General features: G+C 46.4%; 3 protein-coding genes and 1 pseudogene across 4 annotated transcripts in view; 2 read left to right on the top strand and 2 right to left on the bottom strand.

Annotated features, from left to right (window-relative positions):
• Positions 1-15,066: 15,066 nt before the first annotated feature.
• On the bottom strand, positions 15,067-29,689 carry LOC116910935 (annotated as a pseudogene).
• Positions 29,690-30,209: 520 nt separating this feature from the next.
• On the top strand, positions 30,210-70,183 carry Rcor3 (REST corepressor 3). Its single transcript, XM_032914596.1, is given in 13 exon segments — positions 30,210-30,369; positions 30,612-30,668; positions 37,798-37,875; positions 40,362-40,388; positions 40,391-40,413; positions 42,473-42,634; positions 44,314-44,438; positions 45,063-45,141; positions 48,652-48,870; positions 51,863-51,940; positions 60,524-60,581; positions 66,837-67,078; positions 67,542-70,183. Coding segments are annotated over 13 exon segments (1,653 nt in total). The 3' UTR covers positions 67,887-70,183.
• Positions 70,184-76,352: 6,169 nt separating this feature from the next.
• Traf5 (TNF receptor associated factor 5) lies at positions 76,353-123,673 on the top strand. Its single transcript, XM_032915623.1, has 11 exons — positions 76,353-76,712; positions 96,528-96,746; positions 100,662-100,719; positions 104,946-105,047; positions 108,962-109,126; positions 110,939-111,016; positions 111,292-111,366; positions 113,483-113,575; positions 118,738-118,878; positions 121,477-121,645; positions 122,891-123,673. The coding sequence occupies exons 2-11, from the start codon at positions 96,529-96,531 to the stop codon at positions 123,466-123,468; spliced, it is 1,677 nt and encodes a 558-aa protein (XP_032771514.1). The 5' UTR covers positions 76,353-76,712; position 96,528; the 3' UTR covers positions 123,469-123,673.
• Positions 123,674-134,559: 10,886 nt separating this feature from the next.
• Rd3 (retinal degeneration 3, GUCY2D regulator) overlaps positions 134,560-136,658 on the bottom strand; it is a 2,204-nt gene continuing 105 nt past the window's right edge. Inside the window, exons 1-2 of one of the 2 annotated variants that reach the window (XM_032915742.1) lie at positions 136,468-136,658; positions 134,560-134,851 (exon numbers count right to left, since the gene is read on the bottom strand). The exon at positions 136,468-136,658 is cut by the window's right edge and continues 105 nt beyond it. In XM_032915742.1, the coding sequence (XP_032771633.1) occupies positions 134,560-134,851; positions 136,468-136,658 (483 nt within the window). The remainder of the gene's footprint in view (positions 134,852-136,467) is intronic. The other variant, XM_032915743.1, reaches the window with a different exon arrangement.

The following is a 136,658-nucleotide window of genomic DNA, read 5'->3' as shown; positions in this document are numbered from 1 at the left end:
TGTATTTGCTGAATTCTCTCCAACTCGCCTAAAATTCAAGATTTGCTGATTTGCCAAGAATCAAAATAATATCTGATTCTGTCGTCATTTTTTTTATCAGATCTCCAACTAAGATTCACTGTTTCCCAAGCCACTGATATATCTTTCTTCCTCTTCTGTGCGTAATACTCTGGGCACTGTCATGGCAGTCATCATTGCCTTAGCAATATTCAAGTCATAAATCCCTTTACCTTTTGCTTATCTGGACGGCCCCTATTTCTAGTTTAATTTTGTATCGCTGTGTGTATGTAAGCACACATATGCTACAGGGCCTGTGTGTTGCTCTATGTATAATATGTGAATAAGCACGCATATGCCACAGTGCCCGTGTGTCTTGCTGTGTGTCTATTGACGTGTGTATAAGCACACATATGCTATGGTGCCTATGTGGAGATCACAGGACAGCCCTGTAGAGGCCTTTCTCTCCTTCCACCTTTACATGGATTCAGGGAGTTAAATTTATTTTATCAGGTTTATGCAACAAATGCATTACCCACTAAGCAGTCCTGCTGGTCCGACCCTTTGATTTTAAAGGATAGGTAACTTCAGTGGATAGAGTAGTAATCTTAGTTAGCAGTTACTGCCCATCAGGACTTGAACTACATCATTCTGTGCCTGTCCACCTTTAGAGCAACCTCCCGCTACTCCAATACGCTGCACTTGTGTCTTACAGCACTCCAAACTCTGTTGAACTTTCTTGTTATTTTAAGTATAACATGGAGAGGTTTTTGTTTTGTTTTGTTTTGTTTGTCATGGTCCTCTATATTGGAGATTCTAAATTCCTCTTTCATTTGAAAGTCCATGTGTTTTCCCAAGATTTGGGGATGTTTCTGCTGAGATTATAGAGAATAGCTTCTTCCTGTCCCTTTAGTCTGTATCTCACTTCCCTCTCTTACACAACATACTCATAGGTTTTATCTCTTAATCATGTACCTGGGTCTTGCATGTTGTAATCATGATTAACTTTTCAGTTTTCTTCTATCTTCTCTATTCTCTACTGGGGTGGCCTGTCCATTTGGTTTACTAAGTTTATTTATCGAGATTTCAATCTGGTTTCAAGATTTCTCTTTATTTCATGATTCTATCCCACGGTCGAATTTCTTATCCAAGTCGTCAAACTTCTTGTCCATATCTTTACTTCATTTGTCTGCCCAAATCCTCTCTGAGGTCATGAGGTCATACATCTTTCTTTAGACAAGACTTTAAACTTAAAAATCGGTTGGTGGCATTTCCAGCCTTTCATAGTCTTAGGTTACGGAAGAGCTGTGAGCTTCTGCACTTTGTACTGCTGCGTGTCACCGTCCCAGGTTCCCTGTGTCTCCGTGTTGCCGTTTGTGTACCTGCTGGGTTAATAATCTCTTGCAGGTTCATGCAGAGGCCATTCTTAGAGAAAACCCTTTGGAAGCCTCAATCCCCGGCATCGCTAAGAAAAAAAGGAAAGAAACTTTCATAGTAGCAACAACATCAAATCAAAACAGATATAGACCATAAAAACCAGCTAGAGATAACTACAATATCATCCATAACCAGAAAAAGAGAAAAAGGCTAAAATAATGCAGAGCGAACTGGGAGCCTAAAGATCATAAAGGATAAAAATAATGCTAATAAAATAAGCCAGGCATGGTGGCACACTTTAGTCTCAGCACTCGAGAGGCAGAGGCAGATGTGTCCCTAAGCTCAAGGCTAACCCAGTCTACATAAAGAATTCCAGGACAGTTAGCACAGAGAAACCCTGTACAAATAATAATAATAATAATAATAATAATAATAATAATAATAACAATAACATAAATAATGAAAAGAAAGGGGGAGAGAAAGAAGCGAGCTTAAAGAAAAAAGATAGATCTGTGAAAATAACTCAATGAGTGAAGCAAATTTGAGAACCTGGGTTCAGATCCAGAGTAAAATCAGAGGATGCGTAGCCTCCATTTGTAATCTCAGCCCTCTGCAGAGAGGTAGGTGGGAGGTAGATACAGGAGTGTGATGAGAATTTTGGTTTCTTTTAACACACACACACACACACACACACACACACACACACACACACAGAGAGACAGAGACAGAGACAGAGACAGAGACAGAGACAGAGAGACAGAGACAGAGAGAGAGACAGAGAGAGAGACAGAGAGAGAGACAGAGAGAGAGACACACAGAGAGAGAGAGACACAGAGAGAGAGAGAGAGAGATCATAGGAATATGGTTTTGTCTCCATCGCAGGTGTGGGATGGAGCTGCTTCAGGCTGTCCACAGCAGCTGACTTCGATTTGCCTCGTACTCTAGCAGGGATGTGATTTTGCCAGATGCAAACAGTTTCTGCGATTGTGTGATATTTGGAATTCTGGTGACTCTAGAAAAGGTAGATAATGCTAGGGCCCTGGGAGTGGGACTGAGGCTGCGCTGCTGCTGCTGCTGCTGCTGCTGCTGCTGCTGCTGCTGCTGCTGCTCCTCCTCCTTCTCCTCCTCCTCCTCCTGCTCCTCCTCCTGCTCCTCCTGCTGCTCCTCCTCTCACTGCTGCTGTTCCTCCTGCTCCTCCTTCTCCTCCTGCTGCTCCTCCTGCTGCTGCTGCTCCTCCTACTGTTGCTACTCCTCCTCCTCCTGCTCTCCCTCCTCCTGCTCCTCCTCCTGTTACTCTTTCTCCCCCTCCTCCTCCTGCTGCTGCTGCTCCTCCTCCTCCTCCCGTTGCTCCTCCTCCAATTGCTCCTCCTTCTCCTCCAGCTGCTGGAGGTGTGTACACACATCACACCAATAAAAAACAGAAAACAAGAGAAAGAATGTGAGAGAGAATAGAAAACAGTAAGAAATTAGAAATGTGACTTCAACATAAGTGAAAATACATAAACTCAATTAAACAAATGTAAGACAAAGAAAGAAAGAAAGAAAGAGAGAGAGAGAGAGAGAGAGAGAGAGAGAAAGAAAGAAAGAAAGAAAGAAAGAAAGAAAGAAAGAAAGAAAGAAAGAAAAGAAAGAAGTGAAGCAGGACCAGGAGAGAGCTCAGAGGTTAAGAATATTGGCTTCCCTTGCATAGGACCTGGGTTTAATTCCCACTACCCAAATAGCAGCTCGTAAGCAGATGAAACTCCAGTCCCAGAGGATCTGGTACCTTCCTCTGGCTTCTATGGGCACCAGGCACTCACAGTGTGCACAGATATACATGCAGCTACAACACCCATAGATATAAAAATAAAAAGAAAGAAAAGAAAAATAATGAAAACATAACTCTTTAGAAAAATTAATGTAAGTGTGTGGTGGACATCTAGAATCCCAGCACTTAGGAGGCAGGAGGATCTGTGGGTTCTAAGCCAGCCTGAGCTACATAGTGGGTTCGTGGCAGCTATACATCAAGATCCTGTGTCAGACTATTCCAGTGAATTAATAACAGTACTGAGAAATAATGGCAAAAGGAGAAGCTTGTTTTTAATGGCGAAGTATCCATGCTGGCTGATGTTGGAATCCACCAAGTCTGAGAGGTGGGCTGAGTACCTGGAGTCTGCTGCAACCCCTCTCCCCGTGGTGGGAGGACTGTGCCCGGGGTGTGGTGGGAGGACTGTGCCCGGGGTGTGGTGGGAGGACTGTGCCTGGGGTGTGGTGGGAGGACTGTGCCTGGGGTGTGGTGGGAGGACTGTGCCTGGGGTGTGGTGGGAGGACTGTGCCTGGGGTGTGATGGGAGGACTGTGCCGGGGTGTGGTGGGAGGATTGTGCCTGGGGTGTGATGGGAGGACTGTGCCGGGGTGTGGTGGGAGGACTGTGCCTGGGGTGTGATGGGAGGACTGTGATGGGGTGTGATGGGAGGACTGTGCCCGGGGTGTGGTGGGAGGACTGTGCCTGGGGTGTGATGGGAGGACTGTGATGTAAGAGTGTGGTGGGAGGACTGTGATGTAAGAGTGTGGTGGGAGGACTGTGCTGTAAGAGTGTGGGGGGAGGACTGTGCCTGGGGTGTGGTGGGGAGGACTGTGCCTGGGGTGTGATGGGAGGACTGTGATGTAAGAGTGTGGTGGGAGGACTGTGCCTGGGGTGTGGTGGGAGGACTGTGCCCGGGGTGTGGTGGGAGGATTGTGCCTGGGGTGTGGTGGGAGGACTGTGCCTGGGGTGTGGTGGGAGGACTGTGCCTGGGGTGTGATGGGAGGACTGTGATGTAAGAGGTGTGGTGGGAGGACTGTGCCTGGGGTGTGGTGGGAGGACTGTGCCTGGGGAGTGTGGTGGGAGGACTGTGATGGGAGTGTGGTGGGAGGACTGTGCCTGGGGTGTGGTGGGAGGACTGTGCCTGGGGTGTGGTGGGAGGACTGTGCCTGGGGTGTGATGGGAGGACTGTGATGTAAGAGTGTGGTGGGAGGACTGTGCCTGGGGTGTGGTGGGAGGACTGTGCCTGGGGTGGGATGTAAGAGTGTGGTGGGAGGACTGTGCCTGGGGTGTGGTGGGAGGACTGTGCCTGGGGTGTGGTGGGAGGACTGTGATATGAGGGTGTGGTGGGAGGACTGTGATGTGAGGTGTGGTGGGAGGACTGTGCCTGGGGTGTGCTGTCAGTATCAGCTACTTTCACCTCAGAAGCTTCCCTTCTCTGCATGGTGGAACTGTCCCTGGTACTAACAAGCTCTGCTGGCTCCTATGGGCTTCAGAGTCCCCTGAGTCGGCACCTAAGGGTGACAAATACCAACGCTGCGGCCTGGTGAGCTTTTCTCCATTCATTTGGGCTGCGCATTGGCACTATCTTTGTTCAGCTCCCCTTTGGGCAGCCATGCCTGTGAGACTTCATGGGTGTACCTGATCAGACTAGGAGACACGACCTCACAGCGAGTCCCTGATCTTCCGGCTCCTTCAATCTGTCCTTCCCTCTTCCACAATGTTCCCTGGGCCTTTGGTGGGGGTGTTTTGCAGACATAGCCATTGGAATTGGGCTCTCGAAGCTAGAGGGCACTGAGGAAAGCTGGGGAACGGAGGGGACAGTTGGTTGGCCAGTGCCAAACAGTCAGCCAACAAAGTCAAACATACAGGTAGCATCTTACGGAGTAAGTAGGTTATATTTAGGAACACATGTGTCTATATATCATGGTTTGAATGAGGATGGTCCCCTGCCCCCCAGGCTCATACGATTGAATGCATTATCCCAAGTTAGTGGAACTATTTGAAAAAGACTGGAGGTGTGGAGTGGGTGTGGCCTTGTTGGAGGAGATGTGTCACTGGGAGTGGGCTTTGGATTTCAAAGACTCATACAGGTCCAGTCTTCTCTCTCTCTCTCTCTCTCTCTCTCTCTCTCTCACTGGTGTATCAGATATGAGCAAACAAGGCACTGAGTTCTACCCTGGAGGCAAGAAGTAAAAGAACTGGGCCCTTGGCCTGGAGGCCTCAGGGGAGTTATAGCATACCCAGCAAGGAAACATTCAGTGGGAGAGGGAAGGCTTTGTAGAGGAAAGACATGACATGGGAAGAGAAAGAAACTAGAAGAAGCTTCTCTTTGACACTAAAGCACACTCCCTCCTCAGCCCATAAAGCCAGAGTCCTCACCACCTTGCTCCCTGTCCTGTGCAGCTTCTGCCAAGCAGCCACCCTCCCTCTTCCACCCAGGCCAAGAATCCTGAGTCCTCCATGGCCTTGTAAACTGAAGTTTTTATAGCCTCAAACAATGCAGAAGATTGTCCATCTGACCCGGAGAATCCAGGACGTAAGAGAGCTTCCCTCTGTGTGACTAATACTGAGCACGGTTCAGCACTGAATAATAATTCTACCTTGTATCTACCTTGAACCCGCTTGCGTGTGTTCACGACAGATGATCTCACTGTCACAAGATGTTTGTGAACCAGCCTGGGGTCTGCTGAGCTGGGCCATTTGGTGCTGCTTCCTTTGCTCACTACAGCAAGACTTCCTGACCACCTTCAAAATGCCCATCTACCAGTCCACATAGCAAATTTACCATTTAGTAAGACCTGCCCGGAATAAACTATCAAGTACCTTGATTCACTCACCTGTGTGAAGAAATGCTAGACTGTTAAAGCGGTAAAGTCTTCGAAGGCTCACACACCCTCCCAGTCAGGAGGAAAGCGAGGAGGCACAAGGAGCAACCCAACCCTGTAGACCCCTCTGAATCTCGTCCTTGAAAGGACGGGTACAGAGATAACAAAGAGTAAGTCACACAAAGGGTAAGTCACACAAACAAAGGGTAAGTCAGAGATCTTCTGAGGCTTGTGAGAGCTGCTGCCAACACCAAACATACTCTCAGAGCGAGGGAGGGTAAACGGAGGCACTCCACCTGGGGAAACTGGTAGATGAAGATGTGCTGAGCAGCAAAGACTGTGAGTTCCTGAAGCCCCTGCTGCCTTCCTCTCCACTGTTAAGAACGGGTAAATAGAGCTCACCTTGCCATGGAAGCAAAAGATAAAAAATAAAAGTTAATCACTGGGAACCAGGATGGGTTAACCAAGAGCATCACTGGGAACCAGGATGGGTTAACCAAGAGAATCACTGGGAACCAGGATGAGCTAACCAAGAGCATCACTGGGAACCAGGATGGGTTAACCAAGAGCATCACTGGGAACCAGGATGGGTTAACCAAGAGAATCACTGGGAACCAGGATGGGTTAACCAAGAGAATCACTGGGAACCAGGATGGGTTAACCAAGAGAATCACTGGGAACCAGGATGAGCTAACCAAGAGAATCACTGGGAACCAAAATGGGCTAACCAAGAGAAAAGAGAGGAACATAAGATAGAAGAAAATACCTTTGAACTGACTAGAGAATATCTTCCAAGTGTCTAACATTTGCTGGCAAGCATTTGATGCTTATGAGATCTTCCTATGCACTGTGGTCTCTGAGAAACAATCCTAGTTTCAATCTGAGAAGTAACTACAAAAAGCTTAAGTTGCTCATACCCAGAGGTATGGTGACTGGGATGGCCAATTTTTGTCAACTTGGCATGGTTAGAGTCATCTGAGAGGAGAGAAACTCAACTGAGAAAATGCCTTCATAAGACCAGGCTATCCACTAGTTTGTAGGGATTTTCTTAATTAGTGATTAATGGGAGAGGGCCCAGCCCATTGTGTGTGATGTCATCCCTGGGCTGGTGGTCCTGGGTTCTATACGAAAGCAGGTTGAGCAAACCATAGGGAGCAAGCCAGTCAGCAGCACCCCTCCATGGCCTCTGCATCAGCTCCTGCCTCCAGGGTCCTGCACTGTTTGAGTTCCTGTCCTGACTTCCTTCCGTGATAGATTCTGATGTGGAACTTTAATTTTTTTACATCCTACTTTCAGTGATGGCTTAGTTTTAACCTCTCTTTTAGCCTAACACCCACCAGAGGTCATGGAAAAGACAGGATATGGGGGAGGTGGACCTGTTTAGAAATGCTTCTTTGGAGTAACTTTTATCTATGCTGTCTGGAAATCAGCAGTTCAGTTCACAGGTTAACGGCAGCAGCTCCAGCGGGCAAACACTTCATGGATACACCAGTGGTTCAGTTCTGTAGAGCCAGGATAGCAGACACAAATCAGCAGCAATGGCATGACCTAGCAGAGACAGCCAGGTCTCAGCCTCATCACGAGATAGCAGGAGGGACCAGGAGGGACACCAGGAGAGGATACGCCTCTCTCAGGGAAGCGAAGAAGCAGGACCAACAAGGGTTTCACAGCTACCTCTATAACAAGCCAAACTCAGCCTCCGTCACTGTCCGTTGAGTTCTGTGTAGACGCCCTTCGAGCATCACGTGTCCTCTGCAGGTCTTGCCTCAGCATGTGAGTCTGTCTCAGCTGACATCACTCTGCCAATCAGCCCGAGTCCACAGAAGCAGCAATCACAGAAGCTGTGGCACAGCACCAGAAGTTTCTTGGTGTTTCTCTCTATGGAGTCCCAACAAATGGAACTCAACTATGCAGTGTAAGGCAGACCGATACGTGTGTGTCGTTAGCGAAGAATCCTTCATCACATGCCCTTTCACGTGCTTGCTTTAGCAGATCATCCTGTCTCCTGTGTCTCTCAGCTAAACATTCCTTCAGGAGTCTGCCTTAGCCTTTCAACGTTGTCCACTTCAGGAAAACACTCCTTCATGTGTTTTCCCCAATAAAACGCCATCCAACACAACCGACTTTCTAAAGAACCCTTAAGTTTCCACTTCAGAAGTGTAAGTCAAGTGTAAGCCTTTCCTCCCCAGCTTGCTTTTTGATCTTGATATTTCATCATAGCAAGAGTGACCCTGACTGAGATATTGACAAGTTTATAAAGAAGGTGTGTGCTGGATAGTGTATGTCAACTTGACACCGGCTAAAATTATTTGAGAGAAGGGAGCCTCAATTAAGGAAATGCCTCCATGAGGTTAGGCTATAGGCAAGCCTGTAGGGTATTTTCTTAATTGGTGATTAATGGGTTGTGGGTTATGCCATCCACGGGCACCCTAGGGAGCAAGCCAGTAAGAATCACTCCACCATGACCTCTTCATCAGCTCCTGCCTCCAGGATCCTGTCCTGCTTAAGTTCTTATCCTGACTTCATTCAGAAACAGTGATAGGGAAGTGTAAGCCACATAAACCTTTCCTTCCCAATTTGCTTTGATCATGGCGTTTCAAAGCGGCAATAGTGACCCTTAGTCAGGTTCAACCCATTACCTTTTTCTAGGGATGAAACCAGATCATATTTTTAGAACAAATTTGTATAAGGTTTTTGTTTGTTTGTTTTCATTTAATTCTTAAAGCAAAATTGTGTAAACTCCTACTAAGCTATCTATATATCTGCTCTTTGGAATTTCCTTTTAACTAATATCCTGCTAGTGCCCTCGTGGGTTAATGAATTAAGTAAAATGCTTGACCAATGTTTATTTTGCATTTGTAGAAGTTTTTATTTTCATTAAAAAACATACTTCATTTAAAAAAAAAAAAACATACTTCAGCCTGTTGGGAAGGCAGAGAAGCTTTGGAAGATGGAGTGTCGATGTGTTCTGAAACTGTAACCACAAGGACATGGTTTACTGACACTGGTGGAGGTCTAGGAGCAGCAAACAGAAGCCAGACAACTCCCTACTGCTGGGACGAATACCAAACTGTAAAGAGGGCAGGTTCCTGGCCTCTGGTTTCTGTCTGTAATTGTTGAATGATAACTGTCGTGCTGGGCCTCTGGGGGGCGGGGAGGGAGTGAGGATGATTACAGGAAAGACAGAAAGAAGAGTCAGAGACAAAGGTTAGAAATCAGGGAGGGCTACATGTCACTACCATGCCAGTCCAGGATGTATTTCTCGTGGTCTTTATACTCTTTACACTACCTTGGGAAAGAAAGTCACAAGCTAGCAGAGAAAATGGCTGACGTACCTAGGATACTGTTCCCACCTGGAGGCCTCCCTGTTCCTTCCACCAAGATTAATAGACCGTTCGGCCCCTTGCCATGAAACTCAAGTGTATTTCCTCTTATCATCCCATGCACCAGGAAATCTCTCTGCAGACCCTGACCTGCCTTGACTCTGCCTGACAGGCAGGCTTTCACAGAAGCAGGCAAAAATGGCCCCTGGCAACTGTTTCCCATAGTTTCATGCATTTGAACATTTGGTCCTCAGTGGGTGGTGCTGTCTGAGAGGTTATTTGAAAGTTCAGCACTACTGAAGGAATTACATCACTGGAGGCACTTCGAGAATTTATAGCGTCACCCGACTCCCAGTTCACAATCTCTACTTTGTGGTTGTGGCTAAAGATGTCATCTCTCAGCTTCCTGTTCCTCCAGCCGAGCCTGACTCTTGTTACGATGTCTCCCTCCATGATAAACTCTTAGCCCTTGGAACCCTAAGCCAAAATAAACTTTCTTCCATAAGTTGCTTTTGCGTGTAGTGTTTTGTTACAGCAATAGAAAAGTAACTGACACAGGCTAGTTGGTTCTTTTGCTTATGAGCTTTTGGAAAGTAGCAGCTCATCACAGAGAGAGCATGTGGTAGGGGCAATGGCTCACTTCAGGACACTTTCAAAGGGGCAAAAGAGGCCAGGGTTCCACATCTCCTTTAAGAGTATTTGAGGGTCGCACAGTGTGTCCATTACCCTCTGAGCAAAATCAGATCAGCTGTGCCTGCTTTCAAGCGACCATCACATTCAGTTAGATCACCAGCTGTTGCCATTCCTTCACAGGAGATGGGAAGGATCTTGGGTCCTGGCCTGAGGTTACATCCATACTCACTGGGGAAGGTTAACTGAAGAGGGACTCCATTTATGTGGTATGAGGAAGCCCTTGTCCACACTGTGAGGATTTCCCAGTACAGTGTCTTTGAGGTTAAGCAGGTTCCTGCCAGTGACCCTGTACATAAGCCCAATCACTCCTTGGCTCTCCTGGGTAGACTTTAATGGCATGGGCTTTGGCGTTGTTAGGACCTTATCTGGAAAGGGAAGACATTGTTTCTGTTCCCCCATGGAAGGAATTCCCCGAAAACGAATCCTAAGTCCTAACTTCCTTCCACTGAACTGAACCCCTTAAAGGTTCTACCACCTCCAAACAGTACCACTGGCTAAAGACCAGGTCTCCAATGCAAGGGACCTGCAGAGTATTCTAGATCCAACCCGTCACAGGAGGTAAAGCTTGGAATGACAACCCTGTGATATAACAGTGGTGAGACCACATTGCCTGAACAGAGTTTCCTGAGGAGAGGGTCACTATATATATTTATTATCCTGGGAAGCTGCTTGTTGATGGCCTGAATGTCACAGTCTAGAGTTAACATGCTACATGGGGGATAAAATCTAGAGTTCTGAAGTTAAACTACAGGGTCAATTTTACCAGAAAGTTACTTTCAAATTCAAGTTCAGACATAAGGCTAGTAAGCTATGACCACTAGGTGATCATTATTGTCTTAGTTAGGGTTTTACTGCTGTGAACAGACACCATGACCAAGGCAACTCTTATAAGGATGACATTTAGTTGGTGCTGGCTTACAGGTTCAGAGTTCAGTCCATTATCATCACGGTGGGAATGTGGCAGCACCCAGGCAGGCATGGTGCAGGAGGAGGGGAGAGTTCTACATCTTCATCTGAAGGCTTCTAGGTGAAGATTGGTGTCCAGGCAGCTAGGATGAGGGTCTTAAAGCTCACACCCACAGTGACACACCTACTCCAACAGGGCCACACCTTCTCATAGTGCCACTCCCTGGGCTGAGCATATACAAGCCATCACAATTATCATCCCACTGACTTTCACACCAGGGTAGTCTGGAAAGGAACCCCCAGGAGGAGCAGAAAGAACACCAGAGGGAAAGGCCAATGTTAGCCTGACCCAAGAAACAGGAATTAAAGTTTCCGAGAGCCATATATAAAAGGACCAAGATGTGGAGAAAGCAAGCCCAGCGCTCACCACCGACAGGACCTGGAATGCCTGTAATTAAGCCTCTACCACTCCCAAGGTGCTGTGTACCGAGCATCTCCCTGCAAGATGTGAAACGGAGAGAGGCAAAGAACAATTAGCTTCGTCCATGAGTAGAGATCAGTGCAGTGCAAAGGACCATGAGATAGACTGGGAACCATTGTCGTTCGAGTAGCTAAATTTCCCATACACTTGCACATCTGAGGAAACAGAGGTATAGATGATTTGTCTACGGCCAGTCATACTAGTTTCCTAATAAAGTCCATGAGGCCCCACAATAAGGCAAATGTCTAGACCAACTGAGCATTAGAAATCATCACCATCCTCATCATTGTGGTGATCTCACCTCCACCACTACCACTGCCATCACCACCATCATCATGGCCATCACCACTATGATCATCATCATCATCATCATCATCATCATCACCATCATCACCACTAACACCATCACCACTAACATCATCATCATCATGTCGTCATCACCACCACCACCACCACCACCACTGTAGTGGCTATTCATGGTTGTCAACTTGACTATATCTAGAATTGGGAGGCTCACCTTTGATCCAGATCTTGAGACTGGGAGATACAAGTTTCTGACCTGGATCTTGGTATGGAGATCTTGAGGCAAAGTGGCTATGAATCCCAGGAGCCTAAGGCAAGGAGATCTCTGAGTTCAAGGTCAATTGGGACAAAGCAAGTCCCAGATGCAGGCGTAGTGGTACACACCTTTAATGTGGGACACACCTTCTGCTGGAGACTTACATAGGGACATTGGAAGAAGGAAGAGTCTCTCTCTTTTTCTCATGGGACTGCTAGATCCTTGGACTTCCATTCACAGCTGCTGCTGATCATTGTTGGGGAGTTGGACTACAGACTGTAAGTCATCAACCAATTCTCTTACTATATAGAGACTACCCATAAGTCCTCTGACTCTAGAGAACCCTGACTAAGACAACCACCATCGCCACCACCAATAACAACAACATCATCACCATCACCACTACCACTACCACCACCACCACCACTATTGTGGTAATCACCATTGCTGTCATTTCCATTGTCACCTACACAGCTCCTGGCATGTATTGGGCACTATTGTTCTCTTGCATCACATATTCTCGATTAACTTTTGCAGGCAATGTGTGCCTCTGTATGTGGGGGTGAGTGTGAAGTAGACTCTTATTTTAAACAAGCGTCTATGCTTTCTGTCTGTGTTGCTTTGTGTTTGAGACAGGTTCACTTTGTAGTTCAGGCTGGCCTAGAAGTCTCTGTATGCCAGTGTGGCACTGATGCTCCTGTCTTCGTTTCTGATGCTGGGATTAGTGTCGTGTGCACTCACTCTGGACGTTACTCTTACAGATGTTTGAATGCTCCGGTTTCTCCTCAGATCATAGGAGTCTTTCGCCTCTTACAGATGTTTCAGGTTTGTGTGTAAGAATGCAGACAGGTCCCCCGTTCCTTCCCACCTCCAGTCTTACCACACGCCACTTCCCCGGTGGTGAGCGTTTTGCATGCTGCTGTGCTTTTGTTAGTCTCCAGTCTGTGCTCAAATGAGTTGAAAACATCTCCACTAAAAAGCCGTTCACCAATATTTACAACAGGTTAATTCATAATTACCGAGAATTGGAAGCGGCCGATATGGCCTGCAGTAGGCAAATGTGTCGATGAACTTGTACATCCACACAGAGGAGGAATATTTTACACGAAAAGACATAAGGGAGTTTTAGGCACAGATTGCTAAGTGAAAGAAGCCACAATAAAAGGCTGCCTATTAAATTTCAACCACACAACAACATTCTGGAATGACGACATATTGGATGACCCAATATTGATTTCCTATCTACAGCGTTGGGGACGGAAGCCAGAGCCTCCAGCATGTTAGGCATGTGCTGTACCACGTTTAGCCCCTGCCCGATACTGACGTACTTACTATAAACAACTGGGCGGTGGCATGAATCTACCCTCAGTCACATAGAATAGCCTCACTGTTTCCGAAACTCCTGTGTTCATCCCTCCCTTTTACCTCTAAGTCAGCGGTTCAAAACCTGTGGCCTGTGACTCCTTATTTGGGGGGAGGGGTGCATGGGGGGGTCTAGTGACCTTTTCACAGGAGTCACATATCAGATATCTAGCGTATCAGATTCATAACAGCAGCAAAATTATAGTTATGCAGTATGGTTGGGGAACCATGAGGAACTGTATTAAAGGGTCACAGCGTGGGAAGGTTGAAAACCGCTGCTCCAAGCCCTTGGCAACCAATGATCTCTTTTACTTTCTTTGCTTTGCCTTTTCCACAACCTTTTATCGTGGCTCTTTCACTTAGCAATCTGTGCCTAAGACCCCCTAGGTCTTTTCATGTATAATATTTCTCCGTATGGATGTACAAGTTCATCGACACATTTGCCTACTGCAGGCCATATCGGCCGCTTCCAATTCTCGGTAATTATGAATTAACCTGTTGTAAATATTGGTGAACGGCTTTTTAGTGGAGATGTTTTCAACTCACTTGAGCACAGACTGAAGGCTACTGCTGGATGTGAAAGAAACCATCAAGTGATACCAGCAACGAGTAGGAGCTATGCCGCTCAGCAGTGCCCAGGCTTTCCACCATTCTAACAGACCAGCACACCTCCTCAGCTTCCTGCTCTTCTAACAGATAGATGGACGTGCCTTCTCATTGTTTTAGTTTAGAACTCTCTAAGGGAAAATGGCATTGAACATCTGCATAGGGGCTTACTGGTCCAGATCAGTTTAATTGGGCCAACCATCTCATTCTTATAGAAAGTAACTGAGGCATAGAGAGGCTCCACAATGTCCCAAGATGAGCACAGCTGAGGCTGAGCCCAGGCAGGAAGCCAAGAGTCTGCATTCCTGCTGTGTTCCCTTCAGGAGGCATTGGTCAGCTAGCATGCCTGCCTCCCAGCACTCTTTGCAGGGTAGCAGGTGGTCTAACCTTTGCTCAGTCACTCAATCTCTCCTCTGTAATACGAAGATAACAGGCCTCAGTATTAGAGAGAAGCAAATGAAGCAAAGCAGAGAAAATGCTGAGTTTGTTCTTAGCATATAGCACCCCTAGAGAAATGGCAGTTAACATCAGACCAATGCTATATGAAAGAGGAAGGAAGGGCTGTAGCAGCCACAGGCATAAGCTCCTGCGTAGAAACTAGAATGGATTAGGTCAATCTGTGCCTTTAAACTCTGTGGGCACTCAGACGTCCTTGGTGAGGTTTTTATAACCAGATCCCAGCTGAGACCTCACCTTTTGCACATGAATGACTAAGGTGCACTAGATCTAAAGCACATGAGCAGAATTTGTTGTCCTCAGTTTCCCTATTGTGTCCACCTCACCACACTCCTGCTATCCCTGGAAAACAGTCACAGTTCTATTAACCGTGCAATAAAGGAAGCGCGTCTGTGACCACGCATGCTCTGTTTGCATCTCTGGGAACTCTCACGGCAACAGAAAGAAAATCGTCCAAGCAATTGGACCTGGCGTGAGGGAGGATCAAGGGTGGTTCTGAAACCATGGAATTCTGGGATGAAATGCCCTTAAAACAATATTATTCGCTGAGGGATCGGAGGGTGGATATAAGGACATTCATCAATAAATGTAGAAAACTGTAGCGGTGAGTTTTTGGCTAAACCGCTATGGCTCCGTGTGGATCGCACTATCCAAGAATGAAAGACACATGCATTAGCCTTTCTTTTTTTCTTTTTAATGAATGAGGCAATTTATTAACCCAGCATCCTTTGTTCTAATGCTTCTTGTTAGCAGCTGTCACCTGTCCAGCGATCCTGTCCAGATCTCTCTGTTCCTGGGGTGTTAGCTTGCGGCCCCCATCTTGGTCCTTTTCCACCATTTTCAGCCCCTCGAGGGCTTGGAAGACCTGGCGGGCCACACTCTTTGAGCTTCTGCTGAAGTAGCTGGGCCTGACACCGTTTCTCTGCCGTCTTCCGTAGATCTTGGTCATGGAACCAACCCCCGCACTGCCACGGAGGTACAGGTGCCATGCAGCTCGTGTAGAACCAGTTCTCATCACATGGGGCAAGCTCTTTATGTTTGCCCAGCTTGACTTTGTCCCCCCATTCAGGGACATTCTGCTTCCTGGACTTTTTGAGGAAGGCTGCCAGAGCTCTGACGAACTTCTGCCGGTTAACGTCTTTTACAGTTACTCCAGGTATCTTGCAGCCTCCACACTGCCAGCCAAGGGAAAGGGAACAACGGGTTTCCCAGGCTCACAAGTCGGGCGTCGCGTGCATTAGCTTATTTTAAATTTCTTGGCTACCTAAAAGGCTGGGCACTCCAAAACCTTCCCCTGCTACCCCAGGCCCAATTGGGGGAAGTGACCAATGGCCACTTACCGGAAGTCTCACGTGGCTAGTTGGCTTTATTTCCTGCCACGCCTGCATCCCATCTTTCTACTCCCAGTCATGGTGATTCTGTCCTGTTCCTCTCTGTGTCCTTGCCCACACAACTCTAAGGGTCCCTGCTCCGTGCCCAGCCATTGGCCACTGGCATCTTTATTGATCGATCAAAAACCAACTGGGGACAAGAACCTTTAGCGTTTGGACACTCCGTTTCCCGATTGAATCAAAGCATTAGAACCAATCTCCAACAGAAAACCAGCTAATTATATGGTTCTTCAGAAGCAAACAGAATCAGCATTTTCTGAAATTATTTTCTAATGAAAGGGAACCTACTGGTGTTCTATTAAACGGTCCTGTTGTCAAACCACCTCCTTAATAATTATCTGCACACATAGATCTAATCTCAACCTTGGCCAGAGATGTTTCTTTTTTGCATCATGAAATGGTAACTGCTGTGGACTCCTAACTGGCAAAAATGGTGAGTGTTCAGCTGTGTATGATCGTCTATTCAGCCTCCTCCATCAATGCAAAAGGAATGCCACGCAGGAGCAGGCAGAAGGAACTCAAGACCTGGAAGGAGAGCCGTGGGATGCTGACTTCTGAACACCGCACAGTTGGCGCACACACCAACTCCCAGCAGCTCTAGTTGACTGCACAAGATCCAGACAGCAAAAGCCTCAGAGCCCCACCCCAGCTGAGGTGGCTTGGTAATTGATGTCTGAGGAGAGGAAGAGAGTCATTTGCACTGAGGGCGTGGCCATTCATAGCTGCCCATTGGAAGGCCCCATATCCAAGCATTTATATTCAGCACTGACTAGAGCTCGGTGTAATAAATGATAGCAGTAATTTTTAATGGGGATGTGAGTTGGAGGGTGGTCAGTTGTTTGGTTCCAGAAGTTGGAGGAAAGTAGTAGGCGGATGCATAAGATCAAAGCACATTGTACACATGTGTGAAATGTTTAAAGAATCAATACAAAAAATATTGTTTTTTAAAAAGTAAAGTCTATAAAGATCAAAGAAAAAACAACCCCCACACCTCCACACCCCACTCCCCACCCACCACCACTACTCCCCCCCCAACCCCCTGCAAACCTATCTTAGACACCCCCCTACTTTGTTGGGACCTTGTGTTATCTTTACATCTTAGTTTCTTCAAATAAAGACCTCTAATTTGACTAACTTTCCTTCCATTGTTACAATGTAGCTTCACCGGAGAACACACAGAGACATTCTGAAAGCTGAAGAGAAAGTCTGTGTGGCCACCAGCGGCTACACACAGAACTTGCTGAGGCCTTGCATTCCCCAGCCTCACCAATCCTTTTCTTTTATGCACAAAACCCACATCTGGTTCCCACATTTCAGTTAGCCAGAGCAGCTAGCAAGAAGCAAAACCCAAAAAAGCAAGGTTAGGACGTTCAGGGACTTTCCTGGATCATGGAACCATACTTAAGGTCTTTAGTTTTTAATTAATTAACTTATTTATTATATATAAGTACACTGTAGCTATCTTCAGACCCACAAGAGGGCATCAGATCTCATTACAGATGGTTGCAAGCCACCATGTGGTTGCTGGGATTTGAACTCAGGACCTCTAGAAGAGCAGTCAGTGCTCTTAACTGCTGAGCCATCTCTCCAGCCCATATGTGGCAAGGTCTTTGATGGACTGGGTCTTTGTTCCTGTTTTGGCAGGTGTTGGACCCTACATGCTGGGTTTTAAAGTGAGAATGGTACCTCCAACAAGGTGTTAGTTATGCTAAGGTCTGGGACCTTGTTACCCAATGAGAGTTAACAAAGTTTAATACTTGTAATTTTAATTTTTTCAAAGCCTATTTTTAATAATGGTTCTTAAACACTTTAACCTTTCTTTTAACCCACCACCCACCAGAGGTAGTGGAAAAGAAAGGATGGGGGTGGGGCAGTGAACCTGTTTAGAAGGGCTCTTTGGCGCAGCTCCCGTCTGTGTTGTCTGGAAATCAGCAATTCAGGTCATAGGTCAGCGACAGCAGCTTGATCCACTCACAAACACATCACAGATACACCAGCAGTCCAGTTCAGTAGTGTCAGGATAGCAGCAACAGTGGCATGAACTGACAGAGACAGCCAGGCCTCGGTGGATTGGTACCAGTCAGAGGAGGGTTTTGGAACAGCAGGGATGTCAGGAGAGTCTGTGCCTCTCTTCTCCGTGAGGAGAAGATCCGTGAAGATATGAGACCAAAAAGCATCACAGAGTTAGCTCTGTCAGCAAGGCCCTCACAGCTCATCGAGTGCTATTTATACTCCCATGAAACAGCATGTGTCCTCCATGGTCTTGCCTCATGACATGAGTCTGACTTAGCAGAACTCCACATGAGTCTGTATCAGCCTACACCACTCTGCCAATCTGCCCGAGTACTGGGAAGAGGCCAGAAGCTGCAACACACTACCAGAAGTTTTTTGGTGTGTTTCTATGGAGTCCCAACAGAGGGAGCTCGACAATGCATGTAAGGTGGACCATGCATGTTGTTAGCAAAGAATCTTTCATCACATGTCCTTTTACATGTCTGCCTTAGCAGAACAGCCTTTCACCTGTGTCCACTTCAGGAAAACACTCCTTTGAATATTTGCCCCAGCACAATACCATCCAACACAACCGACTTTCCGAAGGACCCTTAAGTTTTCACTTCAGGAGGTTGTGGTAGTTTGAATATGCTTGGCCTGTGGAATGTGGCAATACTAGGAGGTGTGTTTATTGGGGGCAGGGGGTAGCCTTGTTAGAGGAAGTGTGTCACTGTGGAGGAGGGGCTTTGAAGTCTAATATATATGCTTAAGTCTGACCAGCATGATTCAGACCTTCTCCTTGCTGACTTCTGATGATGATGTAGAACTCTCCAGCACCATGTCTACCTGGATGCTGCCACACTTTCTGCCATGAAGATAATGGACTGAACCTTTTAAACTGTAAGCCAGCCCCCAATTGAATGTTGTGCCTTTTAAGAGTTGCCTTGGTCATGGTGTCTCTTCACAGCAATGGAAACCCTAACTAAGACAGTGGTGGTGCATGCCTTTAATCCCAGCACTTGGGAGGCAAAAGCAAGCAAATATCTGAGTTCAAGGCAAGCCTGGTCTACATAGTGAGTACCAAGACAGCCAGAGCTACACAGAGAAACACTGTCTCAAAATAACAACAATAAATAAGTAAATAAGAAAGAATAAAGAAAAGAAAGAAAGAAAAGGGGCAGAAAGAGATGGCTCAGTGGTTAAGAGCACTGAATGCTCTTACACAGGACTCAGGTTCAATTCCCAGTACCCACATGGCAGCTTACAACTGTAACTCCAGTTCCAGGGTATCTGTCACCCTCATACTAATGCACATGCAATAAAATTTAAACTAAAATTCTCATTCCTGTGTGAAAGAACCCAGGGAATGGCTACCCCTATTTGTAGACAGCACTGTAAACAAACCAACAAACAAGACAATGAGCTACTCTAACATGACCACATGCGGTTGCTGGCCTCAACATAAAGCTATTATGCTAGAATTGTTGCCCAGTCTCAAGCAGCACTGTGCTTTAAGTTTACCCTCCTTTTCTAATTGTATTTGGACTTCTGTGGTATAACACCATAAGACACAATTTAGGGGAAAAAAGAGTTTATCTGATTTACTCTTCCAGGTTTACAGTTCATATTACAGGGAAGTAGTGGTAGCAAGAGCTTGAGACAGTGGCTGGAGAAGTGACTCAGCAAACGAGGGCACTGGCTGCTCTTCTAGAGGACCAGAGTTCGATTCCCGGCAACTGCTCTTTGGCTTAGAACCACTTGTACTTCAGGATATCCTACACCCTTTTCTGGACTCCTGGGGCACTGCATGTACATGGTATACAGACATACATGCAAACACACACACACACACACACACACACACACACACACACACACACACTAATTTTAAAAAGATTTAAAGACCCAAGACAGCTGGTCACACCACATTCACAGTCAAGAGCAGATAAAGATGGATGCACCCATTCTATCCACTTGCTTAATATCTGGTTAGCTTTTCATATATTCTCATACAGTTCAGGGCCAAGCATAGGGGATGTTACCGCCCACAGTGGGCTGGATTAGTTAACAATCTAGACAGTGCCCCACAGGCATGCCCATAGGCAAACCTGATCTTGATCATTCCTCGCTGGGATCCTCTGATGACTCTAGATTGTGTCAAGTTGACATTTAAACTAACCAACTCACGTGTGCAGCCCACACCCTGAACTTATCCTCCTCTGACTTCCTCCTCCTGAAACGTTACTAACTCTTCTCAAGGCAATATGCTCTTTTGTTAACCATAAATCTGAAATGCTTAGATTTCTTTGCTTGGTACTTGGTTTTGTTTTGCTTTCTGGTGGTCTTTGGTGAGAGGACAGTCAATATTTCACAGATAAAGAAACGTACCCAAACGCATTCAGCCATTTCTTGAAGAACCAGATGTTAGGTCAGCTGTAACAAACTAGAAGCTTCTACTTGTTCTGCTAGCATCTACATTTGGGCTTAAGTGCTAGATCAGATACAGCAAACAGACTTGAGTCGTATATTCCCAAACAAACAACTTTAAAAGGCACGGCAGCACTAAAAATGACAATATAAAGGCAACAGAAATTTGAGTTCTTAAATCAAGTGGAAATGTACTGCCATCTGCTCCTCACAGTGACACAGCAATAAAATGCACGAATAAGTCTCGGGCCATAGACGAGTTTCCCAAACGAGTTTTAAAAACAGATGGGAACAAACAAGAGATAAAGTCTAAGTCCTGATTCATGGCAAAAAGGAAGGCTCGGAATCTTCCAGATGTTCATAAGAAAATCTCAGAACCCCTTCTGGGCCAGTGTGCAACGTGACCTACAACTGCGTGCAGACTTCAGGGGCTGCAAATAGTTATCTGAAAACACAAAACTCAGAGTAAAAATGCAAACAAACTTGTTTCAAATTCACTGGCAATGCTTTCTTGACTTCAGAAGAAAGCAAGGTGAAGAAACTTGCAAGGGATTCAAAAGGGCATGAAGTTTGAGCCGTACCAGAAATCTCAATCTCAATCTCTCTCTCTCTCTCTCTCTCTCTCTCTCTCTCTCTCTCTCTCTCTCTCTCTCTCTCTCTCTCTCTCTCTCTCTCATCTGTCTGTCTGTCTCTGCACCCCAACCATATAAACACATCAACAACAGTGAGGAGACATCACCCACACCAGCCTGAGGAATCAATCCTCCCTGAAGGAAGCCCCACTCAGGTAAAGCTGGATCCTGAGCACAATGAGAAAAGACTTTCAAGACAATCCAGAGTGAAACAAAGTTGCTGCGTTTGTTTAATTGCTATAAGGGGTTAAGCACACATAGAGAGAAGGAGGGTCTGTTTCTATTGCTTTGAAGAGATGCCATGAACTCTTATAAAGGAAAACATTTAACCCGGCTGGCTTACAGTTCAGAGATTCGTCCACTCTCCTTACAATCGGAAACTTGGTGGCACCCAGACAGACATCGTGCTAGAGAAGGAGCTGCGGGTTCTGCATCTGGTGTTATTCTCAGTGATGGAGAGTAAAGACCATTACCCAAACTCTGGTCAAATTAAGGAAACTTTATTTTCTGTCAGACAGTGCTGTCTACCCAAAGCCGGGGGGCTTGAAAATACAGCATGGAACACAGGAGAAGCTAGGGGTTTATAAGCCTAAGAAATTGCAAGACTAGGGGGTTTTCCTGAATTGATGGATTTCAAGAAGAATTGTGGTTGCATGGAAACTTGGCTGAACATTTTCAAATTATTTAGCAGAATGTCTTATCTTATCAGAGTACATTCAAGGTGTTAAGCTCCATAGGGAAAGGGGGCATGTCGAATTCCAGAAACGTAGCCAGGAGATGGTGGCACAAGTCTTTAATCTGAGAACTCAGAAAGCAGAGGGAGGTGGATCACCACATTTGAGGCCAGTCTGGTTTACAGTACAGAGTGAGTTCCAGGATAGTCATGGCTACACAGATAAACAGTGGAAGAAACAGGCTAAAGCATGGACAACCTGAATTTTGCAGAAAACAGAAATGAACTCATTCTGACCTTATCACAAAATGGCTTCCACCCTAAAGATGGAATCAGGCTGGTTCATCACAGGATCAGCCCTGGGTTCCACACCAGCACCTCATAAGTTGTGTGTAGTGGCACTTGCCTATAATCCCAACACTGAGGAAGTAAGGTCAAGACAATTAAGACATCCCACTACATGTGGAATTGAAGACCAACCTAGACTATACAAGACCATGTCTCAAAGGAAAATAGAATTTTCATTTGTTAAGTGACACTGTGACTCAGGGTTTCTGTTACTGTGCTAAAACACCATGACCAACCTGGGAAGGAAAGGGAGTATGGCTTACTTCCAGTAACTGTCCGTCACTGAAAGAAATTAGGGTAGAACTCAAGATTAAGAACTTGAGGCAGCAGGAACTGAAGCAGCGACCATGGAGGGGTACTGCTTCCTGGCTTGCTCCTCATGTCTTGCTCAGCCTGATCTCTTGTATCACCCAGGACCATCTGGCCAGAGGTGGCACCACTCTGAATAAGCTGGGCCCACCCATACGAATCACTGATTAAGGAAACGCACTACACTCTCATCTACAGACAGATCTTACGGGATCGTTTTCTCAGTTGGGAGTTCCTCTTCACAAATGACCCGGTCTTGCATTAAGTTGACATAAAGCAGCCATCATACACGGTGGCTTAATGGAATGCCCTGTAAGATGTAGGGATGAGAATGGAACTCAAGCTGTTAAAGTCGAGGCTATGCCCATGCTTGGGGTCAGGGTCAGTAGGGAGTGTCCTCAAGGCAGGGGGCCTTTAGCACAGCTTAGGGTCTTTGGCTGGGTCTCAGCTGTGCTCCCCAGTTGCCCCATCCTCTCCAGTCCTGTGCACCATCTAGGATGAGGAGGCATGTCCACTGTGTGGGGTAACAGATAGGACGGTAGTGCCACAGAAAGGAAACGCTGTGTGGAGACACATGGGACAGTGCACACCTTATCTAGCCCCCAGGAGGCCAGGTCAGAGGACTGCAAGTATGAACCTTCTGAGCTACCTAGCAACAGCTTGTCTCAAAAATCAATTAAGAAATTTAAGCAAGCACTGGAAGGACACGCCTGTAAAGAAAGTTTCAGTCTACTCCTGGTACATGGACCACCCAGGATGTTACTGTCTCCATTTTTTTGCGAATGCAAATGATTAATGGCAGAAACCGCTTCACCTGATGCTTATGTGGACTTCATACTCTGTACCAGTCAGGGCTCTATGCATCTTGCACAAATAAACTCATTTAGATTCACCCTGGGGGTTCCTAGGAGAAAGGCACTCTGATCCTTCTTTTACAATAGAAAGAAAGCATTCTCTTAATTGCTAATTAATGTAGGAGGACCCAGCCCACTGTGGGTGGTACCATTCCCTAGGAAGAGGGAGCAAGGCAGTAGGCAGCATGCCTCCACGGTCTCTGGTTCAACTTCTTCCTCCAGGTTCCTGCCCTGACTTCCTTTAATGATGAACTGTGACCTAGAAGTGTAAGGTGAAATAAACTTTTCTTCCCCAATTACTTTTGGTTTCCGTCTTTTTCACAGTAGCAGAAAAGAAGACAGGACAGTGAGTCTGGTTTTCTTCTAATCCTCATCGAATTTCAAGCACTTGCTGCTTGGCACTCTTAATGATCTACACGGGGAACAAACTGGTCAAATGTGCAGCTAAAATTGGAATGGTTTGTGCTTGGTAAGACTCTGTTTAACATCATGGAGTGTGAGCATTCATCCACAACCGGGTGAAGGGCCTGTTTGAGGTGAAGACTACAGACGAGATTTCCAGGCCCTGAAGTGCGCTAGAAGCCTGTGTTCTTGTACTTCTGCTTCGGTTGACTTGTTTTCCTCAGCCTATCTTATGCACGTGGCATCTATGGGGAGGTGCAAGGTTTTACCTTGCAATTTCCACACGACCCGTGCTTCTTGGGTTGTATGACAGGGAGATCTGAAAACCGGCACAGATCAACGGTCAGCAGCCTTGACTCTGTCCTCCAAGTCAGAACTCACCTACCAAATTTGTTGTCTCCCTCCCAGATCACTTCCTGAGTATTCAACCTATAAATATTTATCTCCTGGGTGCCCCAAATTCTGGATAGCTTCACACACACACACACACACACACACACACACACACACACACACACACACACACACACACACACACACACACACACACACACACACACACACACACACACACACACACACACACACACACACACACACACACACACACACACACACACACACACACATACACACACACACACACACACACACACACACACACACGCACACACACACTGCTTCCTTAGCTAGACATTGTAGAACGTGTTTGTGTCTTGTTTTTCCAAAAAGCCTATCCCTGCTCTCCTATGGAGGTCAAAACAGATTTAAAGCCCAGTTACCAACATAGAAAAAGAAACAGCTTTTTAAAACATCAGGGAGTTAGTGTCTGAATCCAGACCTGTACAGCCATGTTTACTGAGCAGGAGAAAAAGCTGAGAATGACCACCAGCAGTCTGGGAAGCCCCCCGACAGAGCCTTCTCCTATGGAATGCAGAGTTAGAGTTCATAAAAAGAAAGTTGATAAAAGGCTTAGACATCAGGTTTAAACAAAGGTCAGTGCTCAGGGAAAGGTAAGGCATGCCAAGATAGGTGTAGGCATCACAGGACAGACACACCGACACACCAAAGTATCTTAGTAGCAGCTACATTTTGGAAGTTTCTTGAATTGACTCGCTCAATGCACTGCCCTTTTCCCTTGGTGATATCAGAGGCTGTCTCCAGCAGTGCCTTGGACAGAATTGTCATCTTATAAGATTAAAAAAAAACAAGGGTCATGCAGGTACATTTCAGGGTTAAGACACAACTCTTACTGTAAATGGGGCTTCTGGTTAGAGTCTTAGAAAACTGTAGTTGTACATGGTTGAATAGCCTCTAGGTGGTGACTTTTTTCAAATGTTATAACTGCTTCTACTTTTCTCTTCTCATGGATTCGTGTGCGTGCATGTGTGCATGCATGTTCATGTGTGTGCATACATGTTCACATGTATGTGCATGCAGGTTCACATGTGCATGTTTGTGAGGTATCAGGATCTTTTTTATTGTTCTCCAACCTTATTCTTCTTAGTCAGGGCTCTTGGTCAAGCCTAGCATCAGCCAGACTGTAGCTAGTCCTACTAGGCAGACTACCCTGTCTCCTACTTCTGGGGCAACCATGCCTAGTCCACACTTGCATGGAAATTCCCGTGGCCATAAGCCAACAATAAACAACTCACTTCCTCAGCTTACCTTTGGCAACAGTGTTTTATCAAAATAGCAGACAACTAATACACCTGCCATGGTGGGCTGCATCCTTAACTCTGAGCTAAGACAAACCCTTCCTTTCCGGGTTGCTTAAGTCGGGATTCTTGTCACTGCAGTGAGAAAAGTACAGTATAATACAGAAGATTGTATTGAGAAGTGAGATCACTCCCATGAGAAACCCAACCACATGATTAGTGACTCTCTGGAACGGGTCTTTTGGAGGGGTGTGAAAGAGCTTGGAGCTGTGAGCTGCAGAAGTCCTAACAGAGCTCAAAGGGCTATTATAGAGGGGGAGCAGAAGATTAATATATCAATATAAAAAGGTAAGCTCAGGCTAGCCTAGAGATACCAATAATCTGATGAAAGATATCTGAGGAATAATCACCCAGTCAGGTATGTCAGCCAGTCACAGGTCAGCCCTGGGAAGGCCAACCTGCCAGGCAGCTGTGTCCGGTGCAGGTCAACTGACCCTAACCCAACAGTCTGGTAGAAATGAGTACACTCTGGAAAGCTTGTGAACTGTCCTGAGTCTCCATTTGTAATATCTGCACTGGGTTACAAAAGATTTGAAAGATACTGGCCAAAGCTCCCCGGTTCTTCATTCCCTCTTGTTTTGTGAAGGTGAAAGTTACTGACAAGGCTGCTCACAAAGATAGGCAATGCAGAGTCTTAAGTTTTTTATTGTTACAATAAAACACCATGACCAAAAAGCAAGTTGGGGAAGAAAAGCTTTATTCAGCTTACACTTCTATATCACTGTTCACTATTGAAGGAAGTCAAGACAGGAACTCAAACAGGTCAGGATCCTGGAAGCAGGAGCTGATGCGGAAGCCATGGAGGGTGCTGCTACTATTTTATGGAACCTAGGACCACCAGCCCAGAGATGGTACCACACACAGTGGGCTGGGCCCTCCCCCTTTGATCAGTAATTGAAAAAAATGCCCTGCAGCTGGATTTCATAACCAAGGCATCTTCCTTCTCTGATGACTCTAGCTTAGGTCAAGTTGACACAGAAAACCAGTCAGTACATGCGGCTACACGGAAAGTTGAGAGAGGAGGGAGGAGAGAGGGAGGACAGCAATGGACCCTTTAAAATCTGAAGCCCTTGAAACTATTTCCCTGAACTCTCTTAAGTGTTCTTGCTATCTTCCAACAGGTCTTTCGTCAAGCCATTTCAGAAAAGTGTCCACTTACTTGAAACAAGTGTCAAGTTCTTTATCTTTATAAACCGTATTAAGGCCTCATTTCCCCACTGTTAACTAATATATTCCATTTCCCTCAATAATCCTGACGAGTAGGTATTTAATATAAGAAGAGAAAGTAACAATGTTCCTCTATGACTTAGTTCAACTTAATGCCTCCTTTTTAAAAGAAATCTTTTTATGTGCATGGGTGTTTTGCCTGCACATATGTGTGTGCGTTGTATGCATGATTAGTCCCTTGGGAGGTCAGAAGAGGGCATTAAATCCTTTGGAACTAGAGTTACAGATGGTTGTGAGCTGCCATGTGGGTGCTAAAAATTGAACCTGGATCTTCTGGAAGAGCAGCCAGTGCTCTTAATCACTGAGCCATATCTCCAACCCACAACTTAATACATTTGTATCTGCTGTATCTCTCTCTAGAAAATGTGGACTGCTCCAAAGAAGACTTATAGTTAAAAGCTTAATTGTCAATAGATATCATCAAATACTGTTCATTTTGTACCTACTATGGTTTTCTAGTTCTTCATTCTAGAGAGCTGTCCTCTGGGACACAGTAGCTGTGTCACCTACAGTGACGGGTGGGTAAAGGCTGAGCTAGACGTCTGACATGCAGAGAATCTAGTGAGGCCTTTGGAACAGGCAGTGAACAGCCCATGCGTCTGGGCCTGCTATAACCAGTGAGAGCTAAGCAGAGAAGAAGTGCAGCCTCGCTGTGAACAGTTCCTGACGCCAATATCAAAGCTGTACGTGCATGACCCTGGGGTATGACTCTCAGCAAGACAAACTTTTCCCTTTTAAGAACTGTAACTGCAGAGGAAAAAGGAGGGAAGGCTGTGTTGTGGCCTGCATCCCAAATTCTGAGAGCCACAAATCTGCCTGGGGGTTGAAACAAAATAACAGCTTTTTCTGATAAATCAAAATCAGTGGAATCAAATCAAGACACCGCTGAGAGTCCTGTATGGGGACACGGGTAACGGTGGTGTGTCTGCATGTGTGCTCAAAGGTCACAGTTGGAAGCAGTTCATTATAAACCTTCATGCATACAGAGGTCTCCAGAGAAACCGTTTCTTGGTGTTCTAGTGCCATCTCCTTGGTTTCTTCTAGAGGAGCTGACTCAATTTCCTGAGTGGAAACCTTCCATATTGGAAGGACATTCATTAAGACTCAGGAAGCTCCGGTTCTCAATCTTCCTGATGTTTCGACCCTTTGATACAGTTACATGTGGTGGTGACCTCCGACCATGAGATTGTGTCTTTGCTACTTCCTAGCTGTAAATTTGCTGCTGTTATGAGTTACCCCACAGGGGTTTCAACCTTCAGGTTGAGAACTGTTGCTCTAGATCGTCTTGGCTGTCCTTAACCTCTAAATTTTTCCTAGACTCAGCTAGCCAACTTATACACAGCCTGCTGGGTTTCGTTGAGATTACAAGAAATCCATAGATCCCTACAGGTGGAGGGAATCTGGTGACTGTACAAGCATCCAGTTGGTCTTGTTTCTCAATAGCATGATTTCCCCAGAGTCCTTGAGTGTCTTTTCCAAGATGCATTGCTTGTTATAGATATAATGTAAGTCATTCCAAAAGATAGTTGAACTTGATCCCTGGCCTTCTAAATGTTGTCTTACTTGAAACAAAGGTCTCTCCTGTATCCTTGCTTCTGAAGCTGATTTGATATCAAGCAGAAGCCCAGGCGCCATACAACTTGGCCAATCCCCCATCTTTGTCTTATCTCTGGTCTTTGTAACTCTGAGAAAATATTAAAACTGGGGGCGGGAGGGATTTAAATATTCAACAGACCAGTACCCCACCCATCTCAAGGGACATTATTAACCCTTGAAGCTCTCTTCCCCACCCAGGGGCTTTCCTTCTCTCCACTTAGAAGTAGACATTCTTCCAGATTTCCTTCCTAGAGGTTTTCTATTCTGTAATGTCCTTTTCAGGTCAAAGACCATTTTTAGGGTCCATTACTAACATCCTTCTCCATCATGCATGTGCGCATGCACACACACACCTTTACACCAAATTCCTTCCCCAAAGGTGAATGCAGTCTGTGGTATAAATATTCCAGTGAAACCCTTTCACTGCCAAGGTTTACTAATCAAGATAGTCACAAAGGCCCTTGAAACTTCACAATGTTTCGATCCCTAATCTATGTGCAGATACCTTTCTACAGAAAAATGAATGAGCAATGTTTCAGAGTTTAAGGTGTATCTATTAAGAGGCATCTGTTTTGTCTTTTTTGTTTTGTTTTGTTGTTGTTGTTTTTCTTAAATTTTCTTTTCATAGGCTCTAGCTTTTGTTCCAGGACCAAAGGTGCTGATGTTACAGGGCTGAGATGAGTGGTGATCATTAGAAGTTGTAATGTAAAAACAAAATATCAATGTACAATTCACAGTGAAAATGTTAACAGTCCAAGGCAATTGCTGTTCATTTCATTTGTCCATAACATTTCTCCTTGCAGGATATAAAAATCACGGAATTAAAATATTCTTCTTCAGCCATTTTTTTTTTAAAGAAACGGATGCTGGCTGTGGTGGTGAAATCCTTTAGTCCCAGCACTCAGGAGGCAGAGGCAGGCAGATCTCTGTGAGTTCAAGGCCAGTCCCGTCTAAAGAGTGAGTTCCAGGACAGCAGAGGTAGGAATAGAAACCCTATCCCAAAAGGGGTGGAGGGGTGGAGTTTGAGTTGTGGTTCAATAAATAATGGACACATATAGGACTAAAAATTAACTATTTCCAGTTTCTACACCTGGGCAAAATACTCCCTCCTTTTGACAGATAACCTGTCTAATTCTTGTATCCCAGAGTTTTCTGGGCTGAATTCTTGAGTGGATTTGTTATTTCTCAGTAACAGAATTTCCAAGAACAGTTTTAATCTTCAAGGTATTTTTACTGTTACCCCCGAATTCTGCAGGGCACACGTCTGCATATTAAGCTCCGCCCCTTTCCTCCTGAGACCCAAACAGCACTCCTTGCCCTACACAGCATCCTAAGCAAATATCCTTAAATCCGGTAAAGAAACGCAGTCCAGTGTATCTTCAACTGGATGCAAACTGCCAGAAGGCAGCCAGCCTTACCTCAGCAGCAGCACCTCTCCACCCCTTCAAGAAACCCAAGCTCCAAGCCACCACCCCTGGCAGTGTCGACCCAGAAATCACTCACCCGGGAAGGCAGAGTTCTGTTACGTCCCCCACTCGTGGCATTCGCCTCTTAGACAGCAAAAGAGAAAGAGCCAAGGGAAATACTGACCCCTCAGTCCCTCTCGGACCTCACCGCAGACGGGAGCTGCCGTGCTGGGTCTTTAGGGCCGGTCTCCTTCGGGAGTAAACCGGTCCTGCCTCCAACCCGAGGATCCCGCTCCTACGCCAGGGCGCACCTCGCGGGAGCAGCTCCTGTCTGAGGCCGCCATTCCCAGCCCCGTCCCCGGAGCAGCTCCAGTCTGAGGCCGCCGTCCCGGCCGCTCCTCTCCGGAGCAGCTCCTGCCTCCCGGCCCCGCCTCAGAAGGCCAAGTTCCTTCTGCTGAGACCCCGCAGAGTCTGTCTCTCCGCCCTCCATGCGGCCTCGGGCTTCGTCCCTCCGCCGCCGTGCGCCCGGGAGGGAACCGGCCGGCCGGGGACGCGCGGGGTCCCGGCCCTGTCGCCTCTCCGCCCCGCGGCCGGAACCTCCGGAGGGCGGAGTGATCCCGGCCGCCCAGTGAGGAGCGCGCGGCCACGAGGGGCGCTCAGCCGGGTGGCGCGGGGCGGCGGCGGGGGAGGGGGAGGGGAGGGAGGCGGGGCCGGGGCGGGCTGGTGTGGGGCGACTGCGCTACGGCCCGACCGGGGCGGTGATGGCGGCTCCATATTAACACCTCCTCCTCCTCCTCCTCCAACGCGCTCCCGCCCGCCAGCCGTCTCCCCCTTCCCTGACGCCACCTCTCCCCCTCCTCTACCATGCCCGGCATGATGGAGAAAGGGCCCGAGTTACTGGGGAAGAGCCGATCGGCCAACGGCGGCGCCAAGAGCCCGGCGGGCGGCGGCGGCTCCTCGGCCAACGGCGGGCTGCACTTCTCGGAGCCCGAGAGCGGCTGCAGCAGCGACGACGAGCACGGGGGTACCTCGCCGCGCTCCCCGCCCCGCCCGCCCGGCCCCCTCCCCGCGCCCTCCTCCCCTCGGAGCCGAGCCGCGGCCGCCGGAACTCCTGGTGCCGCCGCAGCCCGCGACCCGCGCCTCCCCGCCCCCACCCGGCCACGGCCTCGCCCGCGCTCCCGCGGCTGGAGAGCCTCTGCCTTGCCCTTCCCCGCTCCTCTCCTTATTTATTACCATTTTACCATATATCTTGGCATTGCTTTGCAGATGTTGGGATGAGAGTCGGAGCTGAATACCAAGCTCGGATCCCTGAATTCGATCCAGGTAGATATATTTGCTCACAGGAAAACCCCGTCTCTCTCTCCCTCTCTCTTTTTTTTTTCCCGGGCTTGCTCTGGGGTGGCCGGCGTCGGAATGGGGGGAGTTACGGGGTGCGAGTGTGGGGAGCACCGGGAGAGGCCCGGGCAGGGCAGGGCAGGGCAGGGCAGGGCAGGGCATCGCGGGCGGGGAGGCTGGCAGGCTCGACTGGGCAGTGACACAGGGCGTGGGGGTAGATGTGTGCATGGCAAGGTGAACATGGTTCCCTCCCGCGGCACTTGCACGCTGCTGGCATAGCACCGAGGTCGCGGGTCCGAGGCCCGGGGCGCGGGGGCTGCAAAACCCAGGGCTGCAGGAGAGGGCGTGCGATCTGTGTGTGCATGAACCTACCCCAGGTCAGATGCCACGCCGACCCGCCCTGGGAACCAGGGGCTCGGTCAGGCTCCGCAGGGCCATGCTTGGCAACGGGCTGCTGTCATCCGCCCGGACCAAGGGCGAGCCCTGCGACCCCCGCGCCCACGGGATTCTGGTTTTTCTTTCTGTCGAGGCGGTGTGGACCTGGGCGGGGAAACGCCCGTGCCCGACACCGCCCCTCTCCCCCCGCGCGCCGACCCGGCCGGGGGAAGCCAGACCACAGGACAGCGGCAACGGCTGCCAAGGAGACATTTTCTCCGGAACAGCCAGGTTCCAGCGCCCTCCGCCAGCGCAGCTTGCGGGCTCCCTCTCTACTTTTCTCCAAACAGGATCCCCGGCTGTCACGGGATGTGAGGCTGCTCGGGGATTGGGCGAGAGTTCCGCATATGGAGGCGCCCTTGCTGGAGCCTCTGGGCCTGGAGTGCTCGGCTGCTCTAACCCAGCCAGACTCGCCACTGGGTGGGCTCTGCCCTTCCCTGCCTGAACCTCCCTCCCACTTTTCCTGCAGTCAGTTTTTGTCTGGAGAGCCCCATTCTTAACAGCGTTGCCGGAGTCAGACGCCTGGGTTGTAGTTAAGCTATGCAAAGGGCTCACTCGTAATTTCACAAGGAAAACAGTCATGTCTGTTTAGTTTAGCTATGCTAGGGGGCTTCCATCCTTTGCCCCATTAGGACAATGCAATATATGATATTTACCAAGTAGGTAGTAGCCCCTCTCTGGAGGGAGAAGGGTAACAGTTTAAAGCGTGACTGGGACAGTTTCCTTAAGTACCAGACTGCTCGTCAGATTTGGGGGTTACCTTCAAAGCGACACAGTTGTTGGGACATTTTGTTGGAAGACTATTAGCCCGCGCCTTGGTGGGCTTCCAGTAGTATTATTTTTCTTGTTGGCGTAGCTAGCTAGCTAGTAGGTGGGTTCCTTCACATTATAGATATGTTTCGGGGCTTAGTTTGACATCGGAAAGAAGACATGTTCACTTAAGGATGGGCTGAATTTAATTCTCAGCTCTCTTGTTTTCGTCCTCTGAGCCAGTCACTGGCCTTCTCTGAGCTTCAATTTTCCTAGCTGTAAAAAGCTATTGCATGGAATTCTTGCCAGGATTAAATGACTAGGCATATGGTGGTTATTCAGTCAAGATTAGATTTCATAATTGGGAAGAACGATTTGGAGCTCTCATTGCCACTCGGGTTTGTTTTTTTTTTTTTTTTAATATTGGTGAAGTCATTTCCAGATGGAACTCAGCAGCCGAATTATGTCACGAGCACACCTATCTTTTTGCCCCATTAGGTAGATCTCATTCGACATTCGTCTCCTAGCTATGTGCAGTTGGTTAGGGACTTGTATGTGTTTTAGTGATTAAAGCATTTGTCAATCTTAAATATAATTCCTGCAACAGTCTTAAAGTAGGAAGAATAGTTAATCTGTTTAGGTGGTCTTAGGTGACATTGTTGGGGTTAACTAACCTAACTGATTACTTTGATCAGAAGGGAAACTTATTAGCTAATAATAGATATTGAGAAATAATAAGCGCTCCTTCTCTCCTTCATAACCCTTCCCCCCTTTTCTGTTTTGTTTTAGAGACAAGGTCTTTCTACATAACCTTGCCTGTCCTGGTACTCACCCGGTAGCCTAACCTGACCTTGAACTCAGATCCACCTGCCACTGCCTCCTGTGTGCTAGGGTTAAAGATGTGCACCTCCTACCCACCCCATCCCTAATAAAGCACTATTTGTATAGAAATTATTCACTGTAGTCTTAAGTGTAAGGCACTTGGAAGAAAAATTCCTTAGGCCCTGAGGCTATTCTGAGAATGTAGAAAAGGCAAGAGTTTTTAGAAGAGATGATAATGTTGGTAGTAGAAATTACACACATTAAAAATCACTTGCTGTTGGGTCTCAGAAACCCAGGACAAACGGCTAACCATTAACAAGCTGGTAAAGTGGAGGGTTTTGTTCTTGAAGCTTGGCCTTCAGGGACAGTTCACCTTAGGTTGGCCATGCTGGTATCTTTGCTGTTCACTAACTGGATTTCTGATTGTCATCTTTCAGTTATAAAGCAGTTCGTGGGTTGGGGGCAGTTTACCGTAAATGGTCATGTGAATGTCTTTACTATTTACTAACTGAATTTCTTATTACTATCTTTCACTTGTAAATCAGTTCTGAAGGTTGTCAATTGTAAATCGGTTGTTAAGGAGTCCTTGTGTTTGCTGCCTAACTGTGCCGAGCTTATCCCTGAGCAGATTTGATTGGTGACCATACCCCCTTCTAGTTTCTCTGGTACCTTTAGTTACCTGAGATGAACTACCTGACTTCTTCAGACTTGTTTTCTTGTTCTTAAAAGGGACATAATGTTAAGAACATCACAAGGCTGAGTGGAAATATATGTGAAGCAGTGATTTGTAGACCCATAAAAGAAGTTTGTAGAGACAGAATTGACATATTCTAAAGCTGACATTTCTTATTTGTTGCCTAGTTAAATAAAGAATGTAATCTTTGGTGTATTAAAATATTAATACTTTGAAATAAAATTATCTTTATTTTAAATTTATCTAAACATTAATGATAGTATCCATTTTATAAAATACATGGATATTATTTTTTTGGTCTTTGAAGTCCTTTTTGTGCGCATTCCCCATAAAATCTTTCATAATATATTTGTACACTTAGAAGTGCTTTATTGGGGACTGGGGAGCTAGATCAGTGAATAAGAACACTTGCTATGATGGCAAGGAGACTGAGTCTGAATCACCAACATCTACATAAAACCCAAACATGGCTGCATATGCCTCTAATCCCAGCCTTGGGAGATGGAGAGAGGCAGATCCCAGGAGCTCCCTGGTCAACCAGTCCAGTGAGAAACTCTGTCTCAAGGCAACAAAGGAAAGAGTGATAGAGGAAGACATGGATGTCCTCTTGGTGTTTCCTCTGGCCTTCAGAGGGCCACCTGCACCCTGAGACAGACACACAGAAAGCGTTCCACTGACCTCTCTACTTTTCATAGATCCAGCTTAAGACACATTATAGTGAACATAAAGTTCTGAGTATTAAGTCTCTGGCCTGAGTGAGTGAGTGCATCGTTGGTTAAAACTGTAGTAGTTGTGGTCTGCTCAACAGAGGAGGGCTCTATCGAGGAGCTTGAAACCCTGGAAATTTTAAATTTTTAGGTAATGTTCTCTGTAAGATAAGAAACTTGTTTGTTTAACATGAGAGGGCATTGGCTATTGATAACGGCTAGAATGTCTGTGTTGCAGTCCCCTTCCTCAGGGACACAGATTCTCTAGGCAGGGCTGAGTGGAGCTGTATGAAAGCTCACGGCACTACTCAAACTGGTGTGCAGTGTAAACTTACACATCCTTTATTTCTGACCACTTAGTATTTTCCAATTGATCGTAGGAGGTAAAACCTCAGATCCTGGGGAAACTACAGATGGGTTTTCAGGCACATTATATTGAGAAAGAAAACTTCTGAATCTCTTAAAACTTACAAGGCTGGAGAGGAGCTCAGTAAACAAAGCACTAACCCTGGAAAAGTCAGGTATCACAGTGGTGCATGCCAATTTTTTGGAAGGTGAAAACAATTTGTCATTGGTCACCCAGCCTGGTTGAAGCAGTGAGTTCTAGGTTCGGTGAGGGATCCTGTCTTTTAAAAGGGCAGGTGGGGAGGGGTAATAGTCAGGTGGGTGGTGCATGCCTTTGATACAAGCAGAGGCAGGCCCTTTCTTTCTTTCTTTCTTTCTTTCTTTCTTTCTTTCTTTCTTTCTTTCTTTCTTTCTTTTTTTAAAGCAGGCCATTTCTTGTTAGTTTGAGGCCAGCTTGATCTACATAGTGTGATAGTTCCAGGACACCCAGGGCTACACGAGAGACTGTGTCTCAAAAAATAAATAAAGTAAAACTACCGGGGTGGGACAAGTAGAATATGCCCTATGTTGATCCGTGAGCACCACATGATTTGTGTATGCACATACAGGCACACGCATGTGCACACATGGCATATACCATGTATTCATGCTTCTATGTCACAAGGAAGGCCTTTACCCCCTATTAGAAGATAGTATACAATAATATAATATAGGACCTAGTTTATACATAGTTTTAAAGTGGTTAGAGGCATTATAGTCTCAGGATCAAAGTCATGGTTTTTAATGTCTCAAAGGGAGTCTTTGAAAGTTACAGATTGCTGGTCTTGTTCTTTGCCCTTGAATTCTACCTTATTCCTCCCATCTCGCATCTTAGTGATTGATTATCAAGTTATCAAATTCATTCTTAAAAAGCACTGAAGTAGTCATACCATCTCTGTTATTATAGATGAGGGAAACTGAGGCACAAGAGGATCTCTTCAAAGAGGCGCACTTGCTGCAACTGGGAGTCTGAAACTATGCCCTTACGCAGTACCTTAAAGCAACCATTTCCTGTAAACATTTACTTCTTGAGCCTAGTTGATGTATCACTGAAAAGGCTGGGGTCCATAATTAGGAGAACGTTGTGAAATGCCTAGTTGAGCATTCTCCGTTTTAAGGCCACTAACATGAATATCTTTGTCATCCCATATTAGAGGAACAGTTAGTTTCTGACACTGGTTTCTGTCATATTAGATCCTTAATTACAATATTGAAAATCTGGGGGAGAATCATATCTGGTATTTTAAATGGAGAAATTACCAATGCCTACTTAAGAGGAGGTGTGCAGTGAGATACAGCAGACTTCCTGTGATTCAAGAATGAGGTCCATGGGCTGAAGGGATGGCTCAGTGGAGACAGGAGGTTGCCACCATGCATGAATTCTATCCCTGAGACTCATACATATATACAACATATACTAACATGAAAAAAAATGTTCTTAAAGAACAGGGAGCAAGAAAGAACATTTCTTTGTCTTGGAGTACTATTACATCGTAAGACTGAATAGAAGCTTTTATTTGATGTGTCATGGTCTATTAAGGAAATTTTTAATAATCTTACTGTCATAATTCACTGTGTAAAAGAATCTATTCCTTGATAAATAATTGAAGTTAAGATATTCACTTGAAACATTTGGTTTTCTAAGGTAAAGGCTTCTGACCAGCTTAGACAGGATTCATTTCACTTCCATTGAATAACTTGACTTTTGCATTTATAAGGTTGTTTTGGTTTTGGTCTTGTTTTTTTACCTGCCAGGCCCATGGCTAAAAATTAAATGTTTTGATATTGAGAATGTTTTGGTTTTTTTGGTTTGTTTGGGGTTTTGTTTACTTACTTGCTTGGTTGAAAGATTTTCACTACACTCTTACTGCACCAGCCTGCTTCAAACTCTTGCTCTTTCTGCCGCACCCTGTGCTCCTGAGTGTATCATATACCCTGCTGATACTGAAGTGGAATAGTTCTGGCATAGGTTTCCTTTATAACCCAGGCCGGCCTTGAACTCCCAATCCTCCTGCCTCTGCCTTCCAAACAATGGGACTACAGATAGACACCAATTTTTGTAGAACATCTCAATGTTTATTTCTGTTGGCCATACCTTTTAATAAGCTCCTGACTCAGATTTTTTTGGTAAAGATTTAAGTTTCCTCTTGTCACTTTTTTCTTAAAGACACAACACCATACAAATGTTTTGCTTTTAAACATATTTTTGCAGTCGTGGTTTTCCTAATGCTTAAGATAACCTTCTATTCACCATTCTTAATTTTTCAGATCATAAAATAAGAGTTTAAAATAATTTCAGCTTCATACGTTATTAGTATGATTCTTTCAACTAGAAATACATACCAAACATTTAATAGTAATATTTGATGCTTCTCCAAAAGTTAAGTATGAGTAATATTAAATTATTGACTCATAAGTAACTTCTCTGTGTGGAAGTTATAGTAAGGAATGCTCTCTACTCCAAATACCTTATAATAATCACAGAATTTAACCACAGAATTCTACTAATATTTTATGTGACTAATTTGAAATTCTGACTGCTAGTGGTAAGTAACATCTACCTCTTGAAAATCAGCTGTTTTAAATGTTTTAACATGGCAGGAATGCCTACTGTGTTGCTAGTTTTAACTAACTTGTAGCTAAGGATTGGGTGGAAGCCAGAAAAGTCCCCTATGTAACAATGTGTCTACAGGCACAGTCGCCCTGGTCTCGCTGTTGCTTTCCTCCATCCGGGCCATTTCAGTTTCTATCAGTGAAGCTTGATGCTATGGACGTATAACATGGGAAATTCACAGGAAAGGACTTAACCAGATCAGATGAACAAGAAATTGTGTTAACTTTTATGCCTTTGGAAGGAAAGCTGGCAGACTTAGGAATGAGATAAAAATACAAGCCACGGGGTTGGGGATTTAGCTCAGTGGTGAGCGCTTGCCTAGGAAGCGCCAAGGCCCTGGGTTCGGTCCCCAGCTCCAAAAAAAAAAAAAGAACCAAAAAAAAAAAAAATACAAGCCCGAAGGGAGACGCTAGCAGTTGTGACCCGTGAGCACACAGGGCAAAGCAAAGGTGACATAGGTGTTCTGTAGGGTCCGTTTTGAACGATGATCCCTAAGCAGCACCCAGGTGGCAGGAGTGTGTGCTTCAGGAAGTCTTTCTAGTGGTAACAGAGCATTTGCTATAATGTTTCCTTCATTTTGCATAAGTTGTGAGATCTGTTTTCCTGTGTGTTCTTTGCAGGTATTGCACTAAAATAAATGGAATTTTGCTTGTGTTTAGTTGGAATATAAGTAAAAGGCTATCCTATTCAAAATAATTAATTTTTCCTCAGGTGCTACCAAGTACACAGATAAAGACAATGGAGGCATGCTTGTGTGGTCTCCTTATCACAGTATCCCAGATGCCAAATGTAAGTTCTCTTTCTGAGATCGAATGTTAACACCAGTAGGGAATCAGCCTGTTCAAAATGTAATTTACATCTGTCTTTTAGTCTTTTAGGTTCGCTTAAGAACTGAATTACCTTTGTTTGCTTTTTTTAATGGAAACCTTCGCTGTATTAGAATGTTTTTCCTTTCGAAAGATAGTGAATTTGATCATTTCAGTTTGTGTCAGGCCCATGAAGAATGCAAAAACCTAGGACCTGCTGGCTTTGGTGCTTAAATCCTCAAGCAGGGGAGGGAATTACTATGTAGACATCTGCACAGGCTTTTCCTCAGTCTATGGAGCAGTAAGAGAAATGCCGCCAGACTCCAGAGAGCCCACTCTCATTCCCATTTTAAAGAGGAAAGGTGAGAGAACTGAATTACCTCAGCAGCCGTCAGGCCATCTGGTGCTCTCCATTTCTGGACGGAGACCTTCTGGATCCTTGACCAATCACTTCTTGAATCATGGTGTGGCATTAGACTTCAGTGTGATGTAGCGGACCTGACTCCTTTGCGGCACATCAGATATAGGAAACATACAGGTAACAACACTAAGACCCCCACCCCTCCATTCAGCGATCAGATTTATTAAGTAACAGCAGCAGCTACACTGAACAGTCATTCTAGCGAACATAAAATAAGGTTTTCTTTAATAGTATTTCCTAGCATCCTATGAACTTATGTCTTGCTATGGTTTATTTAGTCTCGAGAAAAATAGCCATGTCCTATCTATCCTGTGCATAGAGCCTGACCATGCCAATCGATGCAACTAGAGCTAAAAACTGGAAAGTGACATGTGTCTGCAGACCTAGTAATCTTCCCAACTTAAAAGCTTTAATGCACTAGGTGAAGCTTCATCCTCTGATAAACTAGGGATCTTGTGCCCTGGATTCAATAAGAAATATGTACCTGGAACCTGAAAGAGATTTGGCTTTCCCAAGCTTGCTCATTATTATATACAGAGGCTTTCGATCATAAGACACACGCATCAGGGCATCAGAGAAATTTGATGTTTAATACAATGGTGTGTTTTTTTAACAAAGTGAAAAACAAAATGCAGAAAGGTAACATGCCCCTTAGGGTGGTGTCCATGTGGGCTGTCCACCATGGGGGTGGTATCCATGTAGGCTGTCCACCATTAGGGTGGTGTCCATGGGGCTGTCCAAAGCAGGTCCGAGGCAGTGATCAACCCTGGTTATATTGTGTTAGAGTCTCTTAGGAATTTTTCCCTTCCAAGTATTGGTGTCTAATCTGACCCACGTCTTAGAGACAATGCCTTTACATCTTCTTAAAGCTTCTGTCATGGTTCTAATGCCAGAGCTGAGACCACTTCTGTGCAATTGGGATTTCTTAACTTGCTATCTAAAGGTCTGTACTGTATGTTTGTTATATTTAACTGGCATCTTTCTAGGACTGTAGTGTATGTAAGTAGATTCTCAGTAAATGTAATACTTGGATTTTCTGTACTCCTGAGCATTTTCTATATGTTAACTCACTTGACCATTAGAGACCGATGTTTTATCATGAATTTAGAGCAGAAAACTAAGGTACAAAAGGTTAAATTACTCCACCAAAGTTAAAAGTGTGAGTAATGAACAGAAAAACAAGTCCATGTAGATAGTAGCTATTCCGGGGTCAGCATTCTTAAGATTTCTGCTTCTCAGAAATACGTTTAAAGAAATAACTACATACACATATGTGTAATGAATAGTTTTAAAAGGATAAAGGGGTGACTATGGACAGCATGTTAAAGCGAATCCCAAGGGTAACAGACTACTTGGTAATGAGGCCTTGAAATAGCCGGCATTATTAAAGCTGCTTATCTGAATTACTCTGAAGGTTTAGTTACTTGTGATAAGTGAAAACAGAATGCCTAAGCTCTTAAAGCAAGCAGAAGAGCTGAGAGACCGTGGACGCACGCTCAGTGTGCCATTCTTCCATGTAGCCTGCAGAATTTATAAGTGTGAGAAGGGCTTGTTACACAGACAAGTATCTCAAGTAAAGACCATAATGGATAGTCAAGGATTATCTCATAATTTTACAGTGTAATTGGGTCCCAGTGTCTACTTCCACATGGGTGATTGTCAACACACAAAAATAATTATAGCAGTGTTACTTAGTTTACCAATAATTATTCTCATATATGATCATAGGGTTATCAGGTTAAATGAAATTTTAAACTGGGTGAGGAGCCACTGATGCTGCTTATAAATCTCCTTTATTAACCGTTCATGGATGATAGCTTTGGCTATTTTTTTTACTCATAATAGTAAATTATTACTAATTTACTATTAGTAATAATAGTAATAGTGATTAGTAAATTAGTAATAGTATTAGTAATAGTAATTACTAACAACAGTATTATTGGTAATAAATAACAGTAAATTACCATATTAAAAAAAAGAGAACGAAAGCCTAGATCTGAGAAAGCTGAAGTTTCCGAAAGTAATGACATGACGTTGTTCTGTTACAGTGGATGAGTATGTAAGCCATTGCAAGGAGAACACGGCTACAATGTTGAACAGGTCACGTGGGAAAGTGTGTGTGTGTGTGTGTGTGTGTGTGTGTGTGTGTGTGTGTGTGTGTGTGTGTGTGTGTGTGTGTGTGTGTGTGTGTATCTATGTGGGGGGGGTGTGTGTGTGTGTGTGTATCTGTGGTGTGTGCATGTGTGTGTGTCTGTGTGAACTGTAACGTGTATCTATGTGATGTCTGCATGTGTGTGTGTGTGTGTACTGTAGCATGTATCTATGTGGGGTCTGCATGTGTGTGTGTGTGTGTGTGTACTGTGGTGTGTATCTATGTGGTGTGTGTACTGTGGCGTGTATCTATGTGGTGTGTGTGTGTGTGTGTGTGTGTACTGTAGCATGTATCTATGTGGTGTGTGCATGTGTGTGTGTGTGTGTGCTGTAGCATGTATCTATGTGGTATATGTGTGTGTGTGTGTCTGTCTGTGTGTACTGTAGCGTGTATCTATGTGGTGTGTGTATGTGTGTGTGTACTGTAGCATGTATCTATGTGATGTTTGTTTGTGTGTGAGTGTGTGTGTGTGTACTGTAGCGTGTATCTATGTGGTATGTGTATGTACTGTAGCATGTGTCTATGTGATACCTGTGTGTGTATGTGTACTGTAGCATGTATCTGTGTGATGTTTGTGTGTGTGTGTGTGTGTGTGTGTGTGTGTGTGTGTGTGTGTACTGTAGCATGTACCTATGTGAAGGTCAGAGATTGGTGTCAATCTGTCTTCCTTCACCCATACCAACAAAGTGGGGGGAAAAGAAGACCAGATCTCATGATGCTGCTCAAGCCACCATAACTCTGCCTCAGCCATCCCGGTAACTGGGACTGTGGGTATGTGGCACTACTTCCTGTTTTAAAGCAGAGAGCCTTAAATCTAAGTATCCCACCCTGGATCAGAACTACAGCAGAACCGGCGGGTTTGTTTGTAGAGAAAGAAGATTAAATCTGTGTAAATGAGTCCCTGAGAACCAGCTTCACAGAGTAAACTAAAAGTAAACTTTTTGAAATTGACATGCTGACTATAGAGCTAAACAACCATTTGGGGGAATTTTTAACCTTTTGGTGAGCCATTTTACAGTTTTAGTCTTTGTTTGGTTGTTGGGGAAAATTTTTGTCTTGCTGTATAAACCCGACTGCCCTAGAATTTAAGGTGATCCCCCTGCCTCTGTCTTCCCAGTGCTAGGATTAAAGGTCTGCACCACCACACTTGGCATGCCTTCCTTGTTAATCTTCGAGGAAGTTAATCTTTTAAAATATGAGTTTATATTAGCTCATTAGCATGTGTATGCACAGAATTTATTTTTAAGCTCACCATTAAAAATTCTCTTTTTATACAGAATGAAGGTTTATACATTAAGTAATAGTTAATACCTATTAACTAGAAATGACTTGCCAATCAAGTCATTTATTTAATTAGGTGACTTCTAATAATTATATGTAAGTATACATTATGGTGACAGCAAAGTAAATGTACAAATGTTTTATTAAATATGTGATAAAATAATTTAATCGAGCCAATTGTAGTGAATGTGCCTTTAAATTATGTCATAGGCTAAATAATTCCAAAAGGTCAAAGCTTGATATTTCTCTTCTAAGTCCAACCAATTATGTCTGATTCTTGTGTTGTAATTGATAATTTCATTCAGCTACAGCAGTCACTCGAGAGCTTTTAGATTGTTCTCCCCACTACTGACACACTGATACAATTCAAGTAGGATCTTGTCTTGAGCCTACAAACTTGACACTCCATGTCAGGTTTTCTTACTTCTGCCACAAATGTGGTGTGTGTGTGTGTGTGTGTGTGTGTGTGTGTGTGTGTGTGTATGTATACATGTGCATGCATGCATATGTGTGAGTGTGCATGTGTGTGTGTGTGTGTGTGTGTGTGTGTACTTATTCAGAGGCCCCTGACTTAAATAAATAGGTTGTTACCCCGTTTAAAGGCCCCACGCTGAGTTTATAGTGAGTGGAAGCCACAGGCTAACATTTTCAGTTTGATTCGTGTTTAACTCTAAGTGTGGTGGAAGTCAGTCCAATAAAACCAAAGGCGGTTATTTCTCTTCAAAGGCACTTGGCATGTTGTTCTGGCACAAGCACAACATTGAGAAGTCCCTTGCGGACCTCCCTAATTTCACGCCCTTCCCGGATGAGTGGACAGTGGAAGACAAAGTCCTGTTTGAACAAGCCTTTAGTTTCCATGGGAAGAGCTTCCACAGGATCCAGCAAATGGTACGGTGGTTGTGGCCTCACGCAGATTATCATGGTGTTAATTATGACACTACTGATTGCTAACTGCTCGCTAAATGTAAAGCATCTCTCACTTGATTTAATGTTAGAAGTGCTCAACACAGGTGCGTTTGCATACAGTGCTTCCTGCGGTTGTCCACACATGACGTGTACGCCATTTCATTAATTTGATCTGGTGTCAGATGTGTGCATAATAGTTATTAAATTAATTTGGTGGGTTTTTTTTTTAAGGGAGAATAATAATATAACTTTATTTAGGGATTTTTGTAATGTTTTGGTTTCTCATTTTAGGACTTCCTTCCATTTTGTATATGAAAGTCCTTTTTTTTTTAATTTAAGTTTTTGAGAGAATACATGAGTACTATATCTATGTCATTGCTACCCTCCCCCACAGCTCCTCCCATGTTCCCTACCTCCCTTTCGAGCTCACAACCACTTTAATTATTGTTGTTACATATGTGCTTACACATGCACACACACATACTCATGCACATACACACACATGCACACACGCTCGTGTACACACACACTTATGCACACACACACTCATGCTCATGCACACACACATACACACTCATACATACATACACTCATGCTCATGCATACACACTCGCACATATGCACACACGCACATGCACACGCACACGCACACGAACACCCACATCTACATACAACCTTCTGAGACCATGCAATGTTGCTCATATGTGTATGTGTCCAGGGCTGGTTACTTAGAATTAGACAGACTAGTTAAAAAGCAGCACCCAGACAATACTGAAGTAACACAGAAATTTTGAAGTTGACTTTGGTATGAAGACTGGCAACATGAGAGCCCATCTTAAATTCATGCTGTCCAGTGCTTTCCAGGTGCTGGAGAGAGTTGTTGGTGCTGGTTTGGGCTTTTGTTTTTCAAGGGAAAATGTCTATATTGCTATTTTCTACATTGCAAGTTCCTAAACACTTTTGGTATTGCATTAAAGTAATGTACGTCAAGCAGTTGGTACTCCCGTACGCTTTAAGCAGACAGTGTTTCTGCATCCAGGTGACTTCCGTAATTGGAGGGAACATTTTGGTTGGTAGTTCACAACCTCACTTGCCAGTGTGACACACCAATACATGTAATCAATCGTTGGTCACTGTAAGACTGTTCAGTCGTTAAGATATGTCTGCCTGGTTTACTAAGCTCTAGATGTAGAACTAAAGTGATTTAAAAAGTTCACCGTCCAGTACTGAGCAGCCCTTTGCTGCCTGAAAGAGGCCAGACTCGGAGCACCACACGGTGTGAGTCTCTGGTGTGAAGTTTATATTGATTTCTTAGACACCAAAGGCTCTAAACTAGGCCAGGAGAATTGAGTTGCTCTCAGGAAACAAGTGCTGACTGCTAGCAGAGCCATGCTTGGGCCTTGGGGGACATTCTCATTGTGACATCGTCCCTCTGCCCCAGAACCAACAGTCACATGGTTCAGCAGTGTCAGTGGTGTTGGTATAATGGAGTTCTGTGACTGTGCGTACTTTTTAGTTGTTGGTGGTGGTAAATGTTCCACAATATAGCTTTCACTTATGTCTTGATTATCAAAATATTGTCCAGTCACTTGGTGATCAGAGTTGATGAACTAAACTTTCCAACAATAACAGGTTTTTGTTTTTGTTTTTTTAAAAAAAAGCTTCCAGATAAGACAATTGCAAGTCTTGTAAAGTATTACTATTCTTGGAAAAAAACTCGCTCAAGGACAAGTTTGATGGACCGGCAGGCTCGTAAACTAGCCAACAGACACAATCAAGGTGACAGGTAGGTTGCACACTTGGCCTCTACTGTACTGTTGGGGACTTTTCACTGGACCGTATAGTTTTCATAAGACAGAAGGCCGCTGCAGCACTGCGTCTGCTGTGGAGAACTCAGAGTGTTCCGAGGGGCGGTGTGCCCCGAGTGAGGCTTTCTTTCTCTCAGCGTTCCTTGTTCAGTGTGGCTTAAAGACAAACCAAGACGTGACTCCGTGCTCTCCCACCAATACTGGAGGGCCTGGGTTCCATCCCTAGTCCTCCACACTCAGATATATTAAACAGTATATTCTGTGAAGGTGGCCTTTCTGCATTTCCTGAAGTAAGATTCCTGAGCAGCCTAAGTGCCCACTACCGTAACACGCTTTGTCTGTCTTTTCGCCAAGCACAGAGCTGAAGTCACCAACATTACAACAGACAGATAGCCAGTGCCCCCACCACGTGGTACTGCTATATTTTTCCCCCTAAATCTCTTACTTCTTAGCTAGAAATCTTTATTAAGCGATCCTGTAAGCCCCAAAGGACAGGCGTTTCTTAGAACTTTAGAGATCCCCATAACAACTGTTCTGCCTAGTGACAGCTCTTAGGAATATGTGGTAAAGCTACAAGAAAACGCCGATCTTGTTTCTTTCAGTGATGATGATGTGGAAGAACCTCACCCCATGGATGGGAACGACAGCGACTATGACCCAAAGAAAGAAGCCAAGAGAGAGGTGACTGAGGAGCCTCTGTGCCTGTTATGTTGCCGCTCAGAGAACAACTTAACACTTTACACTGGGGGTGGTGTCGAGGCCCAGAGCCGGGTGGTGGTGAACACTTTAGTCCCAGCCCTTGAGCTGCAGAGGCAGGTAAATCTCTGGGGGTTTGGGTCCAGCCTGGTCTACTTAGAGAGTTCCAGGCCAGCCAGGACTACACAAGGAGACAGATGGCGTGGTAGTTAAGAGCACTCGCTGCTCTCTCCGAGGACTGGAGCGAGGACTGAGTTCACAGCGCTGAGGTCTATCTATAACTAACTGCCTGTAACTCAGCGTCAGGAGATCTGACACCTCAGCCTTAGTGGACACCTGCACTCCGTGCACACACACACACACACACACACACACACACACACACACACACACACACGTCATTATCTGGAGAAAAGGCAGCTCTGCCACAATATTAGTCTTCAATCCATTTTTTAAAAAAATTAAACTCACCTTTACATGGTAAGATTTTAGGCTCTCTAGGTTTGTTTCCCAATTTTTCCCAGAAATGTTTTCCCCATGTTATAGCAAAGTAGAAAGGAGAAGGTAGAGGTGGGTGTGTGGAGAGCAGTGGGCACTGGGCTGAGGCTGGCTCAGTGAGAGGCGAAGAACTCCTCCCCTCTCCCCCCACCCCCAGCAGAGTGCTCAGCTGCCTCTGCATGCTGTCCGTAGGACACTCCCAGGCATTAAGAAAAGGCTAAACTGACACACACACTGTTCAACAAGGTAAGGAAGTCCGCATTTGTAAAGCGTTTGAGTGCAGTCAGACCTTGTCGGTCAGACATTGGCGGATGAGGTGAGGCAGCTTGCAGCCCTAAGAGCAGCACTGGAGGTGGCTGGCCAGGCTCTGTTTCAACCTAGGTTGTGAAGTGTGTGATCCCCCCAGCAACTGTCACTGCCCAGAAAGCTGTCCCTTCTGGTCCTTACCATCCTTTGAAGTCTCTCCACTTACAACATTTTAAAATCCTACATTACTTCAACTTGGCGTTTTCTAACTCTCCTAATTTTTAGATTTTTAATATTTTCCCACCGCCAGCAACAGCCAGATGCCTTAATTTCTTCATCTGCCTCAATTATGTATGTGTGGCTAGGTGTGAATATGTGTGAATATGTGTATGTGTGGCTAGGTGTGAATATGTGTGAATATGTGTATGTGTGGCTAGGTGTGAATATGTGTATGTGTGGCTAGGTGTGAATGTGTATTATGAATGCAGATGCCCATGGAGGCCAAAAAAACAGGGCACAGGGTCTCCTGAAGCTGGAGTTACAGGCAGCGTTGGTGCCGGGGGCAGAACTCAGGCCCTCTGCAAGAACAGTATGTGCTGCCAACCACTGAGCCTTCTCTTCAACCCCACAACTCACTTTTGGGTTACTTTCTTCCTATTTCTTTAACTTTTCATTCTTCTGATATTCTTACTATATATAGCCCTCTTAGAATCAGAGTGCTTAGCGCTATGCCTGCCTACCTGTGTGTGTGTCTAGCGCACCCATGTGGAGGTCAGGGGTCAGTGCTGAGTTCTTCCTCTGTTAGCTTCCATCGCTTCGTTTTTCTTCCTTTTATTTATTTCTTCATTTTTAGCCAGGGTCTCTCACTGAGCTTGCTGTTCTGACTAGACTAGCCAGCCAATGAGACGCGAGGACCCCTGTGTCTCTGGACCCTCGTTTCCGGGATTACGGACACGTGCTTCTGTACCACGTGGTCACAACCCAGGTCTCCTTGCTGCGCAGCAAACGGTGTCCTTACTGAGCCCATCCCACGCCCTGCGTTTTACTCACTTTTGCTGTCTCTTTGCCTTTTCTAAGGGTTTCTCCCTTCGTGGTCTGTTTTGGAGAAGCATATATTCCACTATTTTACGGTCCGCTATTCTGAGCTAGCTACTCCTGTATTTCTAGTCTTATGTGCTCAGGAGATCTTATCTTCTATATTTAGGGTATACTCCGGTGCCGGCACTCTCGGTGACTTCCCCATTACACGCTTTGGCTCCAAACCCTACTGATTTGTGGATTTGTGTTTTTGCTCACAATTTTAGTCGCATCTTGTTTTGGTTTTGTTTTTGTTTTTTTTTTTTACCTTATTCAAACTTAAATTCACTGTTTTCTTTTTTTTAATTGCTGTATATATTTATTGGTTATTTGGGTCACAGTTCTTTCTTGACTCGGTCCTTCCTCTATATAGACTCCCTTTCTTCCCTGAGGAATATCCTTTTAGAAATGTATACTTGTCTATGAGACCTCTGAGATCTCAGTATGATCTTCCAAACGGCGTCTGGATTTGCTTCTGCCAAGTGCGTCGGCACTACCATCGAAGCCACTGAAGGGGACTTTTCAAGCCAAAGACAAAAGTTTAGGGGCTAAACCGTCCGAGGCAGTTCTCAGGGAGACTTTCCAAGGTTTCTTTTCTTCAGCCAAGATTGGCACAGGCATGACTGCTTCTAACCCTCTCCTGCGGTGGAGTGAGCAGGGCTGTTTACACGGTGATGTGTGCCCCTTCCAGCACTCTGCCCTGGACTCTCGTGCCCTCCCGGCATGGCCCCCACTGCAGCCTGGGCCTTCAGGCCCATGCCAGCTCCCACACAGCTGTAGATCCTTCTAGATTCTCCCTCATGCTTCCAGGGCTACTGAGGAATGACCTCACTTCACTGGCAGCTTGAAAAACCTTCAGTCCAAAGATTTTATTTAGGAGGTGCCTCTCTGAACATCAGATTTGCCTTAATTACTTTGAATTTTGAGCAGTAAAGTAAATTACACTTGAATACTGGGTTTTATGGATCCTCTTCCTAAAGAACACAGTTCAAATGTACCAGTAAGACGTGTGTCAGGTCTTAATGGGTGCCTGGAATAGGCACAGGGTGACACTGATGTCTTCACGGTGGTTTATTTCGTGCTCATCGTCACTGTTTTCAGGACAACTTTCCCAACTCTTCTGAGGCATGAACTGATACCTAATACTTGCAGTTGGAGTTGTATTATATATAAGCCACATACGCACATTTGACAGTGTCCATGCCACCAAAGTCAAGCTCGTCTGGCGTGACCTAGGGACATGCAGCTTCTGAAACTCCAAGTGAAATAAGACCTCCCTCTTTCCACTTGAAATATGCCACGCGTAACTTCTAAATTGCCTTCTTTGTTGTTCTCTTTGCAGACCTTTACATGTAAAATGTGTACTTTGGCGCCAGGTTGCTGCTCTGGTCTTCATTACATAGGCAACGGGAAGAATTTATAGTGTAACTTATTTTTCCAGCATTCTTAGGCCTCGGGACCTAGAAACTAAACATTCAATTGACTTAGAGATACATTTTGTCACGATGCCACACACACCCCCACTGCGTGTATCTTCTTTGGACTTGTACGTAATAAACCTGGTTTATCGGGAGTATTCTGCAGTGCAGAAGGCTTTTCTGTTTGTAGTAGATTGTTTACTCTGTATACATTTGTGAAAACCAAGGCCTTGCTCCTCTGCCTCTGTTCTCTCAGGGTAACTCTGAACAGCCAGTCCAAACGAGCAAGATAGGCCTGGGGAGGAGAGAGTACCAGAGTCTGCAACACCGTCATCACTCGCAGCGCTCCAAGTGCCGCCCTCCTAAGGGCATGTATCTAACCCAGGAGGATGTGGTGGCTGTTTCCTGCAGTCCCAACGCAGCCAACACCATCCTGAGGCAACTGGACATGGAGCTGATCTCTCTCAAGCGCCAGGTATTTCCTAAAAGCCGCGCCTCGTGTGGTTTTGTCCATTTGTTATCCAGCAGCGTTGATTCTAGACAGATCGTACAGCTCAGCAGCCGTCGGCCGGCGTTTCTGTGGAATAAGGAATGGCCACCGCACTGCTTTTCAAGTTGTCGAAAGCTGATACGTGTTGTCTGCAGTGAGATGTGCAGGTGACTGGGCACATTGTGAGTCCTCAGTGAGTCATCACTGCTGCGGTCCTCATCGTGGGTCGTCGTAGTAACAGTATTTTTTTTAAATGTCCTCGTGGCTTTTCAGTGCTAAGACCCTAGTCTGTACACTTTGAGGATGATGCCATAAGGCCTTATGAAAATAAACCAATAGTTTCTGCTATTGGGAGCGGGGAGATTGAGAATTGGCATAGCGAGGTGGTAAAGGTTTATACCGGTAGCAACTCACCTTACACTGACCAAAAGCCATCTTCCATACTTCCCTGACATCTGTTTTTTGTTTGTTTGTTTGTTTCAGTTTGCTTTTTTGTGTTGTTTTGTTTTGTTTTTGAGATAGGGTTTCCTGTGTATCCCTGGCTGTCCTGCAACTTGCTCTGTAGACTGGGCTGACCTTGAACTCAGAGAGATCTGCCTGCCTCTGTCTCCTGAATGCTGGGATTAAAGGCATGTCCCACCACCACTCGATCTCTCTCTCTCTCTCTCTCTCTCTCTCCTCCCTCCCCCCCCCCCCCTCCCTCTCTCTCTCTCTCTCTCTCTCTCTCTCTCTCACTCTCTCACTCACTCACTCCTCCTCAATATTTTATTTTATTCTATGTGTGAGTGCTTTGCCTGCATGTGTACCTTGTGCTTGTCTGGTGCCCGCAGTGACCAGAAGCTGTCAAATTCCCTGGAACTGCAGACAGTTGTGAGCTGTCACATGGTTGCTGGGAATCAAACCCAGGGTCTTTTTTTTTTTTTTTTTTTTTTTTGGAGCTGGGGACTGAACCCAGAGCCTTGTGCTTGCTAGGCAAGCGCTCTACCACTGAGCTAAATCCCCAACCCCGCAGCAGGTGTTCTTGACCACTGGGCCATCTGAGTTACTCTTTTGGTTTTGGCTTGGTTGTTTGTTTTTTTGTTTTTGAACAGTGTCGTTCTACACAGTCCTGGCTGTCCTGGAACTCACTATGTAGAGCAGGCTGGCCTAGAACTCACAGATCTGCCTGCCCCTGCCTCCGAGTGCTGGGACTGCAGGAGTGCACCTCCCCCACTCCATCCTGTTAAGCAGAGGTTTTATTGCTGCATTTCTGACCTGAATTGCATTGATCCGTGCTCTCATATCATTCTGTCTTCTGTGTTTATTAGAAGTGCTTTCCTAAAAGGCAGATGTGAGCATTCTCTCTTCATTAAAAATCTTCAGTTTCCTTCCATCGTTAGGCAGAAGTGAAATTCTTTGGCCTACTGCGTGGCCGTTCTTTACCCTGGTCCTACGCCCCTCCTTTGTCCTAAATGCTCTCCTGCCTAGAGTTCTTTCTGTCTCTCCGACAGGTCTGGCTGCTTAGCGCTTTGACACTGGAGCCTTTGCCTAACACTCCCTACCACCCACCCAACAACACCCAACAGCAATGACCAACATAAACACCTTTATTCATTCTCTCATACCCTTCCTTCCTTCTCCTACGTGCGTCTTCCTGACATGGCCAACCGATTTATTCTAGGTTCTCTGGTTGAGAAAACATGATGAATAACCTAATATTTGGCTGCCCATACTGGGGGAAAAAAAGAAAGAAACAACCATAAGGAAGGGGTTAATAAGCAGACAGTTCTCGTGCAGGACTCTACATGGACACTAACTTGCTCATAGACTCATAGTTTGAAACTCAGTTTATGTTTGGATTATACTTCTCACACGTATAACCTTGAAAGATTTCTTAACCTCTGTGTGCCTTGTATTTTATCTTCTACGGACAGAAGAATGGAAGCAGAGTCAGGCCCATGTCAACTCCCGTGTTTGAAACCATGTGTATTCCACTACGTTTGATAGAGTGGGAAACAGTTTGAGCGGAGTGTGATTTTTGTGTTGGGCAGTGTGTGGTTTTTGTCAGTGACTGAACACATTCACACAGCTCCATTGTATAGCAGCCATATCAGTTCACTGTGTGTTGGAAACCACGCACACCTGATGTAACCCTTGGGTAGGATGTCAAGTAGCCCTCCTTCTGCCGTGCACAGGAACTCAGAAGGTGCAGCCAGGCTGACAGCTGGCGTCACACTAGCCTAAGTATCTTTACAAGGTCAAGTGCCATCTTGATTATAGCAATTCTGCATTTCTTTTTCATGTATAAAACTGTGCTCCCATCTTTGTTAGATCCCTGTCTTTTCATGTTTGCCACTGAAGATGTGGAATGTTCTGCCCAATAGGTACCTTTTCCCCATAAGAAGATTTCATATAATATAATAACTTTAAAGAATATGTGTGTTGTGTTATACAGGACTAGTCATACTTACCACACGGAATGGTTGTAAGAACTGAGTGGTTTGTTCTTAATGTAAAGGATGACGTTATATGCCTAACAAATATCAGTCCGGACCACCATCGATGTTACAGGCACATTTGCCGTTGGTCAGAACACTGTGGTGATGAGAAATGGCGATAGAGTTTAACCTTTGTCTGTTGCCAGCCGCCTTTGATTATAAACAGCACTATTAAATGATATTTAAAGCCTGATTTTGGATGAGACGTAGCTCGGTGGTAAAATACTTGCACACCAGGAGCGAAGCCCAGCTCAGGGCTCAGCACCCAGCCTACAAAAGAAAATGATCTGTGTTCTTCTCTTACTCAGAGTCCTATCAATCTGCCGAAGTGTGTGCTAATCGAATGATAGATAGAATGGCACACCTTACATGCAACAACCGTGCCTGTTCTCCTGAACTAACCCCCAAGATGGTGTTGATGTATGCCCTGTTGACTTACACAGTACTCATAAGAATTTACTAAGTGCACGATCTGACTCACGTTTTGTCGTTTTGTGAAGGTTCAGAATGCTAAGCAAGTAAACAGTGCGCTTAAGCAGAAAATGGAAGGTGGAATTGAAGAGTTCAAACCGCCTGAGGTATGATCTGAGATGCATGTAATTAAACACCTGTGCTTTGGGGTTGCCCAGTCTTGGGGTCTACGCTGGTCCCTTTGGAAGGTTTCGCAACATGGACAATTGGTCATCCCTAGTTTTTCATCTACACAATTGGCCTTTCAAGTCTTGACTGATGTTTCCATATTTAAACTAATCCATCTCCCCTGCCCTCAGCAGTAAAAGAGGGCACAGTGCATAGCCCATGGGAAGGCTGGTACACATCTGGGCATAAGCAGTATTTGTTCAAAGCCCTTTTCCACCTGTGTGAATTGGTAACACTACAGGAATAAATCACAAGGGGTTTTTCTTAAACAAAATCTTATTTTAAGACACTTGTTTTGGGCTCAAACTTCAATGAGGATTTTACTGTGTGTATTTATTCTCTTACATTCTACCTGAAAATACAAAATCTCAGGTATAAAGGTACATATCACCCATCTTCAGGCTTATTTGGGTTTTGTTTCTGTGATCGTGGGAAACAGTTCTGTGAACTGTAGGAAAACTTAAATGTCCCTAAAATCCAATCAAGTCCTTTCATAAAAGTTTCTGCTGTAAAATCTTTGATTTTTTTTTCTAAAGACTCCCGAGTTACAATTCATATTCTGGATTTGCCTTTCTCTGTATATTGTGATCAAATAGTTGCATGTGGGGCCCCTCTGTGCTTCCTGTATCTGGTTTAATAGCTACAGATGAGATGAGGGAGATGGGGAAGCAACAGAGTAGTGTGCAGAAACAGTGTTCCCACATCAGGACTGCAGAAACAGTGCTCCCCACATCAGGACTGCAGAAACAGTGTTCCCACATCAGGGCTACAGAAACAGTGCTCCCCACATCAGGACTGCAGAAACAGTGCTCCCCACATCAGGACTGCAGAAACAGTGCTCCCCACATCAGGACTGCAGAAACAGTGTTCCCACATCAGGACTGCAGAAACAGTGCTCCCCACATCAGGACTGCAGAAACAGTGCTCCCCACATCAGGACTGCAGAAGGACTGCAGAAACAGTGCTCCCCACATCAGGACTGCAGAAACAGTGCTCCCCACATCAGGACTGCAGAAACAGTGTTCCCACATCAGGACTGCAGAAACAGTGCTCCCCACATCAGGGCTGCAGAAACAGTGCTCCCACAAAAGGCTGCAGAAACAGTGTCTCCCACATCAGGACTGCAGAAACAGTGCTCCCCACATCAGGACTGCAGAAACAGTGTTCCCACATCAGGACTGCAGAAACAGTGTTCCCACATCAGGACTGCAGAAACAGTGCTCCCCACATCAGGACTGCAGAAACAGTGTTCCCACATCAGGGCTACAGAAACAGTGCTCCCCACATCAGGACTGCAGAAACAGTGTTCCCACATCAGGGCTACAGAAACAGTGTTCCCACATCAGGGCTACAGAAACAGTGTTCCCACATCAGGGCTACAGAAACAGTGTTCCCACATCAGGGCTACAGAAACAGTGTTCCCACATCAGGGCTACAGAAACAGTGTTCCCACATCAGGGCTACAGAAACAGTGCTCCCCACATCAGGACTGCAGAAACAGTGTTCCCACATCAGGGCTACAGAAACAGTGCTCCCCACATCAGGGCTGCAGAAACAGTGCTCCCCACAACAGGGCTGCAGAAACAGTACTCCCCACAACAGGGCTGCAGAAACAGTACTCCCCACAACAGGGCTGCAGAAACAGTGCTCCCACATCAGGGCTGCAGAAACAGTGCTCCCCACAACAGGGCTGCAGAAACAGTACTCCCCACAACAGGGCTGCAGAAACAGTACTCCCCACAACAGGGCTGCAGAAACAGTGCTCCCCACACCAGGACTGCAGAAACAGTGCTCCCACATCAGGACTGCAGAAACAGTACTCCCCACAACAGGGCTGCAGAAACAGTGCTCCCACTCAGGACTGCAGAAACAGTACTCCCCACAACAGGGCTGCAGAAACAGTGCTCCCATATCAAGGTTAGGTCATGGGAAACAGTGAAAATGCCTAGATCAATAGCTCATAAGTAAAGAAGCCCCATAAGTAAACTGAATACATTCTAGCAACATTGATCATAATAGAAAGCATTTTATTTCCCTATATTGTTGCAAGTTTGAATTGGTCATGTAATTTTGCATTTAATCATATACTGAATATATATATGGCAAAAATTTTAAATACTAACAGCTTCGTAATTTAAAAATTCTGAATGCAGTAGGTATTAAAAGTATGGCGGGTTCCAGGCACAGGGACACACCCCTTTTATATCAGCACTTGGGATGCAGAGGCCAGAGGGACAGCCAGGGCTACAGAGAGATCCTGTCTCAAAAAAGAATTTGGTGGGTGAGGTGGAAGGAGTACATGCTGTCAGTGCTGACAACCTCAACTTGATCCCCACGACCCCTGTGATGGAGAGAGAACCGATTGTTGAAAATTGTCCTCTGACTTTCGCACGTGGCATATGCATGCCCCACACTGAATAAACAAATCAATAACGTGTTATTAAAAACAATCTAGGAAGAATTGTGCTAAAAGTTTGAATATTTAGAGGCTAGGGAAATGGCTCAGCAGTTAAGAGCACTGGCTGTTCTTGCAAAGAACCTGGATTTAATTTCCAGCACCCACATGGTAGCTAGCCACCATCTACAACTCCGGTTACAGTTCCAAAGGATCTGATGCTGTCTGATGCTGTCTTCCGGACTCCACGGGCACCAGGCATGGTACACAGACATACATGCAGGCAGTGCACCCACAGACATAGGATTCAACAACAAAACAATGTTTGAAAATCTAAACGAAGTAGAGTTTCTGGGAGCTGTTCTAATAAAATTTCTGAGGAGGTGAGGAAAGGCTGAATAACTTATAATCGACATTTTTTTCTCACAAAAAAAGTAAGCCCATATAATTTTACAGAAAAAGTACCAAATCTTCAAAGAAAAGTTAATTCTAGCCTTAAAGTTTGCATAGTATTCCAGGACAGTTTGACTCATCACAAAGATCTGACAGTGCTGTAAACAGCTTGTTTTACCTGTGTGCGGGTTCTGATCTCTACAGACAGGCAGCTGAAGCAGGTACAGCAGCTGCACAAGAGAGACCTGGGCTCAGGGAGGTGACTGACTTAGTCAAGATCACCAAAGGGTAAATAGTTATGTCTCCTGCAGCTCGGACTTTACACCCAATTGGTCAGTGTGCATCATGCTACTATAGACTTCAGACAGTGTCCTAGATTAGCACTGTTTGATGGATTCTCACATTTTAAGCCAGCCACTGGGATAGGACTTATCAAACGTTCATTATATCTTTTGATATAAGAACAGTAAGCAGAATGGAATCATCAATATCTTAGCCTTGAATACGGGTTCGCCGGGGTCTGGGTGTCACTCAGGTGATTTAAGGATCTCATGTGACTTGAAGAACATCAAGTGCCAGGAAGTCCCCCCAGTGCGTGTCTGTTTATCATACTCTGCTGCTTCCAGGACAGGGCAATCTATTCTGAAATAATGATTGTGTCACAGGAAAGACAGTGAAGGATGATCCTTCACTGGTGTGTCAGACTTCACCTAGTCCAAGATGTGAGTAACCTCTGGAGTAATTACATCACTGAACACAGTGCTCAGCACAACCAAGGAGTGTTACCGTTCATTTGGCGAGGAAGTAACATTTGATGAGGAAAGTACATTCACTTCCACAACTATATATTAATTAACTCTTCTATGTAATCAGCATTTAGGCATTGTGAGAGTGCGGAGGGAAGAAGAGGGGAGGGAGGGAGGGAGGGATGGAGGGAGGGAGGGAGGGGAGGGAGGGAGGGAGGGAGGAGGACAGCACATAAAGAGAAGGTGATTCTTCCCCTGCCTGCTTAGAAAACACTTGTAGTCTAGATGTCATATGATAAACTCATGGAAGTGTACACTTAGAAACAAATGCTCTAGGAAGACAGCTGGGCTCTATTCATTTTGGCTGGGTAGTCTGGAAAGAGCTTCTTTGAGGAGAAGAATAAAGGGGATTGGTGCAGACATAAAGTTCACAGAGCGGACAAGAAGGTAACAGCCATAGAGGGAGGGACAGTACATTCAAATGAACCAGAGCAGAAAGGTACAGCCAACCAGCAGGTGAGCTGACACTGATATTCAGTGGAAATCTAAAACATAACTTGTCAAGGATCTTGTCTGCCTAGAAAGGCGGTGTTAGAAGCAGAGAAGAGCGAACACAGGGTATGAGAACCATAACTAAGGATGCTCTAGAGACTGTAAGGCAGGGCCAGGCTGCAAGGTTTTCTGTGAAACTGGGAAGAAGTATGCCTTACATTAGCTACAGGAAAGCCATGCAGCTTCCTCAATATGGAGAGTAGGTGATGAGATGGTGACATGATGGGAAAAAAAATCCTTGCCACTATAATGCTGGGCATGTGAGGGGTGTACAGTAAGAAGTGGACAAGTGGACAGAATAGGTTAACAACCATAGGAATGAGAATGAGATAATCCATCTCAGAGTTAGAAATGCATGTATCGTCTTGAAAATGTGTATTGGGTGGAGGAGGTGTTTGGTTTATGAATGGGAGATAGGTGGAGGCAGCGAAAGGGTGGAGCTGGGAAGGGAGAAGAGGAATCTCTAAAGAGGGGTGTCACTGGGACTGCATCCTGGGCGGTTGCTTGCAGCCTTTAAGATGGATACTCAAGTTTCTAGCCTTGAGCAGAAAGTTTAACATGGTAGCTCTTTCCAGCTCTTGTGCAATTATACAAACTTACCACTGGCAAAATGGAGAAGCAGTGAAGACTTAGCAGGGAGGACACTCAGCAAGCTCCAGTGTTTAGTCTGCCTGCGGAGACCTGCTATTTTGTTACTGTCTTATTCTGTTGAGTTACTTTTAAAATAAGGTCATTCCATTTGCTAAGACAACTGCAGAGTTTAGCTTTTGATCACAAGTCATATTCTAGTTGTCCTTTCTATATTTTAAAGTTTCTGGGGGTTTGTGAGAACGTGAATCAGTAAGATAAGGGGCTCCTATACGTTAAAATACCTTGCTCTATTTCTCTTCGGTCTCCCCCTTCTTCCCTGTCTCCATTTTGTCAGACATATTTAATCCTAACCGGTTTCAGCATCTCCTTTCTATAGTTTCCCAACAGAGCTGCAGTTTAAAGGCTATTAACTTGTTGCTTGAAGACCAGACCCTACAAGTTGAAACCCCGGGTTCCCTGGCCCCTCCCTGTCCTGTCTTTGGATGGTTCCTTCTCCTGTCCCTTCTCCTTGGCTGCTGAGACGTGCAGCTCCTCCTCTCCTTCCTTTGTCTGCTCAGCAGTAGCTTTCACACACACGTGTACACGGACATGGTCTAAGTCCTTACACTCATGTGTCCTTTTCCTCCCAGAGATACATTAATCTCACCCCTTCACTGTTACAGTTACATCATAGAAATATTAAAATGAACATTGTTCAACCAGTCAAGGAAGTGGAGGGCAGCAGGAGCGAGCAGTGGTAGCCCCCCCGACACACACACACACACACACACAGCAGTGCTGCGGTTCCTCCTGGCTGCATTACTGGGTATATAACCAGGGAGAACATTCACGCCCTGGAAACTGAGGCCCATTTCTTCAGTTACTTTAGCTTTCACACAACTCCGGTGTGTCCCTTTGGAGTGTGACCCATTCTTAGTGCAACATTCGTCCAAGTCCATCCAACAGCCACATTTGAGTTCAGCTAAAATGTTAGTGCTCTGCTCCGGTGCTTCTGGATGTGTGTGGACATAGGAGTCATTCAGGAGGAACATATACCACTTTTTTAAAAAAGCATAAAGCCTAATATAAGAACTTCACATTTAGGAAATGTATGAATGACTCCATTGTTTTATAAAAAACAAAACAAAACAAAATTTAAAAAAAAAAAATCTTTTCAAACCTTCCAAACTGGTTTGGATACATAAATATTGTATTTTGGTCCACGCGGAACCTGAGCATATATACCTCGGCGTCCTAGTGCCTTCATTTTAGTGTATCACAAACAGAGATCATCCTTGCTTCGCCTCTCGCCATCTCCCACAGAAGCATTTCTCAACTTGTGGCGTCTCAGCCGCACGCACGGCCTTCTGCCAGCTGTCCAGGCAGGAGCATCCTATCCAGGTTAGAGTCGCCCCACTGCGCATCCTCTCACTCCGTCCCACCCCCCAGCTGTCGCCTGTTAGGCTGATGCAAGCTTACCACCTTGTTCTCATTGACTCTGACCAGCTTTACTTCAAGTCCTGCGGAGTCGCTGGGAGAACTTGGCTCAGGATTCTCTGCACATGGACCGTGCTTTTCAGACACTTCCAAGGCTTAGGCGACAGTGCATTTTTATAGCGTACATATTTCCGTTTAATTTTTGTTCCCTTTTCACGATACTTTTACCTTGAGTTTTGGCTTTGCAGATTTAGTGGTCGCCAATCAGCTATCATTGACCTAGGTGTTATCTCTCTGTTTATAGTTCTTACTCAGAGCGATTTGTGAAGAGAGTGTTACTGTTTGTGTAAGAGAGTCCCAGGATGGGCACACACAAGGGGAAGCTCACCAACAAGGATGTGCTCACTCTCTCCACTAGCCCCAGTTGCTGTCTGTCCAGACCATCACAGCGCTGCCTGAGCGTGTCCATTCCTATGGTTAATAAAATCAAATACAGCACACACCACATGACACTGTAGACAGAGGAAAAGCTCGATGACATCCGTGCAAAAGGATGGCTTCTGTCATCTACAGAGTTGTTGACAGCCAGAGCTACAGTTGGAAACAAAGACAGCCAAGCACTTGGAGAAGAAATCTGAGCAGCACACAGTTAAAGGGCTTGAGAAAAGCCTTGAAACCTCCAAAGAGCACGCCCCATGTGATGACCACGTGATGCTTCCAAAGCGCAAAGCCCGTGCTTTGACCACGTGAGTCTCAACAACAAAGGCTGCCACTCGATTCTGTGGTCAGAAGAGCAATGCCAGAGGCAGTGAGAGCACAGAGATCTCGGCCTGAGACGGGCCCTCAGGAGGGCTGATCCGATAAAGGGGCTTCTGAGCTCTGAAACTCATATAAAGGTGGGAGGAGACACCCAGCCCTACAGAGCCGTTCTCAGATCTCCACATATCCACAAACGTGCACGGCACAGGCATGCATCATCACACGATGTAATAAATACTTCATTTCATAAAAAGATTGAACGAGTTTATAATGCTCCTGTTTTCTAGGTCAGTTAACTTACAATGGACCCTTTATTTTTTTCACTATTAACTCTGAAATATTTGAACACATTTTAAATGGCCCTAGTACAGATCTCCAGGAATCCAGTAAGCTCCTTTGGTCACCAGCTCAGCGCCTGCCCTTCCTCTGTGCCGCTGTCTTCCTGTGAATGTGCTTGGGCACCTCAGTGCCCAGTTTGTTGTACTGAGTCCTTTTCACTGAGGAGAGAGTGCTGGGAATTGAAATTCCCACACACGATCTGGTCCGCGTCCCCGGCCCTCTTTGTGCATTTCATTTTGAGATAGGATCCTACCATGTTGTCTAAGCTGGTCTGGAGCATTGGTTTAGAACTTCCAAGTTGCTGGAAGTAAGGCCCTGAGCCCCAGCTGATCAGGCGACCTCTTACTCCTGCATCTGTGTGAGCCTGTCCTCTGCCTCCATGCGGCTCTGAGTCTCCGCCGCTGATTCTCTGCTCACCCCAGCTGCCGTCGTCCCTCTTGCCTCCTGGAACTCAGTCACTTATATTTCTGATTTTGGTTTTCCTCACTCTAGATCTTTAAAGCTTTTTCTTCCATCCTTTCAAAATTTGGTTTCTGACTTTGAAGTTGCTTCTTCCTTCTGAATACTTTATAAGGAGGTGTGAACCTCTTTTCATTGGTGCTACCCAGAGGTGAGAGCCGGTGCTCCTTCTCAAAGGATACTGCCTGCCCCTCCCCAGTATGTCCAAGCACTGTGCCAGCTTGCTCTCCCGCAACAATGTCTCCTGTGATCATCTGTGAACTGGTACACCGGCTCTATCCTCTGCTTGTAATGGCCCTCAGTTTATTTGTCATTGGTTTGAACTACTGAAATGTGGTTACGTTATTGATAAGGTAGGATTTTTAACAGTGATTTTGGAAGAAACATTAGGAAGTCCTGGGATTTAAAGAAAAAAAGTCTTATCAGTGGTTCATTTCCTGCTTCAGAAATTAAAGACGTGCTTTAGGACTTGGGTTTATCCTCCACTTTAGTCTAATTTGTACAACTATTGTAGGGAAAATCATGGTTTTACTTAATGTGAAGTGAAACAATGTAAGAGTCACACAGACCCTCTCTAAAGAACACGATATCTTAAACGTTAAGACCTGGCTAAAACCAGCACCCGTGGTAGGAAGGAGGAACACCGTAAGTGGGAAATTGTGCGGCCTCCCACGTGGGTGCAGTTCTCTTTCATTACCTCTCTGTGTGGATAAAAGGTAACTCAAGATGCGTTTAATCCTCCTGAAAATGGAACCCCCGTGACTCAGCATATTAGTCTCATGTCTATGATGTGGTGAAAAGTTTTTAAAAAGCAAGTTGGAAAAATGTCTGTCTTCATATCCTCATTAGGAAACTTCTTTTTAATTTTGTAGTCAAATCAGAAAATTAATGCCCGTTGGACCACAGAGGAGCAGCTTCTAGCAGTGCAAGGTATACTAAAGATAAGCGGTTACTGTTGTTCATTACGACTGACTGTCATGCAAGGCGCCTGCCACAGCCCTCCCTCCTCTAGCAGTGGTCGCCGCACCATCCTGGTGACCAGGGATTATGTGTTGTGTTTCTGGGTGTGGCCGACTGAATCTGCATTTAGGGTCCTGAGGAGCACAGCCAGTCACCTGGTGCTCTGTGGCAAAGCTCCGGGGCGCCTCTGTCGCACCGATGAGTGCTTATGAACATAAACTCCGAGGTTTTCATCTGTCTAATTCCTCTATACGTGTGAGGTGAACGAAACTCTTTTAACTATGGGCTTTCAGTGTGCCATTTTCTACAAAGAGATAGACCACCGGGTCCCTTTAAGGGACCATAGACACTGAGCATGTGCTCCCACGTCTGGTGCAGTTTGTGGAACACTCAGCGGCTGTACCCGTGGTCAAATGGGGAACGCTGTAAACGTGGGTCTTCTTCTGTTCTGATCTGCTCAAGGGCAAATTGTATATTTCTGTTCAGGATTCTGCTTCTCCTTAAGACGCACTCTCTGCAGAATTCGCTGTGTGAATTAAACGCGGTCTGCTGGTTGCTTTATGAGCCCTCGTTGTGTTGAGTGGGAAGAGCTTTCTTACTGGAGTTGACTGCTCTGAGAGTGGGGCTCCAAGGAAGCATGAGCACAGAGTTTATAATATCCCCACGCACTCATCCTTCTCTTTGTGAGAGGCTGCATCATGTGTATTTGGAGCTGTAGCTTAGAACTCTGCCAAGAGTTTGAGCAGGCCTGCCTTTTATTCACGCAAAGCCACCACGGTGTTGCCTGATAAGGACTGACCCCTGCTCTGCAGTGTTTGGTTAGCCTGTTAATTCCAGACCGTGAGAGATGCTATTCCAGCAAAGGACTCTCTGAAGAGAATGTCCAAGGGAAATCTGGAGTAATCTTTCTCCACACAGCGCTTGAGATTTAATAGCGTGCTGAACTGCTCTCAGGGGCAGAGTCTTCCAAATGGAATAGCTTGGTCCCACCGTACAGAGCTGCACTGGAAGAAGGGGCCGTAGTGAGACTCCTGCACGCAGCCTGAGCTGAGTGTGCACAGGCAGCTAGAGGACAGCGTCCGCACTGAGTCACAGCCCCTCCCTGCCGAGGCGTGGCCAGCTCTGTGATGCACATTTAGAAAAGTTACCTTTAAACAAATTACTCTAACAGCAGTTTGAGTGGACATATGCTTGTTCTTGGGTCTTTTTTTTTTTCTTTTTTAAGGTCCTTCTAAAATAATGTATTAATGCCTCAGTTTTAGTTCTTTAAACTAAAAATTATTTAGAATTGTTGTTTGGCCATTTTGTTTCTATTCTTAGTACATAAATTGAAACAATATGTATCCATTTGTGTCTAAAGGACTAAAAGGTGCTGTTTTGTCCAATATGCCCACACATGGACATAACAACCCTGAAGCCTATCTTAAAAACAGTGTACTGCAGTGGTGCCCAGTGCCCCCGCCTCTCTGGTTGAGGTGTGTGCCTATCTGTAGTGTCTGTTTAATGTGCAGACCTTGCTAGTAAGTTGCTACTAGGGTTCTAATAGCATATCACACCTTTCCTGTTGTTACCAGCCGCTTGCTGACAGTTTAAGCTTTTCCCTTCTTTTCTTCCCTCCTGCAAAGTGGAAGCAAGGGTCAGTCAGGTGTGGCAGGAATCTGTGTGCTTCTGTTTCTTCCCTGTGCCCATTCTAGTTCTGCTGTGTTCAGTGGGGCATCACTAGTGACAGTAGGAATGGGTCTTTTCCTGTTTCTCCCTGTGCGTGGCCTTTTTCATGGGAGGCAACAATTATTGACTAGCCTCTGAAAAACAGAAACACAGCATGGTAGCAGTGTGGAATGTGGTGTGTACTGCTTACTGTTGTTTTAGTCTACCTCAGAAGTATACTCATATCCTAGTGCTTAGAAGATTCGGCTCTCTGATCTTAATGCTATTTCAGAAAAGTAAAAAGGCAAAATGTTAACAAGGTGTCAGCTTAAGATGTCCGCTTTCACGTTCCCTGCTGTGGCCTCTAAAACAGGCAGCAGAGGCCCTGTGTCCTAGGGCTGGGCCCGTGTTGAAAGTTGCTGTCTCTTATACACTTTGTACTATTGATCCTTTTAAGAGAAACGAAGCTACAAATCTAGAATTGCCTTTTTAGATTTATCTGATAGCTACGAGCCCAAAAGGAGAATCATTCATGAAGCAGAAGACTTCACCATTGATAAAGTAGGTTCGACCATTGATAAAATGTAAGGATGGTAAATCTAGCCCATGAATAACCGAAAGGAAATGGAACAGGAAACTAGCACTTTGGTATCTTAAGGACACCCTTTAGATTTGAGGTGTCCTGTCTGTTGTAACAGAGCCGTGAGTGCAGACACCTTAGAGTCTGTCGCCTCTGGTGCGCTACTTCAGGTCATCACTCATTCAGATCTCACATTGTTTTTGGAGTGGAATTGAACTTACCACATGGAAGATGTGAGGGCAGGAACCAGAGAGCAGCAGTGAGCAGTGGAAGGAAAAGCCATGGTTTGGACCTCACTGTCTGCACTGTCCTTGTCTGTATCTGATTTAACAAACAAGTCTACAGAAGGTAGAAAAGTCATATCCCCAGAGATGTGAGTTTAAAATGTTTATCTTAGTTATTGAAAAGGTCATATTCTTAGTTCCTAGATACCAATACTCTTATCTCAAAATAGATTTTTGATAAACCTGTCTTCCCCAGTTATATTAAGTACCTTACATCTCTCCTTTCACAACAGGAATCTTGTTATGGGAAGCAGGGGAGAGTCCCTCAAGTTTGATCCCCTCACCACTGTGAGCACTTTGCTTTCTCTTGTCTCTAAATTCCAAGAGCAGTATCCATGCTGTCTGTCCTTCCTGGCTTCTGAACCATGACTGTAATTGGGAGACACTGCCTATGTGCCCCTAAAGTATGAGTGGACACAGTCCTCCAGCTGAGTCTGGGTTACTCAAGCAGTATCTGTGTCCATGTTTACTAGTAAGAAAATCACCTTTACCATAAATAAACGGTGTTTAAGAATATGTATGTGGTGGTATATTTACATGTCAGATGATGTAGAACATGTCAGGAAGATGTGAACCATCATGAAGTGTGATGGTGACAGTCCCCTACTCCCACTGTTCCAAATTCCCAGGCAAATTTTTTTTAAATTCCATCAAATATTGAAAGTAATTACTTGCAAGAATAGGAAGTTTAGAAACCTGACTGGAACAATATTTTCCTCTCTTTTTGGCTCTGGAGGGGTCTCCAGATGTTCATCTGCTGACCTTTGAACCTTTTGCCCTTAGACACGGATTGTCCACTTAGATATGCCTTAAACCATTTGATGGATTTAACGACCACACTTAAACTCCCTTGCTGAGAACCATGTAAAGAGCATGGGCCACCTCTCCCCCGGTTACAGAGTGAGACTCAGTGGCTCTGACACAGTGTCCTCTGCTTAACTGCTCATCAGTGCTCTGCACTAGGCTGTCCTGATTCCCTGACGGTATAGCGGCTGGCTGCTCACCATTTGTAGACCTAGGCAATGTGCTGAGGCCGACTATTTTGTATAGGTTTTCAAAGGGTTCCATCTCCTGAGCAAAACAAACTGTTGAATAGTTCTACGGATTTAAACATGATCAAGCAATCCTCCATTGGCAAGGGACATGGACCAATCAGTAAAGTGCAAAGCACACAGACCTTGGTTCAATCCCTAGAATCGAGGTTAAAAAACAAACAAAACCCCCATCAGGTATGGTAGTGTGCACTTGCAGCCCCAGTACTGGGAGGCAGTGAGTGGCAGTGGGGACTCTGGACTCCGACCTGCCAGCTTCAGCTCCTTAGTGAGTTCCAGGACACAGAGAGACCCTATCTCAAAAAAACAAAATGGACACAGAGAGACCCTAACTCAACAATACAAGATGGATGGTTTGTGAGGAATAACAATATCTGAGCTTTTGTATGCTCATGTATACACACATGTGCACGCACATGCACAGGGCAGGCACATGCACATATGCATGCATGCACTTGCACACAGGCAGGCACATGCACACACACACACACACACACACACACACACACACACACACACACTTCAAGACACTGTGTTTGGCCCTCATTGTTTGAGGAAGAATAAGAGAAGTAAGCCTTATGGTAAAGAAAACTCCATTTCCTGGTCACATTATACAGCATTACAGTAACGCCAGTGCCACACTGCATTTTCTCCAGATTTTTCCACATCAAGGTGAGAAACTCTGGAGTTTTCAGAACATAGGAGCAAACTGGTAGGGCTGCCCCAGTCCAGAGATGACTACTAAGGAGCTTCCACTAGTACAAGGTCTGCCTGTTTCTGGGTGCATTTGTTCTCAGGACCCCAATTAGGATCATCCACCAAACCAGAACGATCTGCACAGCAGTGAGGGCTTCACTTGAGTTCATCATAAACATGCCGGGTGAACTGAGAAAATTCACGAGAGTCTTCAGAAGCACTACACTCTCATGGGAAGTAGTTTTCAGTTTAGAGTCTACAATGTTGCAAATGTAACAGGCTTGTTAAACCAGAGAAGACTCTGGAGGGCAACAGTCTAAACAAGTCAGTCTGGGAGAGGGAGAGAGAGAACTAAGTAATGTAAATAGTAACTAAGTAGCCCTGGTGAGAGTTAGGGAGCGTCTTGCCTGGCTTCTAATCAGGTTCCCTTCTGTGCAGCTATCTCGGGCTTGTATTTAGAATTGGCACAGAACCCTTCTAAAAGCTGCTACTCCCAAAGAACTCTTAGTGTGTGTTGACAGTCACTGCTATGGGTAACCTGGGATTTCTGTTGCCATACAAACCCTGTGTCACTAGGTCTCTGTTAGAATTCATCTTGAACCATAAAATTGGATTTGGATTTAAAGAGAGATTATGTATTTGTTTATGTTGATTAAACATTAGGTCTGGTGTTGGGGATTTAGCTCAGTGGTAGAGCGCTTGCCTAGTAAGCGCAAGGCCCTGGGTTCGGTCCCCAGCTCCGGAAAAAAAAAAAAAAAAAAAGAAACATTAGGTCTGTGCTGTCCTGAATGTCTTTCCCGTAGAACAGAACGTTCATGAACATGGCTTATAAACCCCAGTTTCTGTTTAAAGTGAGATATAGTTAAATGTTACGGTCAGTCAAGCCAGCTAGGTGAATTTAGTTGGAGATAGTCCCAAATTCTCAGTTCAACATAAGAGTAGGATTTCCCAGGAGATGGTATTTTCAGTGTTTTGCACACTCGGTGTCAGGGAGAACACCGCTGCTGCAGTGTTAGTAGGTCTTTACTTCACTCTTGTCTTTGACCACACTAAGTGGCAAGTACTAAAGCCTCCTTATCTTGGTGTCTTTCTCATCTCTTTCATAAATGATTATTTTCTGATTATAAATATACCTATCAAAGTATAAATCAAAAATAGATGAGCAAGGTACATTTTTTCTAAATATGAATCCTTGTATTTCTTTTGGAATTCAGCTCAGCAGATTATCACCTATTTTAAGTTCTGAAGCAAAATTGTTGATCTCAACTTCATAAATCAGCTGCTGCCTTTCCTCCAGAAGCAGTATGTTCCCTTCTTAAAGTAAGGCAGAAAAGACAGTTAGGAGTAGATGGGCTAAATGTATCTTCCCTTTCCATAACCCATCAGATTGTGTTAACTCTGATTTTATAATTTAATTATTTCTATTTGTTGGTACTCTGGTGGGGTAGGCAAGTAATCATGATGAAGTTACTACTAAGCCCCAAACTATGTTGCTTTTCATCATGGGGGAACCGTGTGGCACACTCAGTCCATTGAGGGGATAAAGAGATGGCTCCTTCCCATCCAGTTTTGTTTACAAACGGTGTTGCTCAAATTTAGGTGACTGGCTACTAGGGAAATAAATGAATGTGGAATTGAGGATGGAACAAAGAATTCAATGCTTTGCAATAAATGGACTATATTTGAGAGTTCAAGAAAGGATTGGAGAAAATAACTGAGTATGTAAAAACATGGTAAGTTTCTGACTGTTCAGTTGAAGGCAAGTGGCTGGCTCGATGAAATGACAAAATTGACAGTTTTCATCTGTGACCTTGGTTGACAGCTTAGCCTCTGTCTCAGGACTGAGAACTGAGCAGAGTTTATCAGAAAGGTTGTTCATTGCTGGTGTTTGTGTGAGCATGATGTATAGTACACACAGCTCTCCTTGCTGATCCTTCACAGGTGTATTATTTACTTTGCCTTCCAGGTGTCCGCAAATATGGTAAAGATTTTCAAGCTATTGCAGATGTAATTGGCAACAAGACTGTTGGCCAAGTGAAGAACTTCTTTGTAAACTACAGGCGTCGGTTTAACTTAGAGGAGGTATTGCAGGAGTGGGAAGCAGAACAAGGAACCCAGGCTTCTAATGCTGATACTTCTGCTTTAGGGGAGGAGACAAAAAGTGCTTCTAATGTGCCGTCAGGGAAGAGCACTGACGAAGAAGAGGAGGTGTGTTTGTGTCTGGAATTTGAGCTAATATGAGCTGAGGAGCCACCCTTCTGGTGGTGCACTGTGAGGGTGTGTGAGGACTAGCTGAACGAGCATAAGGCTGACAATACACTTCCTCGTGAGGCGTCTCTGACTGCTTAGTCCTAAGGCCATGCCAGCTCCTGGTCCTAGCAGAGCGAAAGTGTATTATTTCTACTGTTAAGCTGTTTGTTTACTAATAAAGATGTCTGTTTGGTAGCCTTGTTGGGTTTTTTGTTTCTTGTTTTGGGGTGGGGAGGGGGGTTGCTTTTTTTTATTTCGTTAAAAATAAAGAAGCCTGTGCTTCCAATAAACACTGGTTTTACATTTTGGTTTTTGGTTTTATTTGTTTTGTTTTGTTTTTCCTGTGACAGCCCAAACTATATTGTATCAAGTTGGTTAGGATTTAACTCTCACACATGTATTTTTGTTTCCTCACCTCTAGGCACAGACCCCACAGGTTCCTCGGACTCTGGGTCCATCACCTCCTGCCCCATCATCCACTCCAACACCAACAGCCCCCATTGCCACTCTGAACCAGCCGCCACCACTTCTTCGTCCAACACTGCCTGCCGCCCCTGCTCTTCACCGGCAACCTCCTCCTCTCCAGCAGCAGGCTCGGTTCATCCAGCCCCGGCCAACTCCCAATCAGCCTCCACCACCTCTCATCCGCCCTGCTAACTCCATGCCACCCCGCCTAAACCCGAGGCCAGTGCTGACCACGGCAGGTGGTCAGCAGCCACCTTCACTCATTGGGATTCAGACAGAGTCACAGCCTTCACTGCACTAATTACACTGGACAGATTCTCACCTACCATTGCACCAGTGCTCATTTGACTGATCCAAACAAGGCAAGCTAGTTCTTCCCGTGGCGGCGGTCTGGCCTCAGTGGGTGCGCACACAGGAAGTGTGGCGGTGGACTAGTGTAAGTGGTGTGACACAGCAGGAAGCCTCTAGTTGGCCTCCTTTCCAGTGTCCACTGCGAACTCCCGGGAAGAAAGTATTCTGTATACCGAGGGGTTTTCGTTCATTTTTACTGTATTTATTTTGTTGAGGTTTTTTTTTTTTTTTTTATTTCCTGCCTCTTCATACTCAAAACTGTTAGTACAAAAAATATTGACTTAGGAATTATAAAAAAACAAAAACAAAAACAAAAAAAAACAACTCCTTAAGTTCCTTAAGGATGTTTATCTTTTTGCTTTTTTCTTTAATTTAAATTAAAAACAAACAAACAAACAGACACTTTCCTATGTTAGGAGTGCAAGATAAATAGCCTGCATTTCAGATTTTGATATGTTCATATTTAAGAAATTATAGCTTCATATCCCTTTTTTTCAAAATATGTTGCTTTTTTTCCTAAAGGAATTTTAATACATTCCTTTAAAGGAAAGCAATTAAGTCAATTGCAAAGCAATTATGAAACCACAAAGAATGTATTGAACCTGCTAACCCTTTAACATAGTCTGGGGTCCTAGGCAAAGTCCTTGTTTAAAGGTCTTTGCCCCTGTTATTCTGTCAGTAATAGAGGTTTGGAATCACTCACATGCAGAAAAAGGACTTAAAATTTGGTGAGATATAATGTTTTTTAAGTTCTTTGCAAATATTAATTTTGAAAAAAAAATGAGTTTCTAATGCTATTTGCTTTTAGCTGGTATCTGCCTATGTTGGGAATTTAGAACAGTCTCTTGTCAGTTATGTAGAGACGGTGGTTATGGAAACACTTATTTACAGTCTATCTTCTGAACTTAAAGTTCATACCCTCTAAGAGGACCTGTGTTTGATACAGAGTAGTTTTGTTTTTCCTGATAAATCTCTGTTATACATCTGAATATGTTCATACAATCCTTACAACCAACCTGGGCTTGTGGTTTGATTTAGGGCTAAGTCACCGGCACCACAAGATGAACTTAAGAATTCGTTGTGATATTGCAATAAGTGTGCCGTTAGCTAAAGTACCAAGACCCGTTTTCATGAAGAAACCGAGACTTAAGGTCTTTTTATTCCAACACAAAATCAGTTAGCACCCACAAGGAATATTTTACACTGACAGCATTTCGACGGCGTGTTACTGACAGCTTCGATAGAATGACTTCATTTCGGAAGCATGGCTTGCCGTAGAGGGACAGATTGTTAGGGCCACAGGCTGCCCACATCAGAGGGGTCGTGTATTCCCTATGTACTGGAAAAATAACCCCTTTATGGGCTCTCCAGCCCATTGGTCAGCTTTAATTTTCAGGTTTTCCTCCTAAAGGACCCTCTATTCTGATGTAAGTGAAGGTGGCTTGCAGGAGAGGCCCTTTTTTTCTCATCAGATCACCTTAACAGTTTATGCCCCGTATAAAATGTAACTGATCTAAAAATAATATTAAAGAATTTATACTTATTTTTACTTTAAAAGCCATGGAAGACGGTTATGTATCTTAAACTGTCTAGAGCATTTTTGAAAGCACTTGTCTTGTGTGTGTGTGTGCATATTATACCGTGACAGCTCTCATTGTCTTGTCTCTCGTCAGTAGACCTTCAGTACAGTCTGTGGGAGATGTCAGTCAAGTCATTCAGCACCAGCATCTGTCCAGATGTTCAGTATCTGTGGTTCATTTAAAACCTGTTCTGACCCAGACGTGGGCTTAGATGCTGTATCTGAGGGATGTGTTGCAATTTTATTTACAAACACTAGAGCACACAGTAGAAAACTCGTAGTTTCATTAGTAATATGACACATGTATATAGTGAGATGTCTTTATTGTGCGCTTTGCATATTTTGTAAATATTTTGCACGTCATTATTTTCCTTTTTTGTTTGAGCAGTGTTTGGCCTGGAAGAGTAATATGCTTGCTGCTTAAAGGATTAAAGATTTAAAGGTGTCCATGTCTTCTATTTTTATATACCCTCATATTGTATGAGAATTTAGGACCTCTTCACTGTGAAATTCTAAGTATTGGTTTATATATCTATATATATAAAGCAAAGCCTAGAAATCTCTTAATGACCATTTTTGTTAATTCTGAAGTTATCTTTTTTGAGAGATCTACACCAAAGTGTTTTTATAACATAACTAAAAATAAATCACATTGTTGCTACAACTGTTAAAATTAACGAAAAAGTATTTAATTCCAGTGTAATATGGATGGAAACAAAGGTAAGTTACGATCAAGAGCGAGCTTACAATTGAGTGAAACAACACACAAAGTGAAAGAATGTAAAATTCTGTCATAATGTGGACCTACTTTTAGACAGTAGTAGATGTAGGGAGGAAGCCAAGAGTGACAACCTGTGTTTCCAAAACTAGGAAGTACTTTGGTTAAAAGTACCAAGCTCAGTCATTAGGTAGGTGTCTTATATTAATGCTCCATGCTGTCCTTTAAAAAAATCCTATCCTTGGCTAAAATGGGGATACCAGGACCCTCAGGGGGAAAGGTAGCTTAGTACTCAAGATTCATCATTCTTGGTGGGCTTCTCCAAAGTAAATAACAACCTCATTTTGATTCAGAAAATCTATGAACAAGAAACCAAAATGTGTTACAATGTTTTTAAGTTTGATGCTTAAAAACTGGTAGTAACTGAGTGCAGAAAGAACCCAGCTCAAGCTTAGGAGCCTTGTATGGGGTCAACAGCCTGTTTGATGTTCACTAGCTTGTGAAAGTGCATAAACACTTTTCCATGAAAGACAGACAAATGGACGGACGGACAGACAGATGGATGGATGGATGGATGGATGGATGGATGGATGGATGGATGGATGGATGGGAGTTATCAGAGTGGCTTACAGGTAGTGTTCTAAGTAACAATGGCTCTCTCCTGACAGAAAAACCAAGAATCCAGTAGTTGTTCAGTCACAAGACTGGATGTCACAACAGTCCTGCTCTGGTGCTGGAGTCCAGGGAATCTCCTAGAGAGCTGCTGGTCTTCAAGTTGTGTTGCAATTCGAAAGAAGTGGGCTCTGATACCATTGAAAGAATGGCTGGGCAACAAGAGAGCTGGATTTACCAGTGAGAGCGAGGTCAATCAGGAAAAGGCAAAGAAAAGCTTCCTTCTTCCATGTCCCTTTATGGAGTGCCGTCAGAAGGTGTGGCCCAGGTTGAAATGCTTCTTTCCAACCAAGAAAAGCCTTTCGTGGGTGTGCCCCACCACTAGGGTTTTAGCTCATTCCAAATGCGGTCAAGTTGACACCTAAGATGAGTTATCACACATACGGTCCACCAAGACCTTCATCTTTGTCTGTCACTGAAGGACCAGGAAGGTACCTGCAAGTCTTTCATCTGTGGGTTTTTGTTGTTGTTTTGTTTTGTTTTGTTTTAGTATCATACAAAGTATCAGGTGTTGGCATTTTCAAGCAAACTTCACCCCAGCCTTTCCTCGGATATCTGCTCCCCTCTTGACTTCCCACGTCACATCCTTTGTCCCCTCCCCCTTTCCTCAATATGTCTTTTATCCCTGAACACTTAATGAGGAAGTAATGAAGGGAGATGGTAGTTGAATTGGGGTATTTGCAAGCTGTCATTAACAAATTAGAGACTACTGATGAGGGTGGGTTTTCCAGAGGCGATGTCTTAGGACTCTGGCAGGAATTTGGATGAGCAAGATTTTTAAAGACAATGATGGGGTGCTGTTAGAAATGGGTTCAAGATCCCAGGAAAAGGTCTACACAATCCAAAGTATGTCAGCAAGGTGCGTGCGCACGCGCCACACACACACACACACACACACACACACACACACACACACACACACACAATTATATTTATATTTTTGTCAAATCGAACAGGTAAGCACAACTAGTGGGGGCCCTGTCGGGTCCTCACTACAAACTCAGCAACCTTGTGTCTGACTCCATAAGGTAGGTTGGCCCCCTGCGTGTGGGCTGACTCAGAGCAGACAGCAGAGAAGCAGATAACAGCATAGAGAAGAGGGGCCACCCTGAGCACATATTTTGATTTCATGAAGCACTGAACCTGAAGGGACTTGAATTTCTGCCAAGAGGCTTCTTCACCTTTTTTCTTAAATAGAATTTTGTCCTATTTAGCCCTTTGATAGGAAAGACGTCTGTTTTGCTTACGTTTCCCACAATATGAGGCATGAGACTGACGAGGTAACGGTCTTCAGGGGCATCCACATTTCCCCAGGTGTATGATAACAGCAGGTCTAGACTCAGAACAGTAAGACTCCTAACTAAAGTGCTATCCCACCAGACACCAGACACAAGAGGTGTGAAAAGGACAGGCATGCGGATTCAGTGTGCCCTTCAACAAACACAGAGGACGGGACCACGGGATCCTGTACCAGCTAGCAGCACAAAAAGCAGAACAAAAGAGACACAGGCATTTATTAGGTTTCTAAGCTAGAATTGCAGCTACCGGGTACATAGGCTTAGAGAATGCATTTTATGTGTATGGATATTTTGCCCGCTGCCGGGGACTGCTTCACTAGTGACTGCAGTGCTGGCAGTCCTCAAAAGGGCATAAGTTCCCCTGCAACGGGAACTACACACAGTTGAAAGCCGCCTTGCGGGTGCTGGGAATTGACCCTGGGTCCTTTGAAAGAGCAACCAGTGCCTTAACCACTGAGCCATCTCTCCAACCCCAGAAGAGTATCTTTAAAAACAAATTTTATCAGGTTGGGGAGACCTGCCCTCCGCCTGTCTTTTTGTTGTAGTCAACTCACAGACAGAGCTGAGGGCAGGGTTCTCTGATGGAATGGAAATGGTCATCTATTGCTGGTCAGGAAGAAAACGCATAGGTGTTGGTGCAGCACACTTTCTGCTGAGGATTGCTGTACCATCCTTCACACCTGTCACCTGTCAAGCAGACTTTCCACCGTAGCCTCTAATGGAAGTTAATCATGCAACTTCAAGCCCAGGGAGGTTAAACGTGCAATTTGAAGCCTAAGGAAAAGATGTTTTCTCCTTGTCTGGCCACGTCTACCGTTAGGTGACAGTACATATTTTTTTCAAAATAATATATTATTCTTTGGAATATTTATATCATCCACCCAGATCACACTCACTTCCTAGTCCTTCCATGTCTGCCCCACCCCCCCGTGACCCCCCAAAAAAAGTCCAATTTGTGTTGTTCACATACTCACTGGAGCATGGTCAAACTTTCAGTGGCCAAACCCCCTAAGGAAAGCTGAGTCCTTCTCCACTGTACCCCCAACAACCGCAGAGAGCTGCACTTCCATTTATTACAGTTTTTAAGAGTTCTCTTGGGCTGGAGAGATGCCTCAGCAGTTATGAACAGCTCTTCCAGAGGTCCTGAGTTCAATTCCCAGCAACCACATGGTGGCCCGCAACCATCTGTAATGGGATCCAATGCCCTCTTCTGGTGTGTCTGAAGACGGCTACAGTGTACTTGAATGCATAAAATAAATTTGTTTTAAATAAGAGTTCTCTTTGATGGCTTCCTTTTTAAGCTGTTTCTTGGGGGTCAGGGTGGGTATCACAGAGGCCTTCCATGCCTCTCTTTCTCAGCTGCATCTGCAGTCACCGATATCACTGCCAAGGGAGCTTCCTTGCTCTTTGCAGTCAGCTGGTGCTCAGATCATGGCTTCCTCATGGTTTCTGGAAACAGCACAGTCTGTGAACATGGCTACCTCCTGCAGCAAGATCACGGACCCAGACAAGACCCTTGGAGGCAGCATGGGCTCAGACATCACTATAGCCTCAGGTGGCCACAGAGACCACTCAGATCAGTATGGCCTCTGTTGGCAGCACAGCCCACCAACATCAACATGGCTTCAGGCCAGAGCGTAGACCACAAATATCTGCACGGTATTTGGGAGTAACATGGGCCACGGACATCGACAACCCCCGCCCTACAGCATCAGGAACACACATCACCTTCATGGCACCATGGGCCACGGCGGTTCCTCCATGGAGGTCCAATCTGGAAAGTGAACCATTCCCCACACTGGGCCTCTGCCATTTCCCAGAGCTAGGGCAATCCCGTGGCCTGGTAGCGTGTTGGGAGTAGGAGGGGGGGTGCCTGCATCTGTCTACGCTGTGGATTGCTCCACGTCATCTTACCAACTCCACTATCCACCTCAGCCCTCTCTCTCACGATGTCACTGCCTTCGAAAATGTAGCTCCGCCTCTCCTCACAGCGCACAGCACTCTGCTCTTCATCTTTTCTCATCTCCATTGCACACTTCGTTCATCATAACGGCGTCTGCAGGCCCCGGGACGGCCTTCGCCCTGTCCAGCCTCCGCCTACCTATCCTGGAATTATGCATCTTGTCCTCAACTAGCACATGACCTCACTAGTCTCTGTGTAGACTGAGGATAATGCATGCCTCCCCTCTTCATCAGACTGCCTGCCCCCAGTCACACCAGCCGATTAAACAAACCACTGGTGGTAGGCAACTGTAGAGAGTCCTGAAGAACCAGCTGTCTGCCCTCTCCTTCTGCAGAAAGAGTTTGCGTATAGGTCAGTCCTTCTCTTTATAGGGGAATTTAGTTTAAGGACTAGTTAATCAGTTTACTGTTAAACATTATGTGGAAGTCAAATACTATTTTCAAATACTAAGACTGCTCAAATCCTGCCCTGTCTTTACTGTCCTCATGGCCTGCCTTTGCTTGTCTCAAAACAAAGCAAAACAAAACATAAACATTCTTGAAGGTGTGTGGGAAGGATAAAACATGATGTACATGGAGAAGCAAGAAAGCTGGGCATGATGCTGTGCGCTTGCAATCACAGTGTTCAGGAGACAGGAGGGGAGGGCCAGGAGTTTGAGTGAGCAAATGTGAACCAGCCTGGACTACAAGAGTCTGACTCTGAGATCAATACCAGGAGCTGGGAACATATCCTTCCCTTCTGACTACTACCGTGTTAGCACTAAAAGCACGGGCTGCTCTTCCAGAGGACCTGGGTTCAACGCCCAGCATTCACGTGATGCTTCACAACTGTCTGTGACTCCTGGTCTCTCTTCTGGACTCCTTAAGTGCCAGGAATACACGTGGTACACAGTCATGCATGCAAGCAAAAGAAATTCTTTCTCAGCTTGGGACTTCATTATACCAAGATCTTGGGCTCATATTTAGAATTGATTGCTCCTTTCAGAACCCTAGCTACATTATTCATTCCAGACATTGTCTTTCCAATCTATATTCCCTGTGGTGTCTAAATACATAGGGTCCTGTCACCTTGCAATCATGTGAAGGGAAGTGGAAAGTAAGGTAAATAGATATACTGTGGGGAGGGTTAGGGAGGAGAGGACTTGGGCTCAGCCTCTTTCGGTTCTCACAAGAGTAAGCTGGTCCAGACTGCCAAAGCACGCCCACAGGCCATCTCCCCATGGAGGATTTAATCTCGCTAACCAAAGAGTTGCACCTGGATGTGGGGCTCCTGTTGACTGATCCACCAGATCCCACATATGCTCCCTAAAACTGCTGCCCAGCTTCATTGCACACCTGTGTCCACTGCAAGGTAGCTAGTACCCTTTCCATGATGGGCATTTGATGCTCAAGACAGCTAAGTATTTCCCGCGCTTGTCTGACTTGGAAGGGGTTAGATTTGAGCCGCTAGCTTGCTTTGTTCATAGAGGCTGCAATTCCTGTGAACCTGTAGAGCGAATACATTGTAACAGCCCTGTGTTTAGGAGTTGGGAGGCTAGGATTCACGCTCTAGCCTCTCAGATCCACTCAGATCAGCTCTAGAGCTCAGATAGAGCTCTCATAGTTCAGGCACGCTCCACCAGGTGGCTCTGAAGACCAGAAGAACTGTCTGGGGTGCTTTTGACAAGAGAACAGCAGAGAAACTGCCAGCGTTAAGCTAAGAGCAGGATGAGGGCTGTCGGATTCGCACTGCACTGTAGCAAGATCAGGGAAGAAGGGATTTGAATCAGACCTCTGATCTTAAGCAAACGTGTCCACTCCAGAACGAATAGGTTTGGGAGGTCGGGAGGGAGGCTGATTGAAGAGCAAAATATATACAATTCAAAGGCACATAAGGTACTAATGCTTCTAAAAAGAGAAGCCTAGGCTTCTAGAGTCTGGGTGATTCCCAGCATCTAGGGAGATACTTTGCCCAGCTCTGGTGAGTTGCGGGCCGCCACCCTAGAAGCCTCACGCCCCCGCCTCTTGGGCGCCACGACCACGCCCCCATCCTTGGCCCTGCCTCTTGGGCGTCGTGACCTCGCCTCGGTCCTCCGCCCCGCCTGTTGGGCGCCATTACCTTGCCTCCAACCTAGGTTCCGCCTGTTGGGCGCCCTGACCACGCCCCCGTCCTCGGCCCCGCCCCCCGAAGCCCGCCGCTGGGACTGGCCTAGCCCGTTGCGGAGGCGAAGCAGCCTTGCCCTCGCCGCCGTAGGGCGCCCGCGGAGCTCCGCGAGCCCCGCAAGTGGGAAAGGCCGGGTGAGCTGACCATCCCGGCTCCTCAGAAACCGAAAGCGGCTCAGGGAGGTGGGTTGGAGGCGTGTGTGTTAGCGGGTGGACTGAGGCGACCCGGGACATCCGCGCCCGGCCCGGGGCACTTTTGCAAGACTTGTGAACACAGCCCATTAACGTGAGCTTAATGCCAGGGACTCGAACCTGCACCGGTGCTATAGCGCGTGCTCTTTTGGAGATAGCACCCGACTCTGCAGAAGCTGAGTTCCAGATTGCGGCAGACCCAGGCGCCTAGAGGTGAGCACCCACTGCAGGGTAGGCGGAGACCGTTCTCACACCACTGCTTGACCCCCTTGCAATCCAACTGCGAGGTCTGACAGTACTGAGGACAGTTCTGAGGACTTTTGTTGCAGGTCCCTCTGGGGCCACTCTGGTTGGCTTCTTTCTTCCTCAGCCTCTCCACTCAGGCTGCTGACTTTCCATATTTGGCTATTTCAGATTTGCTTTCATGAGAACTTGGTTTATCTCGCCGCTGCAGGCTCAGGGCTGGTCGGGGTCCGGTTGTGGGCTAAGGTCTGTGAAATGAGAGACTCCCTTCTCCCCAATCCAGCTTGTTGCAGTAAAGGTGGGGCATAGGTGCGAAAACTAGATTTGGGCCATAGAGGACGGTTTCCTTTTCCAGGAATACATGCATTTTTAAAGTCGTCGGGAATACTTACTTGTAAATAAATTGGTTAAGGCATTTCTGAGAATAGAACTTCCTGGGTGTGTGAGATAACTTTAGACAGTAAAAGCCGGGGTTAACCGGACCTCTCCAATCCAGTTGCCACCGGCTGATCTGCTTCATACAGCCCAAAGCCAGAGATCTTAACACAATTGAGGGTCTGGATGAAAACCTGACGCCGCGGTAGACTGATTGAACAGAAAAGGCAGGAATTACAGATGGGAAGGTGGGTGGGAGATGAAGGTGGAAATGCCTAGGTTTTGTTTGTGTAGTTAGTTCAGGAAACAGGGTGTCTCCAGACCCTGGACTGTAGTTTCCCTAGGTCTCTTGTAGGGCTAAGCTCTGGAAAGGGGCCGGAACAGAGGAGGGTGACTTTCTCAGGGTCCATGGCTGAAGCCTGTGGTGTGGGAGAAGGATGGCCAACGTCAGCGGAGAACCCACTGGATGTGGGTGGATGACATAGGGACCCGAGCTTTCCTTTCTGGGGTGTCTCAGGGTGACTTGCAAAGTGGGGGAGCCAAAGCCTCTGAGTCGGTCCCATTAGCCTAGTGGGAGAAACAGCCTCACGTAACTACAATCTCCACTTTCCTGAGGGAAACCTTGAAGAAAACAGAGCCATTGAATGTGAAGCTGCCCCTTACAGCCCATTTCCTCCTCGCTCATGTCACAGGCTCTCACTCTGTCCCCCACGACACCCTTGTGAGTCAGGGTAGCTTTCTACATCCCCCAGATGTTGAGGGGAAGCCCCAAGTGTCCACAACCCTGAGCTCTGCCTCTGGTCCAGGCGTGGGATTCTGAGGTTTCTGCTTCAGGGCTGTCACCTTCTCAAAGAACCACAACTGCCTACCTCCCCCTTTAGTCTGAGGGGTCAGCAAAAGGACCCAGAATCCCCTAAGTGCCTCCAGCATCTGTTCCCAGCAATGAGGGTAAAGTTCTGCTGGAAACTGCCCCTGACGTTGTGTGAACCAGTGCCACTCTCTCCACTCAGCCAACCAAGTGACCGGGGCAAGATCTGTGTCTGATTTTGTGGTGGCCTGGAATCTGGCATGGGTTAACCTAAGAAGATGTTGGCTGAACTGCACTCAGTTTATTTGGGGTGTGTCTCCCAGTTACCGAGGACGGGGGTTAGTGAGAATTGTTTAGTTCCCGGGAATCAGATTAAGATGCAGGTTATAAATAACCTATCACATCAGACTAGCTTCTCTTTCCCAGAGAGAAGGGAGAGGTTCCGTTCCACCTGATTTCAAGCTGGAACTCGGAAGGAATGGGCAAGGAATGGGCAGTAGCCGAGTCTGGGCCTTCTGAGGTGACTCCTGTGTTCTCGCCGGTATATGTTGACTAGAGGAAGCCAAGCTTCTCTGGACTGAGGAGAGAACTAGTGAGGAGTTGGCCCTAAGCCAAAGTTTTAAAGACTTAACAAACTAGAGAAAGAGGACACAGGGACAGATGCAGTCTCTAAGTGCTTCCTCAGCCTGGGTTGCAGCTCTTCCAGGGTTCTTCTGGGCAGGAGCAGGTACTCCAGCAGAGACTGGTCAGAGTGGGAGAGGTGGCAGGAGCAATATCTACCAGCATGAGAGACAGGGAAAGGCGAATCACTCTATAGACAGAAACAAAAATACCAAGGGCTGGGGCACCTGCTGTTACCACCCTAGGACTGGGTCAGCATTGGTGTGCTGCTTTGCTGAGAGAAAAGTACTTGAGGAATTCCTGTGCATGGTCTCTGGCAAGCCATGTCTTATGAGGAAGTGGAATACTAGCAGACCTCGAAATAAAAGTGAAAATACTCATTGGTCCTGACAGAAACTCTAGTCCCCAGCACATTTTGCATATTAGCATCTGCAGGCAACTGACTGTGATTGATGTTCTAGCAAAAGCAGTGTGCAAGTGCACTGCTGTGCCCTGTGCTCTGTGCCGTGCACTCAGAGCTGCTGCCCTGCGCACTGCCCTCAGATGTGCAGGTAGGTCCTCCACATCAGCGACAGCCCAGAGAGCAACTCTTTTCAGCAGTCCCAGTCAGTTTCTCTCCTCAGCAATCCAAAACACCTCTGGAATCTCCCCACAGCCTTTCTACCCTCTAAGCCAAGCTATGTTCCTCCCAATCCAGCCAGAAACCTCCACCCATGAACAACCTACTGTGTGCCTTCTTCCTGAGGTGATCCCTCTGCTGCTCCCCAGCTCCTTGGTCTCAACCTTCTGCACTCTACTAGTGACCTGAGAGGCCCTGTGTTTCCCAGAGTCTTTCTCATCTCCCAGGTTCACTGGAAGCCTCTGGAAAGAGATATCTGCATTTTGGCTTCTGCCTCACTGGGTTCCCTGCACCTGCTGTGGTGCTCTGGGGCTTAAGGAGGACTCCTGAGGTCTGATAATCCTCTGTCGCCAGCAGGCGCCTTGCAGCTGTCCTCCAGCCTGTCCATCAGCTGCCTCCTTGGACCTTGCCCTGTCCTCACTGGCATTCCCTAATGTGGCCTTATTCCTCCGACCCTCCTCCTGCCTTGGAGGTGCCAATACGGCCATGTCTGGACACCAGTTTTGTCCCTAGACTTCTCCCCTGGAGTTCTTTCACTCCAAGGCTTAAACTACATTCTTAAGGAAAGACACTTGGCATCTGTAGTGTTACCTTGACTGACTGTGGTGTCTCAAGAGCTCCCAGGACACCCTTGTCACTCATGTCAGCCCCTTTGGCCTCCCAGTTCTCCCAACTGTTGCAAAGTCCGCTGCTGTCTCCCTGTCTTGTCAGCTCCCTAACCAGGCTCAGAGCCTCTTTCCTGGGCAGCCTGAAATACTCACTCACTCTCCTCAGGTCCAGGTTTGACTGTATTTATTTTTCTTTCCTCACTGCTGCAGAGGGTCTTCTTAAGATTTAGCCTGGTTAACACACACTGCTTTCTCTGTGGCAGAGTGTAAGAACATGGGCTGCCTAATCTGGCCAGCTTGGATTCATATCTGGATGCTTTCTTTCATTTTCAAGACAAAAATCTCACTACATAGTTCATTCAGGCTGCCCTTGAACTCACTATGTAGCTAGGGCTGGCCCATAACTTAACAGCCACCTTCCCACCTTGGCTTCCCAAATGCTGGTATTGAAGGTATTTGGTACCCTAGCACAAGAAGCAATCACATTTTGACTTTCGGGGTGTGATTAAAGCAAGTTGTCCAACTCTTGTGAGCATCTGTTGTTTTCCGGTCGGCTCAAAGAGGTGGCGCTGTCTCCCACCTGGGGCTACTGGACAGGTAAAATGAGCCAATATCCACACTAAGCCCAGGACCCGAGTGCTCATGGAGACGGTGTTTAACACTAGAGCTTGAGGACTGCATGCCTGGCCTAAAGGCATTCAGGTTTAAACAAAAAGCAGACACAGACTGGAAGATGAACGTCCATGTGCCAGGGTAGACCAGAAACCATGACATCTTATGCTGTTGCTTCTCAGTCTAGGCCAGAGACCTCAGTGGCAGGAGAAGGTGGGTTGGGACAGGAACCGTGGGGATTCGCTAGCATTGAGTCCCAGGCAACTTCAAAGGCTCCTGGCTTGGGGCCAGGACTCTGTGTCCTTGGAAAGACTCAGACCAGGCTGCAGCTTTCAGAACATTTGGTAGAAGGGAACACAGGGAAATAAAGCAGATTAGAGAAGTAAACCAGAGGCTCCAAGTCACCAGAAGCAGGCAATAGCAGGATGGGGCTGATGCGTCCCCCTCGTTCCTTGTTCAGATGGTGGCTTAGAACTGGAGGACAGGGGTTGGTGGCTGGGAAAAACTAAGCAAATACTGCCAAGGGCCTTCTGAGAGAGAAGCTGGCAACTCACCCTGGGTACAGCCTAGGAAAACTTGTATCTCCCAAGTCAGAATAATCAAAGACAACGGAACAGAGCTGGGTAGACGGCTTTGCAGGTAAGAGCACTGGCTGTTCTTGTGGGGGAGCTGGGTTCAGTTCTCAACACAAACATGGCAGCTCACAATGGTCTGTAACTGGTTCCAACAGATCGGATGCCCCTTTCTTCGTGCATAGGGCACACACATATGTGCAGGCAAAACATGCACAATAAAAATAAAGACGTCTTTAAAGGAAGCAGAACAGAATGATGTGACTACAAAATCAGGTGGGGTTTAAGGGACCTGGGCAGACCTGGGCATTGAGCCCAATTTGTAGCCAGGGAAGAAGATGCACTTTCACCTAGAGGTAAAAGGAGGAAGCCGTGGGGCGGGGTGTCTGCTCCATTTTAGATGTTTGGGATTTTTTTTTTTTTTTTTTTTTTGGAGTGATGCAAGGTGGGTCAAGGAGGTCATCTGGATTCAAAGGAGAGGGTAGGTCTCACTTCATTGTACACCGTCTTCCACACCAGAGTGCTTTCAAGGAAGCTATACAGTATCTGAAAGGGCCTGTTGTTAAATCCGAGCAGTCAAGGGTTAACTGTGTCACATGCTGCCACAAGGACCGATAAGGGGAAGACCAGAATGACCAGTGGCACATAAGTCACGAGTGGCCTTGACAAGAGACGTTTGGGCGTGTTAAAGAGTCTGTCTAGGGAAGCTGGGGTTATGTGGAATGGAGGCTCATACAGATGTGGGCTAGTGGGGATGAGACACAGGGACTCCAGCGACATCTGAGGTAACCAAAGCTGTGGCTGTCCTGTGAGAGCCTGAGACTGAGTGTTGAAGGATGGAACTGGCCAGTGTGGAGAGGTTAATGGTCAAGCAGGTGAGAAAGAGTGAGAAGCCACCATAGACAGTGCCCAGGAGTTCAGGGCAGGCATTTACCAGCTGCGGGATTTGACTGAAATCAGAGGTTACCTCTGCAGCCACCATGAGAGGGCCAAGGGCAGATCAGGGGCCCCAGGCAGGGAGACACACAGGTGTGGTGGCAGGAAGCAGAGGCTGTTCTGGTCTGATGACTTCTATGTTTTTCTGTGTAATAGGAAGTAAAGGTTCCCGAGGAGGCTGGAGGGAGTGGTCAAGGTTTGCAGAGAAAAGCTTGAAATAGATATTGAAAACACGGAGGGGTGAAAGCGAAATGCTAGCCTCACACTATTGTCACAGTGAAGTGTCGTGAAAGGGACCCTGGCAAATGGGATTTTAGACCTAGGACTTTGTGCAGTGAGCACCTCAGGGTGTGGGACCTACGCTCGAGCCTCGTGGACATTGGTTGACTTGGACTGTTGCCTGTCTGTCCATGCACATCCTTCTCAGCCCTTTCCTGTTTATCCAGGTGCCCAGTGCCCCGAGGCAGCCATTTCCTCTTCCCTGTGTAAACCCGAGAAGGGTTTACTCTCTCCGCCTGCAGCCCACCCCAAGTCAGCCACCATGACTTGCTCCACCTGTACACATTCAAGGTGCACAGAAAGCCGACGTAAAACGTCTTGGTCCCTGAGTGGTGTGCTCAGTGGTACAGAGGCTGCTGCTGGCTGTGAAGTGCCATCCACTCATCTCAGTGTGTACTGGGCACCAATGGTGTGTGATGCTCCAAGGCCTGGACCTCTGTAAGCAGAAGAAACAGCCCTGCTCCAAGGGTACTTTATTCCGGCAGGGAGGTCAGAGAGCAGAGGCATGAACATCTGATACATGGTAGCAAGTGGAGTGAGAGGCGGTAGGGAGGTCAGAGAGCAGAGGCATGAACATCTGATACATGGTAGCAAGTGGAGTGAGAGGCGGTAGGGAGGTCAGAGAGCAGAGGCATGAACATCTGATACATGGTAGCAAGTGCAGTGTGGCAGGTGTGGGGCTCGGTTGGCTGATGGGCTATGCGTGAAGCAAAGGAGCAAGAGGCATGGCAGGTAGAGCAGAAAGCAGAAGCGAGTTCTGCTGTTAAAGGGCACACAAGGCTGCTGTGGCTGCAGAAGCAGACAATGGGAGAAAGCGCTAAAAAATGGGAACACAGATTGAGGACCACAGCCCATCAGCCTAGACTTCCAAGGATCCCCTGAGTATCAAGGGGCCCTGGGAGCTGAACAGAGACAGCTTCTGGGGTTTGTGATTGTCGTTGGGTTTTTTTTGTTTTGTTTTGTTTTGTTTTGTTTTTGTATCATATTACTTCATTTCTCACTTCCTTTTCCTCCCTCCAAAACTTCCCATATACTCCTTGCTCTCTTTCCAATTCCTGGCCTCTTTTTCCCCCTTAATTGTATATATTAACCTGTATATATGTATATGTACATGCATATATATTCCTAACCTGCTCAGTCTGTATAATGTTGCCGTACATGTTTTCAAGGCTGGCCATTGGTGTGCCCTGGGGAAGAGTATCTCTCCACTCTCAGCACTCCTGAGTTTCCTGGAGTTCTGTATAGGGTTGAGTCCTCACGCCTACCCCACTCCCAACTTCAGCATGTCTGTTGTTAGGCTCGTTCTACTCACAACTGGGCAGCCACGCTGGTGAAACTGTGCATATGCCTGTCACATCTGACATTACTAGGGAATACAGTCTCACACTCCCTGCTCTTCTGGGTCCTCTTCCACAGTGTTCCCTGAGCCTTACCTGCAGGAGTATTTTATAGATGCAACTACTGACTTCTGTCTTTAAAAAGGTCCTTCTGGCTGCAGGCTGTAAGGGAGCAGGCAGCTTCAAAGGCCATCCTTGAAACCAGTGCTGTCACCAGGGCAAAGATGGCTGTGGCTTTGGTGAGGGTAGGTGTACTGAAAACAGAGAAAGTGGTTCGATAGGGGCTGGCTGGGGGCAGAAGATTGACAGATTTGGTGTTGTGAGGTAGAGAGGAGCCAAGGATGATACCCAAGTTATGGCCCACGCCAACAGGGTGAGGGTGGAAGTGGAGATTTCACTGGGATGGGGAAGGACTAACAGGAGCAAGTGGAGTGGGCATGGGCATTAGATTTGTGGTACTAGCAAAAGTGAAAGAGTAGATGAGGTAATTGAAATGAGACTGGGGCTGAAGGGGCAGGTAGAATCAGAGCTCAAAATGTAAACATGGGGAGGGGTAGGCTCAGTGATCGAGCACCTACTTAGCTTATGTGAGGTCTTAGGTTCAGTCACATACGTGCGTTCACACACATTCTGTAAATTACTACAGGCTCTATAAGGCGTTTATGATATCTAAATGAGTTTCTTTTATTTAAATTTGGATCCCATTCCCAAGATATCTTGTTATGTATCCACAAATGTTTCAATACTCCAAATTTTTAAAAATAAACTAAAATTCAAAATCTAATCACCCCCAAGTGTTTTGGATCAAGGATAAGCAATATGTGTTTAAATCTCAATGTCAGGGGCTGGAGAGATGTCTCACTGGTTAAAAAGCACTGACTGCTCTTGCAGAGGACCTGGGTTCACTTCCCAGCACCCGCGTGGTGGTTTACAGCTGTCTGTAGCTCCAGAGTATTCAGAGCACCCATATGGTCTTTGAAAGGCACTGCACACGCTGCAAACACTCATACACCTAAAAACAAATCTTAAAAAAAAACCCAAATCTTAAAAAAAAAAAACTAACAGCAACAACAACAACAAAAACCCTGTAGATAGCAATAAGACATCAAACGGGGGGGGGGGACATGATTTGTGAATATATCTTATTCTGATGTCTTTGCAGTCTCAATGAAATAACCTATGACCTCCTATAAATTTAGCGTCTGCTTAGAAAATAATTTAAATATCTTACAAATATTAATACAAAAATCATAGCATGTTCACAATCAACTTAGTACCCGATAATACCTAATAGTGACTATGTTCCAGAGAGACCACAATTTTAGTTATTTCATAAAAATATTGGAACAAGAACTTAGGAGCAAATTCATAATTTTATATTGTTTTCTAATTTTATAAAAAGACAAGACATGGTTTAAAATTTTGACAAATTCCCAAGCTGCCATAGTATATGAATAATAAAGTTGGAATGTTAACTGGAAAAAAAAGAAAAAAGAAAAACCAAACAAACCTTCCTACTTATAGCTGTATGACTTGAGGCAAGTTACCTCATTGCAGGGCTAATGGGGGCCTAAGTACAGACCCTGTGAAAACACAAGCTGTAACATGAGAAAAATCAGGCTGTAGGGGAGTGGTTCTCAACCTGTGGGTCGAGGCCAGACCATTGTGAAAACACAGATACTTAAAATGCATAACAGCAGCAAAATTGCAGTTATGAAGTAGCAACAAAATAATTTTATGGTTGGGGGTCACCACGACATGAGGAATTGTGTTAGGGGCTAGAGAGCTGGCTTCCAGAGGACCCGGGTGTGTATTCCATCGCCCACATAGTGGCTAATAACTGACTGTAACTCCAGCTCGAGGGAACCAAGCTCACCCCCTGGCCTCTGTGGGCACTGCTCATGTTGAGCACAGGCATGCAGGCAGGCAAAACATGTACGTAAAATAAAAATAATTTTTTAAAATCAAGTGATATGGGGTTGGGGATTTAGCTCAGTGGTAGAGCGCTTGCCTAGGAAGCGCAAGGCCCTGGGTTCGATCCCCAGCTCCGAAAAAAAAAAAAAACCAAAAAAAAAAAAAAGTAAAGAAATATATCTAATAAATTAAAAAAAAAAATCAAGTGATATATGCCTTAGAATTGAGCTCAGCGTGGGAAATGCTTGAGCCACCACATTTTCCTGGACACGGTGTCTGTTTCTCTTTCTCTTTGGTGTGTTGTTTATTATATAGCCCAGTTGGCCTTGGATTCAGTATCCTCTTGCCTCAGTCTTCCAAATGCTGGTTGAAGGAGTTTTCCTTCCACCCCAAATTCACTCTTCATGCTGTTCTTACGTCCCCTCACTGGATGCCCCGCTGCTCCCCTCTCGTGTGGTTCCGATCCAGCCCACCCATCATGACAGTGTTGGAGCCAACCCTGGAATGCCCACCACATGGGTATCTTGGATGTCTCACTCCATGAGGCTGGACCGTGAGCGCCAACCTTCACTCTATCTGCTTTCACCATGGGTCCAGGCCAGTGTTGGCCTCCCCGCCAGTTAGAAGGTGGTTTTCCCATAGGCCTCTCTTTAAAATATGACCTCAATGCTTCAGCTCATTTTGCGGCCAGCTTTGAAAACGGATATGTGTTACTGAGCTTGGACAGAGGCATCGGTGAAAACATAGAGCTAGAATATGACCTTCGGTAGCTAATAGTCAAGCCAATGCATCTGTGCATCAGAGAATGCCTTGCAGAATCCCCAGTGGGAGCTTGATACACTACACCTATGTCTATTATGCTTTTCCTATATAGCTGATTGGGTTTCATTCATGTTAATCATAGTAAGAGATGAATAACGACTAATAGTAAATAGAACAGAACAATATGCTGTAATAAACTGCCAGTATTATTACTTGTACATGTGCAACAAAGTTTGCTTGAACTTGGAGAAACCACAGCAGTTGATCTGATAACCAAGACAATTCCCAAGTGACTAATAGGTAGTGTATACAGCCTAGATGCTCTGGGTAAAGGAAAGTTCTCTTTGTCCAGAGAAGATTCATATCCCAAGTAATAAAGGAAAGGAAGGCATAAGATTTCAACATGCTACTACAAAAGGATGTATGCAGCTTAAAAGTCATGAATTATTTCTGGAACTCTCTACTTACTATTTTGAGACATTGGTTGGTCACAGGTAATAGAAACCATGGCCAGCAGATCTGTAGTCACTGTAGGGGTCACTGTAGTCACTGCCTTGCCTGTTCTGGAGCCTGACTAGAACCGTCTTCCCGTCCTTCAGAACATCTCCAGACCACGGAAGGTGGGTCAGGGGCCCAATCCTCACTTGAAAGTGCTTCAGAATTCTAAGCTAACTATGGCATGTTGGTTGTTGACTGTGTATCCAAGCTCTGGGTTCATATGGTCACTGGCATCTCACATTCTATGGTATGTGCACTATATGAACAACTCAGATAGCCAGAAAGGGAGAGAGGAGCAAGAACTGTAAGTCTGTGCAGGTAGACCAATGGAGTGGGGTGCCTAGCTGCCTCCAGAAGCAGTCTGCTTCAGATGAGGGTGCCTTTCTGATAAGAGGAGGGAGTTGTGGGCAAGACCAAGGGCAGAAAACTAACCCTGAAGATGTGGCCAGTCTTGGAGGAGAACCTAAGAGTTCAGTGTCCCCAAGGCCAGGAGGATTGAAGAGTGACATGCCACAAACCACCCCTCACCCCAAATGACTCAGCCCCACACCCCAGTTTATACAGGAGCAGAATACAGATGTACTCAGAAAGGTGCTGGGGCATTTGATAATGGATGGATCTGTTGGTACCTACAGGAAGGTGTGGTTCTATAAACAATGCCCCAGAGTTGCAGATGTGAGGAGTATGGAACATTTGACTGGGAGATGCTCCTGGGCTGAGGACAGCCTTTGGACAGGGCCCAAGGAGAGGGAAATTGGGGCCAACTCAGCAGAACTTTTTGTTCCCAGTATGTCTGTAGGAATAGATTCTCAGCAAAGGAATGGCTGGCACACTGGAGCTGACTGAAGGACTGAGTGGCTAGATGATCCAGTGGATCTGAATTCTAAACAATGCATTGGGTAAGGAGACAGAAAACTAGCAGTGAAGATAAAATAAAGACATAAAACAGTGGTAACAGGAAGAGGGCTTGGTCAGCAACATGCTGCTGGCCTAGTCTAACTAGTTAGCTCCAGACCAATGAGAGACCCCAACTCAGAAAAAAAAAGGACAGCTCCTGAGGAATGACCCCTGAGGTCAACCTCTGAACTGCATATACATGCACACATGTGGGTACAGGTGTACCTGGGGCTGGGAGGGAAGAGTGGTGGATTGTGTGGCTGGGGGTGCTACTAGTCTGAGGTTGGCCTGAGGGTAGGACACACATGCACACACACCACAGCAGCTCTGGGTTGAAGGAAAACAGCTTACTGAAGGAAGCCAGATGCACAGAGCATCTCTTGGACTTATTTAGGGGCAGCAGCATGTACCAGAGGAAAAGCTCACATATATGTCAGTTGGTTTGGATATTTTTTTCCACTTTAAAGATTGATTGATTGATTGATAAGGGTTTTGCTCAAATATGTATCTGTGCACCCTGTGTGTGTGCATGGTTCCTGCAGAGGTCAGAAGAGGGTGTCAGATCCCTTGGAACCGAAGTTATGAACGGTTGTGAGCTACCGTGTGGGTGGTAGGATTCAAACTTGAGCCCTCTGCAAGAGCAGCCAGTGCTCTTAAGCACTGAGCCGTCTCTCCAGCCCCTCCTATTCACTTTCGAGTCCTGAATCTTGCAATCAGTCAGGTAGAAATATTATCCCGAGAGTGAAGGGAGATGGCCAGTGGGGGTGGGGTTACGCATGCTTCATATCTTCAGAGCCCTTTCAGCACATTCTGTGCCCCTGGTTATGCTTTTCATGTAGACATGGGTCAGCTGGCTTTTCCCATAGGGAGAAGAAATACACTGTTTTAGGACGTGCTGCCCTGCACTCTCCTGGTTAGATTGCTCAGCTCTGCCATGGTAACATCTGTAAACATATTAACCTGGCTGCATTTCAATAAAACTTCATTTACAAAAGCAGTTAGCAGGCCAGCCGCCTCTTTGTTCATAGTGCTATCTTCTCTTCGGAAGTCCTGCCAGGTCACTACATTGTCACTATTAGTGTGCAGAAACAGAGAGGCCTAGAGACAAAGTAACTTGCCTGAGTTTATAAGATTATGAAGTGCAAAACCAAAATTTGAATCCATCCCAGAGTCCATGAGATGCCACCCACATACACTGCCTCCCTGTGGACCATGAGGAAGCAAGTGCATGGTTCGACCCCAGCTCCCGCTGATTCCTTAGGGGTATCGACCACTTCCTGGAGGATGACCCCTCCAAGCCTCAGTTTCCTCATTTGAAAAATGGGGATAATAGTAATATGTATGCCACAGGAATGCCAGGGTTAAAACAAGCTAGGTGTGTAAGGTAGCAAGCCACAGGTAGACATTGCCGCCTACCACACTTATTTCTAGCATGTTCCGTGGGTTCCATGCATGTTTTTCTAGAGTCCCCTCACCTGGACCTGTCCTGACCTGCACCCAGCAGCCCCTTTGCACCATGATGTTATTAGGCCCCCACCCTACCCCATTCCCACCCCCAATATCCCCCTCCTTATTTACCAAATGCTGATTGAGTGCTCTCAGTCAGGCACTGCTGGCCCTGTGGGTGGAGTGTAATGAAAGATGGCTGTCCCACGAGAAGTTTGTAGACAGTGAGGACCACAGAGTTGAGGTTTTGGAGAAGGCCCAGAGCCTTGGAGACAAGCAGGCCTTTGAGGGGAAAGTTTTGTTGTGACTTTTCCTGGAGACTTAAAAATATTCCTGGTGGCTCTGGATGACTTGAGGGGAGACAGTGTCCCCCAGAGACTTCCCTCCCAACTAAGGGAAGGAGGCAGGCATGGATCAGGACACATGTGGGTAATGGCTCTAGAGCTACCCTGCAACCTTCACCCATATCTTGTCACCATTGCTGCTGGAAATGAGGAACTGGAGGCTTCCTGACCAGCTGGAGAGAAATCACACTTCTCTGAGGAACTAAAAGCCCACCCTCCTGGCTCACCGTTCTTCCTTCCCAACACTGGCTTTGTTTCATCTCATCTGGCTGCTGTGGAACCCCTGCCTTCCAGGTCCTCTTTGTGGCGAGCAGAGAGTTGGTGTTGGTTCTAGCTGGGGGTCAGGATTAGAGCAGAGCCCTGTCTGAGGGAACTGCTTCTCCATCTCAGAGGGAGGCTCCTCACTGCCACTGAAAGAAGCTTTGGAAGAGCCTCAGCCTGGCTCAGCCACTCCCTCAGCGATGTGGGGCTGTGAGCTGAAATGAACCCTTTTCTCCCCAACTTGCCTTTGGTCATAGTGTTTTACCACAGCAGTAGAAGCCCTGACTAGAACACTGCCCTCAACAAGAAAATTGTAAGGTGAAAAAAGAATCTTAATTCCTTGAGCATATTTTTGCTAATGTCTTAGTTGGTCAAGTTTGTATCTCTACTGGAACTTCCTGCCCTTCTTAGCATCATGTCTTGTTTTATGCAGGGAAATTCACGTGACATGAATTGCACATAAAATGCACCGCTACTTAAATCTGCTTTTAAATCAGACCTTGATATTACAAAGGACACCTGACCTTGGAAGCTGAAAACAGAGAAGAATATATGATTGAGGAGTCGTGATTTACTCTGACAATTTTGTGTGAGTGTATGTTGTATGTGGGCAGTAATATGTATGTGCATGTGTGCACATGCATGTAGAGGCCAGAGGACAGTCTCAGGTTTCTCTTCTCAGGTGCCATCAACTTGGTTGTTTTGAGACAGGGTCTCTTACTGACCTGGAATTTGCCCATGTGGTCTAGGCTGGCCAGTCAGTGAGCTCCAGGGCTCCTGCTGTCTCCACCTCCCTAGTGCTGGGACTACAAGTGTGCACTACCATGCTTTAATATGTGGGTTCTGAGGAAGCAAACTTAGGTCTTCCTGCTTGCAAAGCAAACACTTTACCAATGGAACCATGTGATTTACTCTGATACAAGAAATGCAGGGTGTCAGCTGTTTTGACTCATAGTTTAGCCATCCCACTAAGATGGTCTGGAAAGCCTCCTGCCCACACCCTTGGCTTCCTTCTCATCCTGTGTCTCTGCCCCCATTCATTGGTCTCTCCTGGAACCAGGGCCTGCTCTTATCTCACCCACCTCCTGGTACAAAGAATTACCCCAGCAAATTCACCCCAGCAAAATGAGAGTATAGGATGGATATGGACAAGCATAGATGTGGGCGAGCAGCAAGCGACTGCTCCATTCCATTCATTTTACAACTGGGGATAGTTGATTATTAACCAATCTCAAACTTGTGCCATACCCTCTGGGAAATTTCTTTGTGTTTTCATCCATAAAATGCCACCTTCAGTCTAGCTTAGCTGCTTTGTGAGCTCTGCAGAGACATTTGGGCAACTTTTGCTAAGCTTCACCCAGGCTCCAGTGGTCCTACATTGAAGTCTCTCTTGGTAGCACTTGTGACTGGACTATTGTAACATCATTTTCTGTCAGAATTCTGCCCTTGTAGGAACTGGAGGACAATGGACTATCACAGGCCTGTGCTGTCTCTGGACCTGACACAGGGTACAGCATACACTCTCCCTAAATGGGAGTCAGTGGATCGGTGGGCAGGTGGGCAGCCAAGGTAGAGATAGATGGATTTTACTCAGGGTTCCATAACTGGTAAGAAGCAGGGCAGAAACAATGCCAGTTGTTGGTACTATGCTTGCTTTTCTCTGAGTTTTATTTTTGAGGTACTAAATCTCCTTCAAGAAGCAGAACTCAAAACCCACTTGGGCCTCTGTCTTAGGAACTATAACCCAATGTATAAAAACATTCTCAATTTTTCTAAATACTGATCAATCCAAAGGTATTGGGGCACTGGAGGTGAGGTGAACAGAGAAGCAAGAAACCATTTCACTTCATTACTTTGTTTACCTTGTAACTTTGTTACTTTGTTTACTGTAGGCATAGAATTTTTGCAACCTACTTTTAATAGTGGTTCAACCTCTCCTCTAGCCCACCACCCAGCAAAGGTAGTAGAAGAGAACATTATTAGGATATGGGGGAAGTGAACCTGTTTAGTGATAGTTCTTTGGAGGTGAGCTCGATCTTCTTGGGCAGCAGTTCAGTCCTGTAACAAACACCAAAAATAACTTAGCAGCTACAGACCAGTCCTCTAGGCAGGCAGACACCAGGCATGAACAAGCAGCTACAGTCCAGTCCTTTCAGCAAGCAACCAGGTAGCTGTAGTTCAATCCTGGTGAAACTACCAGGCTGGCCAACCAGTCTGAGGTGAGGAGGCTGAAGCAGCAAGCTTCCATAAGAACTTCACGAGCAGTTCTGAATGAGTTTCTCTCAAAGGCAGCATTATCACAAGTTGAACCCAGCAACGCTATGTAAGGCGAACCAATGCATGTGCATCTTTAGCAAAGAATAGCAAGGCAGAGCAAACTGACCCAAGGCTCAGTGGTTGTCTCCCACTGTCTGTGGGGTCATATTTATACTCCTTCATCAAGGGTCCTTTCACGTGACTGCTTATATCACCTGTGTCTGCTTCAGGAAAATAGTCTTTCTTGTGTTTGCTTTAGCAAGACATCCTTTCGCCTGTGTGTACCAGCAAAACATCATTTGACATGACTAACTCTCCAAAGAACCAAAAGTTTCCACTTCAGTTTACTTTGTTACTTTGTTTACTTTGTTGCTTTGTTACTTTGTTTACTTTGTTACTTTACTTTGTTACTTTGTTTACTTTGTTACTTCGTTTACTTTGTTACTTTGCCTTGTTACCTTGTTTGTTACTTTGTTCACTTTGTTATATCTGAGACTGACAGGTGACATTTGTGCAGAAAGCTAAATGTTCACAGTGGCCACATTTGAGGATATTTATGTACTCCTAAAAATTAGTCAGAAAACCTACTGTGAGGTAAGTAGAGAATGTAAGTTATTGGGAGCTAGGGAGATGGCTCAGAGGTTAAGGAGTGCATGCTGCTCTTGGGCTGGAGCTCAGGTCCCATTTCCCATATCTGGCTCTACAACCTCCTATAATAACTCTGACTCATGTGTACACACACACACACACACACACACACACACACACACACACTAAAATCTTTTTTAAAGTATTCAAAATGTGGTATTTATTGCCTTCCTTTGAAAATTTAAAAAATGAAGTTTAAAATAACTGAATTTTTTAGAGAACAGATAAATGAAATTTCTTTTTCTTTTTTCTTTCTCTTCTTCTTCCTGGCTTGAACTAGTAATTCCCTAGTGATCTGTGCGTTCTGTCACTAGCACAATAAGCCACCATTGGTAACAGACTCCCATTCTCTGTGATGATGAATTTTCCTTTTTGCTAAGAGCTGGACTCCTTTTTCCTTGCTGGTCTTGTTTGAGGCTCGGATAACACTTAAAGGAAGGTGAGAGCTCCCATAGTCCCCATTAAGGACTGGAAACCTCTAGCTAATTAGAGAGTGTTAGGCGAATAGATGTCAGCCTATTGTCGTTCTGTTGGGCTTTCCTCTGGGTGACCCAAGTGGGTGGAGGCTTTCGGAAGCTCTGGAGGAAGAAGTAGTGCCCCACCTTAGGACACGCTCCACTTCCTTTCCTGTATAGGAACAAGAGCTGAACATACACGCTGCATTTTAAACATGCGATGAGGGAGAAGCCATGGTGGGGCCCCAGCAGACTCAGGTGTGTTGACACAGGCAAGGGCCTTTGGACTAGGTCTAGGGAATACATATGTAAATGAGGAAGCAAAGACAGTTCTGAGGTCCCTGCTCTCTGTTCACCAGGAGCAAGAATGTGTCCATGACAGGAAGAACCCTGACAGCCACCCAGCTAGAAGGGCACAGACCCAGCAGCCAAACCAACTGTGTTTCCCAAAATGAGCTTCAGGGACCCCTGATACCTAAGCAGCTTCTACTGGTAAATCACTGCTAGCACGTGCCAGCTTCAGGTGAATTTGCTAAGAACCAGCTGTGTGCCTCCATCTCCACCTACAGTGGTGGCTTCTGCCTTTGGCTTCTGCTGTTGGCTTCCACCAGAGTGGGAGAATACTAGTGTGGTTTTGCCTGGGGCTGTCTGATTCCTGTTTAGGGGATCTGCACCTGCAAACCCATAATAAACCACAACACCACTGGCCACTTCTGCTCCCCCTTCACAAATACACAGAGTTGTTTTACAGAAGGTTCCCTAAGGCAGGATGCTGTAGGTGCCCAGGTGAGGACTCAGTCGTGGCCTTTTGAGCTGGACGTGAAGGAGTTGGACAAAAATGTGAAACAGTGTGACTCTTCATTGGTTTCATTTCTCATAAAAATGTTGCTTATGTTAAAATGAATTAATGAAATATATTTAAGTTTCTCTATTTTAATTTCAAATATAGCAGAAGTTGAGACAGAGAGAGAGAGAGAGAGAGAGGCAACAGACAGGAAGTCTTAGGCATCCTCCTTTTACTAAAACCAGGTTTTATTTTAGGGCAATGTTAGGTTCGCAGAAAAACTGAGTCAGGACTGCAGTGGGAAGTGCATGCAAGAAAGGCCTGCAGCTGACCCGAGCAGAGGCTACTCACCTCTTACCCTGCTTTGTCAGGCCACACAGCTGCTGTGGTGAATTTGGATGATCCACCAGAGTCTGCAGGACAAGCCCTTCTGACCCAGCCATGTAGAAGGATGATGTCCCCAGGGACCACCCAGGAGGTTCCCATATTTAACCATTTGCTAGACTCTGTAAACCACTGCCACAACACGGCCTAAGTCTCCACATTCATGTTGGGGAGGCCACTGTTTACCTGGGGGCCAGGCACACTCAGAAGGCCCTAGATGTGTGTGCATGGTTCATGGGATGGGTAGACAGTTTTCACCACATCTTCAAAAGTAGGGGTAAAGAATGCTCACAAAAGGTTAAACTCACTGGATTAAAGACCAGCACTGACACAGCTGCAGCCATTCACAGTCACCATCTCAGCAAACGCTGGCTTAGTCCCCACACCAGGTGCTGCACAATGGGTAGGACATGGAGATGAGCAAGACCAGATGTGAACCCTACTCAGTCATGTAATCACACAGATGTGCATTTAATCTCAGGCCAGGGATTTCCCTGGATAGAAGCCCGTACCTGGACTCAGTCCACAGTCAGGTTTTATGTGGTTATTTTTGGTTTGGTAATGCACCCACTTAAAAATCGAAAAGGATGATAGTGATACACTTTTCTCTTACCCACCTACATTCACAACCACCACCTAAAGACCGGCCGTGCTTGAAGGAGGTTCAGTCTGCCTTCTGCCTGAAGGCCAGGAGGAGGCAGGAAAGCTTCCCTGAAGATACCAAGGGAAGCCCGAGTGTGAGCTTACTAAGTAGGAAGCCTGGAAGGGATGTGTGGTCCCACATGGGACTGGGGACACACCAGTTTAGCTTGGTGAACCCAAAAGTTTAACTGGGGTTACTTACAAGGGTGTAGTTGAAGCGTTACCTCAGGAGTGTGGCCACCTTGTGAGCTGCCATGTCACCAGAGTCTCCTGCACTCTAGCATCCTTCAGCACGTACACAGCCTCAGGAAAGGGCAGAGCTGAAGCACTACCCCCTGAGACCCCTCAGGAGCCCTTCATGTACCTTGTTGAGGGAAATGTTAGTGACCCTAATCTTCTGAGGGTCTCTGGTAGCTAATAATAGTTGCTTTGATGTAAGACAGCAACAGTCGTGTGGTTCCTACAGAGCAATATTCCACACCAGGGCACAGCCCAGGCAGAGGCGACGGCTTTGCATGGGCCCCATGGTGGAGGAAGCACATGAACTTGAAGAACTAGAATTCCATGTGGCTGGAGTGTAGATAAAGGCAAGAGGGTCCTGGGTTTCCAAAGGGGTGGGAGCCTGTTGTCCTGTAGCCTGTTTTGCATTGTAGACTTTTTTCTCAGAGCTCAGAGAAGCTACAGGGATGTAACTGAATCACAGTATCACTGGGAATACCATCCTGGTGTACAGCTTGGAGAATGGATTGGAGGAGAAAGCGGCTAATGGTACCTTACTTAGTTCAGGTGGGACATGATGTGACTTGGTGCTGTGTTAGCGCTGTGAGTAACAAGGTGTGGTGGGCCAGGCGCCTCTTGAGCAACATCTGTTTCCCAGTGGTTTGAGGGCTGGGCATCTAGATGGGGTGCCAGCACTTCCAGCATGGTTGGGCTCCAGTGAGGCTCCCCTTGAAGAGGAGTTTCTCAGCAGAGGACTCCCATGGAGAAATTAGCATTTAATATCTACAGTGGTGAATAGAGAGGTGGAGAGGAAGAGGTTGAGATCGGTGGCAAGAAATGTACAGTGTAAGGCTCTCCTGAGAGGGTTCAGATTCTCTCAGTCTTGGAAGCACAATCTAAACGTTTGCCTGTAGTGCATTAACTGACTGGACTCTTTGGTGTCCTGTGAAAAGCCAGTAGATAAAGTCTGTTCTGGTAAAGTGTATTTGTAATGTTCTTCATTGCTTCGCCCCAACACCTGATAAGAAACAACTGGAGCAAGAAACTTGCATTTGGCCCATAGTTTGAGGGAATGCAGCGCGTCGCGGCCTGCAAGACAGAGCAGTGGGGAGGCGTGGCTATGATGGCGGGAGCCTGCAGCTGCCTGCTCACATCTCCGTAGATTTGGAAGCAGAGAAAGGAGAAGTCCATGCTCAGCTGGCTCCGTCCTTTTTAATTCGGCCTGGGACCCCAGTCCACGGGTGGTGCTGCCCACAATAGGGGTGGATTCTTCCCTCTCAGCTAATCCCCTTGGAAACTCCTTCTAGGTGATTCTAAATCCAGTCAGAGGAGGGGTCATCACACAAGCTTGCTAGAAACCATCTGCACCCTGGCAGGCGCCCCCCTGTGGCAGGAAGTTGTTAAAATCCTGACAGTGAATGTAGTGATTGCTAATGATGACCCGTGCGTAGTTTATGCTGTTGTCTGGGTGATTATTTTACACTAAAGTGTTCCATCTGCCTCCCCAGAATGGCTCATTCAGAGGAGCAAGGGGTTGTGCCCTGTGCCTTCATCCGCCAGAACTCTGGCAACTCCATTTCCTTGGACTTTGAGCCCGACACAGAGTACCAATTTGTGGAGCAGCTGGAAGAACGCTACAAATGTGCCTTCTGCCACTCGGTGCTTCACAACCCCCACCAGACGGGCTGTGGGCACCGCTTCTGCCAGCACTGCATCCTGTCTCTGAGGTGAGTGGGCAGGGCCTGCAGCTCTGACCGCAGCTGACCAGAACCAGATGGTGGTGTTCCTGGCTTCTGAATCTGCTGTGGCCACAGGGCTGTAATTGAGGTTTGGGAAATTGTGGTTTGGGAAACGCTCTCCAAGGCCCCTGGCTGAGAACCGAAGTGTAATCCTCTTTGCTTACCACTCCTTTGTGGACATTCACCCTGCCTTAAAGTTCACCCTACAGCAGTTCGGCAGACACGGTCTGTTCCTATAGCTGTCTACCGAAGAGGGCACACAGCTCCTGGTGTCTGTGTTGTGGCTGCCCTGGAGATTGCTTATATGGGGTAGCAGGCCGTTGTGGCTATAGGGGAAGGGACCTGACTGCCATGGTGCTGTCTGCTGGGAGCCTGCCCTACTTGGAATCAGAGTCAGATGCAGTGGGATCAGAGTCAGAAGTCAGATGCAGGTCAAAAGATTAATGGTCTCCTGCCTTTTAACTCTTTACTGTTTTGTGCAAAAAAAAAACAAACAAACAAACAAAAAAAAACAAACAAAAAAAACCCACCCAAAAAACAAAAACAAAACTTAACTCTTTATTACTTGTGCTTAAATAAGTGCTAATATCTGTTGATTAACATTTGCTGTTTCGCAGCGGGGAATTAAGTAAAAGATTTATTTCTCCCTTCTCTCTCTGGCCAGGTAGCCAGGAGTCTTTCACTGACCAGGATGATTAACATTTTGTGAACCAGAAAAGAAAGAAAAAGAATTAAGATTCTTTACACAGGCAAATATTCACCAACACATATACATTCATATATTTACACTCTGATGGGGCCTGCCTGTCTCAATCAACTCCACAAATAGTCATGCATGCTTACATACATGCACATATACCTACATATGTACATATAAACAGACATGTACATTTGGATGAATGGTTGGGTGAATGGATGGGTGGATGGATGGGTGGATGGATGGGTGGATGAGTGGATGGATGGGTGGATGGGTGGATGGATGGGTGGATGGATGGGTGGATGGATGGGTGGATGGATGGATGGATGGGTGGATGGGTGGATGGATGGATGGATGGATGAATGGGTGGATGGATGGGTGGATGGATGGATGGATGGGTGGATGGATGGGTGGATGGATGGATAGATGGATGGGTGGATGGATGAATGGATGGGTGGGTGGATGGGTGGATGGGTGGATGGGTGGATGGGTGAGTGGGGCACAGTCCCCCAAGCTACCACATCATCTTTATTTTTTTTTTGTGGCCTTTTATACCTTCTTAGACAAAAGATCTTTAGAGACTTATCTCATAGATGAAATGTTACACAAAATGGGAGTTACAAAAGGATGTTGATATTAAGTTCAAAGCAATGTTTCATTCTGTATGCTTGTTATAAATTCAAAGCAACAGTTTCTTAATGGCCTTGCCTTATCATAGTCCATACCTGTGGCTTCATCCTCGAACCTGAATGCTTGTCCTTGAACACAAATTTGTCCCAAGCCTATTTCTCTTTTTAGTGTAATTATGAAAACTCACTGTATTTCTTATTATGCACCTTTGCTTACTGTTATGAGTAGGGGCACATTCTATTTTTGGTTCTAACTTTATTATACCTTACTAGCAAAACAATTAAAGTCACCTCTTAAAACTTTTGTCCTAAGATTATTTAAATCAAATCTGGAATTCTATAAAATCATTAATTCATCTAAACAGCATTAATTCATGAAAGTTCGTCTTTATGATGATCTGCAGGAAATCTGATCGATAGGGTGGGCTAATGCCCAGGGATTATTATGTTAATTTAATAATGACAGGAAAGGTATATCATCTACAAGAAGCAATCCTGAGATGAAGTCTCTTTGGGTCCTTGCCTCTCAGAGTTCACCCACTGCGGACAATGCAAAGAACGGTGGGTCACCTCCAGGAAGGAAACCTGCTAGCCTTAGCCTGTCAACGCTGGAAAGCCTGCAATAACATCACTCCATGAAAATACTCGGGGTTAGATAGGTTTCTTTTTGGCTCGCAGCTTTGGCAGTGCCAATTTGTGATCAATAGGCTTATTGCTTTGGGAATGTAACAAAACAGGCACATCGTGGTGGGAAGACACATGGGAGGCCAACCAGTCACAATGCATCATCCAGGAAGGAAAAAGAAGGGAGAGAACGGTGCATGGGGTCCCCTCTCCCCTTCAGAGACACACCCTCATAAGCCCACTAGGCTCCACCTCTCCAGAGCTCCACCACTCCAGGCTCCACCTCTCCAGAGATCCACCTCTCCAGGGCTCCACTCCTCCAGAGCCCCGCTTCTCCAGGGCTCCACCCCTCCAGGGCTCCACCCCTCCAGGGCTCCACCCCTCCAGAGCTCCACCCCTCCAGAACTCCACCTCTCCGGGGCTCCACTCCTCCAGAGCCCCGCTTCTCCAGGGCTCCACCCCTCCAGGGCTCCACCCCTCCAGAGCTCCGCCTCTCCAGGGCTCCACCCCTCCAGAGCCGCGCTTTTCCAGGGCTCCACCATGCGTTCTCTAGAGGAACAGAATCCATAGAATACACATTAAAAGGGGGATTACTGGAATGGATTTCTCAATGTAGCCTGGGCACTCCAACATCTGCCTGCCTGTGGAAAGGCTGAGAACTTGGCAGTTACTTAGTCCACCAGGCTGGATGCCACAGCAGCCCCAGACTGGCTCTGAAGGACTGACAGAGTCCTGGAGAGCCAGTAGTCACCAATACACATTGGAAGGACAGTGGCAGCAGTGATGGCTGCAGCAATAACAGAGTAGATGCACTAACAGTCAAAAGTGACAACAGGCAGGTAGTGCTGCTTTTCCCTGGGACCCTTTATGTCTGGGAACAATGGTGCTGCTGTCTCTAAGGAAGGGAGTCCCCTCTTAGGGACTCCTTCCTAGCAAAAGCCCACCCAGACAGGTCTCTTAGTTGATCCCAGAGCTAATCAAGATTAACCTTGACACCAGGCTTCCCAATAGCGCCACTCTGGGGACCACACCTTTAACTCATGGGATAGGGGAACCTCTTAACATCAAAACCTTAGCAATCTGAGTGATGCCACTTGTTGGAGACCAGGAGAGACGTGGAAGCAGGCTTTGGGGGCTTCTAGAGGTGCATGTGCCAGGCTCTGGAAGGGGCTTCAAGACACATCCTCACTCATTCCAATGTGTCTGCACTTTTATCATCTGTGTGCTCAGACTGCTTTGCTCCGGTAAGCTCCGGGTTCTAAAGGTGAAGAGCTATGGGCAGCATGGGCCTGATGTTTGCTTTCTAGCAAGTCCCCCTCTGTGGAAGACCCAGGCTGTAGTGCAGTGTGATGGACAGAGATCGAGCCATCGACACTGACTGGGGGACTTGTGTTTGTTGGCATGCTGGAGGGTAGGTAGGTGTCTTCCAGGAAGGTTGTAAGGCTGCAAAGTTCCTCAAGTGTGATGTGAGTCTTGGGGTTTTACTGCTATGAGGAAACACCAAGACCAAGGCAGCTCAAACATTTCACTGGGGCTGGCTTTCAAGTTCTAAGGTTCAGCCCATTATCATCATGGCCAGAAGCATGGCAGCATGCAGGCAGACATGGTGCTGGAGGATTTACATCTGAATGGGCAGGCAGCAGAAGGAAAATGTATGCCACACTGGGTGTAGCTTGAGCATAGAACCTCAAAGCCCACCCCAACAGTGACACACTTCCTCCAACAAGACCACACCCCCAAGGCCACACCTCCTAATAGTGCCACTCCCCTGGGTCAAGCATTCAAACACATGAGTCTAAGGGGGCCATTCCAATTCAAACCACCACAGCTGCCTTCTGGGTAGAGTGTACAGCTTGTGCCAACACAGAGTGGTGCCAACACACAGGGTGCTCATGGAAGGACCATTGAGGTTAAACAGTTAACTTCAGCCCTGCTTTTTGTTTTCCTTTCCAGAGAATTGAACGCGGTGCCGATCTGCCCTGTAGACAAGGAGGTGATCAAGCCTCAGGAGGTGAGGAGGTCACTAGTCTGCCTTGGGTGTTATAGAAGGTACCAGGGTAACTTCCAGGCTGGAATAGGACAATGTCTAGGGACCATCCTCGTTACCCATAGTCCTCTGCTGTGGGTCAGGTCAGACCTTCCTCATATGCATTTAACTGACCACACACACGTCTTACCCCTTCCTACACTAGCTCCAGCCACACCAAGCTGCTGGGAAACATAGAACACCCGATTTTGAGGGGTGGGAAGGGGGGTTCACCTTCTAGTCTAGATAATCCTAAAACATACTGTCAGGTTTAATGGCAACTTTGATATAGTATGTATACCGTAAGGTTTACCTTTCAAACATCTGGTTCAACAGGTCTTAGTGTCTTCAGAGTTATGTAGCCACTGTGATGTGTCATGGCCCCCAAGAAGAAATCCCATGACTATTGACTGTTACCTGCCCACATCTCCCAGCCCATGAAAACCACAATCTAGTTTCTGCTTTAATTTTGCTGCATTTGGATGTTTCCTATAAATGGAGCACTGCCTTTTCTGTCTGAGCTCCTCCACTCAGCATGTTCTCAGGGTTCATCCATGTGGTCATCTGAATTAGTACTTCATTCCTTTTCATTGCTGTATACTATTCTGCTGTGTGGATATTCCACACTTGATTTCTCTATCAGCAGTTAGTGTACATTTGTACTGCGTGTACTCTTTGTTCCACTGTGAATAATGCTGTTGTGAATATTCATATACAAAACTTAATGCTTTAAACTTTGGGGATTGAGATACGGATGGCTTAATTTTTAAGGGTGCATTAGCTGTTCTTCTAAGAGCAGTGGGTTCAGTTGCCAAAACCCACATGATGGCTCACAGACAACTGCAGCTTCAGTCCTACAGGATCTAATACCCTCTTTTGGCCTCCACAGGCGTCATATGCTCATGGTACATAGACATGCAGATACACATGTATGAATGAGAATATATATATATATCCCAGCATACGAAGAAAAGTTGATACATAATATTGGAGCTTAGGGTGTGGTTTAGTGTACACTCCTATTCATCAACCTGGTGCTCAAATTCTAATCCTGGAAAACAGTTCATGTGTGTGGTTATATCCATGACCTAGAAGTCTATTTAAAGAATCTAATGTTGCTGTTACATTGTAGCTTCAGAACAAAGACAACTCCAATGCCCAATTCCTTTGTTCATACATTTTGTGGCACCCCTGGGTAATGTAGCAGCTCTGGGTTTAACATTTCAACAACTGCTGGGCTGTTTTATAAGACAGCTGCCCCTTTGTACTTTCTGACCCCAAAGCATGAGGGTTCTATTGCAGCAAATCTTCATCAGAATATATTCCCAGCCTTTCTGAAGTTCTGTTCTAATGGATGTGAGACCTTATTTACCCGGGAATTGGGTCACTTGTGGCTGGTGACCCTGTCAGTTTAGCTGAGCAGCTGCATGTCTTCTCTATAGGGATGCCTCTTACTAATCTGTCTCTCTATCTCTCTGTCTCTGTCTCTCTGTGTCTCTGTGTCTCTCTGTCTCTGTCTCTCTCTCTCTCTCTCTGTCTCTCTCTCTCTCTCTCTCTCTCTCTCTCTGTGTGTGTGTGTGTGTGTGTGTGTGTGTGTGTGTGTGTGTCTTATGTCTGTACCCATGGAGGCCAGAAGAGGGCATCAGATCCCTTGAAGCTAGAGTTAAAAGTGGTTGTGAGCCACCAGATTTGACTGCCAGAAACTGAACTGGGTCCTCTGTGAGAGCATCAAGTGCCCTTAACCACTGAGCCATCTCTCCAGCTCCATCTTCGCACATTTTGACCGTTTTCTTTTTGCTCTAATTGTCAAATTATTACAAGTTCTTTGGTATATTCTAGATACCATTTTTTTCTGTTGTTATCAGACTTTTATTACATAATTTATTCTCACTTTGTTAATGGTGTCTTTTGAAGCAGATAGCTCTCAATTTGTTGAAGTTAAGTTTATCTGTTTTTCTTTCCTTGTGGGTTTTAGTTTGCTTCTCTGTTACTGGGATAAAAATCACGATCACAAACCCCTTGGGGAACATCCCACTTCACCTTACACTTCCAGGTCACAGTCCACAGTCTAAAGAAGTTCAACATCTCTTTAAAATATCTAGTCTCTTAACTGTGGGCTCCTAGCCGGGCAGCAATAACACATTCCTTTAATCTCAGCACTTTGGAAGCAGACTAGTGAATCTCTTGAGTCCGAGGCCAGCCTGATCTACAGAGCAAGTTCCAGGAGGGCCAGGGCTGCACAGAGAAATCCTCTCTCAACCAGCCAACCGAACAACCAATAAAACAAAACCTGTGGGCTCCTGTAAAATTTAAAAGAAAAAAAAAGTTAAATGTTTCTTATTCCAAAAGGGAAGAACCAGGGCACAATTACAGTCAGATAAAGGAAAACCAAATTCCAAAAGTGTAAACAGCTTAGTGTCGGACGCCTGAGACTTGCCGTTTTCTATATTTGGAGAAGGTGTGGCCATCCGCGGCGCTTGTGCAATAGGCTCAAGTTGGTACCATGGCAAACCTGCCACTGTCCTCGGTAACCTTCCCAAGGTCCTGGCTCACCAGTAAGCTTGGGTCTCCCCTGCAACTGAGGCTGCACATTTGCCAGTGGCCTCCTGGCCTCTCTTCAGGGCTTCAATTCTGCAGCATGCTGCCACAGACATCGGCCCTGCAGCTCTCGCACCACCAAAACCATGGAGCAACACTGGGCTCTGGTTGCTTCTCCCGGCTCACTCAGCTTCCTTTCTTAGACAGTCCAGGCCCAGCTGGATGGGGATGGCACTGCCCACAGTGGGCTGGGCCTTCCCACATCAACTGGCAATTAAGAAAATGCCCCACAGCCTTATCTGACCTGGGAAATTCCTCTGTTAAGTTCCTTCTTTCCAGGTGTCCTCCATTCGTGTCAAGTTGACAAAAACTAATCTGTACTGTTGTTCCTGTGGTTGTTGTTGTTGTTTATTGTTCTTTTACTGTGTCCAAGAAAGTATTGTCTAACCCAGGGTCGTGGAGATTTTTCTCTCCGCAAATGTCTGTTCAGTTCCGTTTTCTTTTCTTCTTTGTGTTTCAGGAGCTCAAACTGAAGCCTCCTGAAGCCTTCCCTGAGTAGCTCTGACTCACCAGCCCCTCCCCCTTTAATTGCTTTCCAGAGGACCGTGTGTGTGTGTGTGTGTGTGTGTGTGTGTGTGTGTGTGTGTGTGTCCTCTCTCTCTCTCTCTCTCTCTCTCTCTCTCTCTCTCTCTCTCTCTCTCTCTCTCCTCTCTCATGCGTCAAGCTCTGGCATACTACAACTATGGGGCAAATTGTTCTAGTTTTTCATGGCCTCTGAGCTAAGAGAATGGCTTTCACATTCTTAAACATTCATGAAAAAAAGCTCAAAAATTATGCTAGTTTTGCAATCTCCTGGAGTCTTAACTGAAATAAATTATTTTAAAAATCAAGGGGGCTGGAGCGGTGGCTCAGCTGTTAAGAGTATTTACTGCTCTTACAGATGACCTGGGTTCGGTTCCCACCACCCACACGACAGTCTCAACCGTCTGTATCTCCAGTTCCAGGAGATATGATGCCCTCCTCTGGCCTCTGTAGGTAACTGCATGGACACAGTGCTTGTAAACTCATGCAGACATATACAAATAAAACACCTAAAAATTTAAAATCAAAGACTAATGTTCTGCAGCACATGGAAATTATACCGTTTCAGTGTCTATGAGTTTGAGTGTTTTATTAGAGCAGATTTGTGCCTGCTTTTGTAAGTGTTGTGGATATCAGAGTTGAAATATGGTGGCAAGGATGCTTACCACATGACCTGCCAAGCTGACAGAATTTACTCTGACCCTTTGCAGACAAATCATACCAATACACATGTTGGGCTGAAATCACCAGTCAGCAGAGCTTCAGGGTACTGATACTTCACGTCAGAGGGGGAAACAACAGCTCTACCCTTGGCCATAGCCCCTTCTTGACTTGACAGTAGGGTCAAGTTCACCCCATGCTTCCCTTTGTTGCAGCCTGCTATGTTGAGCACTAGGCGTTTGTATGACTTGCCAGAAGTATGTGTCTGAGGGGGCCTTCACTTTCAGTGGTTGTGTGACATTTCCGTTTCAGTCACTGCCTGGAAGTTTCCATCTGCTGCTGAGATAGCCTCGAAGACCAATCTCACCAGAGCTTCCTTTCCCAGATGTAGCTCACTGGAGGGCGTGAGACTGATCGCATCTGTCTTTTAGGTGTTTAAAGACAACTGCTGCAAAAGAGAAGTTCTCAACTTACACGTCTACTGCAAAAACGCACCCGGGTGCAATGCCAGGATTATTCTGGGACGGTTCCAGGTTGGTATCCTTGTGACCCATGCTGTCTATGGCATTCTTCTAGTGGTGCCCACCCACGTATCCTGTCTGTGATGGTCTGTGGTTGAACTTTGTAAAGGGGTTCCCTGGGTGCCTCTTAGATTGCCCCCAATCTACCAGTACCATGAGCACCAAGAACAGAAGTATAACCAAAGGGCTCCCTCTGCAGTGGCCCAGAGAAAGCATGGTCTGTGTACTAGGCCTATATGTGACTGTTGAGTCCAGAAGAGGGTATGGGACTTACCACCAAAGCCAGCTGCTGGTGGTACACACCTTTAAGTCCCAGCACTCAGAAGGCAGACGCAGGTAGAACTCTGAGTTTGAGGCCACTCTGGTCTACAGAGCAAATTCCTGGACAGCCAGGCTACACAGAGAAACCCTGTCTTAAAACACTGGGGGAAAAAAAGCATCCATCAAGAATGCATCATTCTGGGGCTAGAGAGATGGCTCAGTGGTTAAGAGCATCGACTGCTCTTTCGGAGGTCCTGAGTTCAAATCCCAGCAACCACATGATGGTTCACAACCATCTGTAGTGAGATCAGATGCCCTCCTCTGGTGTGTCTGAAGACTGCTACAGTGTACTTATATATAATGAATCAATAAATCTTTTTAAAGAAAAAGTGCATCATTCCGTGAGGCTGTGGAGAATCTGGAGACCCGAGGGAGGGAGGCAGGTGCGACTGGCACAGGGCACAGCTGTAACAGTCAGGCCTCTCCCTCAAACATTTGTTTTGTCTCTTGGTGCTGAGGATCATGGGCTCTGGTCTAATGCTTGTGAGCCATGAGCACCAGGCCAGGCCAGGATGTGCTGTATAAGTGAGAACTGAAGGAAACGTGCAGAGGCGTCAAGGAAGGTCAAAGGGAAGAGGGCTCCTGTCAGATGCAACTTCATCCAGCTGGGGGAGGCTCAGCCCCCACCAGACACTATCACACCACGCTCAAGTGACTCAACCACCTCTAGCTTCCAGGGATGGCTTGGCAGCTGCTGAGATTTTCCTTTCACACCCACACAGTTTGGAACATGCACGGCAGATGAGTCAGCCCTTTATCAAGCCTCCAGAAAACTTCCACACACACACCTACACACACATACCCTCACACATACACACAACACACACACACACATATAAACATACATTCACACATACACATAAATACACACATTCTCACACACAAAACATACACATACATACACTCACACATCACATACAACACATACCTACACACACATACACTCACACATACATTCATGCACCTACATGTTCATATATAACACAACACACATATAAAACACATACCTATACACACATACACTCACACATACAGACAACACACACACACACACACACATAAACATACATTCACACATACACATACAACACACACACATTCTCACACACAAAACATACACATACACACACGTACACTCACACATACACATTCATGCACCTACATGTTCATATATAACACAACACACATATAAAACACATACCTATACACACATACACTCACACATACATACAACACAAACATACACAAACATGCACCTATACATGCATGTATAACACAATACACATACACATATATAAAACACTCACAACACACATTTGCACATATGAACTTACACACACACATATACAAATACACACATATACAACAATACACAAACATACACACATACATACATATAACACACACATACACCTACACACACACACACACACACACACACACACACACACACACCCTGGGCTTTGAGGTGATAAATGTGTAATGATTTCTTTGTCACCCTGGGAGCATTCACAGGACTGTATTTTTTCTGTACAACAGTCTGTTGCTGCTTGCTTTGAGTGACAGATTCTAGACAGGGCTTCTTGTCCAGCTTCATGGTCACCAAGCCTGGATGAACTGCAGAACCCTGTAGAGGCCAGAGCGCAGCTCTAGGGAGCAGGGGCTGCTTTCTACAGACATTTGCCAAACGCTCCCATGCTGGTCTCCGAGCTCCTGTGTGGTGAGGTGCAGGGTCTTACAGCTGTAGCAGAGTTTGAGTGAATGTTCAGTTCAGAGGATCGTCAAGGAGAATATCAAGTCAGTGCTGGATTTTCAGTTTTCTTACCACTAAAGGCAGAAGAAGATAACTTTAATCTTTATCCTAAGGAAGAAAGCTCCTTGGTTGTTTTTACTAGAGGACAGGCAGTGAACCGCTTCTGTCGAAGAGCCCGTGCTAGGGGCCAGAGGGAGGGCTCAGTTGAGAGCACTGGCTCTTCCAGAGGACCCTCGCTTAATCACCCACATAGTGGCTCAAACCATCTCTAGCTTCTGTCCCAGGGGATCCAATGCTCTCTGGTGTCCTTGGGTACCAGGTACGGATGTGGTACATAGACAAAATGCCCATGCACATTTAATTAATTAATTAATCGATCAATTAATTAAAAGACGGTTGACAGAATTATGTAGGCCTTGCTATCAGCGTGTCTCTCCCCCAGGTCTTCAACCCATCTCTCCATGAGAGCCTGACTTAGTGTAGAAAGATGCCTGTTTCTGGGCCTGATGACCTGAGTTTGATCCCTGGAACCTGTGGAGTAGAAGGAAACTGACTTCCACGGATGTCTTCTGACCTCCACAAATACACTGCCATGCTGTCTGCACCCCACCCTCACAAATAAATAAGTGTAATGAATTTATTTATTTTTGCTCATATATGTATGTGACATATGTGTCTCACTCTCTCTCTCTCTCTCTCTCACTATGTAGCTATGTAGCTCTGACTGACCTAGAACTCACTATGGAGACTAGGCTGGCCTCCAATTAGATTCACCTGCCTCTGCCTCCAGACTGCTAAGGTTAAAGACCTGGCCACCACACTGGCCACTCAAACAAACGAGCCAGATAGTTACTGTTGCCACTCAAAGGAAAGAGTCCGATAGTTACTGTTGCCACTCAAAGGAAAGAGTCCGATAGTTACTGTTGCCACTCAAAGGAAAGAGTCAGACAGTTACTGTTGCCACTCAAAGGAAAGAGTCCGACAGTTACTGGCTTAGGTTTTGCAGGCTCTGCATCGCTCCCATTACCACCTCCCTCACCCTTCAGAGTAAACCAGCCCTAGCAGTATGTTTATGAAACGGCTCAGAACAAGACCTGGTTTCAGAGATAAATAAACACTGGGCCACATCTGGCAAGCCCGCCTTAGTGGACCAGCTGGGTGGGGCTGTGGTGCCAAGAGATGGGTTCTTGGTGCCTCAGCAGCGACGTAGCGATGTGGAGAGGTGGCCTATTCCCTGTGACTCTCCCATGACAAGCCCTGAATGAGTACTGTCAGTTCGCTCGGGCTCTGACTAAGAACGTTTCAGACTGTATAGTTGAACAAAACCTGACTGCCCTCCTCCTGCCCGGGAACCTGCCCAGGAACCTGCCTTCCCTCTCCTTTTTCCCAAAATGTGCCTCCTTCACGGTTATAGTCTGTACTCCCTTCTGTGGAGTTGGTGTGCTTCCCCCCTTCTGCCTATCTTGCCTCTACTGTGAGGTGCTGGGGGTGAGGGTGAGAAAAAGTACAGAGAAGAATCAGAAATACCACAGAGATGCTCACTGGCAAGGCTCGGGAGAGCATGCATGACCTGACACCTTCAAACAGGAGCAGGCCACTCTGTGTTCTCTAAAGGAACTTCAAAAGCCTCTCACCTACCCCACCCAACTCCATCGTTACTGTCCCTCCTAATTCCCAACAAGCCAGAATGGCTTTCATAGTACCGGCTAAGCAGCCTGTCTGCCCTGGCCCTCATAAGAGGCAGCAAGTCTCTCTGACAGATGGGGAGAAGCTGGCCCACGTACCACTTACCTCTCTGCAGAGCTGCCCACACCAGCCCCACCTCTGAGGCCACTGTCATTCATTGTCACAGGACCACCTTCAGCACTGCTCCTTCCAAGCTGTGCCCTGCCCCAACCAGAGCTGCCGGGAAGCCATGCTCCGGAAAGATGTGAAAGAGCATCTGAGCGCCTACTGCCGGTTCCGAGAGGAGAAGTGCCTTTACTGCAAGAGGGACATAGTGGTGACCAACCTGCAGGTGAGAGCAGGCACCGTGGGTGGCCATGCAACTCAGATGGAGCCTAGAAGGGCACTCTTTGCTTGTTTTAACTGAATTTGGACTAAGGAGAGGGTTTGCCTGGATGGGGATGTGGCTCAGTTAATAGAGTGACTGTCTAGCACGCAGAAAGCTCTGGGTTTGAACCTGAGCACAGTATAAACCAGGCCTGGTGGCTCACATCCCTCATCCCAGCCCTTGGAGATGGCTCACACCCCTCATCCCAGCCCTTGGAGATGGTTCACACCCCTCATCCCAGCCCTTGGAGATGGCTCACACCCCTCATCCCAGCCCTTGGAGATGGTTCACACCCCTCATCCCAGCCCTTGGAGATGGCTCACACCCCTCATCCCAGCCCTTGGAGATGGTTCACACCCCTCATCCCAGCCCTTGGAGATGGTTCACACCCCTCATCCCAGCCCTTGGAGATGGCTCACACCCCTATCCCAGCACTTGGAGATGGCTCACACCCCTATCCCAGCCCTTGGAGATGGTTCACACCCCTCATCCTAGCACTTAGAGATGGTTCACACCCCTCATCCCAGCCCTTGGAGATGGTTCACACCCCTCATCCCAGCCCTTGGAGATGGCTCACACCCCCATCCCAGCACTTGGAGATGGCTCACACCCCTATCCCAGCACTTGGAGATGGTTCACACCCCTATCCCACCACTTGGAGATGGCTCACACCCCTCATCCCAGCCCTTGGAGATGGCTCACACCCCTCATCCCAGCACTTGGAGATGGCTCACACCCCTATCCAGCACTTGGAGATGGCTCACACCCCTCATCCCAGCACTTGAAGATGGTTCACACCCCTATCCCAGCACTTGGAGATGGTTCACACCCCTATCCCAGCACTTGGAGATGGTTCACACCCCTATCCCAGCCCTTGGAGATGGCTCACACCCCTATCTCAGCACTTGGAGATGGCTCACACCCCTCATCCCAGCACTTGGAGATAGCTCACACCCCTCATCCCAGCACTTGGAGATGGTTCACACCCCTATTCCAGCACTTGGAGACAGGAATGATGAGCAGTTTATCCTTGCCTTCTTAGCACTAAGGCAAGTCTGAGCTAAATGAGACAGTGTCTTTAGAAAGAGGTGATCCTGTATCATCTGAGGCTGGAACTGGAGTTCTCTTGGTAACCTGCTTGTCTAACATTCACAAGGCCATAGGTTCGACCCACCACCACACAAACCAGGAGATGCACACTTATACTCTCAGAGCCTGAAAAGTGGAAGCATATCTGAAGTTCAAGGGTAGCCCATCTGTGACTGCATAGACAGGTGATTCTCACATAGGGAAGAGAGAGGGGTCAGTTTGAGATCCTGCAAAGAGTTCTAAACCTTTCCCTTGGTGGAGTTCTATTCCTTTATCATTGGCGAAAATAGCATACGGTCTCTGTAAGCTTGGGAGGTGAGATGCAAGGGCTGGGTCCCTTAGAGGTGATGATAATGGCTTCTCCAGATGCTGTCTGGCTGTAGAGTTAGCATCAGCATAGAGACCACCGGTGCTTTTACGCGTGCAGAGGAGCCTCGCTGGTAGGTCTTAAGTCTGCCTTCTTGATCCCCAAGCCATCTGATCTTTCAGACAGTCAGAAATCTTAAATTTTTTTTTAGTTAAATTCATTTACATCAAGAAGTCAGACACCACTAATCTCTCTTTGGAACTGAGCTATAGCTTCCTACGGAGAGCAAACCACTCGACATGTCTCTCCAGAGAAACCTGTATGAATACCTTGAGGCAAGCGATCTTAGCTTTGTTTCCCACATGCTCTGTCTGTTTCAGGATCATGAGGAAAACTCGTGCCCTGCATATCCAGTGTCTTGTCCCAACAAGTGTGTGCAGACTATTCCGAGAGCTGGGGTGAGTAAACGGTCCTCCCCGGAGGGTGCAGGGCAAGTGTTTAGAATCCTGGCTTAAGGTTTGATGAGAACTGTAGATAGCCAAAGGCCTGGGGATGCCTGCCGCTCTGCCTTCTGAGTGGTCCCTTGCACACTCTTGTTTCCATCCCAGCCCTCTGACTCTCAGAGTCTCTCCTCCTGTCCCTTGCTTCCCCCCAAGTCACCCTTGGCTCCCTGATCCTACCAAATGGTTGGAGAATCCATGTGTTTCCACAGCACAGGTTGTCCATTTTGCAGGTGAACGAGCACCTCACTGTGTGCCCTGAGGCTGAGCAAGACTGTCCCTTTAAGCACTATGGCTGCACGGTCAAGGTAAGCAAGCTGTGGGCCACCTTCATCTCTGCCTTTACAGCTCACCAGCGAGTCCATTTCACTCTGTAACTCTCTTCAGGATCTGGAAGGGTAGACAGACAGCAGAACCTAAGACTACAGCGGTGTTGGGGCTCGCCAGAGAAAGGGAAATGCTGCATACATACATGTCTGCATTCATATGCATCACGTTCATATGTTTGCTCACACGGATGGGGGGGGATCGTTCTGCCATTGTGGGGTTTGTATGCACCACATCTGTAAGCCATCCCAGCATTCTGGACACATGTGCAAAGCAGTTCAGCATTCCAGACACTTGGGCAGCATTTCTGCGTTGTAGTCCTGAAAGTCTGCTGCTTCAGGGTTTGCTCCTAGGCCTTCAACTGATTGGACAAGGCCCACCCACATTATGGTTGGGTCGTCTTAAGGTTGACCAGTTGTATTAATCCTCTGTACAAAATATTCTCACAGCTACACCCCGATGAGCTTTCACTGAACGTAACCTAACCAGGCTGCCACGTGAAACCAAACATAGTGGTTAATTTCTTCTAGTTCTGCTCTGTTGTGTCTATCAGGGTCAGGAACCTTCCAGAGTCATCCTTGCCGTGATTCCTGGCTTTGTAGTACCATCATATACCACTCAACGGTGAAACAAAGAGATTCGAGGCTTTGGCTGGAACTCTGTAGTGAAGTACCCAGCTGATGGGAGGGGAGCGACAGGTTTGGTTCCCAGCACTGGGGGAAGCACTGAAATAAAGCAATTTACAATCGTGTTCAATATTTTACAAGTCCTTAAAATACTTATTCAATAAGTGGTATGAAATAAATTAAAAATAGAGAGAACAAAGTTTGACCTCCATTTCAGACCTTTTGGCAGATTCTATTTGACCAGAGTAGAAATCAAACATTTTGCTGGGTATAACCGATATATTCTCTAAATCTAAAATTACCTAAAATTATCGAAAAATTGTATTTATAACCTAAACACATTTCTTTGGTTTAAAAAAAATATTTGAATAGTTGGAGTGTAGGTCCGTGGTAGATCAGGTAGGGAGCATCCTGATGGGTCCCCATCACCACCCCCAACATGTGTGTTAATTGGAAACTTTAAATACATTGTGACAATTGGTGGTCCTGTTAGCTGCGGAATGGCCAGGGCTTTCCTATCACCTGACGCCATTGCTTCCAGCGCTGAAGACTTTACCGTCAGGCTCCACCTCCAGCTGGGCCTTGTTCTAATGCTAACCTCAGTGTCAGGAGTTGTGGAAGGGTAGGAGAGTCGTTCTCTGGAACCTTCCTTGGAGTATCCAGCCACCCAGCAGCCAGCCCTCAGCTGAAGGGAAGCTGGTGGTAGCCGCTTGCTTAGACACATGTGGAAATGTGGGCCTTTGCTTTTATTGGCAGTAGAGTCTGTCAGCAAATAAACAGTATGATCACCATTTCTCCTCTCAAATGTGTGTAGTCTTCAGGGGAGGGGGAACCATTCTCACCTGTGTGTATCTCAAAGCGCAGTAATTCACACAGGCTGGAATGAAAAGCAGACTGCAGGCTCACTACATCAGGGCAGTATAGAAATATTCACTGGAGGGGTTGGAGAGATGGGTCAGCACTTAAGGGCACTGACTTCTTCCAGAGGTCCAGAGTTCAAATCCCTGCACCCACATGACAGCTCACAACTCTCTATAACTCCAAGATCTGTCACTCATAGAAATGCATGCAGGCAAAATACCAATGCATATAAAATAAACGTAAATAAATTTAAAAAATTAAAGTTAAAAAAAGAATAGCCCAGGCTTAAAAGCAGTCTGCAAGGAAGATAAGCTGTGTGTGTGGTGAGTGGTGGCGGTGTCTGTGCTTCCTACCTAGCCAAGGCAGGAAGAAAATCAGCATGGAGAGTTTTGCTAGCAGCCTGATTCTTTGTCTTCTCGGCTTGTTTGGGCCTTGCTACTGGACAATTCTGAAGAAAAGATGGGATAGAGTCGTTTTTCCTGCAGTATTGCAGGGAAAGAATGTGTCTGGAAACTAAGTAGCAAGTTGCTGAGGCTTTTGTAGCCACGCACCTGCCGCCCTGCTCCTTTGGGGAGCTCAATAACTGCTTTGCCTGTGTTTTGTGTGGCAGGGCAAGCGCGGGAACTTGCAGGAGCACGAGCGGGCAGCCCTGCAGGACCACATGCTTCTGGTTTTAGAGAAGAACTTCCAACTAGAACAGCAGGTGAGTCTTGGGGCCACATGTGAAGGAGGAGGGGGATTGCTGACACTTGGCTACTCTGTTTCGTTTGGTTTGGTTTGATGGTCTCTCTGGTTCCATGCACGCTGATCAAAGGCACACACCTTTCAACCAGTAGGCAGACACACTCATGGTATTAAGGAAGCTTCCAGCTGGAAGGTGCCTTGGAGGTCTGTGAATTCATCCCCTCTCCCTGCAGATGAGCTAACTAAGATCAAAGAAGCCTCAAGTTTGTAACTCCTCAGTGGCAGAATGGACCTCAAGCCAGCTCCCTCCATGTCCTACCGTCCACTCCACAGCCTGCCCACCCACACTTAGCTCCTTACCCATCACATACTAGATTTTTGATATTTTAAAATTAAGTCAGTCCGAGCATTACAGTAGTTGGCAGTCTGTCCTAAGTACTATGGAATTTTGATGTCGGTCTAAACGGCCTCGGAGAAGCTTTGTAACCTGATAAACATATGCTAATTTCATATATACTCACTCGAGCCTGTCAGCTTCCTGGAGCATTCGTCCAAGACCTCCATAAGGCTGGCCTTCAGGGGCAGTTGTATGGAAGGTAATGGTCTTAGAGGACCATTCCAGAAGGCTTTTCAGGCCCACTGTCAGTGAAGGAGTTTAGCACCGCAGAGTACTTTGTGATATCTGATTCCACATTACAGTGGGTGGGTGTGTTTCTCGGGGTCACAGCCAGGAGAACATTAGAAACCCTGACTCAAGAGTAACTCGTCACAGACCTACTGTCTGGGAACTTCTGGTTCTTTATAGACCCTATGCATCCATCCATTGATTAAGAAGAAGTATATGCACTGCTAGAGACAGTGAATCCTGGAAGACACAGACTCTCCATGAAAAATCACAAAAATACAAGTAGATCGGCAGCCGTGCCTCCTGAAACACAATAATGCTTGTGGGATACAAAGGCTGCAGGGAGGCATTTCTGGGAAAGCTGTGCAGCAAGGCACTCTGGGAAAGCCGTGCAGCAAGGCACTTTGGGAAAGCTGTGTAGGCTTTTCAGGGTAGGACACCTAAGTTGTACCTCTGTTTATTTCATTTCATTAATTATGTGTATGAGGTGTGTGTGCATGAGTGCAGCCGTGTGAGGCCAGGAGAGGGTGTCAGATCCCTTGGAGCATAGGCAGCTCTGAGCTGGTCAGCATGGGTTTTGGAAACTGAATTCAGATCCTTTGCTAGAGCTCTATGTGTTTATATCTGCTGAGCCTCTCTCCAGCTTCCTAGGCTGACCTGAAAGGAAACAATAGTCTTCTCGGTTGAACGAAAACAGGGTTTTCAGAAGAGGGGTTTGTGCCCAGACAGGCTGGTATAGAAAATGCTGTAGATTTAAGGAAATGGAGTATTAGGGTGCGTGGACCCCTGAGTGTGAGACAGGGATTCCTGGAGACTGGTGTCTTGGACTGAGACAGCAATGGCCTTCTGCGAGCAAAGATCCAAACACTGTGGTCAGTTACTGTTTTGCTTGTCTGTTTTCTGCCCTGTTTCAGATGAGATCTAAGGATCGAAAGTTAGAACTAATCTTTTTCCGTGTTATGAAACACTTTGCCAGCTCCTTGTCTAATAGTAGTAGCATACAAGCCCGAGCCTGCAGGCCGCACACCACTCCGGTTCACAGGTCTCTGCCCCATTTCTTCATTTGTGAATGGGGCTGTGGTGGGTGGGAGTGAGCGTTGGCACTCGTAGCACGGTGCCCGGCACACAGAAACATTTCAGTGTTGAGAAGAAGAAGCTGGAGGTGGAGATGGCAGAAGGGCATCCCCATGCCCGTGAGCCACGGATCACACAGAGACATTCTGAGCTTTAAGACTGGGAGGCAAGAACCTGGAAATGTTAGTAATTGAGATGGGCACCGCAAGAACAGGAGCAGGTTAGAGGCAAGGGTGGGGAGGAGGACAGTCAGGTGGGCGTTATGACCATGTGTACATTCCTTCATCAAACACACAGCCGATGTCTTCCATGTCAAGCATCATGCTGGGTCCATGAGACATGGTCTCAGCAAACACTCTAGGAAGGAAAAGGACACACAGCACTAAGAGCACGTTCTAAGAGGGGTGAGATGAGCTAGGGCCTGAGCGGGTGATGCAGGTAAGATGTCCCCAGAGGCTGTTCCTTTGAGTGGCCGCACCAAAAGGGTAGCTTCTGGAGTAGGGAAGTTCCCTGATGGGAGCCAGGTACTGAGCAGTCTTGTTAGATACACATGGGCTAGGTCGGTGCTGCACAGTTGTTGGACAGGGTACCAAAGGGTTTGCTAGGTGCTGTGCAGTCTTGCTGGATGCACATGGGTTAGCTCTGTGTTATACAGTCATGCTGTATGCACATGGGGTTTGCTAGGTGCTGTGCAGTCTTGCTGGACAGGATGCACATGGGTTAGCTAGGTGCTGTGCAGTCTTGCTGGATGCACATGAGTTAGGTAGGTGCTGTGCGGTCTTGCTGGATGTACAAAGGTTAGCACATGGGGTTTGCTAGGTGCTGTGCAGTCATGCTGGATGCACATGAGTTAGGTAGGTGCTGTGCGGTCTTGCTGGACAGGATGCACATGGGGTTTGCTAGGTGCTGTGCAGCCTTGCTGGACAGGATGCATATGGGTTAACTAGGTGCTGTGCAGCCTTGCTGGATGCACATGGGCTAGCTCTGTGTTATACAGTCTTGCTGGATGCACATGAGGTAGCTAGGTGCTGTGCAGTCTTGCTGGACAGGATGCACAAAGGTCAGAAGTAAGCATGAAGCCACAAGGGTATCAGATTATGTAGAGCCCCATTTGTCCTTTTTGAAAAAGCCACTGGAGACATTGAAGCAGGAAAACAGAAGACCAAATCTGTCCGTTGGTGGTGTTGGTTGTGGTGTGAACGTGAACTGGAGGAGGACGTTTGCCACCAAGCAGATATTTTTCCAGGACCTACTGGTACCAGGCTCCATCCAGTTTCTGTGAGATCCAGACAGGCCCCAGCTCCCATGGAGGGAGCACTCCTGTGTGAGGGCACAAGGTCTCAGGGTAAGAACAGGTGGGAAGTATCACAGCCTAGGTAAGAACTGATGAAGACTGGAAGAGCTAAAACAGATAGTGTGTGTGTGTGTGTGTGTGTGTGTGTGTGTGTGTGTGTCTGGGTGTGTCAGTGTGTATGTGCCAATGTGTGTGTGTATCTGGGTGTTAGTGTAAGTGTATATATTTGTGTCTCTGTATGTCAGTGTGTGTGTCTATGTATCAGTGTGAGTGTGTGTGTGTGTGTGTGTGTGTTTCTGGGTGTGTCAGTGTGTATGTGCCAGTGTGTGCTTGGGTATTAGTGTAAGTGTGTATATGTATGTCTCTTTATGTCAGTGTGTGTGTCTATGTATCAGTGTGAGTGTGTGTATGTGTCTGTGTGTGTATGCCTGTGTGTGTGTTCAGATGTGTTGATGTGTGTCAGTGTGTATCGGTATATATGTGAATGAGCATGTGCCAGTGCGTGAGTGTGTGTGTCAATATGTATTAGTATAAGTAAGTATATGTGTGTTTGTGTGTGTATAAGTGTGTGTGTGTCTGTATGTATATGTGTGTCAATGTGTGTGTGTTTCTGTGTCAGTGTGTGTATGTCTGTGTGAGTGTGTATGTGTGCATGTGTGTCAGAGTATATCTGTGTATGTGTCTGTGTGTGTCTGTGTTAGTGTGTGTATCTGTGTGTACATGTGTCTGTGTGTGTATCTGTGTGTGTACATGTGTCTGTGTGTGAGTGTGTGTCAGTATGTGAATGTGTGTCTGTGTATCAGTGTGTGTGTGTATGTGTCTGTGCGTGTGTGTGCCTGTGTGTGTGTCCAGATGTGTTGATGTGTATTAGTGTGTATCAGTATGTATGTAAGTATGTGTCAGTGTGTGAGTGTGTGTGTCTATGTATTAGTGTAAGTAAGTATATGTGTGTCTGTGTGTGAGTATGTATGTATATGTGTGTTGATGTGTGTGTGTTTCTGTGTACCAGTGTGTGTATATCTATGTGAGTGTGTGTGTCAGCGTGTATCTGTTTATGTGTCTGTGTGTTTGTGTTACTGTGTGTGTGTCTGTGTGTGTACATGTGTCTATGTGAGTGTCAGTATGTGAATGTGTCTGTGTATCAGTGTGTGTGTCACTGTGTAAATGTGTCCTAGGTATCAGTGTGTGTATGTGTGTCTGTGTGAGTATGTGTGAGTGTATGTCAGTGTGTATCTGTGTACGTGTCTGTGTGTGTCAGTATGAGTGACTATGTGTGCCAGTGTGTGTGTGTCTGAGTGTGTGTTATGTGGTATGTATCTATGTAAGGTATGTTTCTGTCAGTCTGTATATGTGTATGTGTATATTGTATGTCTGTGATACATACACCTGAAATTCCAGCACTTAGGAGGTAGAGGCAGGAGGGCTAGGTCATCCTCAGCTATGTAGTTAGCTCCAGGTCAGCCTGGGTCACACCAGAAACCAGAAACCAAGCAAACACGCAGATGAGATGAAGTGAGGAATGGATGTAAGAACTTCTCTTGGTATGATGTGTGTGGAAGGTGCCCAGCACTCAGGCTGAGCGGGACCTCTCTCAGGTGTGGGGGGATGGCTGAGTGGGTACGAACACTTGCTGCATGAACACTAGGACCTAAATTCAGATCCCACCCACAGAGTTGTGGTCCCAGGAGGGCCATCAGCCTAAGCCCAGGTTCAGTGAGAGACTCTGTCTCAAGGGAAGAGATAGAAAGCACTAGACATGCATGCGTGAACACACACTCACAGATTGTGACATCTATGTTTGGCAGTGCTCAGTGGGTTGGGCTATACTTGCTGATGGTTACCTGAAGGGGCCCTTTGGGTAGGGCAGAGACAGAGCAGACGAATGAGGTCTCCCGTAGCACTGATCGGTGTCTTGGCTGGCTGACTGCACACCGAAAGAGTGCACCAAGCCAGTTCATCGAGTTCGGCCAGGTGACACTCCTGACCAGCTGGCCCATCACTGTGGGTGAGGAATGGAACATTCTATGGTTCTGGTTTTAGAGAGCACCAGCAAATCCTTTCTTAAATCACATGGGATTCTGCCTGACAACAATGGCCTTAGAAATGCTCATGTACTGTCGCCCTCTAGAAAGTCTTACCCTATTACCTGTGTACATGCACTTAACAACTCTCTCCTACCCGTTGTTAGATCTCTGACTTATATCAGAGTCTCGAGCAGAAAGAAAGCAAGATCCAGCAGCTTGCAGGAACTGTGAAGAAGTTCGAGAAGGAGCTTAAGCAGTTCACACAGATGTTCGGCAGAAATGGAAGTTTCCTCTCAAATGTCCAGGTAAGAGCTGGACAGTGATGTCCCAGGGGCAGAAAGTGCTGACTCCGTGGCTCAGGCCACCTGTAACTTGAGTTCCAGAGGATCCGATGCTCTCTTCTGACCTCCTACATACACATGGTGAATACACATGCACTCAGGCACACACACGTGCACATAATAATTCTTGAAAAGAAAAGAAGGGCTGGAGAAATAGCTCAGCACTTAGGAGCACTTGCTGCTCCTGCAGAGGACCTGGGTTCAAATCCCAGTACACACATGATGTGAGTTTACAACCATCCATAACTCCAGTTCCCAGGGATCCAATACCAAAGTTTTGACCTTTGTGGTCACCAAGCATATACAAAGTTCACAGACATACATGCAGGCAAAACGTTCCCATAAAAAAAAAAAAAATCCGGGGTTGGAGATTTAGCTCAGTGGTAGAGCGCTTGCCTAGAGAGATGGCTCAGCGGTTAAGAGCACTGACTGCACTTCCAGAGGTCCTGAGTTCAATTCCCAGCGACCACATGGTGGCTCACAACCATCTGCAGTGGGATTAGAGGCCCCTCTTCTGGTGTGTCTGAAGACAGCTACAATGTATCCTATACCTGAAATAAATAAATAATCCTTTAAAAAGAATCCAGCAGAGGCATGGCTTTTTCTGTTCAAAGCTATGATCCGCTTTTAGTCAGCAGCAAAGGGGTCTTCTTAGCTTTCAACATGGAAGCCATTTCAAATGCATAGTCACCCTCCTCTCTTCTGGCTGTAGCCGTGGACCACCAGAGAGCATACCGCATGTGTGCGGCCCCCTGCATGTCTCTTACATGACTCAGTATACCAGTGTTGGTGCACTGGTTCATTTGTGTGTCAACTTGACACGAGCTGAGGTTATCACAGAAAAAGGAGCCTCCCTTGAGAAAAGGCCTCCATGAGGGCCAGCTGTAAGGCATTTTCCCAATTAGTGATCAAAGGGGAAGGACCCAGCCCATGGTGGGTGGTGCCATCCCCAGGCTGGTGTTCCTGGGTTCTGTAAGAGAGCAAGCTGAGCAAGGCAGGGGAAGCAAGCCAGTAAGTAACATCCCTCCATGGCCTCTGCATCAGCTCCTGCTTCCTGCCCTGTGTGAGCCCCTGTCCTGACTTCCTTTGGTGATGAACAGCAATGTGGAAGTGTAAGCTGAATAAACCCTTTCCTCCCCAACTTGCTTCTTTTTCATGATGTTTGTGCAAGAATAGGAACCTTGACTAAGACAGTTGGTAAATGCAACATTTATGCCACACTTCCATAGTATGTGTGGAAATTAGGGTCTTAATGAATGTCGAGTTATATTTTCCTGTTTGAGAACATTGTTCTTCATTCTGCAGAATTAATGATGTAAATTCATTAATTCCCCTGGGAAGGGCCTTCCTTAATCAACACTCAGTGGATCCCAAATGTTAACTAGCCACAAACGGATCCCTAATGAATAAAAGCTCTCTCATGTCAAGATTTGTAGTAGAAGATTTCAAGACATACAACATGGACAATGTGTTTGAAATTTGTATTGTTCCAGAAAGTCTAGGCCATATAAGCTTTATACTTGTTCACTATATCATATACATATATACATACATACATATATGTACCTGTTCTACATGTGCTGTGCATGTATGTGCAGGTCTGTGTGCACACATACATATGTATGTGTTAGTATATCCAGAAAAAAAGGAACCTGTCATTCTGTTAGTTCTGACTTTTTTCTAAACACAGAGCAACAGGGAGGAATTAACACTAAATGGGTTGGGCTGAAGAGATGGCTCAGTAGTTAAGAGCACTGATTGCTCTTCCAGAGGACCTGAGTTCAATTCCCAGCAACCACATGGTGGCTCACAACCATCTGATGTGTCTAAAGACAGCTACAGTGTGCTCACATATATAAATATTAATATATTTATTAATATACTATATAATATAATATAGTATATGTTATAATATAATATACTATATTAATGCCTCAATAAATAATTATAGCATTAATATTTGTTTATAATAATGTATAAAACAAATAATTAAAATTATTAGTATATTGAAATATTAATAATGTATTTTTAATACATAAATAGTATGTGTGGGAATTCTATGTATTTATATAAAATAAAAATATGCATTTACATATTATATATAAAATAAACAAATGCATCCTTTTAAAAAAGACAGGCAAGGCAGGCAGATTAATGCCCTCCATGTGAGAGATCCACAGAGCAGCTAGGTCTCTTCCAGACTTGTGTCCTGCTCTCCCTCCTGCTCCTGCTCAGCCTCCTTACAGAGAGGGAACTGGGGAAGGCTTCTGAGGGAAGAAAATGCTAAGTCGAGAGGAGCACAGAGGACCATGTGTGTACGTGGAGGGGGGACTTTAGACACATCCAGGAAAGCTCAAAGGTTTACAAGAGGAGTGCAGCCTGGAGAGGAGAACAAGACAGAGACAGTGGCTGCGGACTCTGCAGTGCTCGCCGAACTCCCTCTGTGACACTGCCACTTTCATTGGTGGATTATTACATGTGAAACATTTGTGTTAAAATTCACCCAACAAGGTACGAATACGTTTTCTGATTTCCAAGAACTGTGCTCTCTTTTGTACCAAGGCTCTCACCAGTCACACGGACAAGTCGGCTTGGCTGGAAGCGCAGGTGCGGCAGCTGCTACAAATAGTTAACCAGCAGCAAAGCCGGCTTGATCTGAGGTGTTTGGTGGATGCTGTGGACAGTGTGAAGCAGAGGATCACCCAGCTGGAGGCCAGTGACCAAAGATTAGGTAGGTGTGCGGGAAGCAGTCCAGTTCCCTCTCGTGACTTCCCTGTCTGCGTGCATTGGTGGCAGAGGTTAAGTCACAGCCAGCTTTCCAGGATACACAGTGGCTGAATCCTGTTTGTGAAGCAGCATGAGGTCCTAGCTGCCTCAGAAAATAAGGGTCGCCACAATGTGTGGGAAGTCAGACAAGAGACTGAAACCCCCCAGGCAGTCCCAAGCTAAGGGAGAGGGGTGATGGGTGACTTAGGGTTTGGCACACGGGGGCCAGTGAGATTGCTTAGTGAGTGACTTGCTATGCAATATCAGTGACGTCTCTGTTGCTGTGACAAAGCACCACCGACCAAGGTAACTTACAGGAGGAAGGTGTATTTGGGCTTATGGTCCCAGAGAGATAGGAATTTACCACCATTTCATAGAGAAACATGGCGGCAGACGGGCAGGCATGGTGTTGGAGCAGCTAAGCCCAGTGACTCGACTCCTCCAACAAGACCACACCTCCTAATCCTCCCCCAACAGCCACCAACAGGGGACCAAGTATTCCAATGACTGGGACTTATGAGACACAACTCATTCAAACTATGACACCCAGAGTTTGATATCTGGAACTCACACAATGGAGGGAAAGAACCAACTATGGAAAGTGATTCTATGACCTCCACAAGTATGCCGGGGCACACATGCCTTCACTCACGCATGGACACACACACACACACACACATACACACATACACTAGTTAGAGGAACATAAGGCTTAGCAGCATGGGAATTCACTTGAGGTGAATGTCCTGTGTGTCTTATACTCAGGCAAGCTAAGAGTGAAGAGGACACATTCATGTCTGCTTGGTGTCAGCTTACCAAAGCCAAGTTAATTAGCAATATGTGTGAATGTGTGTGTGGTGCACATGTGTGTAATGCACATGTGTGTGGTGCACTTGTGTGTGGTATACATGCATGTGGTTCACATGTGGGTGTAGTATACATGTTGGTGCATGTGTGTATGGTACACATGTGTGTGGTACACATGTGTATGGTGAACATGTGTGTGGTGTGCATGTGTGTGGTACACGTGTGGTGCACATGTATGTGGTGCACATGTGTGTGGTACACATGTATGTGGTGCACATGGGTGTGGTGAACATGTGTGTGGTGCGCATGTGTATGGTGCACATGCAGACAGCATGCTGATAGTTCACTGGCAGTGTTTGATGATGGCCCAAGCTGCAGCCTCCTGTTCTGTGTTTCCTTTCAGTTGTTTTAGAGGGGGAGACCAATAAGCACGACGCACACATTAATATCCACAAAGCACAGCTGAATAAGAACGAAGAACGGTTTAAGCTGCTGGAGGGCGCCTGCTACAGTGGCAAGCTCATTTGGAAGGTGACAGATTACAAGGCGAAGAAGAGGGAGGCCGTGGAGGGGCACACAGTGTCCGTCTTCAGCCAGCCTTTCTACACCAGCCGCTGTGGCTACCGGCTCTGTGCCAGAGCGTACCTGAACGGGGATGGGTCGGGGAAGGGGACGCACCTGTCTCTGTACTTTGTGGTGATGCGGGGTGAGTTCGACTCACTATTACAGTGGCCATTCAGGCAGAGGGTGACACTAATGCTTTTGGATCAGAGTGGCAAGAAGAACCACATTGTGGAGACCTTCAAAGCTGACCCCAACAGCAGCAGCTTCAGAAGACCGGACGGGGAGATGAACATTGCCTCTGGCTGTCCCCGCTTTGTTTCTCATTCTACTCTGGAGAGTTCCAGGAACACCTACATTAAAGACGACACCCTATTCTTGAAAGTGGCCGTGGATTTAACTGACTTGGAGGATCTGTAAATGTTAACTGATAGCTCCACACAGGAGCCGATGTGACTCTCCTTTAAGCCACGCCCTCTGGGCGGAGCATGCTTTTGTTCTTATCTTCCTGCCTTTAATGTCCGATGTGACACCTTGGATCCTTCCCCGGTTCGAAACGTCAGACTCTTAGCTGTTATTTATATTTTTATATCTTCTGAGAAATTATAATAATTTGTCAATAGGGCCTGGGGCTCCTCTCTCTCACCGATGTTTGGGAAGTGTTTACAGGGAGTCCAGTGCTCAGTGTGACTGACTACTCAGGGGCAGAATTCCCGCTGAAATGCCTTGGCATTTTATCAGCTGACTCACCGCTTCCACACCCGAGCCTGGGCCTGCAGCAGCCACTTGTCAGAGGCAGGCAGGCTGTGCCGGTCAAGCATGGGTGATGCAGCTCAGTAGGCTGCACTTGGAGTAACTCCTGGGAAACGGCACCACCTGTGTTTTATAGGATTCACTAGCACCATGTAGGCACAGTTTTCAAACTGCGGTAACAGCTGGTAAATGGGTGGGTTCTTCGTCCTTCTCCACTGACACACAAGGTGCCCAGGAGCAGATGTAAGTTCAGATCTGATTAGGTTTGGCCAAGTGAAGAGTATCTTCTTAGGTCAAAATAGTCAACTATACCAGTTTCACAAACTCAGCCGGGTGACCTTTGTAAGGAAGTACGTGTGAGGATGAGCGAAAATCATTATTATTGAGAAAATATGAGAAAAAGACAAAGGGGGTTCCGTTCGCTATGGATAGATAGCGGCTGTCCGAACATTCCTGTTCTTTCAGAGGAACTTTCAAATTCATATATTGACCAGAAGACGAGCATTTGTAGAAACTTGTAGAGTTTCCTGTCAAAGTCCTGAGTACTCTGTGACCAGAAATGACCAGGTTCTTGTACATCTGTCTATTGCAATAGTTCTCAACCTGTGGGTCACGACCCCTTTGGGGGTCACATGACCCTTTCTCGAGGGGGTTATCTAAGACTGTCAGAAAACTCAATATTTGCATTACAATTCATAACAGTAGCAAAATTACAGTTATGAAGTAGCAACAAAAATTATTTTAGGGTTGGGGGTCCCCACAACATGAGGAGATACGTTAAAGGGTCACAGCATTGGGAAGGTCGAGAACCGCTGGTCTTTTGGGTCTGTGTTAAATGCAAGCCACAATCTACCCTTTCAGCTCAGTAAGCCTGAGACTGATCTGCCATCCTGCCCTGACTGGAAACGGGAGCTGTGCTCATGTAGCGTCAGCTCCTAAGCACAAAAGACAAGTGTCCTGGGACAAGGGCCACGTTAGAGCTCAGGAGATACTATGCTCTTGCAGCTAGTACTTAACCTGTATAAGAGACAGAACCTGGGCCCACAGAGACGGCTCAGTGGTTAGAGTGCTTGCTGCTCTTCCAGGGAACGTGAATTCAGTTCATAGTGCCCATGTCAGGTAGGTCCCAGCGACCTGTAACTCAGGGGTCTGGCCTCCGTGGACACCTGCACACACCTTCACACAGATGCTCACAGATACACAGACTCTTAAAAACAAAACATGGGGCTCAAGAGATGATTCAGCAGTTAAGACTGTTGACTGCTCTTTCAAGGACACAATTTCAATTTCTAGCACTCATGGAGGCTCACAACCACCTGTACTCAAGTTCCAAGGGATCCGATGCCCCCTGCTGGCCTCTGTCGGTACTGCGTTCACGTTTGCAGACATGCAGGCAGGCAAACCACCCATCCACATAAAATATTGTTTTTAAGTAGAAACAACTTACCTGACTGGCCTCTGGGAGTCCAGGAACCCTCTTAATCTCTTCTGTGAAAAAGTGATATACTAGATCCACAGGACTTGTCCCAAAGGAAAGAACGTGAGTCAAATGTAGCATAGAAATACTTACATCACTTTGCTGGTGAGCAGTGATGGTCTGTGACCTTAGAATAATCCAGGAGCCCAGTTTGTAGCCCACAGGCCAGACTAGGGAATTCTGTGGTTTGTTCACTGTTTCATGTCTGTATTAGGGTTCTCTAGAGTAACAGAATATTTATATAGTGTGTGTATGTGTGTGCACAAGTGTGCATGTGTACATGGTGTGTGTGTGTGGCTATTGGCTGTGGAATGACAACCCTGCATCAGTGGACTAGCCTGTCTGTCGATGGAGAGACATCGCTGACTGCATTGTGTGCAGCAATGAGGCATGCCTGGAGGACGTGGGTCACTGGGCTATGCCTTTGAAGGGCACGTCTTGTCCCTGGCCTCTCCCCGCTCCCTCCACTTTCTCAGACCTAATATGCCTCTCCATCAAAATGCTCTGCCTCACCACAGGCTTAAGTCAGTGAGGCCCAGAGAGCATGAAGCTTCTGAGGCTGTGAGCTGAGTTCTTCATCCTGAGCTATGGATCTGGGGCACTGTGTCCTGGGACAGAGAAACGAGCACCACCTCTAATTCACTTCCCATTCCATGCAGCTACACCGGTTTGTTGTGTTTTTCGAGAGTGCTTGCAAATAAAGCAATCTGAAATTTTTTTTTTCATCCTGGGCCCTGCATCTTGACTGGGCAGCACAGTAGAACTGGCTCTGGAGGCGTAGGTGTGGGTGAGCCGGCTCAAGGGCAGGAGAGCAGGAGTGCTGACCCTGTGTCCTGTCTGTGGCAGCATTGGGTGGACTAGCCAGAGCCATGCTCAGAGCTTGCACGGATGATGCGGGTAAGGGAGGGATAGCCAGCGCACTGACCGGCTCAACTACCACCCAGATATCATCTGCCAATCGTTAGGATGCATCAAAAAGGCCAGACCTGCCAATCCAGAGCTGCAGGATCTCCATGACACAGGTCAGCAACAGGAGTCCTGCTGAGGAGCCAATATCAATGGTGTCACAGAAGCCAGAGACCTCAAACCAGACCAATGGTTGCAATGAACATTTGTGAGTGAAGATGTGGGGACAGAGGAATCTACTGTGGAACATGCTGTGACTTGCTACAGCTTCCACAGCGAGACATTTTCTACCTTTGTTCTCTCTCTCTCTCTCTCTCTCTCTCTCTCTCTCTCTCTCTCTCTCTCTCGTGTGTGTGTGTGTGTGTGTGTGTGTGTGTGTGTGTGTGTGTTTGTTTATTTTGGGGAAGTTACAAGAAAGAAGAGGGATATGAAGCGAAGGAGAGATAAGCAGGACTGGGGTGCATGAGGTAAAACTTAAACCAATTAAAGTTTTTTGTTTTTTTTTTTTAAGAATAATAGAAAGAGAAGATTCACAGAGACAACCTATTTCCTCTTTCTTCTCATTTAGAGACACAACACTACAATCCATCAAGACAGTTCAGGAAAGATGCCCACAGCCACAAAGGCAGATAATGAAAAATGAAGTATTTTAATTTTTTATTTTATTGTGGAGTTAGGGAGGAAACCCAGAGCCTTACTCATGGTTGACAAACATCCCACTCCTGATCTTCAGCCCAAGCTGGGTCCATGCTCCATGCCCTCACTCACAGCGTGGCTAAATTTCACTGTTTAAGCGTTCATCCTGTACCCAACAATGCATGCTACATCAAAGTTTATTCAACAAATCAGTTTTTGGATAACCATCTGTGTGTATGTGTATGTGTTTCTAGGTACAGGCACACATGTGTGCATGTGTCCAGAAATTAACTCCTGCTACATTTTGTTGTACTAAATCAACATCATGAGATCTAAAGGTGCTAACCGCGATATAGAAACACTCACTAAAAAGTTTTCATCGACAGTTGAAAGAAAACTAACAAATAATTTTTTAAAGGCTTCTGAATATTAACAAGGAGTTCATAAGCCCAGGAGGGCTGAGTTTTCTAGCAGGTTCTGTCCTGTTGGCCTGCTCAAGTCCAGCCATGGATTCTCTGTTGAAACAAACACGGTGCTCCCAAAGCCTGCTCTCCCTGTCCTGGCTGGAATTTGGCCAGGGAGATCGGGGAAAGACTGGATCTGGACAAGACAGACTGAAAGGAAGAAGGCATTCCAGGTGCAGGCTTTTCCTCTCCTTTTGAGCTGAGGGCTGTGCTGCTGCCAAGGCCACTCTGGTCCTCACAATCGTCCAGGCTTCGGAACTCAGGGCAAAAACAGTCACAAGCAGAAAGGAAAGAGAGCTAACCAACAAGGCTTCGAAAGGAGGCGGGGAGAGTCGCCTTTTCTCCAAGTAAGCCAGCTGTGACTCTGCCAAGTTGGTGGAGAGGTGCCCATAAGAACTTCTGACCGGTCCTTACAGGTCACAGCACCTCAGTGTCATCTCAGGAGCTGACAGGCAGCAGGCCTCATCTCAGGTTTCAGGTCAGCTGGCCTGGTTTTGGGGGGCAGCATTGGGGCTAGGTCTCCTCCACTTGTGCACCCCTCTATGCAGTGTACCCACTCAGGACAGAAGCGTCTGCCACTGTGCTCCTCACCCAGGAGTGTAAATGCACTTACTCAGCCTCCTCTCCCCCTTCACACCTCCAGCCTCCTTGTGTGAGAGCCCTGGGTGCAGGAGCCTTTATGCCCCTGTCTCTTCCAGATACACAATGTAGTTACCCAGAGCGGAGGCAGAGGAAGGAGCCTGGTGTATCTGCACCACTGCGTAGATTGCTAGTTCTAGGCAAGGGGCCGTGTCTTACAAGTTATGACTGGCATGTAGCAGGTGGTCAACGCACTTTTTATTTCACTTACTAAGCTACTTTTATGTCACTTGACACGCACTAGAATTATCTGAAAGGAGGGGACCTCAAATGAGAAAACGCCTCTATAAGATCAGGCACGTTTTCTTAATTAGCAATGGATGGGAGAGGGGCCAGCCATTGTGGGCGGTGTCATCCCTAGGCTGGTGGTCCTGGGTTCTGTAAGAAAGCAGGTTGAGCAAGCCATGGGGAGCAAGCCAGTCAGCAGCACCCCTCCGTGGCCTCTGCATCAGCCCCTGCCTCCAGGTTTCTGCCCTGTTTGAGTTCCTGCCCTGATTCTCTTCAATGATGAACAATGATATGGAAAATCAAGCCAAATAAAGCCTTTCCTCCCAACTTGCATTTTGGTCACGGTGTTTCATCGCAGCAAGAGAAACCCTGACTAAGGCAGTATCCCCTAGGAGATGGGTCAGGAGTAGGGTTACCAGAGTGCTCTACCAGATGACAGAAAGCTAAGCGTTTATTACTCAGGAAGCTCTTGGAAGATTTCCCGAGAACACAATGACAAGTGTGGGTGACTCTGTCTGGATCACCGTACCCCTTATTTTGATAGTGCCTTTCTTGCGTTCTGCTGCACTTTAAGACACTTGACATGTGACCTTCCCGGAGAGAGGCAAAGGAACCCAGACTACAGCTCTGCCTTCCTGCTCAGTCCTGATGGGTGTGTACACAGCAGTGGAAACACCCCTAAGCTGTTTTCCATCTCACTCCAAAACAACTCAGCACAAGGGGATTGCTCATGTGTGAGAGGCAAGAACCCCAGAGGAGAGCCTGTGTTTATCATCACTCCTGAAACGCACTTCAGTGGGACAGTATGTGGAGGTGCCCATGGAGAATATAATTCTAACGCAGAGCAGGTGACAGCCTCCGAGAAACATGGCCAGACCAATATGTATATTCATGTCTTAGTTTTCAGCAAAGGTCATAGGAAAATTTAAATACAATAGCAAAAAAAGCTTAGCTTACAAAGAAAATATAAAGAAATATTGGTTATTTTGGGAGTTGGAAAGATGGCTCAGTGGTTGGGCCCCAGCTACTGGTACATTCATGAAGGCAAAACACCCATACACACAAAAATAAATAAATAAATAAATAAATAAATAATAAAAAATCTTTTGAAAAAAATTCCAAAGTGTCTGGGAGGTGAACGTCCGAGAATGTTTCGGAATGCCATTCTGCTGTCAAAACATTCCACGTTTTCTAAAGGATTTTACCCCACTTCTGGTTTCCCCTGGCGTTCATTTCAAACTTTTTCCTTGTCCTCAATAGTTCCACACTGTCTGCAGGATAAAAGCCTTAAACTCCTGTCTTAATTCTTTTCAGTTATAGTTCCCTTTATTTTCCAACGTCAGGGAGTTTTTTGAACATGTAACTCTAGGAACGGAGAGCCTCAAATCTCCCAGCATTGAATACAAAATGTTATATGAATGTGCTGTTGTCTCCAGTACAAGGTATAGCTAGCTTTAAGTGTTCAAAATGATGCGACTTTCAGCTTAAGCCTGTCCACACCAAGCACAAGCTGTCTCTCACCACCCGATCCTGCTCTGCTGCCAACCAGGACTCACTGGAAACTTCCAGCAGACCAGGAGCCAGAGGAATCCACCCACCACCCACAGCCCGAAGCTTGACAGACAGAACAAGGCTGGGCGGGACTTCCGGGCTTACATCCGCTGGAGCGATCCAGCAAGGGGCGGGGCCAAGGGCTCCTGTCTCTCACCGTGTCCGGGGGCGAGGCCGCTTCCGGTTAGGCTGTTCTGTTCGGGATGCTGGCCCCTTTCACGCATGGTGAGAACCTTTCCACGCGTGGTGAGCATCCATGCCTTAGGAGGAAAATTTGTGATCGACTGTGACAGGATGGCGCAGGTTCCCAAGACATGAGACTACATGTCTTCGCGGGTTAATCCCCCAGGTTGGACGCCCACTTCCGTCTTCCTTTACTCTTAAAGGGAAGTGATTTTTCTTCAGGTTTCGGAGTATTTCTTTTAGGTTTGGCTCTGGCAATTTTATGCTACGCTTTACCACAGTGTGGGGGTTTGTTGGCTGGTCGTCCTGGTTTCATTATTCGACCTTTGCATCCTGGCGGTTTGACAGTCTCTTAGCTTTGTAGGTAAGGACGCATTTGTAGGTAACAATTTTAACTTTTCCCAGGAGTCCAGCACCTCACTGGATTGTGCCCCTAAGGGTATTTTCTTCAAGGTGGAATCTTATGTTTCTCCAACGTTCTGGCAGACAGCTTTTTAAAAGTTACAATGTTCATTCCCTCGTCTGTGAGTCGTTTTGGTTTTTGATTTGTTTTGTTTATTCTTTTACATTAAAAATGGTTAAGGTGACCCAAATATTCTCAAATATCCGTCGTGGAGGTGATCGTATCCTTTCTCCGTTGTTTAAAATAGTAGGCTTTCCAGTGGTGAGCCCCCACACACGCAGTAAATGAGTATGAGTCATAGCACCATGCTAATGAAGTTCTGAGAAATGCAGAGATAAAAGCAAGTGATACAGAAGTGGCAACAGATGCAGCAAGGGAGTGTGGGATACATGGCCAGCTCTGAGCCTATCACCGGATCCTAATGAGCCCCCATCAGCATCCAAATCAGGCCTAGCCTCCACACCTTCCAGGACAGCACACCCACACCTTCCAGGACAGCACACCCACACCTTCCAGGACAGCACACCCCTCGTATTTCTCCAGTCAGGTGTGTTCTCCACAGCCTGTCTCTCATGCACAGCCCTAGTCCCCACTCAGCCTGGCCCTGAAGAGGTGGACTCAAATATTCACACCATCTAGTTCTTCACATCCTGGACTGATAATAGCCCACCAGCCCCATGGAAGAAGGCGTTTTACCAGCCCAGCCCAGGATTCCATGCTTCCTCAGCTTACTAACAACACAGATGTGGCAGACCTCCACAGTGCAAGTGCAGGGAACCAAGAACACCAGTGTGAACTCAGACCGCACACAGAGAGCGCTACACACACATTCCAGAGAGACAGTGATTTGGAAGTGAAGCATTTTTTCCTCTTTAAGACTTTGTAAACAGCTCTCAAACATTTCTTAGCCTAAAAGACAACTTTCCATGGAACATGTAATAATTGTGGTTTAAAGCAAGCGTACAGGCCAAACCTGAGAGATAACAAACGGCAAAGGATGTGTTTTTGTTATGGCTGGTTAGCCTCAGTCTTGTTTTCCTCCTTGTGTGTGATTCACGTGTGCACTGGAAGGCTCCTGAAGTATCAAGCCAAGCGTGTACCCCTACTCTGTATGCCCAATAGGTTTTTATTATTTCAAATTAATAAAAATATGTCCTATTAATAGCTACTCTTTTTTTTTCTTTTAACCCCTTCCCAGTTTCCCCTCCACAAGCTCCCTATTCCCGCCTCCCTCCCCCTGCCTCTATGAGAGTGGCTCACCCACTCACCCACTCACCCACCCACCCACATTTGCCTCAGTGGCCTAGCATTCCCCTATCCTGGGTCATCAAGTCTCTACAGGACCAAGGGCCTCCCCTCCCAGTGATGCCAGATAAAGCAATCCAATAGCTACTATTCACTGGTGCAAATGGTTGACCCTTTTTGTTGACTTTATTCATTTATGGAAGAATTTAAAAATCTAAAGCCAGAGAACAAGAAATTTATATTATGTAAAATTGTATTATATACATATACATATATATGTATATATATACACACACACATATTAGAGAATCTTGGTTGTGTTGAAACAATGTTATCAAATGGCTACAATGAGAATCTGAGCAGAAAGTATTTTTTGCTGGCTCTCAGGGTCACTGTTCTTTGTTAAGTTACTGTTTATCAACATGATACTCTATAAACAATATCCCATTGTATAACTACAGAGCACTACATGACTGAGAATAAACAAATCATAATTTCCTCATTGATGTGTGGATGTATGAGATTTGATGAGACCCTCACTTTCAGAAACAAAATGCAGGGTTGGGGATTTAGCTCAGTGGTTAGAGCGCTTGCCTAGGAATCGCAAGGCCCTGGGTTCGGTCCCCAGCTCCGAAAAAAAAAAAAAAAAAGAACCAGAAACAAAATGCAGGAGTCATATATTGGGAAAAGTTTGGGTCATTTCAGCATGGACTAGGAATTAGATAATATAAAAGTTTCAAGACAGGGATTCTCAGGGTAGCCCTGGGCATCTTGAAATTCATTCAGACCAGACTGACTGTGAACTCAGAGATCTGCATGGCTCTGCCTCGCAAACCCTGGGACTAAAGGTGTAGGCCACCACGCCCAGCCGTCTATATTTTTTTTTACTCCAACTTCTGGGATGTTCTCCTTTGCAGAGCACACCGAAGTATTCCGGAGTGAAGAATCATATCTCAGGTTCATATGGAAGTACCTGCCAAAATTTTTGGGTCGAGATATTAAAACATGAAGAAAAAAATGAAATTACTAGTATCAAGTATTAATAAATACCAAAGCTTCCTTTACTTTCTAGAACTTGAAAGTTTTCATACCAAGTAAGAAGCACCAGAAATAAAATGCAGTTGCAGCCCCTCGTCAGACACCTCCATTTGTTGTCCCTGAGTCTTTTAAGTAGAAATGGCACCTTCTCAACTTTACCAGCCTGGGTACAAAGGCTTGCCTTTGGGACCCTCACAGGCTTTGGTTAGCATCACAGTTAAGATGGGACAAAGCAGAACAGTACTGAGGAGGCCGGTAGGCACAGCAGTAGTAACTGCCTGTCACTCAAGAGCACGATCACTGCTTCAGGTTTTCCTTTTGCTTGAGGAGAACAGAGAGACCTGGGAGAAGAAATCGGGAGTAGTCCTCTGAGGACTCCTCGGAACCTCCCTCTAGGCAAATCAAGCCCCACAAGAGCCTCAGGCAGGAGACTTGGCAAGCTCCGGTCCACTCAACATTTCCTCCCAACTGTGGGCTTGTTTGTTTCAAAGCCTTAACAGCTCTTGGTGTCCCATCCAAAGCATCCCAAACCCACTGAGTCGAAGTGAACCCCCGTCACAACACAGGTCACTTTGGACCTCTATCCAAAGTTTGGCAACTGAGTGGACTTCTGGGTATCTTCCAGTAGAAGATGTTTTTATTTAGAAGAGGTTATACTACTGAGCCAGTCAGCTCCTTCATCCCGGCAGCAATGGCTTAGAGGAATGTGCCATCCTCTCATCCTCCATCCAGATCCCAGCGAGGCAACCCAAAGCACATCATTCAAAAAGAATATCCGTGCCATAGACTCAGCACTCAAGAGGCTGGAACAGCCAAAATAGGGAGGCCCTGCCCTGAAGAGGAGAGGGAGGAAGGCAGAGGGGAATAGACGCAGACTTTCCACTGAACCGGACTATATGCAGTACCTAGTGATTTTCCTCCCATTGCATTTTATTTAGACTATAAGGTTCACTTGTGTTTTCTGGGTATGCACTGGGTGCTGGGGACATTTTGCTTACCCTCTTCCCCTGAACCCTACTTCTATCCTAGATTGTGGGGGGTCACCTGGCCTTGCAGATCTTTCACGGGTGACCCACTCATATACCACCAGAGCATGAGGCTACAGGAGACTACTCTGAACTGGTTTGCTCAGGCACTTCCTAGGGAAGCTGGAGAGCAGGTGTGAACAGAAGGATCCCTAGACTTCAGCAGCAGGGTTTGCAAGCCTCCAAGCCCTGACTCTGGACTGGCCACACACCGTGTGATGACACTGCAGGATGGGAGTTAGGGTCATTCTGCCTACCCCTAGCTAACTTTCTTGGAGAGCAGCCTCGGCCTAAGTGAATGGAGATGCAGACAATGGCCCTGCCCTGTCATAGTCCAGCATTCAAGGACTCAGGCAAGAACACGCCCACATCAGAGGGATCAGAGTTAAGGCAAACAAAAGCAGGGAGACCCTAGGGAGACTCGTTTTTTGTTTTTTTGTTTTTGGGGGGGGGTTGTTTTTGTTTGTTTGTTTGTTTGTTTGTTTTGTTTTGTTTTTTCACTCACTAACTGAACAGTGGATTGAAGAGTCTCTATGGACCCCACTAGCTGTCCTGGGCCTGAGGCTGTGGGTCCCCTGCAGTGAATGTCATCTGGTTACGAGTAAAGGTGCCCTGAATGGATAAGGTGAATGGCATCCGGGAAGTTGGGATGTGTATGCCCGCCTTGCAAAAGAGGGAAAAGACACTTGTTCCTTGTTCCAGATAGAGGAGACGGAGAAGAACTTGCTCCAACACCAGACCTTTTGTCTATATCCGGCTGGCAAGTGGAGACCTTTTGGGGGAGAAACAGTGCTCAAGTCCCAACTCTACCCCGTAGCCAAGCAGGTGTGCTCAATTAGTTGACTCCGTGGTCTAGCAGTGCTGCGTGAGGGGTCTCCCAGTCGGGTTAGGTGGGGAGGTTCCAGCACCGGCGACCCAGTCACCGGCCCATCATTCCCTCCTGAGGGTGATTGCCCAGGGTGGTCAGTCGGCCTGGGGCGCCCTGAACTCCGGCATGCTCCAGGTGCGCGGCGGGGGTGGCGCGTCGCGCTCCACGTCCTCCGAGATGGTCCGGATGTCACTGGCGAAGGGCGCGATGCGAGCGCGGGTCTTGAAAGACGACAGGCTGCCGCGGGGCCTCAAGCTCCACTGACGAGTCAGCTTATGGGCCTCCTCCTCCTGTTTCATCTTCTCCAGGGCCTCCTGCAACACGGAGCGGAACAGCCGCGCCACCTCCTGCACCTCGGGCTCTCGTTCCGCCAGCAGCTGTCGGAACCTGGGGGCACACATGATGCAACGGGCTGAGCATCTCACCTGCCAGCAACTCCCAACCTTGCTCCTCTCCCAGTCAATCCTGAGCTCAAAACTCAGTTCTGTTCACCTCAGAGCCTCAATTCTCCCATCTGTAACAGGTAGCGCCTGCCTTTTCACAAGGTACGTGCTCATGTGGAAGGAGCCTGAAGCCAACACAAGGCTGATAGGGACAGTTTTCAGAGGTAAGCGCTGCACCCGCAGCCTGGCTCACCCCTCTGCGGGTTCCACCTGCCCCACCCGGTGATTACTCTGAACTGCCTGTCTGCAATATCACTCTGTGTAATCATGGAGTCACCCCCACCCTGCCCACTGCCCCAGCTCCAAGTCTCTTCAGTAGATGAACAAGCTCTGCTTTTCCACAGCTCCTGCTCCTGCTCAAGAAGGCCACCGGTGGCTTCCTTGGTCCTTGTGTGTCTCCTTAACTGTTTCCTCTCCCTAGTTTTCTCCCTAGAGCTGGACCCATCCGTTTGGTCCTTTCTTTCCCCCACCCTATTGTGAGCCAGTGCTTGGCAGAGGCTGGCAGGAAGGCCAGGAGGAAGCATGGCCTCTAACCCTGTGCCTCCTCACTGTGGGTTTAGCCGGCCAGGTCAGGTACCTCCTGCCCTCAGCTCAGGACTCTGCCTCTGTGTTCTGAAGTAAATGCCTTCAAGGCCTCCATCGTCAATAGAATCAGAAGAATGAGAGAGCAGCCAGAACGAAGACTACAAAAACCAGAGAGGGGAAATAGGGACAAAGTCCTCCTTTCAAGGGAATTTCAGAGAGAACGCACAGGAGGGGCAAGTGTTGGGGGCTATTGGAGGAGTTGGGGTCAAAGTGTTCACTTGTAGATTTGTTCTTTACAAACAGAAGGCTGCCATGGAGCGTCTGTACATTCAGAATCATTCCCGAGTTTGTGCTGACTTCACCAGCTTCGTGGGGTCCACAGCCTCAGGAATGGAGGTCTAAGTTCTGTCCTGTGTTGCGACAAGCTTTACACACTTGGCGCCCTGGGCTGTCTCACACCTGCTGAGCTTGCCTGGCCTCTCTTCCCCACGCACACACTCACACCTTGGGCTGACCAGTGTCAAACCTGACTGAAACAATAATTAAGGCACCAGTTTCAGAGAGATTGCCTGGGACAGGTCCTAAGGAAGGAACACTGAGGCTAAAGCAGCAGGATTGCTGTGAATTTGAGGCCAGCCTAGGCTACAATAGTGAGTTCTAGGATAGCCTGGGCTAAAAGAAGAGGAAGAAGAATGGAATGCAGCAGGAGAAGTTGGAGCCATGGAAGATAAACATGTGACAAATGAGCCGTTGTTGACATGCAGGCTTGCCAGCAACAGGAAGAACACAGAATTTACAGGCTTTGAGTCCCACCCAGCCCGGCCCGAGGGCCTCCAGAATCTCCCTCCATCCCCAGATGAAACCTCCTCAGGTCTGATATGCCTTCTGAGTTCCTTTTCCTGCCCCATCCCATCTAATATATTTCTGTCCACTCATGCCGTCCGACTCTGATCCTAGTAGCCTCAGGCTCCAGCAACTATAGTCACCTGGAGACTATAGGGTCACAGTTGGTCCCCAGCCCCATGCCAGAGTTACCTGAGGATGGCAGGCCCACAGTAGGATGGGTGGATCTTGGCACATACATCCTCCAGCTGCAGCCGCTCACCAGGGCTGATGTCATAGGTGGGTCTGGGCGCGCTGGCCAGCCAGCTGTAGTCCACACCGGTGCAGATCTTCCTAACCGCGCTGCGACGCTCCCTCTGTTGCCGCTCCACCTCTCTCATCTG

This window comes from Rattus rattus, chromosome 10 (assembly GCF_011064425.1).
Source record: "Rattus rattus isolate New Zealand chromosome 10, Rrattus_CSIRO_v1, whole genome shotgun sequence".
Taxonomy (NCBI): Eukaryota; Metazoa; Chordata; class Mammalia; order Rodentia; family Muridae; genus Rattus; species Rattus rattus.
Note: the sequence above shows the minus strand (reverse complement) of the source record. Positions and strands in the feature narration are given on the sequence as shown.

Coding starts and splice junctions, on each gene's coding strand:
- Traf5 (XM_032915623.1), top strand. CDS start 96,529: ATGGCTCATTCAGAGGAGCAAGGGGTTGTGCCCTGTGCCTTCATCCGC. Junction 96,747..100,661: donor CACTGCATCCTGTCTCTGAG/GTGAGTGGGCAG, acceptor TTTCCTTTCCAG/AGAATTGAACGCGGTGCCGA. Junction 121,646..122,890: donor GGCCAGTGACCAAAGATTAG/GTAGGTGTGCGG, acceptor GTTTCCTTTCAG/TTGTTTTAGAGGGGGAGACC.